At 40.0% G+C, this 102,169-nt stretch overlaps 2 protein-coding genes across 5 annotated transcripts; both read right to left on the bottom strand.

The window, feature by feature from the left end:
* Positions 1-9,778: 9,778 nt before the first annotated feature.
* Agr2 (anterior gradient 2, protein disulphide isomerase family member) lies at positions 9,779-21,076 on the bottom strand. The gene is made up of 8 exons (XM_021179597.2): positions 21,014-21,076; positions 18,337-18,482; positions 18,032-18,095; positions 17,865-17,917; positions 16,500-16,573; positions 15,396-15,459; positions 12,128-12,211; positions 9,779-10,008 (listed from the first exon to the last, which is right to left on the bottom strand). The coding sequence occupies exons 2-8, from the start codon at positions 18,473-18,475 to the stop codon at positions 9,959-9,961; spliced, it is 528 nt and encodes a 175-aa protein (XP_021035256.1). The 5' UTR covers positions 18,476-18,482; positions 21,014-21,076; the 3' UTR covers positions 9,779-9,958.
* Positions 21,077-48,669: 27,593 nt separating this feature from the next.
* Positions 48,670-94,366, bottom strand: Agr3 (anterior gradient 3, protein disulphide isomerase family member). 4 transcript variants are annotated; one of them, XR_015045113.1, is made up of 10 exons: positions 94,267-94,321; positions 93,535-93,595; positions 91,618-91,753; positions 84,480-84,543; positions 71,919-71,971; positions 71,281-71,357; positions 71,017-71,080; positions 70,520-70,603; positions 69,178-69,373; positions 48,670-48,871 (listed from the first exon to the last, which is right to left on the bottom strand). XR_015045113.1 is itself a non-coding variant. In XM_085830129.1 (9 exons), exons 3-9 carry the CDS (start codon positions 91,721-91,723, stop codon positions 69,324-69,326), a joined length of 498 nt encoding a protein of 165 aa, XP_085686255.1. In that variant the 5' UTR covers positions 91,724-91,753; positions 93,535-93,595; positions 94,267-94,320; the 3' UTR covers positions 69,143-69,323. The 4 variants fall into 4 exon arrangements, 3 of the variants coding, with proteins under 3 accessions (XP_085686255.1, XP_085686256.1, XP_085686257.1); XM_085830129.1 differs by lacking the exon at positions 48,670-48,871 and having other exon boundaries at positions 69,143-69,373; positions 94,267-94,320; XM_085830130.1 differs by lacking the exons at positions 48,670-48,871; positions 93,535-93,595 and having other exon boundaries at positions 69,143-69,373; positions 94,267-94,366.
* Between the last annotated feature and the right edge of the window lie 7,803 nt (positions 94,367-102,169).

Here is a 102,169-nt window from a genome sequence, read left to right as displayed (position 1 = left end):
GTTAAAACGGGGAGAAGGTTCACATGAGATCATCTGATTTGGGGCAACCCGTCTTGAGGAAAGAGAATTAACATCAGAATACAAACAGCATCAGGGCAACCCACAACATTTTCCCCTTTTTGTCCAATAAAAAAGGCTCTTTTTTCTCAGATATAAATTTAGTACAACTATAACAATTATGCAAATTATAAGGTATCATATACACTTAACATCCAGTCCATCATATTTGTCAATTTAGGTAAAGTACTCTATCATATATCCTAACTTAAAACGTGTATAATTCCATGCCTTAATTACGTTGATTTTAACTTGTATTACCATCTGAAATCCATCCCTTCATATCTGGAGCTTCTTTAATGCTAAACAACTTAATTTCAGTTATGAGACTATAACTAGTCTTCAACTCATTCAGAGATCTGAGAAGGAATTAAATATTACCTAAACATATATGTAGGTAGGGAGCATAAAGACAAAGCTTCCAACATTATACAACTTGTAGAGACAGCTGGCTGCCTGGAGAATCCATTAATTTTATATAACGTTGGAGCATCTATCTTTAGCCTTCTGACCCATAACCATTTGACCTTAAGTAAAACAGGAATTATGGAGGACTGGCTTACTCTGTCTTGGCAGAGGATAGCAGTCGACTGTTCCACCTCTGGCCTATTTTGGACAGTATTTTTTGTCTGCAGATGAATTGGGGCAATTCTTGCTCAGTGGCTACCTTGACACAATTGAAGCAACTCCACATAGAGATCATGATGCTTAATATCTTCCTTGAAGTGGAATGGGTATAGTGTCAGGAGCACGCATATCTAGTCAAATGATCTTTAGTAATGACATGACAGTAAATGCCATATGCTGTGAATCTCTGACACGGTTGAAGACCATATATATATCATAACTGAATTGTCAAACATTGATTATTTTTAGCTACTCACTAATTAAATCTTGAAACCACTTGTTGCAATTAACTAAACTAGAATCTAATATGGCCATAAGTCTCACTATTCACTTGCATCTTAATCATCCTAAATAGTTTGTAATACTAGTTATTAAAAGGACTGGGTCTAAGTCTTATAATCTTAAATGAGTTGCATAGACACAATGCCTAGCTAAGACAAAAATATTATTTTAAAATTTTTATCAATATACAAAGATTTATGTGAATGAAAACCTTGAATCTGTACCAATATAAATTCTGTACTAAGGTAAGAAAATATAACTTCAATTTTAAATCAAATATATAAAGATTTATATCAGTGTAAAATTATGGCTATTCAGTTCTTTGTTTAAGAATAAAATTTGTCCAATAAAAAGAAAATTCCTCAAAAGAATAAATTTAGTAATCCATCCCCATATATCTAATTTCTTGTAATGTTACTCTATTCTCCTTTTTTCTTTCAGCCTCTTTCCCTTTACCTAAGTATGGGTAGAGAAGAGGAATGGAAAGACAGAAAGCCCAAGTCGAAGCTCTCTATTTAGTTTCCCCCCTGTCTAAAGTTATGACCATTCCCAAATTATCCCTTAAAATGACAACCTATCTATAATAGGAATGATGACTCTCCATGGCTTCTTCCTGCTGAATAAGGGCAGGAATATATAAGTGTGTGTGTGTGTGTTTAATTTTTAAGGGGTGGGGAGGGTTAGGAAAATTGGAAAAAACTCAGTTAGACTTAAGAAAACTAGCTTTAGTATCAGGTATCCAGTCTCTGTATACTTGACTGAAGTTCTGACTGGATCTGTCCGAAAGGCTGGATGGATGTACCAAGGTCATCGGGACTCAACAGCTATTCCTGAAGCTGTTATGGAAGCAAGTCTTTGAAAACAGCGCCTGGAGCAGGGAACTTGAGCATCAGGTCATTTCAGCGTCAGAGATGTATCTTGGTGTTTCATTCTGCAATATGAATCTTACAACCTAATTTTTAATACTATTATTTGTATGGATTGTGAAAGGTGCACAGATCAGTTAAGGATGAATTTTTGCCCCTTGTTTGAGCAGGTGAAAGACAACTGTCTTTTTTATGAACTAATTTGATCAACAACTAATTGTAATAAATCTTCACTCATCCCATGTGAAGGATGGCATGATGGATATTAAGGATTCTGAAACCAACAAGATTTATTGTTTAATTTTAGCTGAAGTTTTAGCTTAGGGACATTTTTATATCTAAGCCAGTTACAGGGCTGTTCCCATGTGGAGGAATCAGCAAATCATGTTACGTGTCCTGTTTGATCTTCTTGAATTTTTCTTTTCTGTCTATAGCCAAGATCTTTAGGGGGTCTTCCCCTATCATGTGTGATCCATATCACTTTGGAAGGGGTCCAAAGCCTTTTCTTCTTTCCTGTTAACACAAATATAGGGCCTCTTCCCCAAAATAGCATGCCCTTGGTCCAGCAACCCAAAATCATCAAAAATATAGATTGATTGAATTTAGCAGCTTCCTTTTTCTTTAAGTTTGCTCTATTTTGATCTCTCTTATTGAGGATTTGTAATGCTATAACCAGCAAACATAACTTTCTGCATTTTGGTAATTAAGACAATTTAAAGACATTACATTGTCATATGCCAGGCTAAGCAATCACAGAATTCCTGTGGAGCCCATGTTCGAAGAACCCAGTTGCTTATAAAGCATTGACTTCCATCAGTTCTTCCATTTCATTTCTATATTTTATTTAGACTTGCTTTCAGTGGTCTGCCTCTTCTGTTAAGGTTGTATCAGATAAACGAGGTCTAATATCAATTGTATATCTAATCCATTCATGTATTGGTGCTGACCTTGCCTTCAACAGTCTGACTACTTTGCATTCAACATTTGCATTTTCAAAAGCTAAAGACAGGATTATTGCCTTTCTTGCTGATGGATCTGCTATATTGCTTTCTACAACGGAAGTTAACCTTTAAAAAAGTCAGGGAATGTTTCTTTTGGACCTTGCATGACTTAAGAAATTGGTTCAAGTCCTTTCCCTGTTTCTGTGACTTTGTCCTAGGCATTTAAGGCTGTCAAGTGACATAATGTCAAGGTTTCTTCATCATATTTAGCCTCAGCAAAACAACATTCACCAAGCAGCTGATCTTTAGAAATATTGATACCTCTGGCTTTATCTTGTCTTGCTATCTCCTTCACCTCTTCTCTCCACCATGAGAACCCTGGTAACCATGACCCAGGTTCTAATATTGCTCTTGTCATATCCTTCCAGTCTTGGGGGACTATCCTACTTTTAATAGCCTAAGAAGTCAGCATTTATTTTACAAACAGGGAATGCATTCCAAAATTAGTGACACTTTCCTTAGATTTTCTCAGTTCTAACATCCATGGGTTGCCTTTTGAATTCCTTATAATTCTGTGGATGATCACCATCTTTGTTGGCCTTTGTAGTATACTAACCTAAGATGTGTTGTATACAGACCTAAGGTGACTCTCCTACTCAGGTGCTCTCACACCCCAGGGTGAATCATTAGGACTATGAAATTGCAGGATTATATAAGTGAACAATAAATAATAGATGATTAGCCAGTCAGGACGTACATTTTCAAGAGCTGGGGCTTCCTTGTCAAATGAATCTGGCTTTCTTTTTGCCTAGGTGGTGACTATCCTAGGATGCTGCTGTGATCCCTGTTTGTTTCTGATTGCAGACACACACCTGCCATTTCATGGTGTCTCAGCATCTACTGCAAAGCCCTTTGAATAGGTCCATTCCATTCCGTGTATGGCCCAGCTGTGAGCCTACAAAGGTCTGGCAGGGCTCCTGATGGCAGGGTGGGTACTGCCTATGTGGTCAAAATCCTGTCACAATGTGTGATGCCTGGGGCAGAGGAGTGCGGAATGTCAAGCTACAGCAAGTGGTTGTACAGCAAACCCTTGTCCCTTCCAGCCAAACCTTGTAACTCCTTCAAGAAGGAACTCACTGCTTAAGCAGTTCTCTGATCCCTTGTTTACATGTTCCATTTAGAGGAATGTTCTTAGAACATTTGCTCAGTCAGCCTTGATATGAAAGGTGAAATTTTAGCTTGGGAAAATACAGCTAGTGCAGAGGAGAAAGGTTTGACTGTAATCTCTCACATCTGAGCTCACTACGGGCGAAGTTCATCTCTGATACTTTGCGCTCTGTGGACAGCAGAGTGTTTGCTATGTAAACCAGTCCTGCGTGCTCAACCTGGAAAATACACTGCCAGATGGAATCTTCCAGAGAGGGCAAGGAAACCAGGCATTTCCTTCTTGGTTCCTTCGAGCCAAACCCTTCTTCTGTGTTTCTAAATATTTGCTTAACCCTGCCTGAACTTATCCACCCCTTTATAAATACATTGAATATATACAACTGTTTTATTAGTTAGCTGAGAAAGCACTCATTTCTACAGAGTAGTTTATAGGAAAAAAAAGCTCATTGTAATTGTATAGGCGCAACTGCTCATGTAGGAATGGTTTTGCTTTATTGGCTATGACAAGGACATTAATGACCAACTTTACTAGGCTTCTGGTTAGTGAGGAGTGTTATGCAGTCAGTGTTTGAGAAGAAGAGATGGCGAAAGGTGAGGGCTAGTCCTGCTGCCTTTTCTTTTAACAATTAATTTTTAATTATGTGTATGTGTTTGTCTGTGGGTTATGTGTATGTCAGTACAGTGCCCACGGAAGCCAGAAGAGGGTGATAGATTCCCCAGAGCTGGATTACAGTCAGTTTTGAGCTGCCTGACATTTTCATCCTTGCATTACAGTTTTTCTTGAATGTCCTGTCATACCTGGGCCCAGCAGTCCTTGAGCTATTTCTTTGAGACAGTTGGAAAGGGGTAAGTGGGATTCCCATATCCAGCCACTTCTCACTACTCTCCTTAGGAAAACTAGCTAGGATCTTTATTCTCAGATGAGTCCTGAGGGAGTTGCCGGAGTTTAAATATGTGTCACAGGATGGACTGTGTGTTGGGTGAAATTGCTTTTGCTTACATTCAGAGTCTCATTTTTTTTTCCTCAAAGAGGTGAGGTCATAACTTGGCAAGGGGCCTTCTATAAGCTCACTTGATCACAGCTTCTTAAACTGAACAGAGAGAGTTCTGGTCTTGCTTAGAACTTTTCCGTCCTCCCTGTCTGCCATTCTCAGCAGAGATAATGGCAAAACCTCAGTAGCTATATAAGATTACTGAAAGCAAGGGTAAAATAAACAGACCCAAATCAAATGTCTTAGATGATCATTTGAGCAAGATCAGTTCCTAAATGTGTTGACTTATGGCTGGTCTATGTTCTCAACTTTTTTTTTTCTTTTGAAAAAAGAAAAAAGGTTTTCCCATGTATCACTCGCTTCCCCAGAACTCACTGAGTAGACCAGGCTGACCTCCTATTCACAAAGATCTACTTGCTTATTCCCAAGTGCTGGGACTAAGCCAGTTTTCTTTTTGCCCCTCTGGAAAACATTTTTGTGACATCCAGGCGTGGTGGTGCACGCCTTTAATTCTAGCACGTGGGAGGCAGAAGCAGGTGAAGCTCTGAGTTCGAGGCCAGCCTGGTCTACAAAGCAAGTTTCCAGACAGCCAGGAAGGACTACACAGAAAAATACTTTCTCAAAAACCAAACCAAACCAAACCAAACCAAATTCTCTCTCTCTCTCTCTCTCTCTCTCTCTCTCTCTCTCTCTCTCTCTCTCTCTCTCGGCAAATATATAGTTTAAGGTTTTTTTTAACCACTATTAACATACAGTTCATGACATTAAATACATTTATATTTCCCAAGTATCAACATCTGTCTTAGTTACTTTCTAATTGATGTGAAGTGACACCAGGACCAAGGTAATGTAACAGAAAGCATTTCATTAGAACTCACTCAGTTTCAAAGGGTGAGTCCCGAGCATCATGGTGGAGTACAGGGTACCAGGCAGGCAGGCGTAAAGCAGTTAGGTGAGAGCTCACATCTCATCCAAGAGCAGGAGACCCGAGAGAGACTTGGCCTAGCATCGTCTTCAGAAACCTGGAGGCCCACTCCAGTGATACACCTCTTCCAACAAGGACATGCCTCCTAACCTTAAACAGCTTCTTCAACTAGAGACCAAGTATTCCAACATACTAGGCTCTGGGGCCACTGTCATTGAAGTCACCACACTGTCAGTTCATTTCCACAACATTTTATCTTTGCAAACTTGAGATACTACATCCATTGAACAGTAAGACCTCCCCATTTCTTTGATCATTTCCCAGGCCCTAATGACCGGATTTGTGCTCTCCATGAGGAGGCTCTAGGCACCTAGGTGGAATTTTGGGAGTATCTGTCTTTTTTATGGCTAGTCTGCTTTCCTTAGCTTACATCTTGTCTTCATGCTTCAGTCCCATGGTAACACAGGCCAGGGTTTCTTTCTTCCTTATCATTCATTGAACAGTACCTCACTGTATGTATGAGCTGCGCTTTGTTTATCCCTTTGTCCACTGATGGACAATTGGGTTGCTTTCATCTTTACCTGCTGTGAATAGCTCTGTGAGCATGGGCTGAGAGCTGCCTGTGTCCTGCTTCGGTTCTTTTGAGCACATGCAGATGTGGATTGCTAGGTTGGATTATTAATGTGCACTTAGTATTTTGAGGCCCACTGTCCTGTTTTTCGTATCATTTTGCAATCTCATAGCTATGGACATTTTCTTCAGCCTTTAGACATAATATTCTTCACACTTGGCTCCAGTCTTTTTTTTTTTCTCTCTCTTTTTTTTTAATTAGGTATTTTCCTCAATTACATTTCCAATGCTATCCAAAAAGTCCCCAATACACTCCCCCCCCCAGTCCCCCACCCACCCACCCCCACCCCTTGGCCCTGGCATTCCCCTGTACTGGGGCATATAAAGTTGGCAAGTCCAATGGGCCTCTCTTTCCAGTGATGGCCGACTAGGCCATCTTTTGATACAAATGCAACTAGAGTCAAGAGCTCTGGGGTACTGGTTAGTTCATAATAATGTTCCACCTATGGGGTTGCAGTTCCCTTTAGCTCCTTGGGTACTTTCTCTAGCTCCTCCATTGGGGGCCCTGTGATCCATCCAATAGCTGACTGTGAGCATCCACTTCTGTGTTTGCTAGGCCCCGGCATTGTCTCACAAGAGACAGCTATATCTGGAGTCCTTTCAGCAAAATCTTGCTAGTGTATGCAATGGTGTCAGCGTTTGGAAGCTGATTATGGGATGGATCCCTGGATATGGCAGTCTTTAGATGGACCATCCTTTCTTCACAGCTCCAAACTTTGTCTCTGTAACTCTTTCCATGGGTGTTTTGTTCCCAATTCCAAGAAGGGGCACAGTATCCACACTTTGGTCTTCGTTCTTCTTGAGTTTCATGCGTTTAACAGATTGTATCTTATATCTTGGGTATCCTAAGTTTTTGGGCTAATATCCACTTATCAGTGAGTACATATTGTGTGAGTTCCTTTGTGAATATGTTACCTCACTCAGGATGATGCCCTCCAGGTCCATCCATTTGCGTAGGAATTTCATAAATTCATTCCTTTTAATAGCTGAGTAGTACTCCATTGTGTAAATGTACCATAATTTCTGTATCCATTCCTCTGTTGAGGGGCATCTGGGTTCTTTCCAGCTTCTGGCTATTATAAATAAGGCTGCTATGAACATAGTGGAGCATGTGTCCTTCTTACCGGTTGGAACATCTTCTGGATATATGCCCAGGAGAGGTATTGCTGGATCCTCTGGTAGTATTATGTCCAATTTTCTGAGGAACCGCCAAACTGATTTCCAGAGTGGTTGTACCAGCTTGCAATCCCACCAACAATGAAGGAGTGTTCCTCTTTCTCCACATCCTCGCCAGCATCTGCTGTCACCTGAATTTTTGATCTTATTGGCTCCAGTCTTATAGTGATCTGAATTATTCTACTAATGAAATAATCTAGGTACATTTTTGCTTAAAATTTGAGTGCAAATGGGAGATTATGAATGTCAGGAGTTGGATTTGGAAGAAAGAGTGGGTGTTACTAAAGTTTCCATGAGTGTAGAACAAGTGTTTTCAGACTGGAATCTCCAGCTCTTTTAGGTATTGTGCGCACTTATGTCCCGTAGCTATAAATATAAGATAGAAAGTCTTCTGCTCTTTTTATCTGATCTCTTCTGGTTTTCCATACTCATTACTTTTAAAAGAATTTCAAAGATTTATTTATATTTACTTTATCTGTATGAGTGTTCTTCCTGCATGTATAGGGTAATAACATCCACATGGTGTACCCTGTATGTAGGTATACCACGTGCATGCCCAGTGCCCATGGAGACCAAAAGATTGTGAGATCCCTTGGAATAGACTGTTGGGCGCCACCTTCTGGGTACTGGGAACTGAACCTGGGTCCTCTGCAAGAGCAGTAAGTGCCCTTAATCTCTGAGCCATATCTCTAGCCCCAAACATTTATTTGTGTGTGTGTTCGTACATATCTATCTACCTATCTATGCATGCCATGGCTCACACATGGCAGTCAGGGGACAACTTGTAGAGGTTTATTTTCTCCTTCCACCATGTGGATTGTAGGGATTGAATCAGCTCCTCAGACTTAGCTGCAGGTGCTCTTATCTGCTGAGCCATCTTGCCTGCCTGTCTGATTCTTCCTATAGGAAATGCTTTCTCTTTTTCAGCACATGTAATTTCCCTGCTTGTGAGAGGCAAACGATTGCCCTTCTGGTACTTTAGCTTAGGCTTTGTGTCACCAGGTCACCCACATGGGCTCATTTGGACTTGCCAGAGTCATCCCTGTAAGAGGTAGAAGGGCATCCTGGGAAAGATCTACAGTGTTAAAGCATTTGTTCAGAAAAGGAACTATTGAGTGAAGGTACCCACCCAGGACCATCGGGGGCTGCTGGGGGTGGGTGGTAGAAAGTCCACCTGATGATGACGAGGGATTAATGCAGTTAGGCAGAGTCAAGGTAAAGCAGGAAGAGCTGCCTCACTGCCAGAAGCTGTGCTTCCTCACTGCTCCAAACAGCAGTGACCTCTGGCCTCTACGTCACCCACAGGCTGCCCTTTGCTTTCCTCTCAGTCACCTGTAGATAAAGCAGTCTCTCTGAGCCCACTCTAACCCTGGTTTCTGGCTTCTGGAATTTGTATCTGGATGAGGGCACTTCCAGGTTTCTCTTAAGATGTCCTGAGAGGTGCACGTGATCTTTACATGACTGTTGTAAATGATTTCATCTCTTTCAGATGAGTCTTCTGGAGACAGCCACCTGATGGGCCTAGAGGCTTTCTCTGAGATCACTAAGCGAGGCAAAATTTGCATACAATGGAATAATGAATTATATACCTAGGAGTTTCTAGCTAGTGTGGCAATGGCTGTTCCCATGTGAGATCCTTGTGTGTGTGTGTGTGTGTGTGTGTGTGTGTGTGTGTGAGTAGGCGGAGGACACTTCCTGTATAACCTTTTACACTAAAGCATAATCTATTTAACACATCTACAGGGTAAGCTCATGCCTGCATCAGTAAGACCCTATAGTGTGTCAGCATGACAGCAACAATCTTGACAGCTTCTGTCTCTGTAGTTTGGATTAACTTTGTCTTGTTCCTCCATGAGCAGTGTGTGTGTGTGTCCAGTGTTGCTGTTTAGTGAACAAACCAGAACCAAATAGCCTTTTCTTCCCCTTTTCCTTCTTTTTTAATTAAAAATTTTTTCTTCCATTTTTAAGACGGTATCTCACTCTTGTAGTTCAAGCTTGCCTCCAGTTCAGGGCAGTGGTCCTGCCTCAGTACAGGGATAGCAGCCCTGGGCTGCTATGCTAGGCTGGTCCAAAGAGCTTTTCTATGAAAAACCAATAGAAACAACACTATTCAGCTGGAGTTCTCACAAGACTTTATTTTCTAGAAAATCATGCTTCACTGTAGTAGATAATAATATTGTTTCCCCACCTGTGGGTTTTTAAAAAATACATCTGTTGTAACATTAAACTGTACTGTAATCTGCAAGTCCACAGTGCTTCTGCCTTCTGGTCACCTGACACAGTGCGCAGTTGGCTCTACAATTCTGTCTTTAGCAGCTTGAGAGCTTTCTTCATGTTGTCGTACACTGATGGGTGAAAAGTTAGAACAGTCACGTTACCCTCAGAAACGACATTGCAGTTTGGAGGAGAACGTCCCCCATACACTCAAATATTTGCATGTGTGGTCCCTCGTTAGAAGAACAGCTAGGCAAGGAGGAGAAGGTATGGCCTTGTTGGATATGGGTTGGTGGCTTTGAGGTTGCCAAAGGCCAGCCATGCCCAGCCTCTCTCTTGCCTCCTGCTTATGTATTAGTGTGGCTCTCAGTAATTGCTCCAGCACCATGCCTGCCTGCCTGCCTGCCTGCCTGCTGCCTCGTTTCCACCATGATGGTCAGAAACTCATTCTCTGAAACTGTAAACAAGCTGCTAATCATTATTACGTTGCCTTGGTCATAGTGTCTCTTTGTAGCAATAGAAAGTTAACTAAGACAGACACCAATGCTACCTTAGACCCAACATTTAGGGACTGAATTCATTGTTTGACAGAGTGCCCTATAGTCTTAAGATAAATAGCTGGTAATCTTATCATTTCTTTTTACAGCTGAGTAAAAGGGATTTTGTTGTCAGCCCGGTTCTCAGTTCTTCTTTAGCAGTTTCTCCTCCAGTTTCTTCTCCCCAAAGAACCCATTCAAGCTCTGTCAGCATCAAGCTATTGTGGCTAATGCAGAAGCAAATTTAATTCTAGTTTTTGATTTCATGACTTTTTTAGCTTATTTCATAGGACGGAGGCTCACCCTGTACTTCTGGCTCATCTGGAACTTGCTATGTAGACTAGGATGGCCTTGAACTCAGAGAATCTACCTTTTGAGTGCTGGGGTTAAAGGTGTGGACCACCACACCTAGCTAAGAAGCAGATTTAAAATCATGTTCATGAGGAATATTGTCAGGTGTGTGCAGCTGCTGCCAGTCGTTTTAGAAGGTGGTGGAGTATGAGTGAAGACTGTCAGTCTCCACAGAAACTATTTGTCTTTGTTTCTTAACAGTGGGTCAGGCTCAGAGAGGCTGAGTTTTAAACGCAAACCTTACTGCTAACACGCAATGAAACTACTGCTACAGAGCCCGAACTTCTAGATATTATTATCAGCAGGAGGAACGGTTGAAGAAGAGGGAGACATCTGGGGGAGGCACAAGCAGCTGTTTATTCACGTCTACAAGTAACTATTAAATCTGGAAGGCATAGTGATCTTACCTATATAGAAGACCTGCCCTTAACGAGTTCCAACTTATAAGGACATACCCTGAATCTCACGAATTCCCATGCTCGGAACACGCTGCCCTTTGTCCTGAAGGCTTCCTGGAGACATTGCTAATGGAGCATGAGAGCTCTTCTGTTCACTAGGTCCAGGATTCCCCCCCCGCTCCCCCCCCAGTGTAGCTACTATTCTAAGTGAGCACAGCCCAATAGAAGGTTCTGTGGTGATGAACGTATCTCGAGTGTGCATACCGAGCAATGTGGTTAGTGTGACTCCAAAACCAAGATAGCATATGAGTAATGGCTAAGGTCAGATAGGGAGGTTCTAGCAGACACTCAGAGTATCTAGGACTGGTCCCAGGACAAAATCCAATTTCTTTTCAGAAGAAATAATCAATGTGACAGCGTTCCCTCCCACTGGCTTCATCTGCCTAAAATCAGTCTCTTTCTGTCTCCCTCTGTCTCTCCCCCTCCCTCTCTCGTTTGGCAACCGAGGAAGTGAGGAGTTAGCATCTCCTCAGATCATTTGCCCGTGTCCTTAAATGGAACCTGAATTTAACCACAGCAAAATGGACGGAATTATTTCTCTTTTCATTATATGGGGGTTTGGGGGGGATATTTGAAGCCTGTTGTGACAACGTCTGCAGCTGTTCTGTGGTAGAAAGGTTTGTGTGCTGTTGTGCGGGGAGAAAGCTTGAGGGGGCAGGCAGTGTGGCGATAGATTCACCTGGAGGACCAGATACCTCAACTGAACCTCAGTCCTTCATTGAGATGTTTGCAAAGCAGGCAATGGAGTGAAGCATGTGATTTGCTGACGGGCAAAACGTTAGTCTGGGTCAAACTGATTCTCTGGCCCCCCCTGGGTAGAGATCTTGCCCAACTTCAGTCAGGGCCTCTCCCACATCACTATAATAACAGGTATCTCAGACATCTAAGCTGGAGGCAACACTTACACAGAGCTGTGTCAGAAGGTTCATAAGCGTAGAGACGGTTTGAGTATCTTCCAGTGATGTCTGCCCTCACCGTCAGGGATGGGTCTGCAAAGATAAAGTACACGGATGGGACACTTTTGCTTCGAGTAAGCCTAGATTGTGTGTGTTGAAGCTACCGTCTCCATGCTCTGTGAAAGAAACTGCTTCAGGCAGTGCGGAGCTCCGACAGCCCGTTCTGCAACCCCACCCCGGGACGGAGTTACTCCTATCTCCCACCCCAGCAGTCCAGAGCAGTGTAGGGAACATTCAACAACCACAAGGTGATGTTTTTGGAAAAGATTTCGAACCCTGGCATGTTATCTAAAATGCCCTGAAAATAGGTCAGTGCATATTTTGTGTGTGTGCGTGTGTGTGTGTGATAATATTAGTTTCTTTACTACAGAATTACTGTGAGATTTTTAAGTGATTCTGTTGCCCCTGGCATAGAACAGCCTCAGTAATTGGATACATTTCATGCTAGTGTTTGGTTATGAGTTCTCCTCCACTGAGGTGTTTGAGAAGTGAGGGATAGATTAAAGCTTGTGATTGGTCGAGGGAGGGGGTCCAGGAGAGGCAAAATGTTAGCCAGACTCGCAATGATTCTTTGCCTTTTTGGCTTTTTTTTTTTTAAAGTAAGTTTATTTTCATTATTATTTTTGTTTGCTTGTTTGTTTTGAATTGAGTCTCACTCTGTGGCCCAGGTTAGCAGGAATCTCACTGTGTACATCAAGCTGGCCCAGTATTCATTACAGTTTTCCTGCCTTAGCCTGCTGAGTGCTGGAGTTTTAGATCTGAGCCACCATGCCCAGTTTACAGTTTGGCAACCAAACCCAGGGCTTCGTGCACGCTGGCTGAGCACTCTGAAACCTGAGCTGTATCCTCAGTCCTTTCTTTCCTCCCTCTCTTTCTTTCTTTCTTTCTTTCTTTCTTTCTTTCTTTCTTTCTTTCTTTCTTTCTTTCTTTCTTTCTTCCTTCCTTCCTTCCTTCCTTCCTTCCTTCCTTCCTTCCTTCCTTCCTTTCTTTCTTTCTTTCTTTCTTTCTTTCTTTCTTTCTTTCTCTCTCTTTCTTTCTTTCCTTTCTTCTTCCTTCCTTTCTCTCTCTTTCCTTTCTTTCTTTCTTTCTTTCTTTCTTTCTTTCTTTCTTTCTTTCTTTCTTTCTTTCTTTCTTTCCTTTCTTCTTTCTTCCTTCCTTTCTCTCTCTTTCTCTCTTTCTTTCTTTCCTTTCTTCTTCCTTCCTTCCTTTCTCTCTCTTTCTCTTTCTTTCTTTCTTTCTTTCTTTCTTTCTTTCTTTCTTTCTTTCTTTCTTTCTTTCTTTCTTTCTTTCTTTCTTTCTTTCAACAAAAGAATGCAAGTCCCGAAGCACAGCTGAGCCAGATAACTACAAACACATGGTGGTGCCTTCCACTTTTTAAAAAATATTTTATGGTTAATCAGCTGCACTTTAAAAATAGAGATTTACAAGTTTCCCCTTTTATATCTCTCTAAATATTCCTTTACGTTTAAGTCCACCCATTAAGCTGGGCATGGTGATGCATGCCGGTAATCTCAGAGCTTGCAGCCTGGAGGGAGGAGGATCAGGGGTTCAAGGTCCTTCTTGGACACATAGAGAGTTTGAGACTAGCCTGGGATACATGAAGCTTTGTCTCAAAAAGCAAAAGACAGCAAACAACAAAACCCCCAAACAAACCCAGTGCGTCCTATTTTTATGTAAGTTGAAGTTATGTAATTAACGAGAAGAAAGGGGCTTTAAAGGTGTGGCTCATCCAGAAGAACAGTAAGGGATGTGTGTGTATATTATAATAGAGGAATATATATTATAATAGAGGTATATACATATATTATAATAGAGGTATATATAGGGACATATAAGATATATAGGAATATATATATATATATATATATATATAGAGAGAGAGAGAGAGAGAGAGAGAGAGAGAGAATGAAACACTTTGTCTTAAAGGGATGGCTGAGGGCTAAGGTGGAGCTTGATGGTAGAGCATTTGCCAAGCATGCCCAAGGTCCTGAGATGGATTCCCAAAATTGACAGGAAGAATGATGACTGGGGCCTGAAATGAATGTCCTGAAGTGGGGAAGCAACGTGTGAGAATGGCTAGCTGTTTGCAGCCCGTCACATCCCGGAGGGGACATCTTTGTCACTTCAGAATGTTGGACCAGGACCAACGTTAGCAGATGCAGACGTTCATTTGTTCAACAACGACTCAGGGATGATACCTCCCTTGATGGAATACTAAGATACAGTCTAACCTTCCAATTAGATGAACACAAAGCCTTTATACACCTGTGGTACACTCAGACAACCCAAGGGCTCTTAAAAACTGTGGCTTCCTGCATCCCACCCCTAGAGAATCTGATGTTACTTGTTTGAGGTGCAGCCAGGGCAGCCCATTTTTCACCCTTCAGTGATTCTAGCATGGAGAACCAGTGAGTTTCACAAGTTAGTGCCTCAGGGTTTGTACCAAGGCTGAAGGTGACAAGGGATGGGCATGCTCAGAAACTTCCAGGAGAGTTTGAAGAAAAGCCCCACACACAGAACTGCTAGATGACCTCAGATTGCCCTGGGTGCTCAGACTCCTCTGGGAATGAAGGCTGTAGCTCAGCCTTTCTTGTCTCTCCCTCGCCACTGGCTTCTCTCTGCTCTGCCTTTTACTTTAAATGCAAGCTTTGATGTATTACCCAGGTTGCCCACTAGGTGGGCTCTACCAGGCAGTGGGCTCCATTATGGTTTATGTCAGTAGGACTGGTTAAAGCCAAACTTCATGTGTTAATTAATCCACTCAACAAACACCTGTTGAGAACCTACTGCAGGCCCACACTGGGTCTGCTACAGTGGGCAGAAATACATGTAGCTCAGCCATGTTAATATGTCAGCCACCAATAAGGGCAGAGTAAAAGCTGAGTAACTGATTGACAGGTGAGGAGGAGAACTTGGCACTCCCGCTGCACATGTGCTTGGAGGAGAAGATGGGAGTTAAAGTGAACAGAGGGGAAAGAAGACATTCATTTGAGGAGATAGTAGTTCACACTTCCTGGTGAAAGTGTATTATGTGACTTAGGTAACACTAAGTCCCACCGAGAAAGCCTTGCTCCTTGCTGGAGGTGTGTGACCTTGTTCATCATAAAGTGGCTAGTGAGGCTGGGAAGATGGATGGGGAGTGTGATGTTGTGAGGAGACAGGGTGTGGCTGAAATCGCATCTTCAGTGTGTCTTACATCACTGGGACCTTCACTTACCTACAAACACAATTCTGGGGACGTACTGGCCATCAGGAGAAAGGTGCTTGTCGGTTGTTTCATACTGAGATTAAAAACAAAACAAAACAAAAACAGCTGTTAGTTTATTTTTTAGGTATTTTGAAAATTGCCAACACAAAAGTATGTCCATTAAGTCTTCCTGGAACTAGAAAGAGCACCACAAGAAGGAAGCACAGTTGTTAGGAGAGGGTTGGGGTGTTAAGAGAGAGGGGGCTACAGAATACTTAAAGAGAAAGGGGGCTTTAGGGGTGAGCAAAGAGACTAGTGGGGGTAGAGGCAGCAAATAAATGCATGTGAACGTGCTACAGTGGGACCCATTACTTTGCATGCTAATTAAAAAAACTAATCAGAAAAGAGGATGCGTCTAGGACTGTACCATGGGCCTTGAGTACTGCCAGAGAATCTCTTCTACAGAGAGTTCATGACACAGAGGAGAAGAAGTGTCTTGGAGAAGAAAGAGCAGTGTGTGAAGTGGGACATGAGGCAAGCAGCTAATAGATGTGATATCCAAAAGAACAGCACGACTCAAGGAGGACGAACTCTGAAGCTGTGATTGGATGAGGTAGGAAACTGTTACAGGCCATGCACTAAGGGTTGGTGAGGAGGAAGTGGGACAGCAGGTAGGAAGGAAGCTAAAGTACAAGACACACGGGTAGATAGGAACAGCCAGAGCTCTCTCCCAGGGAGAGAGATGACAAGGATTAGTGAGTCAGCGGTAGATGGGCAAAGGCAGAGATTTACAAAACACAGAAACCAGTTACTATAGCAACACAGAGATCTTGACCACTGAGGCATATTTTTTCAGATAAGATTATTAACTACCACATTAAAACTCTAGTGTGCCACATAAATTACTAACGAAGGGCTGATGATGTGGTTCGCACGTGCCAGGTCCTGGGCTCAATACCAGCAATGCAAATTTTCCAAAAGAGATTATTAATAAAGTAAAATGTTTTAGTTTCTTGTCTGTCTGATGGGACTTGGAGGAGATTCTAGTTAATGCAGTGTGACTTGGACACATAGAAGACGTTAACGAGACATTGCACCAGTAGACATGAGCGATGAGGAGGGAGGGGGACTTACGACCAGGTTGAGGAGAACAAACTGCTCTGCCAATTTCTGGATTTCTTTATGTTCAGCAAACACTTTCTTTAAAGCTGGAATACAAGAAGAAGACTATTAGACATTTGTCTCGGCTTTGATTAGAACCCTTATTTTCTGTTCTCTTTTAAGTTGATTAGTGTTTTAAATACAAGAGCTGCTTTTGCCCTCCGGCAAGTGATTTGTGGTTTTCTCTGTACTGTTGACTGCCTTCGCTCCTTCCATTCACTCCCGAATTAATTTGCTCACTCACTCCTTTCTTATGTTTAAACCATATTTACTGAATATGGTGACTTTGTATATATGCATATATATACATGAAGGAAAATACCAGGAATAGAAAAAGCGTGTGCACCTTCCAGAGTTCAGATGCTTATGTGGGAATCACAGCATAAACCAGTGAATACTGCATGTGTAATAATCTCATGTGTAAATACATACATAGCATAGCAGGAAAATAAAGTGAAGCCAAGTCTTGAGGAACTATTAGTTTGGCTTGGTAGATCTTTTGTAGGAGGGGATACTGAGGTCACAGAATGGTTCATTTGGGGGGCAGACTGTCAAGACTATTGGAGATGGGTCACTGCAGGTAGAAGGTTAAGGGTAGTAGTAAGAATAATAGCCTTGGTTAATAAGAACAAGAAGCATGATGGTAGGCTGGATAGAATATCTGATCTTGACAGGGAAGAGAAACCACATACTGGCCAGATCAGGTCCAGCCCTGAAGGCCATGGCTAGAAATTCGGATTTAATTTTACTTGCGATGAGAAGCCACTGGGGTGCATGTGTGGCTGGATCTAATTTGTGCTGAATAACATCAGTCTGGCTTCCATGTAGAGCACTGACTTGTGTGGTCATAGGTGTAGACAAGGTGTGATGTTGGCTTGGACTAAGGTGCTAACACTGAGGGAATGGGAGGCTGGCTTTGGGCAAGACAGGCTACCTAATACACAGAGATCATTGGAAAATGAAAACATTGGGTGCCTTGTGTTAGGAATATTAAGTGGAGACAGAGACAGGTTTGTCCAAATATGGGGAGTCTGTACAACCATGCAGATGGCATGTTTGTGAAGCCAGAGATGGCCATTAGTGGCAAATCCGATAGTATTTTTGATGGTGTAGTGGATGGAAAAAGATGAAGGAAGTTGAACACGAACACCAGGATTTCTTACTCAAAATGTTAATTCAATAGTTAATTCAAAACATGGAAATATTAAAAATTTTTAAAAATGTTTAAAAATATTCTTTCTTGTTCAACAGTGCTAGGTTCTAGGAGTGTAAAGATGAGTGAGCCAAACCATGGCCTGACATAAAAGCCTATAAAAGAAATGTGGAAGGGCAAATTACCTTGACTGTGTGGGCATTCGTCCAAGTGATGAATGACCATCAAGGGTCTGTTGCTGTAAGAGAAAAGGACATTGGACTATTAATAGGATGCCATGAACATCTGATAGTCATCACTAGATGGCGCTCATGAGAGACTCGAGGGAACTCCACATATCCCAAGGCTTTACCTTGTCTTTGATCTGTATAAAGCTTCTTCATATGTCTGAGTCCAGATGAGCTGATCGCCCCAACCTAGAACAAGAGGAGTTGGTGTATTTAAATCCACCAGAGTTTCAGGCCCAAACCTGCTGAGCCTGGATAATCGATACTCATTACCAAAGAACAAGAGCCTCCAGAGAGAAACTGATTATAAACGGCTAAATCTAGGGGGCAAAACCCCCAAATATCTTAATAGCACACACTTGACACCAAGAGTCAGGGATTCTTTATGAATTTAGCTGCAATTGGGAACCAACAAAAAATAGACTTCTACCTCTGGAGAGTGTCTGGGGTAGTTTGGGCCGAGAGTCCTTTGGGTCCTTTTTGGCTCCAGATTTGACTGTGGTGTCTTTGGCCAGAGTACCAGAAATGGCCACAAGAAGCAGGATTGCAGACACTGAAAATTTCTCCATGGCAAATCTATATGGAAAAGGAACAGAAAGGAAAGAGAATTACAGAGTCTATCGCAGCGGTGGAAAGCAGGTGGCATCGAGATCAGACACCACGCAGGAGTGGAAAGTCATTTTCTCCAGGATACAAGAGTTCCCTGGGAATCTTTACTATCTATCCATCCGTGGTCTATCCCTTCATCATTGATTGCTTTATCTATCAGTGGATGCTTGTTGTATCTTATCTTGCAATAGAATAGATAAGTGTACTTTAAGAAAACACATGACTAGTTAAATGTATATATGTTCTATTAAGGAAATGTACATTTAAAAGTTATACTAAGAAAACACAGTACTGGAAGGTAATTTGGGGGTACCTCTTATTCTCTCCCTCCAGTGTCTCACTATGTAGATGAAGATAGAAAGGTTTTAGGAATAGGCTTAGAGCTAAGACTTCTGAATCTTGCCATTTTACAGTGCTAACTCCCACCTGCCCTTCCGGAAACAGTTACCCTAAACATACATATCTTTACCCTTCCACTGAAATGGGCACATTGCCATTGAAGAATAGATATGAATAACATGGCTGCATTCTTATGTCATTTAGAGTATGCTAGCTTTTCCACGTCATTGGAGACCCATTCCCTCTCCCTAGTGGAGTATCTTCTCAAATGGTATTAGCTCTGAGCTAACAGACATCAAATGAACTTTTTTTTTTTTTAACCTTTGTCTGGGCCTGTATAAGCAGGAGAGGGCAGATGTATTCTGTGATGTACATGACCCCAAGAATAAAACCCAAGGTGTTTCTCTGTTAAAGTCCCTTTCTCCTCCTCTGTTATTTGAAAGTTAATATTAAGAAAAACTGTAGTGGATGATCATGAATAGGGCTATAAATGACACAGTACATTGCATGAATGGGGGAAGGAAGGCCATGTAGGTTGTGTTTCATGTCACTAAAGGTACCCATGGCCCACACCACAGGCTGATGCAGACTTAGAATCTGGTAAAGCCAAATGCTAAAGTTGCCCAGAAAGCAATGTAAAATCACAGTGTCAATCTCTATCTTTGGTATGGGTCTTGACTGAAGTCAAATAGACTCTAGGAAGGAAGCAGGGTAGATTGTCTTGGCTTAGTGCTTGGAAGAGGGAAGACCCTCATAAAATATGAGCCTGAATGGGGAGCCTTTGCTAGACTAGATGATTATCAAGATGTTGCTTAGTTACCAATCCCAAGGGATGCCTTCAATTAAACTGGCCAGCTGTTATCCAAGTCTTAGAATAGAGACACACAGTGGCTCAGAAAAGCTATAAGGCAGAGCAGTGATATGTCATATTTTTCTACATACATAAGGATGCAGGAATGCCATGCTAACAATGATTTTTATCATCTAAAATTTTATAATAACAACGCAAGTATATTATAATCTAGCAATACCTCGCAGCCTTCTTAGAATTATGAGTTCTGTTTAATATTTAAAGCTGAAGTACTTCATGGGAGAATTATACTATTTCTGGAATACAAGCTGGTTCAGAAGTACAGATTACCTCCCTTGGTTTTATTAACAAATATTTGACTATATATTGTTTATAGCAGCACTTACATATGTTGAAAATGTAAAAGTAAATTGGTGGCAAAGTGGTGTATTTAGTCCAATTGTTTGCTGTATAAATGGCTCTTAGGACTCCTTGTAATGGCTCTACAGATTACCGGCTGGAACTATTGATGTGTCCTATGCATTTTATGACAGGATACGTCAAGGAAGGTTAAGATAACACTGCTGTACAAACATCCCGCTCTGAGATTATGGCTTTCTGAAATTCACTCTACTGCATTTTCAAAATGAAAACATTCTATTCTGCACACAGTCTACTCTACAAACATCTTCTGTAAACCCCTTGAAACACAAAGCCCCAGTGTCTAACGACATCATGGGGGGGGCATTGATAATTTGCAGACCCTCCCCTCCCCTGTGCCATTGATCACCCCCTCCCCCAAACTGGTGCATTTTACTGTTGCCCTGTCCCCATCTTGTCTTGAACAATTAATGTCCACGTTGGCACTGCCTACAACTCTGCTGCTGTTGCTTCAGGAAGTGCCCAGCTCTCCCTTCTGACAGTCTTAAAAACTGAAGACGACTTAAGAACACTGTTTCCTGATTTGCAATAATCCCATGGGGTCGTCTGAGCCGAGTTTCTACAGTGGAGGAACCCAGGGGCCTTTGTGTTACCCTTGCTTTACCTAGTGGGAGAGGAGCAGCGATTCATCCAGAATTCTCTGAACCCTAACACAGGTTTGAAAACTCTTGATTTCCCCCTCCCACTCACAAACCTCCAGTTCCCTGAGGGGTCAAGGGTCACGCCGAACCTAGGCAGGAATGTGATCCTCCACTGTTTTTTGCTAAAGAAAGGCCCCTGAAAGCTGCCACGAGATTGGGTGATACTCTTTCCAGAGCCTGCTTTCTGCGCTGGGAACCTTGGCTTCATCCTGTCAGTTGAATACCTGCAACTGTGCACAGCAATCAAAGCTTACTCTAGCAAGTGCAATGCTTGTCAATTGCCTTACCTGGGCTTCCCACCCTCCTGCTTTGTGTGAGCCGCAAGGGTTGCCGTCCAAGTTTCTCAGTGTGCCAGCACAGCGCTGAGCCTGTATTTATGGGCAGAGCACACCCCAATCCCACCCACTAATCCTGTTTCCACAGGCTGCTAACTCAGAGGCTAACTTTCCTTCTCCCAAGCAATTGTCTTCTCTGGGTTAAAAAGTTCCTTGTTTGTTTGTTTGGTCTTTTTTCAAGCAGCCATTGAAAAGGCTGTTGATTTTGTTTGAGTACCAGCGTTTTTAACTGTTGTTGAAGGTATTATTGTGAGTAGTTTTGGAAAAGCTGGGCAGTGTGCCAAGTCCAGGTAAGTTTTAAATGAAGACATTTGATTGGTCTGAAGGCTGATTTGTCTGTATGTGATTGGATAGAAGTTGTGGTTTATAGGTATTCATTTCCTCCCTCATGGGCAGATTACATTTATTTAGCTTTTTTTTTTTTTTTTTTTTCTTAAAGATGATTCACAGTTCTAATCCTTCTTACAGTTATACAGCTGGCCAGGCTCGATCACAAGACGTGTTATTTTCCACAATATCCTTTTTTTGTGTGCTTTAATTACAGATATAAGCCCCACAAATCATCACCATGGACTCTTCAAACTTGGAGCGGTTATTGAGGAAAGGAAGGATAGGATAATGTTGTGAGCTAATAATGGCCCTGATGATTAATATATGTGTACACATGTGTGTTTGTGTGTGTGCATCACAACATCAGGAGATCACAAAGAATGACCACACAGTATCACCACAGTAGCATAAAAGAATTACCCTCGCCCACGCATCTCAAAGCTACTGTAGACACTGGCTTCGCTTCAGTACTGATGTACCAAGGATGCCCCAGATACCCCAGTGTGTGCAGGATGTTGTAATAATTACCTCATCTTTGTTGTACCATAACCAGAGCTTTACCAGCATGAAATTAGAATTAGACACAAGAATACTCCAGGATACCTGTTATATCATTATAGTAAATTACAGCAAATTAGAGATGTTTTTAATTACCAAGAGGTATGGTTGAGATGTGTCTCAACGGAATCCATGTGCTGTAATTCCCAGGACCTCAGTAGATGATCATACACAGAGAGAGGGTCTTAAAGAGAGATTAAGCATTTTTTTAAGTATGTGCAAGGCTCTGAATTTGATTCTGAGTACCACAGTAAGTAAATAAAATGAAAGTAATTGAAATAAATGAATAAGTAATTTAAAGTAAGTGAACTAGGTCATTAGACTGGGTTCTAATGTAATGTGGCTGTTATTCTCATAGGGAAGAAAATTGGGTCAGAGACACAGGCACACAATGACTTCATCTACACAGGCACATAATGACTTCATCTACAGGCCAAGACCAGAAGAACCTAACCTGGCTGACACATCAATGGTCTGCACGGAGCCTCCAGGATTGAGAGGAGGTCAGTCTTCCATGCTTCAGCCTCCCAGGCTGTCCTCTTCCTGTGCAAGCAGGGACCCTATGTTCACACCAAGTCTCTTCCTCTTCCTTCGTTCTCTCTATGTTCACGGGTATGTCTCTCCGAACTGTTGCACATAAGTCTATTACAGGCATGGAAACTGAAGTTTCAAGGTGTTCAGCATCACCTTCGATATCATCATCCAGAGTGTGGAAGCAGGATGCTGACTGACATTGATCCTCAATCCCACCCACGTTCCAATGCCTAAGATAATGGAGTAGAAGAGCCCTGGCTTTCCTCCTAGCTCTGCCCTCAACTAATTGTAGGGCCTTTAGAAAACTATTGATTGTTCTATTTTTGTTTGCTTAATAGTTTGTTTGGTGTCTCTAATCTGTAAAATAATGGTTTGAATAGAACTAAAGGCTAAATAGTGATATTTAGATATGTGAGAACAATTCTAGTTAAGGTTTTTACCTCAAATCAGTTTTTTTTTATCGATCATCTTTTAAAAAAAATGGTCTCTGTAGACCTTTTAGAAGCATAAGCAAATGGAATTATTTCAAGAGTCACTAGCCCACAGCATTTCTAGGTATGGTAAAGTTCACTCATTTAAAAGGTTTCTTTCTAAACCTTTCGTGCCACTGGCTCTTTCTCATTGAAGATTCCCTGTCCAGACTTTTTATTTTATTAGATATTTTCTTTATTTACATTTCAAATGTTATCCCCTTTCCTAGTTTCCCCTCTGAAAATCCCCTATCCCCTCCCTCCTCCCTCCTCCCCCTGCTCCCCAATCCACCCACTCCCATTCCTGGCCGTGGCATTCCCCTACACTGGGGCATAGAACCTTCACAGGACCTAGGACTTCTCCTCCCATCGATGACTGACTAGGCCATCTTGCGTTACATATACAGCTGGAGCCATGAGTCCCACTATGTGTACTCTTTGGTTGGTGGTTTAGTCCCAGGGAGCTCTGGGGGTAGTGGTTAGGTCATGCTGTTGTTTCTCCTAGGGGGCTGCTAACCCCTTTATCATCTTGGGTACTTTCTCTAGCTCCTTCATTGGGGACCCTGTGCTCCATCCAGTGGATGGCTGTGAACATCCACTTCTGTATTTGTCAGGCACTGGCAGAGCCTCTCAGGAGACATCTATATCAGGCTCCTGCCAGCACGCTCTTGTTGGCATCTGTCATAGTGTCTTGTCCAGACTTTTTGCATATGGCTTTGTGAGCAAATCACAGAGCTGAATTTTTAAAGAGAAAACTTGTGTTCCAATTTAAAAATTCTCAGTATGTGCATGGGGGGGGGGGAGGAATTCTAGACATTTGTATAAAAAATGAGGTAAGTGGCATTCTGTTTGTCTGCCTAAAAAGGAAAGTTGACATGAAATGAGAAAATACCTCTGATGTATCTTTAAACTCTTTGGAGGAAACTTATTTTGCTTCAAAGGTAAAGGTATGTTATTTCTAGGTATATAGTTTTGATAATATCTTAATGGGTTTCTATGAGGAGAATTTGTTAATTCCAAAGAACTCTTGGATCAATAGAACTAAGCATGGTACCAGTGACCCTTAGGGTTGTCATAATAAGGATGCTTATATTTGACATGTCTGTGCTGACAGTTTAAAGACTACTAAACAACCATATTTCTAAGTACTTTATTTCCTATTTTGGATACTTTCTGAAGACAAATAATAGCTAGCAATTATTGAACATCCAGGATATTTTTTGTTTAGTATTTATTTATCATTTATTGTATATGTGTGTCAAGGCCTGTGCTGAGATCATAGGATAACCATGGGTGCTAGTTATCAGCTTCTACTTTATTTGAGATAAAGTCTGCCTTCTTCACTGCTGAGTAAGACAAGCTTGTGAGTTTACTGAGATTCTCTTGTCTCTAGCTCCCTTCAGGGACTGTAGACACCTGTGGAACAATGTCCAGCTTTTATGTAGGTTCTTCAGATCAAGACTCAGGCTGCTAGGCTCATGACAAGTGTTCGATCCACAGCCCCATAACCTCAGCCTATTTCCCCCCTTCATCAAATAGTCAACAATGCTAAGCAGCAAGTACTATGCTAGGCATTAAAATACAAAGGTGGAGAAGTTATGGTACATTATTGAGCTAGACAGAAACAGAAACAGATAATTGAAATTCAGGGTGATATTACCCCTGCTTTAAGTTTCTAATAATATGATTGAAGAAGTAGGATATTAACACTAAAAATTAACCATCCACATAAAACTAGGATGCAGGAAAAGACAAGAAAGTAGTACAGACTCCAGGAATTATTTTTTCAGAGGACGTAGGGCTGTCCACTATTCAGATTAATACTCAAATTAATGCTAAAAATGAAGATGTTTTTGAAAAAGTAATGAAGAATTTGCATAATGTATTCATGGGATATTTACTGGCTGAGTCTAGCTGGAGAGAGTCTGAGTAGCTCTCATATAGGTTGGAAAGATGTCTCATTGTTTGTCAGAGTGAGACCATTTACTATATTATGAATGTATAATAATATATTACATTTGTTCATATTGTCATATTATTTAGACTTTCCCTTCAATAGGAAGTATGTGGTGGTTAAAAAGAATGCTACTGTTCAGATTGAGTTGAGTTCAAACCTAGCTGTATGGCATTGCACACCTTATTAACCTAGGATCATAACTAAATCTCTTTGGCCTTACAATTTGTGAAGTGAGCTAGCAATATATACTTTATAGGATATATAAAATGTAAAGAAATAAAGTCAGGCTCAGACATTAACAGCATTTGCTGCACATGGTGGCTCAAAACCATCCTTAATTCCAGTTCCAGGCGATCCAATGTACTCTTCTTACCTCCATGGGTACCAGATAAACACATGGGACACAGGCACACACACACACACACACACACACACACACACACACATTCAAACACATAAGATAAAATAAAGACATTTATTGATAAAAATCAAAGTCACTAGCACATAGAAAATAATCAAGACATTAAATATTAATAAATAACATATAACTTGCTTCTATGTGTTATGGTCTCAGATAGTCAGCTCCAGGACATTAGAATCTTAGTTTTTAAATGATGATGATGATGATGATGAGTGTGTGGTATTTTTGTGTATGTATGTGACAGTGTCCACAGAGACCAGGGTATTGGATCCCCTGAAGCTGGAGATACAGCTAGATGTGAGCTTCCTGAAGTGGATACAGGGAACTGAACTCAGGTCCTCTAGAAGAGGATGGCCTCTTAATCCAAGAGCCATCTTTCCAAATCCTTAATTACTTTTTGATTAAAGCCTATCTCAACTCTCAAACCTTCAACACATAGTTAATTTGCCATAGTAACAACCTTACTAGACTTTATAATTTTCTTTTAAGAGAAGTTTATCAGATAGCTAGTCACAAGTAGGTCAAAGACACAGAGTTAGTGAATAGAGAGAGGATCCACAGTTCCCTCTAACTGCTGCTGATAAATCAGATATTTCTTTCAGGCCAACAAGCCACCTTTCAATGTCAGGATTATAGACACAAAGTTACTGCAACCTTTTCAAAGCTCAATAGGACATCCTCATTTATTGATGTCCTATCATCATCTCCTTGCCACCTGTAGCAATTGAGAGAGGAACAGGTTTACTCCTGTGGTAAATCAAGGTTCCTTGACCTGGAGACTACCTTCTTCTTGACCTCCAGTAATATACTACTACATATACGGTAGCATAGCGACAGTCAGTGGCTAAAAGCTGGTCATCAAGTAATCGTTAATGTTATACCGCTAGATGTGTTTCTTCTGGAAGAATTTGGAACAGAAGGTCCAGGATCAAACTGTGGCAATAATCATTCAGATGAGAGAGAGAGAGAAGAGGTATTTGCAGAGCACAAATGTAAATGACATAGGAAGACCACAGAATATGCTATGGCTGCAAGTCCAAGCTTCAGTGGATCTGAGAATCAGAAAGCAGTAACCAGTGAGATGCAGGGGTCAGAGCCAGGCACTTGAGAGTGTACTCAGCTGGGCAAAACTCAGTTACCTTAACTCCAAAGCTATGCATGCAACGTGGGTTGAAATAATGGAAGACCAATTCATATGTAGCAGTGTATTACCAGGGGTCAAGAAGAAGGCAATATGCTCCCCAGACTACCGAGAATAGCCTGAGGTTAAGCCTGTGTTGGCTATAATTGCTAAGAATATTTCCTACATTCTAAAAGATATAAACTAAAACTCTTTATTCTCTCTCTCTCTCTCTCTCTCTCTCTCTCTCTCTCTCTCTCTCTCTCTCTCTCTCTCTCTGTGTGTGTGTGTGTGTCTGTAGAAGAATGTACAATGGAAGGATGTGGATGTCAGAAGACAGCTTCCAGGAGTCAGTTCTTTTTCCACTATGTGGGTTTCAGGAATCAAACTCAGGTTTTAGACTTGTCTGCAAGCACTCTTACCTGCTGAACCTACTTTGCTAGCATGAATTTTGTGGACTTACTAGGAGAACTGCCTCTGTTTTTGTAGAAAGATGGTTTAACTTCTCACTGGGTTTGCTTCTATACTAAATCAAATCCAGGATCTGTGCTGAATCCTGGTTTCAAGGTTGGCAACTCTTGTTCTCATGTTAAAATTCACAAGGATACTAAGACTGCTGAGTTTGGCCAGTACTAACTGTGATGTAGCTTTGCTTTAGTTTGACTTTAGTTTGACTCTCTTGCTTTATAGCCTGACCTAATATTTTTTCTTAGCTTTCCAGAACCTCTATACCTTATCCTAAGCTAGAAGGAAGGCTATTCTCACGGCTTTCCAAGTCTTTGTTTTCCCTGAACATAGATGCCTGCCTTGAATCCTTTTAACCATGCTGAAGACTCCCATTGAAAGGAAGAAGGAATTAAAAGTGACTGAAAATGTGTAAGTTCCCAGGGTCATTACATAATTTTCCTATGAACTTGAATCTTTTGAAGTCGAGTGTTTACAAAAGAGGCAAGTAGCATCTTTTAGAATCTGAAGCCATCTCAGCAAATGCTTCCCATCAGAGTGTTGTGCTGCTTGTCTATTTTAAATCTTATAAATGACCTTGGCTGCATGTGAAAGGCATCGTCATACAAATTAAGGTAACGTGTCCTTAGCAGTTGGAGTCTAGCCCTGGAGTTAACATTGTTAGTAGACAAATACACTCCTTAGGGTGGGGCACTGAACACGCAGAGTTGCTGCAGAAGCTGTGACTCCTTCTTATGGCTGGCAGGAACTTTGAAAAAGTCAGTACTAACTGGGATGTAGCTTTGCTTTGACTTTAGTTTTATGAGGTTCCTATCTATATTTCTATCTATCTATCCATCTATCTTCTACCTATCTGTTCACTTTATTCCATAAAAGATGTCATAATTTTTCTATCCAGTGTCAACTGATTATTTTCTCGTCATGACTGAAGTTTTCTGTATTATCTAGCTCCTGTTTCATAAAATGCCCAGTTTTATCAGGTAGTAGTAAATAAATACCAACACAGTATGAAAATAGCAGGTATACAATACATCAATGCTACGTGGGTAACTATAACATATTATAAATATGACATGTAGTATATTTGCAGCTTGAAGATTTTTTTTCTTCTTTTTTGGACAGGGTCTTATGTAGCCCATACTGGCTTCAAACTTACAATGTGGCACAGGATAACCTTGAGTCACTTAACCTCCTGTTTTTTGTTTCTCAAGTTGTTATAGGTGTGTGTCACCATGCCATGCATGAGGTACTTTTATTGTTTCTCAGTTATACATATCTTTCTAAGAGATCATTTTGTGTATTTGAATAACATTCCTTGGATGATCAAACTAACTTTTTAGCAAGACATGATTCTAAATTTGCTTCCATAGAGTCTGTTTATGTTTATCTTTTAACTTAACTGACTCTGCCAGTGGCAATTAAAAAACTGAGCTAGGATGGCTTTCAGATTAAATTGATAAGAATAACAACTTGCAAGATTGGCCAATGAGTACTAGGTATTGGTTGCTTTTTAGAAAACTATTATTTTACTCTGTGTGTGTGTGTGCATCTGTGTGTATACGCTCATGCTTGTATGCTTGTGGAGGTAGGAGGACAACTTATATAAGATTCTATTCTCTCCTTCCATTATGTGGGTCCCAGGGATTGAACTTAGGTCCTTAGACTTAGCAGCAGGCACCTTTACCCGCTAAACCATCTCATCAGTTTAATAGGTTGCAATTAGGTCTGTTATACTCAATGTACAACGACAATCTAAAGGTTCCCTCTGGTGAGTGTATCAAAAAGAGTGGAGAAAGAATTTTGAATGTTGCTGTCAGAGATAATAAACACTTGAAACAGACATTCAACCTGTTGGTATAATGCATGCATATACCAACACATCACATGGTAAGTACCACATACATATGTGATTTTTGTGTATCAGTTACATTAGTTTAAAAAGAAATATTTTCCTTTTTTTTCACAAATTGATCATTTCAGAACTCTTGCATTGTCCATTTTGTGTTTTATCCCTGGTGTCGAATACCAATGAGAGCCTGACTCGTATCGCAGTATGCTTCATTTGCCAGGGTTTTCCATGAGTCATTCAGTAATAGTCTTCCTCTTGCAGGCTCTGAGGTTGGCCAGCCCAGAAAGCAAACAGAACTTGTCACATTTACTTTCTTTAAGACCTCGTCATCATTTCAAGACTAAGCTTTCTCCTATCCACTGTAGCGGAAAAGGTCCCATTTGTTTGTTAGCCTTGTCCTCTAGGTTCTGCATGAACGGGAATATGTGTGTGCATGTATTATATACATATATACACAGTTTTAAATTTAGGTTCTGCCTATAACAGAAAACATATAGTATTTATTTTCCCAAGTCTGTTTTATTTCGTTTAACATAATGACCTCAAGTTGCATCCATTTGCCTGTAAGTCATGATATTTTTCTTTAGGCCTGTGTAGAATGCCACTGTATGTATATGTTACACTTCCTTTATATCCTCAGAATCTGTTCAAAAGGCACTTCCTCAACCTGTAACATTTGCAGCTCAGATTTTCTTAGGAAACCGAGTCTAATGACTTCTAGATGACAAGGAAAGGAAATAAACCAGATAAACTGTGAACGTGGCTGAGGATTTCTGAAAGCTGTGTACAGTGTCTCAAATTGTTATCAAAATGTATAGCTATTTCCAGACTTGTGACAATAAAGCAAGAGAGTTATGACTGCTGGGCCAGCTTGTGTCACACAGTAAGACCCAGTTTACTAAAAAACAGATAAAACATAGCACAACACAACAAAACAAACTATTCGAGAACTGAAGCTATGATTTCTGAGTTTTTAACATGGTGCTTATGAAACTAGGGCCTTATGCATCCTAGGCAAATGCCTTACAACTGATATACTAATATCTATATGTGTGCCTTATACAACAGGTATGTGTACACACACACATTGTAATGCCTTACAACTGATATCTATATGTGTACCTGATAAACATATACTTACTTTATCTCTCTCTCTCCCCCCTTCTCTCTCTCTCTCTCTCTCACACACACACACACACACACACAAAAAGCCCTGTGGAGATAATTTTTTAGGAATAATAGTCTAACAACTGGTAATTTATACCTTGTGTTCTTTTATTCTTGACACTTAGCTGTCATGGTCAAGGTCTTTCAGTACTGTTTTTTTGTTTGCTTGTTTGTTTTGTTATTGTTTTTTTTTTTTTTTTTTTTTTTTTTTTTTTTTTTTTGAGAGAAGGTTTCTCTGTGCAGCTCTGGCTGTCCTGGAACTTGCTCTGCAGACCAGTTTGGCCTTGAATCCAGAGATCCATGTGCCTCTGCCGCTCAAGTGCTGTGATCAACCGTGTGCACCACCACTGCCCAGCTTTCCCCATGCTAACCATTACTGTGCCATGGGAGAATGGCTGAAAAGATGTAAATGATATCTCTGACATTTCTCAGGCAAGGCATGAATTTCAAAAGAGAACTTCCATCTAAAAACTACTGATAGACATAAAAGTGAAATTTGTATTTTGTAGTATGTGGTATGGCAATCCTAACCCTTTTGAGTGGTACATGCCACTGCATTTTGGCAAGACCACTGCCCTTTGTTGACTGACTACATGTTCAGAGCTAGAACAAACCCGTAGCCATGTCTAAAGTCAGCTAATATTTACTCAGGCATGTGTAATCCCACCAAGAGTAAACTTAAAAGTGAATCCTCCATGCATGCCATATAAGAACAATAGTATATCCTGTCAGATCTTGGCACATGGAAACACCGTAAGCTTCAGGGGTACAAAAGATCAAGACCAAGATACAATTTTGGAGACTGATACCTTTCACCAGGACCTGTGCATATCATTCTGAGGCTCTGATTTTGTAGCTGTTTCCCTTTTGCAAGGCACGGAGGAGGAACATTTCAGGTTAGGCAATAATGCCGCAAAGACTTATTAAGCTCAGAAACAGGAAGTTAGCACTATAAAAGTGGTGCCCACAGGGCCAATGTCTGCTAAGTATTTGCCAACGTTCTGCGCGGTGGCGGTGTGTAAGGAGTTATATAATTCATTTCCAACCGTCGTTCAGCAGCAGTGACATGGACACCAAAGTACAAGAGAGTAGTTCTGGCATCATGCATGAACTCAGTGCTTAGTTCAAAAGGAAGAGAAATAAGATGGTTCTTCCAACAGGTACCCTGACCTAAGGAGGCACCAAGACCTCAGCCCCTCAGCTAGACCTTAGACCCTAGCAGCTTGTTTGTTGAGGATGCCTGTGCACTTAGTAGGTAGAGTGCCTTGTTACAAAGGTATGTGGAAGAACCCTTCCAGGCTGGTCCTCCGTGATCACACTGCCCCCGGAACTCTGGAGAGAACTCTTGTATCTTACCGTTTTTTTTAGAACTGGAGCAAGGAAGGTGCTGTCCTTCTAACAGTCCAGGAAGTTTCCCTTTCATAAAATGCATAATGTCTTCCTACTGACTCAGCCATTTTTTTTACTTCTCTTTCCCTAACACCTAGGCCCATTTACTCAACATATTTAAGGCTTTAGTTTTATTTCTAGGGTCTTTTTCAATCCACCTGTCTATTTTTACAGGCATCTTTTACAGCCTTTCTTCCCTTGTAGGCATTTCCGTCATAAATTTAAATGTACTTAAATCAGTAGGGCTTAAGAAGCCCATTGTTTTGCTGTCTTCCTTTCTGTAGGAAATGTATTTCTTGATGCACCCTATACCTTTTGTTTCTGAGTTATCCTAGAGGATTATTTTTCTGTTGGAGTATAGGATGGTGGGTTGTAGACAGGTTTTCAGAGAGCCTTGGTGGTGGTGGTGGTATATGTGTGTGTGTGTGTTTTATTTTATTTTATTTTATTTTATTTTATTTTATTTTATTTTATTTTATTGTGGTATTGGAGATTGAACCCAGTATCTCATGTACTCCAGGCAAGCAGGACTTCCACTGAAGCACATTGCAGCCCTTTATAGAGCCTTTGAGCTAGCCCCAGGCAGGCATCTGAATGATATCTCTGGCCATAGCCTTTTATATGCCAGTTCCTTTAGCTGGTTCCACAGTTAGGAGAGCATAAAAGTGCCATTTCTATACTTGTGCAAAGAACAGACTGAGATTTTTGCTGTTTAATCACCAGAATGTATCTTACTGTATTCTTATTGCTTTACTTTTACTGTTTGATCACCAGAATGTATCTTACTGTATTCTTATTGCTTTACTAGGTTTCTACACAGTGCATTTTCCTTAGTTACTAGGAGATCATTTTCTAGGGTTCTTCCCTTCATACATAGTTTCAGTAGAGAGGAAGTTAATTTTTATATCTTTATTTCCATCAAAATCACACAAAAACTTGTTTTGGACAGGGTGGGAGGTGTGCGTGTGTGTGTGTGTGTGTGTGTGTGTGTGTGAGAGAGAGAGAGAGAGAGAGAGAGAGAGAGAGAGAGAGCACAATGTTAAGTTTGTATTCAAGCCACTGTCTCTCTCCCTTCTTCTCCCTCTCTCCCTCTCTCCCTCTCTCTCTCTCTCTCTCTCTCTTTCTCTCTCTCTCTCTCTCTGTCTCTAATTTCGGTGTGTGTGTGTGTTTTCAGGTCACTGGCTCTCCTATTAGGCAAGTGCTTGAACAGTCTCCGGAACTGTCAATCTGAGTAGATCAGAGCATAAAAGCAGTTTCCTGTAATAGTCAGGCCTGAATTGATTTGTGTTAATACAGCTCTTGATGTGATTGCCCTAAGTATTTATTCCCTCCAAGGGAGGAAGCAGAAAGATGGCAGGAAGAGTGCTGTCTGGAGAGTGATTGTTTCCATGGTAACATGGGAGTGGCTTTGTTTGGATTCTTGGTGGGGACAGCCCTGCCAGGGCCTTGGTTACAATGACTGTGGAGAGGAAGAGTAGGTGGGGAGCAGATTAGGGGGGAAGCAGTGGGTAAGCCTCAGCAAGTCAGGTGGTGATGGCAAACCTGCGTGGCAGATGGGTACCAGTGCAGAGGCCTGGCTCAGGGAGGGGGGACGGCAAGGGCACATGATTCTTCCTGTATTAGCGGAAGAATGTTCCTGCTGTTAAGTATTTCTCCTCGGAATGAGACATGATAACATTCAGGATATGTTTGCACTAGTGTAAACATTAAAAAAAAATAGGCCAGTGATACAGATGTTAAATTATATTACCCAGGATGTGTTATCTTGATTTTAGGAAAACTCAACATTTATAACTTGTCATGTTTTTTTAATATGCCCCAGTAGCACCCAGTGTGCATGCACGAATGTGTTTTTGAGGTATAACAGGAGCTTATGTATTCTTATGATGATGAATACTTAGTAAAGGTGGGGGAAATTTGATAATTAGTGTAAATTGCAATAAGTAGTAAATCCTTGGCTTTGTGGAACTTATATCTCATGGGAAAGAGACAGTGAAACAAATTTGTATGACATGTAGTACATTAGGGAGAGCAAGCAAGGTGGCAGAAAGAAAAGTGACTGGGGCAAGGACCATGGATGGAAGGCATCTATAAGTTTTTATTTCTTAAAAACCTAACAAAACGAAATATAGTTGAATAAGGCAAAGCAAAACAAAACAAAACATGATTACTATATCCATTGCTCTTTTCATGACTGTGACGAAACACCCTACAAAATCACGCTGAGGAAAGATTTGTATTGGCTCACAGTTTCAAAGTATAGTCCACGATAGTGGGGAACCAGGGTTGTCAGGGGTAAGAGGCAGCTGGTTACATTACATCTGTAGTCAAGAAGAGGAGAGAGAGAGAGAGAGAGAGAGAGAGAGAGAGAGAGAGAGAGAGAGAGAGAGAGAGAGAGAGAGAGAGAATATTTAGTTTGCATTTTTCTTTTTTACTTTAGGGAATGGTACCTCAGCCTTGGAAATGATTCCTCCATTATTAGCAGAGGTCTTCCTATCACAATTAACCCAATCCTGAAACTCATCACAGACCTTCCCAAAGGTTTGTCTTAAGTGATCTAGATTCCACTAAACTGACAGTAGATGTTTAGTCTATTTTCACAATTAATGATAGGTAAGAGATATTTTTTTCAGAGGGGATACTTACTAGTAACCTTTAAAGTATAAGGATGTAGGCAACAGTAAATGCTAGTTAGGTAATTAGCTGAGTCCTTAGTGCCCTGCCGGCCAGTGTGATAAGTGCTTCTGCACCTGGGGTTGATCTTTGCTTTAGCTAAGGACCTTTTGTTAACTTGCTTATTTTCCCTATAGCTCATCTTTCTCATTAGTAAGCTAGAGCTGAAGTAGTGGATATTGCACTAAGTGTTTTAGAAGAACGAGTAGGTACACATTCGCAATGTCCTAAGGACAGTGCATGGAATCCGTACCCAAACTTTCTGGTGTTTGTCTCTAAGACAATTTTCTCAAAAGAAACTTTTTACTAGGAAATCCATGTGTTAAACACACAAAGCAGGGACTGCTCTATGTGAGTGAGACTTGACCTACCTGGCTTACTTTTCTTCATAAGATCCTCTGAGATTCTGCAAAAATACCTTAGTCATCCTTAATTTGAAAATATACAACTATGCATCATTATCATCCAGTGATGGTTTTAGAACCCAGATGCCCAGATCCACAAAGTCTCAAGTCTCTTACAAAGAGTGGTTTACCTATGTGCAGCCTTCTTCAGACTCTAAGCCATTCTGGCTAACTTGGAATATCTAATACCATAAGTGGGCTATGTAGATAACAGTTGCACTGTTAGGAGCCCTTGACAAATGGTGTAGAGGCTGGGACCGTTTCTAAAGAATGTGATGGCAACCACATCAGGTTGCTAAGGGGAAAATAAACAGTGAGATTGTAAAGGGTTGGCTAAATATTAAAGGCTCCACAAATACCTTTAGTGCTGCTGTACAGGAAGGACCCATAACCTTTCAGATAACGTTTATTAAATTTCCGAGAGGGGAAAATGAATGGCTAACAAAGCAGGCATTGCCACTGGAAATCAACCCCTGATACATTATCGACGCATAGGCTGGGTTTCAGTGACGTTTACCTTTTGAGGAAATACAAACTCATATTCTCTTGAAGTGGGCCATTTTTTTTTTTTTTTTTTTTTTTTAGCAAACAAAGGACAATTGAGTAGACTGTATGTAATTTAATAAGATTCAGCAACAAAATAGTTGGGAGGAGAAATGCCCAGTGATAAATATCCAGTTCTGTAGGTAGTGAGTCTTAGGACCCATAATTCTGCCAGGCTGGCTCGATCAAAGCACCTGGGTCTAGATGGTGTTCCTTCCATGTTGACTGCTTTAGTGAATATGCCCTATTGTTTATATTGTTTATAGTATACATTACTGTGCAACCACTGCTCTACAAACTAGTGTGAAACTCTCTGGTTTCCTCTGCATCCAAAGATGACTCTAGCTTCATAGGAGTTTAGAGATCATGGCTGAGATTTTGAGCTTATAACACATAAATAGAATAAAAAATGATTCAAATGGAGTGACATTATCTTTAAGTGCCACAAATTGCCATTCCTGGAGCACTTTTAGATTCATGTATTCTCTGCCAACCCCATGCAGCATGAAGGGCAGGTATTTCTTTCTTTTCTGAAGATTGAATTGGAAGCTCAGAAGTTACTCCCTATAATTAGGATTCTGCAAAGATGGCCCAGAAACGAGATCAACAAGCCCTGAGCTTCACATTCTTTTATTTCTTAAGAAAGATCCTCTGGGACTGTAGTTCAGTGAGTACCACATGTGATTAGCATGCGGGAAGCCCTGGGCTCTACCCCAGCTCTGCATATGTCAAATATGATGTTGCCTGCCTACAGCCCCAGTAGGAGGATCTTTCTTCCTTGATGCACAATGAATTTCAGGCCAGCCTAGGCTACATGTCAGAGAGAGAGAGAGAGAGAGAGAGAGAGAGAGAGAGAGAGAGAGAGAGAGAGAGAGAGAGAGAGAGAGAAATTGCTACAAAAACAAATGAACATATAAATAAAATGTGAAGTCTTCTTTTAAAACTGAGTTATAGTTTCAAGAGCCTGTGTCAAATAGAAATTGGAGAAAGATTATGCCATATGAGCTAGATTAAACGCAAGGCCAACACTCAGTGTGGTCTGGGCTTTCACCATCAAATCAAACCACTCAGACTGGGCAGAGAAACTGGGGAGTGATAAATTCCCAATTCAACTTGGTTCCTGATTTTCAGATAAAGGGCACTGGGAGTTTAGATAGCAAAGAGTTTGTTGATTTACACAATTACTAAAGTTTTATAGTGAGAATTCTTATCCTGTTTTACTTTACAGTGAAGATATTGAAGCCCAGGAAAGCGAGTTGACTCTTTTTGGGGTCACACAACCAGTCAGTTTCTGAGACTGGATGTGGATTCCACTCAGGAAAGCTGGCTCGAAGGTAAGGTCTAATTTACTTTCCTATCCTTTCTTTTCTTTAAATTCAAGAAGTTTAGAATCTTCTATTTCAAAACAGAGAGGAAAAGAAAGCCATCAAAACACTGGCGTCTAGAATATAGGCAGGAAACGAGAAGGCACACTGATGTGCTGATGTGTGTGACTGAATTTAATTAGAGAGGATGTCATTCACTCACCTAAGGGCTTTGCTGGAGATCCAAGATGTCTCTTCTCTAATATACCTGCTGCCCAGAAGCCCTGTTATTTTAATATTGTTACAAAAGGACTTAGCCCAGCTGGATTCAACGTTTACTATCCTGCCTGTGTGCTTTGTGCCTGGAATGGCAGCTCTGGGGTGCAAACTGGACAGATTCTGCTTCATTCAGCAAATTAAGCAGAAGAAAACATTATTAGCGCTGTGCCTCCCAAACGACACTTGATAGACATTACTGCCTCGAGATGCCCTCTGGAGATCGGTCCTAAGAGCTTGGAAATCACAGTAATGTTGGGCCTGCAGAGGATTGGTCATTAGCATATTGAAAGCCCTTTGAAGTCCAGCAAGAAGAAAGTTTGTTTAGCTTTGCTTAGTCAAGCTTTTGGTTAGGTAATTTGTAATTAAAGCTGTTTGGGTTTTCACCACTGTCATTTAATAAAACATCCAGCATTCCAGGGGACAAACTTCTGGATCTCTTAAATTAAGGAACAGCAGTGCCTCGCCAAAATAGATACATTGTTGAATGCAACCACTGTTTCGTTGCTATGGTAGCCAATTTTCAGAGGGTGGAGTAGCACCCTTCAATGTTCCCACAGCAGAATGTCCCCATTTCCTTCTGCACATTTTATCTTTTAGATCCCTAGACCATTGCTTGGGAAGATAGTGTCACTGTCATCATTTTTTGACTTCACATAAAGGAAAATGTAGCTTGAAAAGCCAATGCCACTCCAGCTCCGCAGACATCCACAACCGTTCTGGCTGCTGAGTCACTGCACTCCACAAATGTGTCCAGTAGTTTTCTGCTGTGTGGTTGTTGTCCAGGTTGTATTATAAACTGGTGTGTGTTGATCTGGTAACATCCTCTGTGGTGGTTCTCACAAAACACCATCTGAAGCATCTTACGTACCATCTCGCTGCCACGGGAAGACAACTTTATATGGAATCAGAAACAGAAAAATACATTTTCTGTGAGAAAATGGTGGCATTGTTGTGTGTTCTACGCAGTTGAAAAAACCTAAATGCTAAGAACCAGAAAAACTGTAAATTGGTCATTATGAAGTTGTGTTAATATTTATAAAAATAATTAGATCCTGTTGTAATCCACAGATTACGCTTGATGGTCCTCAAATATATGTCCATACGGTTTATCTCTAAAGTACTTTTATAGAATTATAAGGTATTATACTTGAGAATGGTTTTAGATGTCGGTGATTCTAGGTATCATATTTTACAGGGGGTTGGGTGGGAGACTGACTCAGAGGAGTTAAGGGATTTTTGTCATAGTCTACTGCTTTAGTATAAAAGCGAGAGAGGCCCTGCATCATTCCACCCTTCGAGGAAAGGCTGCTATAGTGAAAGAGTCTGGAAATTTATAAGTCAGGTCAGGTCAGGAATGATCCTGTCATACAAATATTTGAAGAATGTTCCAGAAAGGGAAGAGAAACAAAACCACGGCATCCAAATCTCCCTGTAAAACTTGATCCTTCACGTTATATCTTTTGTCCACAAGAGTGCTTAATTCCCTTCCATCACACCAGTTCCTAGGCATGAATGGGTTCTGCTGGATCAGCATGTTACAATTGTCTTGTACAATAATTTCTTGCTAGTGTGACCATTCCTCTCCTACCTCATGATAGGGAGAGATATTTCTCTCTTGTTCCATCTTCAATGATTCAGGCTATTCTCTTAGCCAAACATAATAAAAGTTTGGGTTGCTTAGAATGCTGCCTAGTTAATTTTCCAATGCTTTGATAAAGACCATGACCAAAAGGGGAAGGAAGGGTTTTTTTGGCTTACATCTTCTGGGTTACATTGCATCGAGGAAACCCAAAGCAGGAATCTGGAGGCAGGGACTGAAATAGAGGCCATGGAGGAATGCCCTGAACTGGCCAGCTCTCCATGACTTGCTCAGCTTGCTTTCCTATGCTACCCAGGACCACTTGCCCTGGCGTGACCCTGCCCCCAGTGTGCTGCTCCCTCCCACATTATTCATCAATTAAGAAATCATACCACGGTCTTGCCCACAAGCCAATCTGATGGAGGCATGTTCTCAATTGAAGTTCCCTCTTCCAGGCAGACAGTTGCCTGTGACAGGTTGACAAAAAAACATCTAGCACAAATGTCTCATCTGGGCATCCTAATTCCTGTTATCATTTGTTTCCTCTTGAACCTGGAGTTTCCTCTGTGATCTCTTTTTAATAGAACACCGGGAAATTGTGTTTTGTTTTATTTTGTTTTAAGATCTAGAAATAAAATTCTCTGAGTGGTTGGGGCCATCCAGAGATAATCTCACCCTCTGGCACAGACACTGACAGGTGAGGAAATAGCTGCCTTACAGGGCTTGTTTTTAGGATTAATGGTTATTTATTTACAAGATGACTGCTGTATAACAGGTGCCCAATAAATAAAAGGTGTCAACATTATTAGTGTTAATAATAGGTATATGACAATGTCTTTGAAAAGTCTTCACATTACTACAGGTGATAGTTTTCTACTAAAGTATAATGTACTATTGACTCTGTGTGTATGGTAGAGGGCTGTTCGGCACAAGACAGCACAGCTGTCTTTACTGAGCCTCCCTTCAAGAGTGTAAGTATTTTAAATTGTCTTTATGACAGTTGCCTAACTGCTTCACACAGGGGTTAATCTCTTATAATTTTTTATGCAAAAATTAAATACCAAAAATGGGCTAGTAACTAGAGATATGACTCAGGAACTAAGAGCTGTTGCTCTTTCAGAGGACCTGGGTTCAGTTCCAACCATAGCGGGTCTCAGCTATCCATAATTCTCATTCTGGTAGATCTGATACCCTTTTCTGCACTCTATGAGCACCAGGTACACACTCGCACGTGCGCGCGCGCGCACACACACACACACACACACACACACACACACACACACACAGAGGCAGGTCAAACACTCAGACATATAAAGTAAGTAAATCTAACTAAATATACATACAGAAATGGATGGGCTAATGAATTAGATAGACACTTTCTACAAAAGGATTCTCAAATGATATCTTTAGCCATGGGGGTAACACAAAACTGCTCTGAGATTCTTTTTCATCCCAGTGAGAATGGTCAATGTTAAAACAAAGGATGTGGCAAGGAAAAATCTTTAATTACTGCTTCTGGAAGTAAAACTGGCTTAGTCACCATGGAAATAAATGTTGATGGTTCTCAAAATATTCATGATAAAGTAGCATATGACCAGCTAGACGACTACTAGGCATACATATCTCTCCTACCACAGAGATACTTTACACATCCATGTCCATTGCTATAATGTTTAACTAGCTAAGAAATGGAGCCAATTTAAATATACAGTGATAGGTAAGGAAAACAAGATGGACAGATAATGAATTTTATTCAACTGTAAGGAAAATCATGAATTTTGGAATCATGACAGTTGTGAGAAGTGGAATTAATGCAGTGGCAAGTGTCAGATCAGCAGAGGTTAAGAACAATTAATTTTGAGTTGAACCCTTTTAATAACACCTCTTAAACTTTAAGTGCTCTATTGCTTTTGTTTCATCTATGGCCCCTCAAGCATACACATAAAATACTTCACCAGTGAGCTATAGATGGTCTCAGCTCTGTTTACTTCCTGTTTTGATAATGAGTTTCCCAGGTTGGTGTTGAACTCCCTCTATATCCCAGGCATGCTTTGAACTTGTGATTCTCCTGCCTCAGCATCCTAAGTACCTGGGATTTTAGGTCTGTGCTACCAGTTCCCAATGCTGAATGCTCTCCCACCTCTACCTTGGAACAGTGTTTTTGAAGGGACTTTGTCCATATCATCTTGGACTTTATGATAACATATAGTTGGCTAGTTGACATTAAGCTTTCGTGGGCTGTTGGAAAAGCAAGTTTCTGACAAAAGATGGTAGTAAATAGATTTGAACCAATTAAAGACAATAAACCAATTAAAATCTTAAACAGTTTAAAAGAAAACTAAATATCAGTCGATTGACACAAATGTGTCTTAGGTAGTTTATCATATATATATATATTAAAGGAAGACTGATGGAAAGACTCCATAGTAGGAAGATTTTTATGGCGGTTGGGTAAACTTTGTTCAGTAACTGTCTGACTTTGGGGATAGACTGTTTCCTTATATGTAGTCTACTTTACACTACTTTTATGCTACTTTTTTGGAGTGGCTGAGGTATTCACTGGGGAGGGAAGTCTAGGAGAGTTCCAGATCTGTTGATCAGTGTAACAAGGTCTTAGCATTGGACTGACTTTGTTAATGAGCATCTATAAGGTGAGGGTAGGAACAGAGTGAAGGTATGGGTGGAGTGGGCAGACTCAGATAGCAACTCATAACTACCTATATCCACTGTATTGTAGGTGTGTGTGTGTAAGCATTGTGTGTATTGTGCCTGTTATATGTGTATGCACTGCATGTATTCACAAAGGCCAGATGAGGTGTAGAATGTCTTCCTCTATGACATCAGGTCTCTTAGTGGAGCTGGGCTAGTGGCTAGAAAGCCCTGAGATCCATTTGTTTCTGTGCTCTGTGGTGTTGGGGCTACAGCCATGTTGGTCTTTTATATATGGAAAAAAAATGGTTCTAGGGACCTGAAGTCAGGTCCTTGTGTTTAAGCAGCAAACACTCAACAAGTTGTCTCCCCAAGTCAAGAATCTATTCTTAACTGGTGACCCTTAATTGTAAATATCCTTTTAAAAATCCAATGTTTAATGTGTAGATGTTTGTTGTTTAGGAAAGTGTTCAAAACATAGGCAACTGATTTTGGCAACAAAAATAATTGAACAACCAAGAGTGACCTCCTCCAAGCCCTCTTTTTTCTTGGCTTACTTTATCTTCAGTCTGTATAAACACACATACATTTAAAACTATTCTCATGAGAAAGCTTCCATATTTATACAATTAAAAGCTTTGTTTCTAAAGTCAGTCAGGAAGGGTCTCCTTTACTGGGTGTGGAGGCATGAAGACAACACAGCTAGGTGTGCCTCTAAATGAAAGGACACTTTCCTAAATACGTACAAGACCCTGGGTTCCAATAGGAGGAGGAAGAGAGACGGGGAGAAGGAAATGTAAAATGTTATTTTAATTTTAATAAGAACTATTTCTGGAAGCAAGGAACTGTGCATTACAGAATCTGAATCAAGTTGTCAAAGTTGGTATTAGCGTCTTCTACTCATGATACATGTTTGTCAGCATTTTATCAGCTTTGGAAACCAGAATGCTTTTTATGATTTGATAAATGTCATAGATAAACCATTGCATTTAATTCATTTCTCATGTCACATATAAAAGAATATTTACAATTCCAACCCACTGAGTGCTAGAATTTACTACTCCCACAAGAATCACATCCACACAGAAAAGGAAGAGGCCAGTAATATAAAAATGCATCTAGTTGGCTGGTGTCACACAAAGCTGAAATGTGCAATGGTGGCGGCTGAACTTGGCTATCAACTTGACTACATCTGGAATCAGCTAAAATCCAAGGAGCAAGGAACATCTGTGAGGGGTTTTCTTGGCTGGATCCTTAGAGGTGTGAAGACCCACCCTAAATCTGGGCCACACCTTTTGGGGTTGCAGCCCACATCCACACACGTGGAAGAAGGAAGCTTTTGCTTTTTGTCTGCTTGCCTTCATTCTCATTGCCAAGTTCATCCATTCTGTTGTAAAGACATTCCTTCACAGGTGTTAGTCTAATAGGCCCCGAGATGTTAGCACAACTGACTCCATTGAAAAGACCAGTCAGATCATGAACCCAGAATGTAGACTGCACCACCTACCAAAACTTAAAATGAAGGCTCAATCCATCAAAGTTCATAAGATTTGAGAAAGTCTCTAAATGTACTAACCTTGACTTTTTTTTTTTTTTTTTGCTTCTGTAGTTAAAATTCTGTATGCCTAATGAGAACATGTTTTTTGTTTTGTTTTGTTTTTTTCTCTTTTTTTTCCCATTAAAGAATTTACTTTACATCTTGACCACAGCTTCTCCTCCCTCTTCTCCCCTCAGTTCCTCCCTTTCCTTCCCCTCCATTACCTCTCTCTTTCTCCTCAGTGAAGGGGAAACCTCCCATGGATATTGACCTACCTTGCATATCAAGTTGCAGTAAGACTGGGCATCTTCTATTGTGACTAGATGAGGCAGCCAAATTAAGGGAAAGGATCCAAAGCCAGGCAACAGAGTCAAAGACAGCCCCTGCTCCAGTTGTTAAAGGACCCACATGAAGACCAAGCTGCACATCCCTTATATAGGTGTAGGGAGCATAGGTCCATCCCATGCTTGCTATTTGGTTAGTGGTTTGATCTCTGTGAGTCCCTAAGGGCCCAGGTTAGTTGATTTTGTAGGTTTTCTTATGGCGTTCTTGACTTCTCTGGCCCCTTCAATCCTTCTTCCCCCTCATCTGCAAGATTCCTTGAGTTCCACCTAATGTTTGGCTATGACTCTCTGCATCTATTTCAATTAGCTACTGGGTAAAGCCTTTCAGAGGACAGCTATGTTAGGCTCTATCTGCAAGCATAGCAGAATGTCATTAACAGTGTTAGGGGTTGTGTCTGTCTAACAGGATAGGTATCAAGTTTGTCCATTCTTTGGTTGGCCATCCCCTCAGTTTCTGCTCCATCTTTATTTTTGCACATCTTGTAGGCAGGAGAAATTTGGGCTTAATGGATGGGTTGGTATTCCCATCCCTCAAGTAGAAGTCTTGCCTGGTTACAGGATGTAGCTATTGCAGGTTCCAGATCCTCTGTTACTGGAAGTCTTAGCTAGCTAGGGTATGTAGGGCTGAATTTGTGGCTATTGTGAAGAGCGTTGTTTTCCAAATTTCTTTCTTAGCTTGTTTATCATTTGTATAAAGGAGAGCTACTGATTGTTTGAGTTAATTTTATACCAGCCACTTTGTGGAAGTTTTTGTCAGCTGTAGGAGTTCCCATGGTAGAATTTTTGGGGTCATTTATGTATACTATTATATCATCAGTGAACAGCAAGATGTTGACTTCTTCCATTCCAATTTGTATCCCCCTTGATTTCCTTTAAGAGTGGAAAGCCTTGTCTTGTCTCTGATTTTAGTGGAATTACTTTAAGTTTCTCTTCATTTAATTTAATATTGGCTATTCTATAGAAATCTGGTACATCATTTGGTTTGTAACACCTATTAGTTTCATTATTTCTCCGTTTAGTTTCTATCTCAATGTCCTGCTCATTGGTGAGAGTGGGGTTGTTGAAGTCTTCCACTATAGCGTGTCTTTTATTTGTGGCATAAATGGTCAGAAGTGATACGTTTTCTTTTGATGAGTGTAAAGTGTCAACTTGATGGAGTTTTCCTTTGATGAGTATGATGTGTCCTCCCCCTTCTCTTTTTTTCTTTATAGTATAATTATTATTAATTATTTTCTTTATTTACATTCCAAATGTTATCCCTTTTCCCGGTTTCTCCTCTGAAAACCCCCTATCCTGTCCCTCTCTTCCTGCTCACCAACCCACTCACTCCTACTTCCCTTAGTGGTTGGTTCATATTGTTGTTCCTCCTATGGAGTTGCAAACCCCTTCAGTTCATTGGGTCCTTTCTCTAGCTCCTCCATTGGGGACCCTGTGCTCAGTTCAATGGTTGGTTGTTACCTCCTTTCAGCCTAGCAAGGCTGGCTGAGACCATCCGCCACTTAGGTGGAGCCACCTGCTGTGCTGCTTCTCATCCCTCTCCTTTGATATGCCACTACCGAACTGTGATCTTCGTGAAATCCTACTAAAAGGCTGATCTGACAACTTCAAAGGAACTTTGTGTGACTGGGAATGGGCCTCCCCTCTTCTTTATAAAGTTTGTTTGCATTAAAGTTGAACCTTGATCAGAACACTGTCTTGGTTCCATCTTTCTCTCGTTGCCTAGTTTCCCTCTCTTCCAGTTCCAAGATGCCTTCCAGGCTCGAACCTGGACATGAGAGTCGCAGGCCGGCCCTAACAGTTGGTTGAGAGCATCCATCTCTGTATTTTTCAGGCACTGGCAGAGCCTCTCAGGAGACAGCTATATCAGGCTCCTGTCAGCAATCACTTGTTGGCATCCACAATACCCCCTTCTCTTTTGATTACTTTTGGTTGAAAGCCTATTTTATTAAATATTGGAATGGCTAGTCCAACTTGCTTCTTGGGTTCATTTACTTGGAAAACCTTTTTCAAGCCCTTTACACTGAGGTAATGTCAGAAAAAGGTGTGTTTCTTGTATGCAGCAGAATGATGGATCTTGTTTTCTTGTTCTGTTACCTTGTGTCTTTTGATTTGGGAATTGAGTACATTGCTATTGAGATATTAATGACCAATGATTGTTAATTCCTGTTGTTTTGATGATGATGGTAGTAGTGTGTGTGTGTGTCTGTGTGTGTGTGTCTGTGTCTACCTGTCTGTCTGTGTCTGTCTGTTTCCCTTCTTTTGTTTTTTGCTGGTGTGGAGTTATTTATTTTCTGTGGGCTTTTTTGTTGTTGTTTTCTTTTTTTTGTTTTTTTTTTTTGTTTTTTTGTATGTGGTTAACCTCTCTGGATTGCCGTTTGCCTTGTAGTATCTTCTGTAGGGCTGGATTTGTGGATAGATATTATTTACATATGGTTTTGTCATTGAGTATTTTGTTTTATCCATCTATGGTGATTAAAAGTTTTGTTGGGTATAGTAGTCTAGATTGAGATCTGTGGTCTGTTAGAGTCAGTAAGACATCTTAACAGGTCCTTCTGGTTTTTAGAGTTTTTCGTGAGAAGTCATTGGGTCCAATTATGATGGGTTTGACTTTACATGGTACTTAGCCTTTCTTCTTGCAGCTTTTAATATTCTTTTTTGTTGCTGTTGTTCTGTACATTTAGTGTTTTGATTATTTTGTGGTGGGAGGGTTTTCTTTCTGGAACAACCTATTTTCTGTTCTGTAAGCTTCTTGTATGTTTATAGGCATTTATGGAAATAGGTTTATAGAAATTTTCTTCTATGATTTTTTAAAATAACATTTCCTGGGCCTTGGAGTTGGCTTCCACTCCTATAATTTTTATGTTTGATTTTTTTTCATAATATCCCAAATTTCTTGGATATTTTGTGTCAGGGACATTTTAGATTTAACATTTCTTTGACCAATGTATAAATTTCTTCAAATCATATCTTCTATGGATTCTCTCTTTCATCTCTTTTATTTGGTAGGTGAAGCTTGCATCTGCAGTTTCTGTTCTCTTACCTAGGTTTGTTTGTTTGTTTGTTTTTAATCTCCACGATTCCCTCAGTTTGTGTTTTCTTTATTTCCATTTTCAGGGCTTGAATAGTTTTATTCATTTTCTTCACCTGTTTGATTGTGTGTTCCTGTATTTCTTCAAGGGATTTATTCATTCCTCATTAAATGCCTCTGTCACCTTTATAAGATTGATTTTAAGGTGTTCCTGGGCTTTGGCTGTGTTGGGATATCCATAGCTTATTGTAGAAGGGTAGCTGGTCTCTGGTGGTGCTGTATTGCTCTGACTTTTGTTAATTGTGTTCTTACGCTGCTGGTCTTTAACCATCTGGTTATCCCTGGTGCATGCTGGCCACCGGAGCTGCAGGCAGAGTTGTGGGCTGGACAATAGAGCTCGGGGGACACAATGCAGCCCACTGATAAAGGCTATGCCCCAGTGGGACCAGGCAGGCAGGTGCAAAGACTTAGTCTTGCTTTTCTCTGGGCCTCCCTTCTGGGGAGGTACGTTAACCTTTTGGAAATTGCATTGCCTATTTCTCTCTTATGAATTTCCCCATCCTGAGAAGTGCAGATGAGTCAAATAGTCTTAAATTTAAATTTTCAGCTTTGTTGGGAGAAAGCGTTTATGTTCAAGAGAATTTCTTTTTGGAGAGAGCATTTATTTTAAGTAAATGTTCACACCCATCAGCTTCAGAAGTCCAAGTGTCAAGTTTTAGAGGAATAAAAATGGTCCCTGAGTCTATGAACTAGGTTTGTATTCCAGTGACTGAATCTTCCTTTTCTTGTATTGCTGTGTTAATAAGATCCCCGTGTTTTCCATGGTGTTACACCCCCACTGAAACTCATGGCTCTGCAGTAGTGCAACTCTTAAGTTTCCCAGGGAAGCTAGGTCAAATTCTAACGTCCACCTCTTTTACAGGTGCACAGCGAATGAAAACAAGAAAAACGAGCTAGAAAAGGCAGGCCCACATAGTTGCTCTAAAGATGTAAGGGGAACCTGAAACTCTCATAAAGCAGCTTAACACTTCACTCAGATTTCTTGAGCAGCATACTCATATCCAGGGGGAAAAATGAATACTGTCACACCATGGAAAGAAACAGCATAAAGTATTAGAGAAAGAAACTCGATAGGCCACATTGGCAGTTATACTTGGTAATGCAACTTAACATATTTTATTAGAGCTATGATGCTTGCACTATCTGTTTCTTGCAGATCTCTTTGAATGGAGGAAGCATACTGCTTATCAAACACACCTCACTGTGTTTGTGCCTTCCAAATGTTTTCTTTTATCTGCCAGGGCATGTTTCAGGTCTAAGTAACAGGAAGGGCAGGGCTTGGAGCTCATCCACTCACTTCCCTCAGTCGTCTGAATGCTGAGGTGTCCTAAACTTCAGGCATTCTTTGAAAGCTTAGCTCTAGGAGGTTTTTTTTTTTTTTTTTTTTTTCTTTCCCACATTACTCTGATACAAAGCAAATATTTGTCTATTAAGAAATAGACAGTACACTGGAATCATAAACCCACCATCTGCTTACAGTGAGCCAACACCCACCTGTAAAGAGACGGATCCAGGCTGGTATCCTGTTTCTCCTGCTCCAGGAGAAGGCAATTGACTCTCTGGAGCCCTGCTTTGTTTGCGCTGCCCCATGCTAAGAATGCCTGATAAAATGTCGGAAAGGGTGTGTGTGTTTGTCACAGCCCATAAGGACTGCTTTCAGGTTCTCTTACACAAATCTTTCTACAGTAATGGAGTCAGAAAGAGGCTGCATTATCATCAGCTTTAGGTAAATCGGTGCCTTTGTGGATTCTCTGTTCTGACGTTCAGAGGGTCAAGAATGGAATAAGAAACTTGGCATATTGCTCTATGCATGTTAGAAGGGATGGCTATTCTGGGAAGGAGATCTTTATTGCTCCATTCCTAGCAAAGACAGAAGGAATGAAAGCAAAAAAAGACATTCAAGTCACAGTGGGATGTATATTTATTTTTTTTTCAATTTTTATTAGATATTTTCTTCATTTACATTTCAAATGCTATCCTGAAACTCCCCTATACCTGTGCTCTGCCCCCCTATCCACCCACTCCCACTTCTTGGCCCTGGTGTTCCCCTGTACTGGGGCATATAAAGTTTGCAAGACCAAGGGGCCTCCCTTCCCAATGATGGCCGACTAAGCCATCTTCGGCTAGCAATGGCTTGTGCTGTAAGATCAAGAATTGACAAGTGGGACCTCATAAAATTGCATAGCTTCTGTAATGCAAAAGATACTGTCAATAAGACAAAAAGGCCACCAACAGATTGGGAAAGGATTTTTACCAATTGTAAATGTGATAGGGGACTAATATCCAATATATACAAAGAGCTCAAGAAGATGGACACCAGAAATTAAAATAATCCCATTAAAAATGGGGTACAGAGCTAAACAAAGAATTCTCAACTGAGGAATACCAAAGGGCTGAGAAGCACTTGAAAAAATGTTCAACATCTCTAATCATCAGGGAAATGCAAATCAAAACAACACTGAGATTCCACCTCACACCAGTCAGAATGGCTAAGATCAAAAATTCAGGTGACAGCAGATGCTGGTGAGGATGTGGAGAAAGAGGAACACTCCTCCATTGCTGGTGAGATTGCAAGCTGTACAACCACTCTGGAAATCAGTCTGGCGGTTCCTCAGAAAATTGGACATAGTACTACCAGAAGATCCAGCAATACCTTTTCTGGGCATATATCCAGAAGATGTTCCAATTGGTAATAAGGACACATGCTCCACTATGTTCATAACAGCCTTATTTAAAATAGCCAGAAGCTGGAAAGAACCCAGATGTCCCTCAACAGAGGAATGGATACAGAAAATATGGTAATTTACACAATGGAGTACTACTCAGCTATTAAAAACAATGAATTTATGAAATTCTTGGACAAATGGAAGTATCTGGAGGTGTGTATCTTTAAAATGATCGGTAACCCTTGTTTTAAATTGTAGATGCTTAACTGAACGTAATCTTACAGCTCACCCTGAAGTGTTTGCTCTGGGCACTTAAGAGTGAGCTTATAGGAACTGGAAAGCGAGCCTGGATTGGAGATTTGTTCCTTGAAACAGCTACCGTTGCTTTCAGAAGGAAGTCTCCAAGGGACACAGCCTTCAGCTTCCTGCTCATCCAGTATTGCCTCAAAGGCTTACCTCCATCATGGTTCTTCTTTGGGAAAATCTGTATACAAGATGAAGACAGAAAATTGACTGGCATCTCGATTTTAGAGCTTGAAAATTTTGAGACAAACTATAAAGGGATTAAAAATAATTATAGCAAGATGCCTGAACTAAGAAGCAAACTGATCTCCTCATACTCCCAGTTGGTTTCTCTAAGTTCTTTGTCAAATCCAAGTGTGAAAACACATCAGTCTTAACTTGATTATTTGTGGTAAATTAGTATGAAAGACCTTCTAAGCACACCAAAGAATTATAAGTGTAAATGAAATTCAACAGTATTTCATTAGACAAATAGAATTAAGAAAATATGATTTCAACATGGTAACAGACCCAGGTGCAGGCAGATAGAAGAGTATTGATTAGTTACTATACTCTACATTAATAAATACATAATACATTATAGAGTATATGTTATATATATATATATATATATATATATATAATTATAGAGTATAGACTGTACTCTACTATATAGAGTACATATATCCAACTTTATTCAGCTTTGTATTGGTACCCCAAACCTCTAAGGCTTTGGTACTCTAGGCTTCCTATATGGTAAACATGGAGTCTAGGGATATAACTCAGTTGGTAGGTACTTGCCTAGCATGCATGAAGTTTTGAGTTAGATCACTACCACTACATAAACTGGGTGTGATAGTATGCACCTATAATCTTAGCACTCTGGAGCAGATGCAAGGTTAGAAATTCAAGGTCATCCACAGCTATGTAAGTAATCCCTGGAGGAGGGTCATTCCGCTGTGCTGCTGTAACCACCGTCTCCTTTAAGGAGTGGTGGGAAAAGGGCTGATGGCTTGAGAGACCGAGGAAAGCAAAGGGACTGAGGAGAGCAGACACTTCCAGGTGAGGACAGTGAGTCTGTGGAGGGGAGAAGCTGGTTAGGGGCTGATACTAAGAGAGGACAATTTGTGTCTTGGAAAAGAACTAGGAGAAGGTGATGAATGGAGTTGGCATTAAATGTATTCTTAAGACCCAGATTCAGTTCCTAGCACCCACACCAGGAGGGTTGGAAACACCTGTAATTCCATGTTCAGTGGACATGATGCCCTTTTCTGGCCTCCTCAGGCAAATGCTTATGTATACACCTATGTGCATGTATTTGCACATGTATACATACAACACCAGTTTAATTTATCTCATGTTTCTCATATCACACAAATCCAAAGCAGATTACTATGAAGTTGAATGTGTGGACACAGAACCTAGATTTGCTGGATTTGAGTCCTGGATCCACGAATGTGCTCATACAGTGACCTTTGAACCAAGTGATGGAACAGTGTTAAGTTCCCACTAACTCCCAAGCTAAGAGAGGATAACACAATTTCCCATTGATATAAACAGATTAATCCATGTGAAGACTTCTTCACTGTGCCTGGAACATAGTAAGAGTCAATATTGCATCTAAACACATCTGGAGTAACCAGGTCCTCCCCCAGAATTACTTTTGCTTCTGAGTTGAAACCACAGCATTAGCTTTGTGCATTTCATGAACTTTATTAATTTAACCCCATGGTCCAGCAATAATGTAAAACTGAGCAGAAATGTATGTGGAAGATAAAAATACAACCTGATGAACTTAATGTGAGACATGGCTACTTTATTGTATCAAGGCTTCTTTCAAAATGTGTCATGGGGGAGTTTTGTCATTTCCTTATGCATGGTGGAAATTCCGCAGGTTGGACCTGGGAGGGATAATCAGCTATATTAGTTTTCTAGGGCTGCCATCACAAAGCACCCAACACTGGATGGCTTTAACAATTTTTGACTCACTGTGCTGGAAACTGGAGGTCTCTGATTGAGATGTTGATATGCTTTCTCTGTGTGAATATCTTTGTACCAAAATTTCCACCTTTTATTAAAAATTGATTTCTTTTTGAGTGACATATGTTCCTTCAGGTCTGAGCCAGAGCCCTGAGCAGACCTTAGGCCTGAACTCTTTTAGCAAGTCTCACAAAACCTAGAGGAAGCTCCACTTCTAGGCGCTCTAACATGCCCAGGATCCCAAGATCACAGGATCACAGGAGCTTGGTCACACAAGGATCTCAGGGTCCCAGAGGCAGCTTTACTCTCAGGAGCTCTGGCACACCCAGGATCTCAGGATCCCAGGATCCCAGAATCACAGGATCACAGTGGCAGCTGGGCTCTGAGGAGTTCTGACACAACCAGGATCACAGGAAGGACAGATATAGTGAGGGCAGGTAACACTATCAATAACCAGATGGCAGGAGGCAAGCATAAGAACATAAGCAACAGAAGCCAAATTTACTGGATGTTGTGGATAGCCCTGGGGATAATTATAGTTGATCTTAATTCTGTTCTCCTGTGAGGGGCTGAAAACAAGGAGCGAGTTAGCACTCAGGTGATTTCCTGTAAACCTTCTTCCACCTTAATTTATAAAGTAAAGGCTAGAGCCAGTGATTGGGCAGAGAAAGAGGGGAAGGTGGAACTGAAGGTTTTGGGAGAAAAGGGGAGAGAAAGGACAACTGGGGAGGAGGAATAAGGAAAGTGGAGCAGAAGCACATGGCCTGGGGAAACCACAAGTTCTAAGGGGTCTCTTAATGGGGAACATGGTAGTGTAGTGGTAGATCTGCCAAATCTAGGTGCACAGCATGTATTCATATTAATTGAGTTGTGTTTTTATTGCCTGGGCTTATTTGGATTGGAGATTTACCTCAACAACTTGGCATCATCAGAACCCAATTCTCCCACCATAGCAAGTCCTGGATACACCAGAAAAGCAAGATTCGGATCTAAAATCACTTTTCATGATGGGGATAGAGGACTTTAAGAAGGACATAAATAATTCTTTTATTCAGTCACAAGAGAACACAGGTAAACAGGTAGAAGCCCTTAAAGACGAAACACAAAAATCCCTTAAAGAATTACAGGAAAACACAATCAAACAGGTGAAGGAAATGAACCAAACCAAGATCTAAAAATGGAAATAGAAAGAATAAAGAAATCACAAAGGGAGACAACCCTGGAGATAGAAAACCTAGGAAAGAGATCAGGAGTCATAGATACAAGCATCACCAACAGAATACAAGAGATAGAAGAGAGAATCTCAGGTGCAGAAGATACCATAGAAAACATTGACACAAAAGTCAAAGAAAATGCAAAAAGTTCCCAAACCAAAACATCCAGGAAATCCAGGAGACAGCAAGAATAGAAGAGAGTGAAATTCCCAAATTAAAGGGCCAGTAAATATCTTCAACAAAATTATAAAGAAAACTTCCCCAACCTAATGAAAGAGATGCCCATGAACATACAAGAAGCCTACAGAACTCCAAATATACTGGACCAGAAAAGAAATCCCTTCAGTCACATAATAACCAAAACACCAAATGCACAAAAGAAAGAAAGAATATTAAAAGCAGTAAGGGAGAAAGATCAAGTAACATATAAAGGCAGACCTATCAGAATTACATCAGACTTCTAACCATAGACTATGAAAGCCAGAAGATCCTGGGCAGATGTCATCCAGACCCTAAGAGAACACAAATGCCAGCCTAGGCTACTATATCCAGAAAAACTCTCAATTACTATAGATGGAGAAAACAAGATATTCCATGACAAAAACAAATTTACACTATATCTTTCCACAAATCCAGTCCTACAAAGGATAATAGGTGGAAAACACTAACACAAGGAGGGAAACTACACCCTAGAAAAAGTAAGAAAGTTATCTTTCAATAAACCCAAAAGAAGATAGCCACACAAATATAATTCCACCTCTAACAACAAAAATAACAGGAAGTAACAATCTTAATATCTCTTAAAGTCAATGGACTCAACATCACCTCAATAGAAACAGATGTATAAAAGTTGGGGTCTTAGACAGATGCACTTAGCACTTAAAACACACAGCATGAATAGAAACCAACACTTACCTAGGACTAATTGGCTATTCTGGGTCTTTTGTTGTTCCATATCAAATTGAGGATTTCCTTTCTATTTATGTGAAGAATGAGATGAGGATGTTGATTGTGATTTCATTGAATGAGTAAATTGTTTTGGTAGGAAAGTCTTTTTTCACAATGTCAATTCTACCAAGCTATATGCTTGGGAGGTCTTCAAATTCTAGTATGTTTCTTAATTTCTTTCTCCATGCACTTAAAGTTTTTATTGTAGAGGGTTTTTTTTTTTACCTCTTTTGTTATGTATATACTAAATATTTTATTTGACTTGAGAAACTGGGAAGAGGAGCATGTTCATGATCTCTTTCCCAGCATGCTTGTTACCCATATGTATTAAGACTGGTAAATTTTGTAAATCAACTATGTATCACAACACTTTGCTGAAATTACTGATAATTTCTACATTTTTCTAGTCAAGTTTTGGGAACATTGGGTATATACAAGATAATATAATCTTCAATTGAAAATAATTTGACTTAATATTTTCCCATTTGTATCCCTTCTCTTGTCTTATTGCTCCAGCCAATGCTCCAATCACATTATGGATGGGTAGTAGGGATAGTGGGCAGTCCTCTGTCATTCCTGATTTTAATGGAGCTTATTAATGGCTTTATTCATTTAGGATGATAATGGCCATGGGTTTGTCATACATAACCTTTATTATGTTGGCATATGTTTCCTACAGCCATTCTTGTTCTAGAGCTTTTATTAAGAAGATAAGTTGATAATTAGCCACCAAACGCAGACCCTATTGCATATGCCAGCAAGATTTTGCTGACAGGACCCTGATATAGCTGTCTCTTGTGAGGCTATGCCAGTGCCTGGCAAATACAGAAGTGGATGCTCACAGTCATCTATTGGATGAAACACAGGACCCCCAATGGAGGAGCTAGAGAAAGTACCCAAGGAGCTGAAGGGGTCTGCAACCCTATAGGTGGAACAACAATATGAACTAACCAGTATCTGCAGAGCTCGTGTCTCTAAATGCATATGTAGCAGAAGATGTCCTAGTCAGCTATCATTGAGAAGAGAGGCCCTTCAGTATTTCAAACTTTATATGCCCCGATACAGGGGAACACCAGGGCCAAGAAGTGGGAGTGGGGGGGGGGGGGTTGGGGAACAGGACGGGGGAGGGTACAGGGGACTTTCGGGATAGCATTTGAAATGTAAGTGAAGAAAATATCTAATAAAAATTGTTAAGAAAAAGAAGATATGTTGAATCTTATTTTTTTAAATTTTTTTTATTACGTATTTTCCTCAATTACATTTCCAATGCTGTTGAATCTTATAATAGACTTTTTCTTTCTTTCTTTCTATTTTTGCTTCCATTGAGATGATCATATGATTTTTTTATTTCTGTCCATATATTTGGTTTATTACATTTATTCCTTGTAATTTTAAAAATAAAAATAAAACAATGAAACACAACAACAAAAAATAAATTGTGGCAAAAGGAGTATAACACAGAAGTCACCGTTTTACACTATTATGTGTGCAATTCAGTAATGCCACACTTACACTGTTTGTACAACAAATCTACAAATCATTTGCATAATACAAAACAGAAACTCTAAACTGATGTAAAAACTCCCCCTTTCTGCCCATAGCCACTCCCTGGTAGCCAACATTCTCTTCCCTGTCTCTGTGAATTTGATTAATTTAGACACTTTAGGTAAATTGAACCTGTAATATCTGTCTTTTGGTGACTGGCTTGTTTTTCTTTTTTAACTCTGTAATGACTCTTTGTGAATTCAACATCATGCACCCCAATCCCACTCATCCCCCCATTTGCTCACATGTGCCCTTGGCCCTTGCAACACTCTCCCTAAAGAAAATAAAAGGTAAAAAAAGAAATCCAAAACTAAAAACAACAAAACAAAGAAAGAAACAAACAAACAAAAACCCTCATTATGGAAGCGGTGTTGTGTCACAATGTGTCATACAGTATACTCTTTTGTCCACACATCTTTACATGCAGACTCACTTGCATTGAGTCATTAGTACACCTTGAGGTCTCTGGCTTCTGCAGTGCCATCAATATGGGATCCTTACTGAGTCTCCTCTAGGATATCCTGTTGTTTCCTGTGTCAGGGAGATCCTGTGGCTTCATCTAACTGACCCTCCCCATCACACACCCGGTGGTCCGCTGGGGTCTTCTGCCCAAGTGCACTTCATGGTGACAGTGGGGCTAGATTTCTTTCATAAGATAAAAAGTTTAAAAGAAAATAGTGAATCTAAATGGTGACTTGAGGACACTGAAATAGTGTATTGAATAAATGGATGTTAGCATGGACTTTAAGAATAAAGAAGGTTTATATTACAAAAAATTGATTTTTTTCCCACATGATACATTCTGATTATGGTTTCCTTCCCTCTACCACCCCAGTTCCTCTCCACCCCTGCTCCTGTCTGAATCTACCCCATTTCTGTCTGTCATTAGAAAGCAAACATGCTTCTAAAAAATAATCTTAAAATAAAATAAGGTAAACAAAAACTAACACAGAGGATGGAGCAGGACAAACCAAACAATTAGAAAGAAAGGAGCCAAAGAGAAGAAGGCACAAGAGACAGAGAGTCTCTGTCTCTTGCACACTCTGTCATTTGCACACTCAGGTATCCAAACCAAACACTAAGCTGGCATCCATAATAAATATGCAAAGTGCCCGCCAAGAGAGAAGAAAAATATGGATAAAATAAAAGAAAAAGAAAAAGAAAAAGAAAAAGAAAAAGAAAAAGAAAACAAGCCCAGACATGACATTATGAGACAAGGAACCTCCAAAGATGCCACTGAATTCTTTTTGTGTGGACAATTACTGCTGGGCATGCGGTCTACCCTTAAAGAGTTGTTCATTTTCCCCAGCAAGAGTTCCTTGGAGAAAAGTAAATTTTCATTTCTAAGTGGTTATGAGCTGGAAATAGCTTCTGGATTAGGCATAGGGACATGTGTCTACTTCTCTGTTCAGTTCTAGGACCCCACTGGTATAGATGCAATTGGCCCTGTGCCTGCTGCTTCAGACTCTGTGAATTCGTATGATAGTCAGGTCTGTTGTTCTAGACCTTGGGTTCCATAGTGTCCTTTATCCCCTCTAGCTCTTACACTCTTTCTGCTTCCTCTTCTGCAAGGTTCCCTGAGCCCTGAGGGGAGGGATTTGATATAGACATCCCATTTAGCACTGATTGTTTCAAGGTTTCTCACTTTCTGCACATTCTCCAGTTTGGGGTATTTGTATTTATTCCTGTTGGCTGCAGGAGGAAGCTTCTCTGATGATGGCACAGATCTATGGGTAATGTCATCAGGAATTGTTTTATTACTTCCTTTGTTATTGTTGTTTTTAGAACAGTAATATTTGGTTTTATCCTACATCTCTGGCCTGCCTACACTCAAATTCTTGGTTAACCAAGCAGTCTCAAGTATGTCATCATTTTTTAAAAAAATATTATCTATCATCTATCTATCTATCTATCTATCTATCTATCTATCTATCTATCTATCAATCATCTATCTATGCTTTAGATGCATGTACACCTGTATGCCAGAAGAGGGCATCAGATCTTATCCATTTACTTGTTTAAGTGCTCTATCTGCATTGTACACCTGTATGGCAAAAGAGGGCATCAGATCCCATTATAGTTATGAGCCACCATATGGTTGCTGGGAATTGAACTCGGAACCTCTGGGAGGAGCCATCTCTCCAGTGTCATCTTGGTATGTCATCTTGTGGAATGGGTCTTAAGTCAAATCAGATGCTTGTTGGTCTCCTTCACTCTTGACTTACTGTTGTAGTTAAAATAAGTGTGATAAAGAGAGTGGACAACTTTATCTTGTTGCTGATTTTAGTGGAATTGCTTTGAGGTTCTCTCCATTTAAGTTGATGTTGGCTATGAGCTTGCTGTAAATTGCCTTTATTATATATATGTAGGTTCCTTGCATCCCTAATCTCTTCCAGACTTTTTATCATGAATGGGTATTATATTTTGTTAAAGGCTTTTGCTGCATCAAATTTGATAATCATGTGTGTCTTAGTTAGGGTTTCTATTCTTGCACAAACATAATGACCAAGAAGCAAGTTGGGAAGGAAAGTGTTTATTCAGCTTTATCATCAAGGAAGTCAGGACTGGAACTCAAACAGGTCAGGAAGCAGGAGCTGATGCAGAAGCCATGGAGGGATGTTCTTTACTGGCTTGCTCAGCCTGATCTCTTATAGAACCAAGACTACCAGCCCAGAGATGGTCCCACCCACAAGGGGCCTTTCGAAACCCCTTGATCACTAATTGAGAAAATGCCTTACAGTTGGATTTCATGGAGGCATTTCCTCAACTGAAGCTCCTTTCTCTGTGATAACTCCAGCTGTGTCAAGTTGACACAAAACTAGCCAGTACAATGTGGTTTTTCTCTTTCAGGATGTTTACATATTGTTTTGGATGTTGAATTATCCATGTATCTCTAGGATGAAATCTACTTGATAATGGGGGATGATGTTTTTTGATGTGTTCTTAGATTTTGTTTGCAAGAATTTAATTGAGAAATTTTGCATTTTTGTTCATAAGGGACATTGATCCGTAATTCTCTTTTTTTGTTTTTTTTGTTTGTTTTTTTGTTTTTGTTTTGTTTTGTTTTGTTTTTTCGAGACAGGGTTTCTCTGTGTACTCCTGGCTGTCCTGGAACTCACTCTGTAGAACAGGCTGGTCTCGAACTCAGAAATCTGCCTGCCTCTTCCTCCCAAGTGCTGGGATTAAAGGCATGTGCCACCACCGCCCGGCTCTTTGTTGGGTCTTTATGTGGTTTCGGTATCAGGATGACTATGGCCTTTTAAAACAAATTGGGCAATGCTCTTTCTATTTATAGTTTGTGGAATAATTTGAAGATTATTGGCATTAATTGTTCTTTGAAGATTCTGAGAATTCTGCACTAAAACCATCTGGTTCCAGGCTTTTTGGTAGGTAGACTTTTAATGACTGCTTCTATTTCACCAGGACTCATAAGTCTGTCTAAATTTCTCACTTGGTCTTAATTTAACTTTGATAGGTAATATGTATTGAGAAAATTATCCATGTGTTTTAGTTTTTTAATTTTGTAGAGTACAAATTTTTATGATTTTATGAGTCTCTGGATTTCCTCTGTGTCTTTTGTTCGGTCCTCCTTTTGTTTCTGATTTCATTTATTTAGATAAAGGTTTGTGAATCTTATTGATTATCTCAAAGAAACAACTTTTGTTTCATTGATTTTTTTCATATATATTTTCTTTGTCTTTATTTTATTGATTTTAGCCTGGAGCATGATTATATCTTGCCATCTGCTCCTCTTGGGTGTGCTTACTTCTTTTTGTTCTAGGGTTTTCAGGTGTGCTGTTAAGTGCCTAGTATGAAATTTCTCCAGTTTTTTTTTTTAAATCTAGGCATTCATTGTTTTTCATAAGTTTGGGTATGCTGCATATTAATTGAATTCTAGAATTTCTTTAATTTTTTTCTTTATTTCTGTCTTGACCCATTTTTTCATTCAGTAGGGAGTTCTTCAGTTTCCATGAATTTGTAAGTTTTTGTTGTTTCTATCATAGATTTAATCTATGGTGGCTATACAGGACACAAGGAGCTATTTCAATTTTGTTGTATCTGTTGAGACTTGCTTTGTATCCAAATATGTGGTCAACTTTGGAGAAAGTTTCATGAGGTTCAGAGAAGAAGGTATATTCTTTGGTGTTTGGGTCAAAAGTTCTGTAAATATCTGTTAGCTTCATTTGGTTTATAACATAAGTTAGCTCTAGCATTTCTCTGTTTAGTCTTTATCTGGATGATCAGTCCATTGGTAAGAGTGTGGTATTGAAGTCTGCCATTCTTAGTGTATTAAAGATCAATAAGTGATTTGAGCTGTAAATGTGTTTACTTTATGAACTTTGATGCCCTTACGATGCCCTTACTCTTGACCAAAGACGTTAAGAATTTCAATGTCCTCTTAATAGGATTTTCCTTTGACAAAATAGACTTGCAAAAGTAATCAGAAGGAAATAGGAAAGGATGCTACATACTCATCAAAGGAATGCCTGCTGGAGTTAGGGGCTGGGAGAAAGAGGACACAGGTAGGCAGTTTCAAGGGGGAGATCTGTGTGGTTCACTGGAGAGGGGGCCAGAGAGGGGAAGGGAGGCTGCAGCAGGTACAGAGCTATAGAGAAGACTTGGGGGTTGGTTTTGAAGGGTCACAGAGAGAGGTGAATATTTATAGTGAGCCTTCCTGCTTCTTTGGCTAGAGTGGGAATCACTTTTTTTTTTTTTTTAAACCAGGAAAGATACCATCATCACATTGGAGGTGGGGCCCATTCTTGTCCAATATGACTATGTCATAACTAACATCATCTTTAAGGTCCCTATTTTTAAATTTTTTATTGGTTATTTTATTGATTTATATTTCAAATGTTATCCCACCCCCCACGTTATCCCCTCCTGGTTTCCACAACCCCCCTATTCTACCCTCCTGCTTCTATGAGGGTGCTCCCCTACCCACCAATCCACTCCTGCCTCCCTGTCCTGGTATTCCCCTACACTGGGTCATCAAGCCTCTACAGGACCAAGGAACTTTCCTCCCATTGATGCCAGACAAGGCCATACTCTGCTATAAATGCAACTGGAGCCATGGGTCCCTCCATGTGTACTCTTTGGTTGGTGGTTTAGTCCCTGGGAGCTCTGGGGCTTGTGATTAGTTGATATTGTTCTTCCTTTGGGGTTGCAAACCCCTTCAGCTCCTTCAGTCCTTCCCTTAACTCCTCCAGTTGGGGTCTCCATGGTCAGGCTGATAGTTGGCTACAAGCATCCACATCTCTATCAGTAAGGCTCTGGCAGAACCTCTCAGGAGACAGCTCTATCAGGCTCCTTTCACCAAGCGTTTTTTTTTTTTTGTTTGTTTGTTTGTTTGTTTGTTTGTTTTGTTTTTTTGGCATCAGCAATAGTGTCTGGGTTTGGTGGCTGCATATTGGATGAATCCTCAGGTGGAACAGTCTCTGCATGGCCTTTTGTTCAGTCTATGCTCCACTCTTTGCCCCTGTGTTTTCTTTAGAAAATAGCAATTCTGCGTTAAATTTGGAAAAGGGTGGGTGGCCCCATCCCTCAGCCAGAGACCATGCCTTACCTCTCCATATGAACTCTACAAGTTCTCGCTTCCTTTTGAGGATATTTCAGCTATTTTTAACTAAGGTGATATTTGAGGTACTAAGAACAAGGACTTGGACATGTAAAGATAATTACATGTAAAGGTTTCTTTTTCCTTTTTAAATTAGGCATTTTCTTCATTTACATTTCCAATGCTATACCAAAAGTCCACCATGCCCTCCCCCCGACTCCCCCCCCCCCCACTCCCACTTCTTGGCCCTGGTGTTCCCTTAGGCATATAAAGTTGGCAAGACCAATGGGCCTCTCTTTCCACTGATGGCCAACTAGGCCAACTTCTGATATATATGCAGCTAGACATGAGCTCTGGGGGGTACTGGTTAGTTCATATTGTTGTTCCACCTATAGGGTTGCAGATCCCTTTAGCATCTTGGGGACTTTCTCTAGCTCCTCCATTGGGGGCCCTGTGTTCCATCCAATAGCTGACTGTGAGCATCCACCTCTGTGTTTGCTAGGTCCAAGAGTAGCCTCACAAGAGACAACTATATCTGGGTCCTTTCAGCAAAATCTTGCTAGTGTATGCAATGGTGTCAGCATTTGGAGGCTGATTATGGGATGGATCCCCGGGTATGGCAGCCACTAGATGGTCCATCCTTTCTTCTCAGCTCCAAACTTGGTCTCTGTAACTCCTTCCATGGGTGTTTTGTTCCCAATTCTAAGAAGGGGCAAAGAGTCCACACTTTGGTCTTCGTTCTTCTTGAGTTTAATGTGTTTTACAAATTGTATCTTATATCATGGGTATTCTAAGTTTCTGGGCTAATATCCACTTATCAGTGAGTACATATCATGTGCATTCTTTTGTTATTGGGTTACCTCACTCAGGATGATGCCCTCCAGGTCCATCCATTTGCCTAGGAATTTCTTTTTCTTTTCTTTTTTTTTTTTTTTTTTACGTATTTTCCTCAATTACATTTCCAATGCTATCCAAAAAGTCCCCCATACCCACCCCCCACTTCCCTACCCACCCATTCCCATACTTTTGGCCCTGGCATTCCCCTGTATTGGGGCATATAAAGTTTGCAAGTCCAATGGGCCTCTCTTTCCAGTGATGGCCTAGGTTTTTTGTTATTCAAATCTAAGTGGATCAAGGAACTTCACATAAAACCAGAGACACTGAAACTTATAGAGGAGAAAGTGGGGAAAAGCCTTGAAGATATGGGCACAGGGGAAAAATTCTTGAATAGAACAGCAATGGCTTGTGCTGTAAGATCGAGAATTGACAAGTGGGACCTCATGAAACTGCAAAGCTTCTGCAAGGCAAAAGACACCATCAATAAGACAAAAAAACCACCAACAGATTGGGAAAGGATCTTTACCTATCCTAAATCAGATAAGGGACTAATATCCAATATATATAAAGACTCAAGAAGGTGGACTCCAGAAAATCAAATAACCCCATTAAAAAATGGGGCTCAGAACTGAACAAAGAATTCTCACCTGAGGAATACCGAATGGTAGGGAAGCACCTGAAAAAATGTTCAACATCCTTAGTCATCAGGGAAATGCAAATCAAAACAACCCTGAGATTCCACCTCACACCAGTCAGAATGGCTAAGATCAAAAATTCAGGTGACGGCAGATGCTGGCGAGGATGTGGAGAAAGAGGAACACTCCTCCATTGTTGGTGGGATTGCAAGCTTGTACAACCACTCTGGAAATCAGTCTGGCGGTTCCTTAGAAAATTGGACATAGTACTACCGGAGGATCCAGCAATACCTCTCCTGGGCATATATCCAGAAGATGTCCCAACCGGTAAGAAGGACACATGGTCCACTATGTTCATAGCAGCCTTATTTATAATAGCCAGAAGCTGGAAAGAACCCAGATGCCCCTCAACAGAGGAATGGATACAGAAAATATGGTACATTTACACAATGGAGTACTACTCAGCTATTAAAAAGAATGAATTTATGAAATTCCTAGCCAAATGGATGGACCTGGAGGGCATCATCCTGAGTGAGGTAACACAATCACAAAGGAACTCACACAATATGTATTCACTGATAAGTGGATATTGGCCCAAAACTTAGGATACCCAAGATATAAGATACAATTTGCTAAACGCATGAAACTCAAGAAGAATGAAGACCAAAGTGTGGACACTGTGCCCCTTCTTAAAATTGGGAACAAAACACCCATGGAAGGAGTTACAGAGACAAAGTTTGGAGCTGTGATGAAAGGATGGACCATCTAGAGACTGCCATATCCAGGGATCCATCCCGTAATCAGCTTCCAAACGCTGACACCATTGCCTACACTAGCAAGATTTTGCTGAAAGGACCCAGATATTGCTGTCTCTTATGAGACTATGCCGGGGTCTAGCAAACACAGAAGTGGATGCTCACAGTCAGCTATTGGATGGATCACAGGGCTCCCAATGGAGAAGCTAGAGAAAGTACCCAAGGAGTTAAAGGGATCTGCAACCCTATAGTTGGAACAACATGATGAACTAACCAGTATCCCGGAGCTCTTGTCTCTAGCTGCATATGTATTGAAAGATGGCCTATTCGGCCATCACTGGAAAGAGAGGCCCATTGGACTTGCAAACTTTATATGCCCCAGTACAGGGGAATGCCAGGGCCAGGGGAATGGGAATGGGTGGGTAGGGAAGTGGCAGGGGGGTGTATGGGGGACTTTTGGGACAGCATTGGAAATGTAATTGAGGAAAATAGGTAATAAAAAAAAACCTGTATGTACTTTTGTGTTTTGGGGCTATATCAATGAATCTTTAATCCCACAGTATACTTTGTTTTATGAAATTGGCAGTAATGGAGCACATTCTCATTTTACTCAAGATTCATAAGCACTACAGCTTGTATGGAACCCGACAGCATGGTGAGACAGCTGTCTCTCTCTCTCTACTGGTCCCACTCCATCAAAGACCTGGTAGAAAGAGATTGTTTCCTATTTTTGAGGCATATATACATCTTACCACTGGGTGGAATTCCACAGAGGAGGGAGATTGCTTTAATTTTTTCCAGTCTGTCTTTTCATACACAGTAACAAATGCAATTTCTGGCACAAAATAGAAGAAAGATACTTGGTAATTAGGAAAGATTAAATATTTTAAAATATGATCTTTGTGTGTTTTTACTTACTCACATGAATGTGCTTCATTTGTTTGCTTGTTTTTGTAACAGGGTCTCTCATTGGCCTGTAGCTGGAGCCTGCTTAGCTCTAGACTGGCTGACCAGTGAGCTGCAAAGTTCCATGTGTCTCCATCAGCACTTCTATTACAAGTGGGTAGCACTGTGCCTGGGTCTATTTACATGAGTTCTGAGATTTGAATTCAGATCCTCATGATTTCATTGAAAGCATTTTACCAACTGAGTTCTCTGTTCAGTCCCTACTAGACACGGAGGCACTGGAGTGGGAGGATCAACCTGGAGTAGAGAAGGGAGGTGGTGAGGAAGGAAATACAGGAAGAGACAGCTAAAACTAAGGGCCATGTGAGGGGCCACATGGAAAACTAATATAGTAGAAGCTTCCTAAAATATATACATCTATGAAGGTGATCTAAATGAAATTGGCAAATAACAGAGGAGACCGAGCTCCAGGTAAACATCTATCATCCCCAAATAAAGCTTCCAGTTCCAGGAATGGGTTATATATAGTCAAGTAGGGTCTCATAGGAACCCCCAAACAATCCAGGCCATTGCCAAGACTATGAGTGGCTCTCTACAAAATGACACTAAGGTCCCATTACTGAAGGCAAGACCTACACAACTCAATGAACATGGAGAAGTCGAGCTGGTGCCCACATTGAGTCTTTACCCCTATGTACCTGTTTTCATATTATTGGAAGGTACTCTTCATGGTACCAAAGGAGAATGGTTAATACCAACCCATCTACAAACTGATCCACAATGGTATTCTGCCTGCAAATCATACTGGTGCAATAGCGACACAAAGCTTGTGGGAATAGCCAACCAGTCTCTGATTTGAGTTAAGCCCCATTTGCTGAGATGGATCTCATACCAGATGCTGCTTGGGTGGCCAAGATACTGAGACTAGACTGGCCAGGAACTTAGGAGAAAACCAAATAATGCTATTCTGCTAAAGGAAAGTAGCAATAATGACTCCTAATGACATTCTGCTATACTCATAGATCAATGCCCTGATCAGCTGTTATCAGAGAAACCAGCTATTGTAACAGATGAGAACAAATACAGAGACCCACAACCAGACAATATGCAGAGAGTAAGAGAACTTGGAACAGGTAGCCCAAAAAGGTATGTCTCCATCACTACTCTCTCCTTGGGGCATAGGGAGCTCTGTGAAAGAGGAGACAGAGTATAAGAGCCAGAGGGAATGGAGGACACCATGGATTCAAAGCCTTTTAGACACAACAGAGCTTGTGCCCATATGAACTCAGACACTGAGGCAGCATGTACAAGGCCTGCATGGGATTGAATGGGACCCAAGACTGAAAGTAGATGTGGAAAAAAAGCCCTCATCCTTGACCAAGAAACTATCTCCAGCTGATAGACACTTGCAAATGAAAACAGTTTTCTCCAAGGGAATCTCACTGGGAAAACAATCACTCTTAAGTGTAGGCCCCATTCCCAGCAGCAAATGTCCAACACAAAAGGAACCCAATGGCATCTTTGGAGGTTCTTTATTGCATAATGTTAAGTCAGGGCTTTGTTATTGTTATTACATCTTATTTGTCCTTTGTGTATATGTCATGGCGTCCCATTTTGTGCCTTTATGGGATTCCTGTGTGTGTGAATGTATGTGTCTGCATCTCTGTGTATTCCCTGTGCTTTCTCTTTGGTTCCTTTTCTTGTCTGATTGTCTTGTTCTTTTCTTATTTGTTTGTTTTTCTTTTTATTTTATTATTATTTCTTGGATGCCTATTGTTTTCTAGGGAAAGACAGAAAAGGTGTGGATCCAAATGAGAAGAGAGGTGGAAAGGAACTGGGAGGGGGAGGGAAAGGGAAAGGGGAAATTGTAACCAGAATATATTATACGAAAAAAATCTATTTTCAACAAAAAAATTATGTCTTTTTTAAGATTATAACATAATCTTACATTACGTCCACTTCTCTTCCTTCCCTCCAAACCTTCCAATATATTCCTCCTTGCTCCTCTAAAATTCATGGCTTCTATTTCTTTATTTTTCATTGTTCTCTCTCTATCTCTCTCTCTGTGTGTCTCTGTCTCTGTCTGTCTATCTGTCTGTCTGTCTGTCTCTCTCTCTCTCACACACACATTCCTAAATAAATAAACACAACCTGATCAGTATGCATAATGTTTGTTCTATTGATGTTTTCAGAGCTGACCATTTGGTATTGGTTAACCAACTGGTGTGTTCTTCTGTGGAGAAGACTATTTTTACTGCAACCAGATTTTCTTAGATGTGTACACATCTTTGTGTGGGATTGAGGACTCATAGACTTTCCCCCATCAATTTTGGCATGTCTATTATTCCTGTTCAGCAGTCATGTTGATGAGACCTCACGGATGTAGCTGCTGATGTTGCTAGGAGACATAATCTCACAGCAAACTGCCTGATCCCTTGGTTCTTACAACCTTTCTACTCCCTCTTCTTGCAATGATTCCTGAGCTTTAGGTATAATAGGCTTTGTAGATGTAGCCACTGGAACAGCAGCTTATCTATATTTAATTGGGTACCCTATATTTTAGAACACAACCCCATTGTTATCACTTTGAATATTTAACTTTCTGACTACTATGTCTCTTTGCAATTCAAATGAATCCTGAAAGTTCTTCTATACAAATTCCATTCACACAGAATTGTACATACAGTTCCAGAGGGTTGATATTAGTAATATTTTCTTAATGTTGAATACATCAGGGAAGAAATTTAGAAGTTATAGGCATAAATAATGGCAAAGAGGTTATGCATGTATGTCCTTCTCCCAACACCTCTCCAAAATGCTGATGTGTAGTTCTAAATACAAAATGTAAGAGCAAATCTAGAAGTGATAGAATCAAAGCAAGTCATTTTGTGAAATATTGATATTAAGTAGAAATATTAAGTAGGCTATAGAATTTAAAAAATTAAATGAGTTTAGAGGAAATAACAGACCCCAAAGCTATATTTCCTAATATAATTATTACAAAATTACAATTTAAAATGTTATTTAATGTATGCGTAATACAATTTTGTATAAGTATATAAAGAAATATAAATTTATTACAAAGAAATACCAATGTCTTATTCAGTGACACGTTCACCATTCACTCTAGATAAAAACAAGTGAATATTCTTTTTTTATTTCTAGTGACTAAGCTGTCAATGAATCCCTTCTGTAGATCATATTGAATGACTCCTGACATTTCTCTCTTTCCTATGTATTCAGTAATGGATTACTTGAATCAACTGTATTACTTTAATCTTTATCTATCAAAAGAATATTAAGTATCATATTTTTAATTTTAGATCAAAGTCAAATTAGTGTTTAAGTAAACACTAAGATATTAAGATGCACTGGTATTCTCTAACTTGGGAGCATAAATGTGTGTGTTTATGTCTTTTGCATAAGCAGATAGCATACATAGAAATGTAGTACAGAAAGTTATGTATCCTATTTATATACAAGTAGATCAGGTTCCTAAAAGTGTAATTTAGAGCCAACAGGATGGTGATCAAATGACACCTGGAGCAATCTTTCTCTGACTCATCAAATCTTAGGGTTATTTAGGCGTGTGTATCGGACTGTGTGTATCTAGCTCAAGTATATGTTTTGTGACCCGAGACAGCTCAGAAGTACAACCAGATTCTGTAGGTTAAGCTTCTGCAAGGCTAAAGACACCATCAATAAGACAAAAAAACCACCAACAGATTGGGAAAGGATCTTCACCTATCCTAAATCAGATAAGGGACTAATATCCAATATATATAAAGAACTCAAGAAGGTGGACTCCAGAAAGTCAAATAACCCCATTAAAAAATGGGGCTCAGAACTGAACAAAGAATTCTCACCTGAGGAATACCGAATGGCAGAGAAGCACCTGAAAAAATGTTCAACATCCTTAATCATCAGGGAAATGCAAATCAAAACAACCCTGAGATTCCACCTCACACCAGTCAGAATGGCTAAGATCAAAAATTCAGGTGACAGCAGATGCTGGCGAGGATGTGGAGAAAGAGGAACACTCCTCCATTGTTGGTGGGATTGCAAGCTTGTACAACCACTCTGGAAATCAGTCTGGCGGTTCCTTAGAAAATTGGACATAGTACTACCGGAGGATCCAGCAATACCTCTCCTGGGCATATATCCAGAAGATGTCCCAACCGGTAAGAAGGACACATGCTCCACTATGTTCATAGCAGCCCTATTTATAATAGCCAGAAGCTGGAAAGAACCCAGATGTCCCTCAACAGAGGAATGGATACAGAAATTATGGTACATTTACACAATGGAGTACTACTCAGCTATTAAAAAGAATGAATTTATGAAATTCCTAGCCAAATGGATGGACCTGGAGGGCATCATCTTGAGTGAAGTAACACAATCACAAAGGAACTCACACAATATGTATTCACTGATAAGTGGATATTAGCCCAAAACTTAGGATACCCAAGATATAAGATACAATTTGCTAAACGCATGAAACTCAAGAAGAATGAAGACCAAAGTGTGGACACTGTGCCCCTTCTTAGAATTGGGAACAAAACACCCAGGGAAGGAGTTACAGAGACAAAGTTCGTAGCTGTGATGAAAGGATGGACCATTTAGAGACTGCCGTATCCAGGGATCCATCCCATAATCAGCTTCTAAACGCTGACACCATTGCATACACTAGCAAGATTTTGCTGAAAGGACCCAAATATAGCTGTCTCTTGTGAGACGATGCTGGGGCCTTGCAAACACAGGAGTGGATGTTCACAGTCAGCTATTGGATGTATCACAGGGCTCCCAAAGGAGAAGCTAGAGAAAGTACCCAAGGAGCTAAAGGGATCTGCAACCCTATTGTTGGAACAACATGATGTACTAACCAGAACCCCGGAGCTCTTGTCTCTAGCTGCATATGTATAGAAAGATGGCCTAGTCGGCCATCAATGGAAAGAGAGGCCCATTGGACTTGCAAACTTTATATGCCCCAATATAGGGGAATGCCAGGGCCAAAAGAATGGGAATGGGTGGGTAGGGAAGTGGGGGGCGCTATGGGGGACTTTTGGGATAGCATTGGAAATGTAATTGAGGAAAATATGTAATAAAACTATTAAAAATTAAAAAAAAAAGGAATGCTAACTATCTGAAGATGTCCTGATTTCTGATATTTGTTATTTCCCAACCGTGGGAAATTTCCTTTTGGCAGAAATTTTCTTATTTAAAAGAACATGAAACATTTTTATCAGCCTTCTGGTATTCCTGTGAAAATCTGAATTAGAGATTGGTCATCTAATAATATTAGAAGGGGATATCATCCTTCCCAAATAGTTATTTGGAGAAACTCTTTAATATTACTGAGATGATTTCACTTTTCTGGAAACATTAAAACATTTAAAACATCTACTAATAGTTAAGAAAGACATGTAGTTGAATTTTAAAATATATTCTAAGTTTATTTGAATTAGCTTTCAACCGCCTATCTTAATTTAAAGGGGAAAATAATTGGTTTACTTTGAAATATTCTTCTAAGAGTTTAAGGATGTAACCAGGAAGTCATTTATCATTTACAACAGCATATTTGTTATGCTGCAGAGGGTAGGTGTAAAGTTAAATCGGTGGACGAAGAGAATGAGAGCTGAGGAAGTAGAAGGAAGCACCAACTTCTTACTAAGCCTCCCCCTCCCCCCACTAGAAACGTATTGGGTACTTTTCACAGTAACTAAATTGTCTGACATAGAACATAAGGGAGGAAGACTCAGAGGGTCTAGCCCATGGTCAATTGGTGCCATGGACTTGGGCAGAGTAATTATAGCAGGTGGTGTGTGTGTGTGTGTGTTTCCTCTTCTTGGTCAACAGGAAATAGAGAGCAAGATTAGGCGTCAGGGATGAGATACCCTCAATGTGCTACCCATTACGACCTATGACCTCCAGCTAGATCCCGCCTTCTAAAGTCTCCAGAACTTCTTTACTATCTGAGAACCAGTCCACCAAGACATGAGGCAGGGGAGATATTGGATATACAAAGTATATCAACTCTGAGCTCGTGGCAAACTGTCTTTGCTACAGATCCAGGTAAACATTGAACTACAGCATGACCACAGAGTTTAACATTTATTAAAATATAATTTTACCTTCATAAACTATCACAGACATGTCACAAAGCCAAATAGTGATGTTACAAAAATCCATGGACTTGCACATTTGGTATTTGTTAGTGAACCAGATGTTTGTACCACACGTTTGACCTCTTAGAGAGGAAGCATCTTTCCATCATTGCTTACAACTCTGACTGGATAAGTCTTAGTGCTTTCTTCATGTTGTCTACCACTGAAATAAGAATAAACAAATATTGTGCTCTTAGTAAATGAAACTAGCAAATGTTAGAACTTAAATGATAATAAATAAAATTAGATTGCTTACATTTTTGTATTAGTTGGCTCATTAACATACTATATTAATAAGCTAAATTAATATTTGTAAATTTATGGATTACGGCCATCAGAAGTGGCTCATCAAATTCATTGATAATAAGCAGCTAATTTATTAAAGGATCTTTGAGAGAGTGTTTTCTTTTCTTATTTATTTTTTAATTTATTTATTATTTTCTTTTTATACATTTCAAATGCTATCCCAAAAGTTCCCTATACCCTCCCCCCTCTCTGCTCCCCTCCCCACCCACTCCCACTTCTTGGCCCTGGTGTTACCCTGTACTGGGTCATATAGAGTTTGCAAGACCAAGGGGCCTCTCTTCTCAATGATGGCTGACTAGGCCATCTTCTGCAACATATTCAGCTAGAGACAAGCGCTCTGGGGTACTGGTTAGTTCATATTGTTGTTCCACCTATAGGGTTGCAGACCCCTTCAGCTCCTTTCTCTAGCTCCTCCATTGGGGGCCCTGTGTTCCATCCAATAGCTGACTGTGAGCATCCACTTCTGTGTTTGCCAGGCACCAGCATTGCCTCACAAGAGACAGCTTGCAAAACACATGAAACTCAAGAAGAACGAAGACCAAAGTGTGGACACTTTGCCTCTTCTTAGAATTGGGAACAAAACACCCATGGAAGGAGTTACAGAGACCACGTTTGGAGCTGAGACGAAAGGATGGACCATCTAGAGACTGATGCACCTGGGGATCCATCCCATAATCAGCCTCCAAACGCAGAGTGTTTTCTTTTTAATGAGCTATTGAATTAATCCAGTATTGCTGGATCTGAGACCAATACCATCTTCTTAAATATGACTGATAGTAACTGTTATTAAAAATAGTTAGTCTTAAGTAAATTTTGTACCTCACTATTTATAGGCATTTAAAGAAAGACAAAATCATCATTATTGTCATCTGAGAAAAAAAAATCATATTGGGTCTTTGACACTAGGAGGAAGCATTCTGTCTCCTAATGTTTGTGTCTTTTTTAGTGTGTCAGAGTCAGCTATCACCACTAACCAATGTAATTTTTGATGTAATTTACTCACACATGGGTAAGTCCCGGGGTTCATATGTGTATAGTCTGTTAGAGTATCTTCCAGTTATATCAGCCCTGACAGTCAAAGAAGGGTCTGTCAAAAACAACACAAAACAAAGTCACAGAAACATTACTTAATGTGGTCTTAAACTTGTTCCTTCTCTCCACTCTAAGACCAAAGTCAGGAAAATGATAAGCAAAGTCAGTTTTCATCATGTGAATTCATGGATTAGCCTTCAGTCCTTTTAGAGAGGCATGGTTCTACTTTGTGGTATTGTATTAAAAGTGCATGGTTAAGTTGATTTAAGAACATAAATTCTTTTTAAATGTTTAAAATTTGTTAGCAACATAGTACATTTTGGTGTAGATCTAACAAGAGCATAATGTTATTGATTGGGTTAGAAAGGGCTCCCCTTTTAAAAGAACAGTGCTTAAGTTTGAATCTTAAAGCAAATAAAAACAAGCTAAGGTTCCTACTGACTTAGCAAACCTGATATGGACACATACCAACAAACATGATCCTGGGCACGTACTGCCCATCAGGTGACAAGTTCTTGTCCGTGGTCTCATGCTAGCAGAAGATGAAATACATGAACATCATTGGATTGTGTAGCATTCTTTATGGAAGCTAAATTTCCACAAAGTTATACATTAAAGCCTTAAAATTCTGTATTAACTAATACTTGACCCTGAATGTTTTGAGAGAAAAAAAAAGAGTTCAACGTTTCTATAAAGTTATGACATTAAGACAACATTGTTGTCATCATGTACCATGAGATTCAGCATGATGAAGTCATTTTGTGCCATTTCTTGTATTTCTTCATTTTTGGCAAATTCCTTTTTTAGTGCTGTGAAAGAGAAGGAAATGTCATTTTGCCTAACCTTGATATTACATTGATATTACATTGTTTTCTATAATTGTGTCAATGGCATGGGTGTAAATGGTTGTCCTTTTACTACTTAGTCTATCACTGGGAAGCAATGAGCTATAGTTTGCTTATGGAGATGTCAACAGACATTAACAAACACAGTAGTTTTATAATTTACATTACGTAGTAACTCATTGGTTAGAAAATTTTCTGCCAGCAAATTTTCCACTCATTTTTATTTTTATGAAGTTGATATCACATTTCAAACAGCATATCAGAATTTCAGCAGATTTGAATAACCATTATAATCTTTGGTCTGGATTGTGTTTCACTACTTAGCCCATAATCTTTCTGCTGTAATTACTAGAGGGTGCCCATAGGTGGCTCTTTCTTGGTCTTTAAGCATCTTGGTAGAATGGTGGTATTTTAGGAATTACATTTTTTAAATGTTATTTTTCTAGGTTTCTTCCTAATTATTCTTCCCAGCTAACTTCTATCTTATGTTTGGACAGACAGTAAGCTCCCAGGAGCTAAATTTACCTTGACAGTACTGACAGTCCTCCAGGTGGTGAATAACCATCAGTGGTTTGTTACTAAACAGAGAAAGCATAAAGTGAAGTTTCATGATTAATGCTGGATCGTGATTATAAAATGGAATTATATTTAAAGTTTTGGTACTATTGAGAAGACTTAAATAAATACTTTAGGCTTATACTTCATGGCCATGTGACCTATAATAGGTAGTGTCATCTGGTGTATGGCCACAGAACACACCACGTACAATATTATAAGTGTCAGCTCACAGGCTGCATAGCATACTGAATCAGATTGTTGGTGTGGGGTACAGGAAGCACAGCTTAAAGTGGCAGGTGGCACTTATATCTACTATAGTATGTACAGATAATTAGAAAACCATGTTATCGCCAGGACTTATATAACCAACAGTTATTGCTAATGAAATCATGATATATAATTTCAGGACTTAAAATATTTTAAAATATTCTTCATTTTTTCATTTAAGTTTTTACAAAACAGGCATATTTGATCAGTTTCATATCATTTTATTCATGTGTCAACTTAAATTTATAAATAAATCAGAGTCCCTTATTAAAATTTTTTCAGGATAATTTTAATTTTAACTCTAAATAAAGTTGTAATACTAAGTGACTTCCCAATTCTAATCTAAAAATAAAATGAGAATAGTAATTGCAGAAGGGATAAAATGATTATGGTGTGGATATTTTCATGGTTTGTGTTTCATCCTTTTCCCAAAGGTTCTTGTGGTAGAAGCAAGGTCCCCAGTGGGATGATGAGGCAGTGGAAACTCTAAGGATAGAAGGTGGTTAGATAATGGCTGTGTCCTCAAGAATATGTCACTGTGTCTCCTGGGAGACAATCTGGTGTCCTGGGACTGGATCACTTCCCAGGAGGATGCTTTGCTGTGAGGTTGGAATCTTCTAATCCCTTTTGCACACAATCATATCCTGGGACGCCATTTGCCATGAGGTCTCATCAGAGCTGGGCAAATATTGATGTCTATGCTCTTGAACTTCCGGAGCCAAGTAAACCTCTTTGGTTTACAAATTATTCAGCTTCATGTATTTATACTATATAACTATAACTAACAATACAAAACTGACTAAGAAAGACATATTGGATACTTTTTCAAATATAGCTTTAACCCTAAGATAATTATAGACATCAAAAGATAAGTTTTAGAGTCATGCTTATTCAACAACAAAATTTTTTTATATCAATAAATTCTCAATTCACAAGATGTCCACACAATAATTTCACAGCCAATTGATAATGATACAAGTTGCCCACCTAGATTAGACAAATTATCCCAATTATTCTATCCTTTTATTATATTCATAGCTACCTGTGGCTATTTAAAGCCACACGGAATCTGGAACATCTTCTTCTTCCTCCACCTTCCTTCCTCTCTCTCTGTTCTCTCTTCCTGTTCCTCTAACTCTTAGCTCTGCCTTTCTTTTCCCTGTCCAATCACAGGATTCTTGTTGTGTTAATATTTAAATTAATTGGGGCAAAATTTTGCTACATTTCTCTGCTTGATTGCCCTTTGGGGAATTATTGACTTATCATGGGGTTCTTTGCTAATTCTCAAAGAACATAAATCAAAATACTCTATTCTCTTGTGCCATAATTACAGTGTCCAGTTACTTCTCATGAGCTGTCGATAAAAGGAAATCTGTTGAATGGCTGCTCATTGGGTGGCCTTGGAAGATTTAAATTGTCCCTTGAAGCAGGGCTCATGAAAGTGGTCTATGCAGAAGTGATGTAGGTGGCTGAGGACAGATGAACAAAACTTTTTATGTATTAATATTCGTTAATTTTGTAATGCTGATAATCTATTTTTGAACAGGCTAGGCAAGCACTCTCCTAGTTGGCTGAATTCCTGGGCAGCATAAATCTTTTTAAAATCAATTACAAAAAATAATTATATAAATTCAGTGGTTGCAAACCACTGAAAAATGCTGTAACCAGTATTGGTTTTCAGTCTCAGTAGAGGTTAAATACAAACTTCAAATGAATAACTTCATTTACTTTTCAAACTTTAAAAGAACATTTTGGACCCAGGTGGTAGTGGTACACACCTTTAATCCCAGCACTTGGGAGGTAGAAGCAGGCAGATCTCTGAGTCTGAGGACAGCCTGATCTACAGGGTGAGTTCCAGGACTGCCCAGACTACACAGAGAAACTTGGTCTTGAAAAATGAAAAACAACAACAGCAACAACAAAACCAACAATAAAAGTAACAAAAAAGTACATTTTGGATAAAACTCTTCCAAATTACCTTTAGGATTTATGGGAAAACGAGAGAGCTGCCATTTACCAGCATCAGACGTTGGTAAAAGTGCAGATTCAAGCTATGAGGAACAGAGTGTTATACACACTTCTTATGAATAGCATGCTAAGACTAAAGGTATTCAATGAGGCTTTCACTGGCAGGACAAACTAGATTCAGCCCTCCTGAGCCTAAGATGTTTAATGATGCTCTCACAGGCAGGTCTACTACTCAGCCTTGTAAACATCAGCCAAGGAAGTTTTCTATTATGGCTCTTTTGACTGAGCTCAGTGGAGAAACACTGTCAAGGGCATAGGCTACCCTGCTCTCCTGACTGGCAACCACTTCTTCCCAGTATCTTCAAGACCTCTTGAAAGGGGCAGCCATGCTTATGGAGGCTTGAGGAAAGTTTTAGGACAGTGACTCCAGCATCAGACTGCAGTAATTAGAATACAAGGAAACTTCACTCACAACAGTTTTCACACGAGTGATTATTCCACTTAACGAAAAGGACAGAGACAATGGCAGAAATTGGAGTAGCTACAGTCAAAAGCAAAGGCTTTGAGTTGAGTTTTGCTGTGTTTTTTTTTTTTTTTTTTCAGCTGAGGAGAGTAAATACCTGAGTGTTTGTGGCTGTACTTTCATTTTTAGTGCCGCACCCTGCCAATATCACATAGAAGTAGGTAAAAGTGGTCTGTGGGGAAGAAGAGAGTGCTTGTGTCCCAAACACAACTTCATCTGTGATCCCCCAAATGTGAGTTTTGTGTCAATTTTGCATTACAGGATACTATATATTTTATTTTTCAAAATTTATAGTAAAAATCTGTTCTAAGAACACATGACTCTCTAGCCTACGTCAACTTTTCTAACAGAAAATCACTAATTGAGGGTTTTTTTTGTTTTTGGATTGTTTGGGGGGGGGGGTTTTGTTTGTTTGTTTTGTTTTGGTCTTTGGTTTTTTGGTTTTTTCCAGACAGGTTTTCTCTGTGTATCCATGGCTGTCCTGGAACTCGCTCTGTAGACTAGGCTGGCCTCGAACTCAGAAATCCATCTGCCTCTGGCTACCAAGTGCTGGGATTAAAGGTATGAGCTACCACTGTCTGGCAGTTTTAGAGGTTTAACCCATTATCGTGCTTGGTGGCATGCAGGCATTCATGGTGCTGGAGAGTTGTTAAGAATTCTATATCCTGGTCCACAGGCAGCAGGAAGAGAGAGACACTGGTCCTAGCTTGAGCTTTTAAAACCCAAAGCCCACCCTACTCCCCACCCTCCCAGTGATATACTTCCTCTAACAAGGCCACACCTACACCAACAAGGTCACATGTCTTCATCCTTTCAAATAGTGGTACTCTATTTGATAGGATAGAACCTATGGGGGCCATTTTCATTCAAACCACCACAAAGGATATGACTTATAGTTTTCTTGTAGTGTTCACCTGACTTTGTTACTAGGGTGATTACACCCTTATTAAAGGAATTGAAACATATTGTTTTCTTTGATTTTTAGATGAATTTCAGGAGGATTAGTATTAGTTCTTTAATAGTTTAGAAGGCACCAGGCAATGTTAGCACACAGCTGTAAAACCAGCATCTGTAGTTCTGAGGAAGGAGCATCATTTGAACCCAGTATTTGGAATGGAGAAGATACTGTTTCAAAACTAAACAAAAAATTTAGAAGTTGGTAAAACCTTGCAGTTAAGCATCAGGTAGATGAAAGACGTTTATTTATTTATTTATTCATTCATTCATTCATTCATTTATGTGAGACATGGTTTATCTTGGTTGTCCTGGAACTTGTTCTATAGACCAGGCTAGTCTCAAACTCATAGAAATCCACATGACTGCATCTTCCAAGTGCTAGGGTTAAAGGTGTGTACTACCAATGTCTAGTAATGGAAGACTTTTGAAATTCTTTTAAAATTCTGAATAAAATTTCAGTGGTCTGTTTAAATTTTCTATTAATGGTTCAATCTTGACAGTTTTATGTATATAGGAATTTATGTTTTTCTTAGTATGTCTAATTTATTGACTTAAAAGTTTTTAAAATAGTCTTTTGACCCATCTTTTTCCTTTGGTTATTTTTCCTTGGTTTATGTTTACTTTTATTTACATGTATGTGCATATATTTGTAGGTATGCAGGTACCGAGGAAGGCCACAGAGGCTTTGGATCTCATGGACCTAGAGTTACATACACATGGTTGCTGGAAATTGAACTTCCATGGTCCTCTGGAGGAGCAGTAAGTTCTCTTACTCACTGATCCATCTCTCCATCCCTGTAATGTCACTTGTAATTTCTCCTTTTCATTTGTGATTTTATTAGACTTCTTTATTTTTTCTTTGCTGGTATATTTACTGGTATGTTGGTCTTTATCTCTTCAAAAAGAAAGAATGAAAGAAAGGAAGGAAGGAAGGAAGGAAGGAAGGGAGGGAGGAAGGGAGGAAGAAAGAAAGAAAGGAAGAAAGAAAGAGTGAGAAAAAGAAAGAGTGAGAGAAAGAGAGGAAGAAAGAGAGAAAAGAAAGAGAAGCAACTTTTATTTGTATGATCCTGTCCATTATTTTCTTAGGGTTTTAAATATTTCCTTTCTAAGAATAAATTTGAATTTAGTTTCTTTCCATTTTGTGGAATGAAGGAAGTTTTAAGGTACAATACTAGATTATTTGAAACTTTTTTCTTTCAAGTAAAACATAAGATAAATATATTTGTTGTAAAAGTATATCAGTAAAGGTATTGATTCAGAAAATTTGCCTCTTTGATATATTTATAGTGCATTGCCTAAGTTTTAGTATGTTGACTTTCCTCTGATTTTCCTCAAAATAATAATAATAATAATAATAATAATAATAATAATAATAATAATAATAAAAACCTCTTCTGCTTCTCTACCCATGCCAGATTGGCGGTCCTGATACTCTCCCACACAATACAACCTGCCTGTCTCCCTGGAGGTCTGCAGTAACCAAGGACACAGGTGAGACTCCTGCTAAAATAGCCACACTACTTGGGGATACTCATAGAGCCCAGATTACACAGGACCTACCCTCTGCCAAGCTCCATCTTCCTTCTGGTCTGCTTCTCTATCCTGGTCAGATCTGTAGGCCCAACACCCTCCTACACCCTACAGTCTGCCTGCCTCTCAGGATGACTACAGTAACCAGGGGCACAGCCCTTTTAGTTTGTACCTTAATCTGCAACAGGGGGAGATCCTGGCCCTGGAACCCAAAGCCTGCCTGTTTCACAGGAGGTTCGCCCTAACTAGGAACACAGGAGGTCTATCCTAATCAGGGATACAGGAGGCCTGCTCTAACCAGACACACAGGAGGTCCTCCCTAACAAGAGACAGCTTCCCAGGAGGCTGATTCTAACCCATGTCATAGAGCTCTACCTGCCTCAAAGGAGGCCTGCTCCAGTCAGGCACACACAGGTCAGTTAACACTAGAGATAGCCAGGTGGAGAGAGGCAAGGACAAAAACATAAGCAACAGAAGCCAGTGCAATTTTGCACCATCAGAACCCAGTTCTCCAACCAAAGAAAGCCCTGAATACTCTAAAACACCTGAAAAGAAAGATTCTGCTATAAAACCCCATCTCATCAAGATGATAGAGGACTTTAAGGAGGATATAAATAATTCCCTTAAAGAAATACAGGAAAACAGGTAGAAGCCCTTAAGGAGGAAACAAATCAATCCCTTAAAGAAATACAGGAAAATGCAATCAAGCAGGCGAAGGAATTGAATAAAACAGTGCAAAACATAAAAATAGAAATAGAAACAATAAAGAAAACACAAAGGGAAGCAACCCTGGAGATGGGCAATTTAGGAAAGAGATCAGGAGCTACCTATGCAAGCACTACCAACAGAAAATAGAAGAGAGAATCTCAGGCATAGAAGTTACCATAGAAGATACTAACACATTGGCCAAAGAAAATACAAAGTGTAAAAAGCTCCTAACCCAAAATATCCAGGAAATTCAAGATACAATGAAAAGATCAAACCTAAGAATAATAGGAGTAGAAGAGGGTGAAGAATCCCAGTTCAAAGGGCCAGAAAACATCTTCAAGGCCATCATTGGAAAGATAGGCCCATTGGACTTGCAAACTTTATATGCCCCAATATAGGGGAATGCCAGGGCCAAAAGAATGGGAATGGGTGGGTAGGGAAGTGGGGGCGCTATGGGGGACTTTTGGGATAGCATTGGAAATGTAATTGAGGAAAATATGTAATAAAAATATTAAAAATCAAAAAAAAAAGAATATCATAAAAGAAAACTTCCCTAACCTAAAGAGAGAGATGGCCATAAAGGTACAAGAAACCAACAGAACACCAAATAGATTGGACCAGAAAAGAAATTCCTCTTAATCAAAACACTAAATGCACAGAACAAAGAAAGAATATTAAAGGCTGTAAAGGAAAAAGGCTAAGTAACATAAAGACAGACACCAGACTTCTTAACAGAGACTCTAAAGTCAGAAGATCCTGGGCAGATGTCATACAGACCCTAAGAGGACACAAATGCCAGGCCAGGCTGCTATAGCAAATAAAACTCTCAATTACCATAGATGGAGAAACCAAGATATTCCATGACAAAACCAAATTTAAACAATATCTTTCTACTAGTCCAGCCATGCAGAAGATAGTGGAAGGAGAACTCCAACACAAGAAGGTTAACTCTACCCACAAAACGTAAGAAATTAAACAACTCAAGAGAAGAGAATCATACACACATAATACCACCTACACAACAAAAATAACAAGAACTAGCAATCATCTGCCTTTAAAATCTCTCAATATCAGTGGACTCAATTCCCCAATAAAAAGACACAGACTAACAGACTGGATATGTAAACCAGGTCCAACATTTTGCCACATACTTGAAACACACCTCAGTGACAAAAACAGACTCTACCTCAGAGTTAAGGACTGAAAAAAAGTTTTCTAAGCAAATGGTCCCAAGAAACAAGCTGGAGTTGCCATTCTAACATTCAATAAAATAGACTTTCAATTAAAAGTTATAAAGCAAGATGGTGACATTCATCAAAGATGGTCATATTCATCAAAGGAAAATTCCACCAAGAGGAAGTTTCAATTCTGAACATCTATGCCCCAAGTGCAAAGGCATCCACATTCATAAAAGAAACTTTACTAAAGCTCAAAACACATTGAACCTCACATAATAATATTAGGAGATTTTAAAGCCTCACTCTCACCAATGGCTAGTTCATTGAAACAGAAACAAAACAGAGACACAGTGGAACTAGCAGAAGTTGTGAACCAAATCGATTTAACAGATATCTACAGAACATTTCACACCCAAATAAGAGAATAATGCAAATAATGCAAATAATAAAAAAGAGAATGATACAAAGAATCAACAAAACCAAGATCTGGTTCTATGAGAAAATCAACAAGCTATATAAACCCTTAGCCAAACTAACTAATGGGAACAGAGACAGTATCCAAATTAACAAAATCAGAAATTAAAAGAAAGACATAACAACAGAAACTGAGGAAATTAAAAAAAAATCAGATCTTACTACAAAAGCCTATACTCAACAAAACTGAAAAATCTGGATGGAATAGATGATTTTCTAGACAGATACCACCTACCAAAGTCAGATCAAGATCAGGCAAATTATCTAATCAGTCCCATAACTCCTAAAGAAATAGAAGTAGTCATTAAAAACCTCCCAACCCAAAAGAGGCCAGGGCCAGATGGTTTTAGTGCAGAATTCTACCTGACCTTTGAAGAAGAGCTAATACTAATACCCCTCAAACTATTCCACAAAAATAGAAACAGAAGCAACACTAATTCATTTTATGAAGTCACTGTTACTTTGATACCTAAACAACACAAAGACCCACCAACGAAAGAAAACTTCAGGCCAATTTCATTTATGAATATTGAGGCAAAAAATACTCAATAAAATTCTCTCAAACTAAATCCAAGAACACATCAAAACCAACATTTACCATGATGAAGTAGGTTTCATTCTAGGGCTGCAGGGATGGTTCAATATACGAAAATCCATCAACATAATATACTATATAAGAGAACTCAAGGGAAAAGTCACACGATCACCTCATTAGATGTTAAGAAAGTCTTTGAGAAAATACAACACCCCTTCTTAAGGTCTTGGAGAGATCAGGAATTTATGACATAATCAGGATTTTAATAGTCTTGGAGAGATCAGAATTTATGACATAAACCTAAACATAATAAAAGTAATATATAGCAAATGAACATCAAATTAAATGGAAAGAAACTAGAAACAATCCCACTAAAATCAGGAAGAAGACTGCCTACTCTCTTCCTATTTATTCAACATAGTACTTGAAGTGCTAGCAAGAACAATTAGACAACAAAAGGAGATCAAGAGGACATAAATTGCAAAGAAGTCAAAGTATCACTATTTGCAGATGATATGATACTAAACATAAACAACCCCCAAGATTCCACCAGAGAATTCCTACAGCTGGTAAACAAGTTCAGCAAAGTGGCAGGATATAAAATTAACTCAAACAAATTAGTGGCCTTCCTTTATACAAATGATAAACAGGCTGAGAAAGAAATTAGGGAAACAATACCCTTCACAGTAACCACAAATACCAGAAAATATCTTGGTGCAGCTCTTACCAAGTAAGTGAAAGATCTGTATGACAAGAACTACAAATCCCTGAAGAAAGAGATCGAAGAAGACCAACCCATGCTCATGGGTTGGTAGATAAACAGTGAAAGTGACCATCTTATCAAAAGTGATCTACAGATTCAGTCTAGTCCCTATCAAAATTCCAGCACAATTCTTCACAGGCATGGAAAGAGCAATTCTCACTTAATATGGAAAAACAAAAATCCAAAATAGCCCAAACAATTCTCAACAATAAAATATCTTCTGGGAGAATCACCATCCATGACCTTAAGTTGTACTACAAAACAATAGTGATAAAGACTGAATAGTATTACTACAGAGTCAGACAGGTTAATTAGTGGAATAGAATTGAAGACTCAGAAATAAGTCCACACACCTATGGACACTTGATCTTTGACAAAGAAGCCAAAACATACAGTGGAAAAAGTAAAGCATCTTCAACAAATGGTGCAGGTCTAACTGCTGGTCTGCATGTAGAAGAATGAGAATAGTCCTATATTTATTATAGTGTACAAAGCTCAAGTCCAAGTAGATCAAAGAACTCAACATAAAACCTGATACACTGGATCTAATAGAAGAGAAAATGGGCAAGAGTCTTGGACTCATTGACACAGGGGGAAATTTCCTGAGCAGAAGAGCAATGGCTTATGCTCTAAGATCACTAATTGATAAATGAGACCTCATGAAACTGAAAAGCTTCTTTAAGGTAAAAGACAACATCAATAGGACAAATTGGCAACCTACAGATTGGGAAAATAACTTCACTAACCCAACATCTGATAGAAGCCTAATATCCAAAATATATAAAGAACTCAAGAAGTCAACTTCCAAAAAACTAAACAACCGAATTAAAAATGGGGTACAGAGGTAAACAGAGAATTCACAATAGAAGAATCTCGAATGGCTGAGAATGTTAAATGTCCTTAATGATAAGGGAACTGCAAATCAAATCGATCCTGAGATTCTACCTCACATCAATCAGAATGGCTAAGATGAAAACCTCAGGTGACACCTCATGCTGGCAAGGATGTGGAGAAAGAGGAGCACTCTTGCATTGCTGGTTGGATTGCAAACTGATACAACTACTCTGGAAATCAACATGGCAGTTCCTCAGAAAATTTGAAATAGTTCTACCTGAAGGCCCAGCTATATCGTTGTTGAGCATATACCCAAAAGTTGCACCACCCTACCACAAGGACAGGTGCTCCACCATGTTCATAGCATCCTTATTTGTAATACCCAGAAGCTAGAAACAACCCAGATGTCTCTAAGCTGAAGAATGGAAGCAGAAAATGTGGTTTATTTACCCAATGGTATACTATTCAGCTATTAAAAATGAGAACAACATAAATTTTGCAGGCAAATGGATGGAACTAGAAATATCATCCTATGTGAGGCAACTCAGATCTCAAAGGTTCAGTTATTGGGGCGGGGGGGCAGGAGAGAAGCCCAGAGGGCCAAAAGAATGCATGGAAATAAACAGCATCAGGGTGGGGAGTGGAGGGACCCTCTAGAAAGTACCAGAAACCCAGGAGGTGAAAGATTCAAGGACTTAATGGAAGTGACCTTAGCCAAAATGCCCAACACTGGGGAGAGGGAACTGGAAGAGTCCACCTCCAGTAGAGGGTCAGAGTTACTAACCCACAGTCAAAATTTCTGATCCAGAACTGTTCCTATCTAAAAGAACTTCAGGGATTGGGAAGAGACTGAAGGAAAGGGGGTCCAATGACTGGCCCAACTTGGGATCCATCTCATGGGAAGGCACCAAGGCCTGACACTATTACTGATGCTATGGTGTGCTTACAGACGCTAGCCTGACATGGCTGTCCTTTGGGAGGTTCTACTAGCAGCCGCCTGAGACAGAGCCAGATACTTCCACCCAGCCATTGGGCTGAAGTCAGGGACTCCTATGGTTGAATTTGGGGAAGGATTGAAGAAGCCGAAAGGGAGAATGACCCCATAGGAAGACCAGCAGCATCAACTAATTCAGACCCCAGGGAGCTCCCAGAGACTAAGCTACCAACAAGGAGCATACACAGGTCAGTTGGAGGCTCATAAATAGCACAGGTCTGTCTGGTGAGACCTTTGTGGGGAAAGATGCCTGTAATCCTAGAGAGACTTGAGGCCCCAGGGAAGAGGAATGCCTGGTGTGTGTGTGTGTGTGTGTGTGTGTGTGTGAGCTGTGTGTGGTATGTGTATGTAGTACATACACATGAGTGCTGTGTGTTAAATGTGTATGCAGTACATGCACTTGAGTGTGCAGTTGCAAACAACTGTGTAGCGCATGATGAGACCAAAGTGGGATGTCATTGTTAATCTCCATCAAGGCTGTACATTATTTTCTTGAGCAGGTCTCTCACAGAACCATATGTGTTCTACTTCATCTAGGCTGGCTGCCCAGTGAGCTCCTGGAATTCACCTGTCTTCACAAAGTCTCATGGATTTCAGACTGGCCTTAAACTTACTCTATAGCCAGGATAACTTAGAACTTCTGATCCTCTTGCACCTACTTCCAGAGTCCTGCACCATCACACCCATTTTATATGTGACAATGGGATTGAACTCAGAGGTTTTTGCTCTCACTCTGCTAGCACTCTACTAGCTGGGCTACATCAGCTGCCCTAAATATTGACTTAACAGATTAATTTTTAGTTTTTTCTCATTCTAGAATTTCTAGATTAAATCTTACTCTATCTGAGCAGATAGCTTCAGTGGTCTGAGGCTGTAATTTGTCCATTCATATTTGGAAATGAAATTTTTCTGTAGTATTTATTCAGTTCTGGAGTTTTTAACTCCATTGTCACTTAACTTCCTGTGTTTTCACTTTAATCTGAGAATTGAAAATGAATATTCTTCAGATATATGAAAAACTCTCCAGGAGATTTTTTAATCATCAAGGATAAAAATTATGTTATGTTTGATCATTGACTAGTACCTGGCACATAAGAGGGGATGATCAACTAGTACTTGGATGACTAACTATGAATACGAGCGTGAAATAAAGATCCCCAGGGTGTCTGGCTCACCAGACCTGCTGGAGACTGTTCCTATGAGTCACTTTCTTACTAAGCGTGCACAGTGCTTAGTGAGAGGCACTACCTTATTCATACAACTCATATTTAAAGCTTGCCTGTGTAATAAAGACATTCATCTTGGGGGATTTAGAACTTTTACAAATAATGAACCCCACTTGCTATGGTTTGAATGGGAGATGTTCCCTCACAAACTTGATTGTTTGAACAATTGTTCCCAGCTGCTGGTATTATGGTTTTGCAAAGTGTAGGTGGAGAGAGTTGGGGCTGATGGACAGTACTCATGGGATATACCTGACCCTGCTTCTGGCCCCATTCTCTGCTGACTGTCAGCATGGTGAAACCTGCTGCCATGCCTTCTTTACTATGATGGATTCTATGTCTAAGTCCTGACTCAAGATAAATCCTTCCTCCTCAAGTTGCTTCCTGCCAGGTGTTTGGTTACAGTAATGAGAAGAGTAGCTAAAACAGCATTGTGATAGCAGTTGTGACTTCACACAGCCTACAATAATGACACAAGAACTGTGGCTTTCTTTCAGAAGCTAACATAACTCTTTCTGGGTTTTCCATGAGGCATGGCAGATTGCATGTGAAGAGAAACTGAGAGGGATTTTACCTTTTGCGAGCATGAAAGAGACCTTCTTCGTAAGTTTGCACCCATGTGATGTCATCTCCCCATCCTGAAGAAGAGACAAATCCTTGTATTATTCCAGGACTATAGATCTTTGACTGAAGAGCAGATGTGAACCTACAAACCTATAATAGCCCCAAAGCTGTTGAGTGCCATGCACTGTAAAAGATAGTAAGTTATATCTGGATACAAAGATGGGATGCCCTATCAAATTGTATGTAACAGGATTTGGGAGGGCACATCAAAGCTCAAAACCAGCCTCAAACCTATTCAGCACTGACCAGGGCCAGATAGTCAATGGGTGGTGGCTGAGAAGACATCCCCGTTTATGTATGTAAAAGCTCTAGCTTTTAAAATGTACATAAATCAACAGTTATCTTAGCACACTTCCAAAGAACTGCCAAGAGCCCTTTCCACTGTACTACCAAGTTCCCTATGTGTCTTGAGAGTCAAAGGACTGCTTCTATGCAATTCTACTTTCACTTTTTTGCTTGAAAAATGTTTACGGAGGAAAATCACACACACACACACACACACACACACACACACACAGCATTCTGGAAACATCCAAAGAGTGAAATACAGGGAAAGAGAAAGCTGTGGCTACAGACAGAATCTTAGCCTTAGAAAGGAGATAGCAGTAGTTGTGAGTATATGCTAGAGATTAAAGAATGAAGCTTTCAAGAAGTAGAACGTACAGGGCATCCAGGAACATTGCCGAGTGTTTAGGATTTGCCCCAGATATGGATGAGAAAGACTGACATGAAATATCTGAGTTAGAGACTCAGGTTTTCCTGTGTGTTAAAATGTCAGATTGCAGCATCTCCACTTGATACCACAGACATATAACAACAGAGATTAGAAGCAGAACCATGAACTAAGATACACATGATTCTGTGTTTCTTTTTCTTTCATTTATTTGTTCTTTGATAACAACTTTATTGAGATATCATTCACGTATTATTCAACTTACTAATAGAAAGTGTATATTATTTGTGGTATATTCCCAGAGCTACACAGCCAACACCACAGTTGATTTTAGTACATTTTTACCACCTCAAAGTAAACTCTTGTTAAAAGCAAAAACCCTAATTACATTTATTTATCTACTTATTCATGTGTGTGGGGAGGGGGCATAATATGCTCAGCACCAGTGTGGCGGTCTGAGGATATCCTGGGATTCTGGGAATGAAATTCAGGCCACCAGGCTTGGCACTAAGTGCTTTACCTGTCACCCATGCTTTAATTTTTAGATCATTCTCAGCTCCAAACACTAAATCTAATTTGAACCCCTGTAGTTTGCATACTCTGGACATTACATGTACATGGACTAGCCCTCACATATGCACTATGTGACCTTTGTGATTGAATTATGCACTTAGCATGTTTTCTAAGTTTATGCTCTGTCACGTGTTAGTAGTTAATGACTTTTTTATGGCTTAATATTATTCCACAACAGAGCCAGGCTTGGGCAGTGAAAGAAGTTGTTATCAGTATGATGGGGTACTGCTGTGATAGACCTGACTGCATTGTTTTGAGGAGGATTGTGGAAGGACTTTGGAACTTTGGGTTAGAAAAGCCTTTGCTGTTGAGAGCTCAGTGGGCTGTTCTGTGGGAGCTTGGAAGATAAGAATGTTGAGAACAGTGCAGACAATGGAGGCTTGGTTTGTGGAATTTCAGAGGGATGCAGCAACTCTGCCAGGCTGTGTGTGTGTGTGTGAGTGTGCACACGTGCGCATGCTCGCACGCGCACACACGTGCACGCATGTGGGTAGATTCTGTGTTGGTCCAGTTAGCTGGGCTGAAGCATCAGTTTTGCTTTGCTGGAATACTCCAAGCTGGTCAGCTAGGGCTGAGAAATTTGCAGGGAAGAGCCCAGCACTGTTGAGGTGAAATCTGAGAAGTGTTTCCTGAGGGTTAGCACACAGAATGTGGCCAAGAATATATCTTGTGCTGGCAGCCAAAGTTGGTACTATAAGAGTCACCCAAGAGGCACTGGTTTGGAAGGTATGAGGGGACATGGAGAGAGCTGAGGCATGGCACTGTGAGTGGCTTTGGTGACCTTTGGTGAAGGTACAGCCTCAGTGACAGTTGAAGGCTCAGGATTGAAAAGCTGCAAAGGGCCAGGCAGGAAAGTTGAGGCTTGAAAGTGCAGCTCAGTTGCAGCGGAAGACCCCAGCCTTTTTGAGATGCCAGTGCCATGGAATGGCCACTAAGAACATCAGCAGCTGTGCGGTAGAGCCAGCTGGAGAAGAGACAACAAGGTGTGTATGTTGCAGAGGGCAGAGCTAGAGAAGTAACCCAAGCCATTTGGAGGAGCCCAGAAGTTTGTGAGTGAATCTGAGATAATTGGACACATTATTTACACTTTTATAGTTGGTTTTTGCTTTGTTCGGGTTTTGATTATGCCATTTCTTCCCTTTTGAAGTGAGAACGTATTTAGTTTGTTTTTTATTTTACAGAAGCCTAGGGTTGAGAGACTGAATTTTTAAAGAGATTTTTAGGTTTTAAAAAGAGACTAAATGTTTTTAAAGATACTGAATTCGAAAGTGTTTGAATTTGTAAAGACCACAGGACTTTTACTGTTTGTTCAATGTTTTATATTATGAGATTGATCTTAGAGATGAACAAGAAAGATGTAGTTATGGTTTATCAATGATATGTTTGAGTGTCAATTTGGCACGGGATCAATTATCCTTCCTGATTTTATGTCACCTTGACGCAAGCCAGAATTACCAGAAAGCAGGGAACCTCAACTGAGAAAACGTCTCCATAAAGTCCAGCTGTAAGGTATTTTCTTAATTAGATATTGATGAGAGAGTCCCAGTCAATTGTGAGTGGTGTCACCCCTGGGCTGGTAGTCCTAGGTTCTATAAACAAGCAGACTGAGCAAGCCAGTAAGCTGCACCCTTCCGTGGCCTCTGCATCAGTTCCTGCCTCCAAGTTCCTGCCCTGCTTGAGTTCCTGTCCTGACTTCCTTCAAGGATGAACAGTAATGTGGAAGTGTGAGCTGAATAAATACTTTTCATTCCCAAGCTTCTTTGATGTTTCATCATAGCAATAGTACCCTAACTATGACAACCACTTTTTATATACTCATCGCTTGATGGAAATTTTGGGCTGCTTTAACATTTTAACTTTGATGAATAACATTTATATGAACATAAAAGAACAAGTTTGTGAACAGGTATATATTTATATTTATTTGGGACATATAGGGAGAAGTGAAATTGCTAATTTAAATGATAACTGTATTTTAATTTTCTTTTCTGTTGATACAGGCTTTTGCTATCCCTGATGCAGGGTGGCCGCAAACTTACAAGTGCTGGGATTAAAGGTGAGTGCCACCACAGCTGGCACATATTTTAACTTTCTGAGGAGCTGTTAGTTAAATTGTTCTACAAAATCACTGTGCCAATTTATAGTAAGAGCAAAGTAATAGATATATTTGTTCTGGATCAATATCTTAACACTGGAAAACATCTTTGTTGTTTTGGTCCCCCACCCAGGCCGGACAGAGTCTGCTCAGTAATGATCCTGAAAGATGATCTGATGTTGCCTTAGACCATTTCACATTAACCTACTCTAGATATATGACAGCTGCCCCATGATTACTGTTCTTTCTTTGCTGGTATTTATTTTAGATTTTTACTCTTATCTTATATTTTAAATTTTTATTGTCTTGTATATGGGTGTTTTGCTTGCATGTATGCATGTGTACCACTTATATGCCTTGTGCTCATGGAGGTCAGCATTAGATTCCCTGGAACTGGAGTTATAGATAGCTGTAAACTGCCATGTGGGTGCTGAGATGTGAACCGAGGTTCCTCTGGAACACTTCTTAACTGCTGCACCATCTCTCCAGCTCCCCTCATCTGTTGTAAATGTCACTCAAATACTAGAGCTTTATCAATGGATTCATTCCAGTTCCTTTTCCTGCTCAGCCTAGTTATATTAAAGGATCATCATCTGTTCCGTTTGAATCCACCAGTCTCTGAGTATACAATGGAAGAAGAATATAACTTCCCAAATAGCCATAGCTCTGCAGGGGCCATATTGTCTATCATAACTGTCTTCATTCAGTCTAGGTCATAATCACAATGGGGCAAATGTGACAGAAATTAAATTCTCTTCCAGGTCTGGATTCCTGGCTATTGTTTTGTCTCTAGCTATGGTTTTCTGTGTATGATTTTATTCACTCATCAGCTATGCATTTACTGAGTATCTGTTCTATTCTAGGCTCTTGAATGGGCTGCCAGAAGTTCTTTTGTTTCATAGCCCATGCTGGACTTGAACTCAGAAAGTGAGTGCTGGAAAGCACTTTAGGCGAGCACCATCATGCCAAGCTACAGTTCTCACGTGAAAAGGATGCTGGGAAATGTTCTGGTCACAAAACACTTGTGTGAGTGTGTGTGTGTGTGTGTGTGTGTGTGTGTAATTTTTTTAACCACTTATTTCTTTTCCTCACTAATCTTATGTTTTCTTCCAATTGGTTTCAGGCCTTAACTGTTTGGAACTGTTCTTTGCTTTACGGGACTGCACTGCGCACATTGTACTCTGACTCCTTCCACCTCCTCCTGCCTTTCGTCCTCACTTTCCCAGCCCTTTCTAACATAGAACTAGATAACCAGAGGGTCAGCAAATATAAGCCAATCCTCAGCAGAGTGACTCTCAGCATCAGTGGCCTTTTTCTCTATTAAAGCAGTATCTTAACAGCTGAACCAAGTTGTTCAAAGTAAGCCATACATTCTTCAATTTGTTTTCATAATGTTTGCCATGAAGGGGGCCATAAAGATGGCATAGCAGGTAAAGGCTCCGACTACCAAAACGGATGACTTGAGTTTGATCCCTGGAGCCCAAACTGGGGGGAGGAGAGAACAGAATTCAGCGAGTTGTCTCCTGACCTCAGCACATAAATAAATACCTGTAGTAAAACTTTGCTGCAGAGTTTTAGAGCAACATTTGAGTGGGCTCACAAGATACTGATGTCTTCTATATCAACTATAGCAATGCCACCCAGCTCAACTGTGGAAGGATTTGAACAAGTAGTAGCTTGGCCTTGGGTGGGTTAAAGGTACTAAGCTATTTATTTTAAAACTATCATCTTTGTTTGGAGAGCTATGTGATAAATTATACCCAGGGAAGTATTTTTGCCCTTTATTTATTTTGTAGTATACATTGCCTTTCTAGGCATATAGATTGTGATTGCTGAGCTAACTAATTGATTGAATTAATTGACTTTGGTAAACAATAATGGACACATAGCTAGTGGTCTATATATGGGAAGAAATGAATGGCGTGGAAGTCAGTCTGCTTTAGCATTTTGGACACCCTGCGGTACAGGTACACTGCACTTATGTTTTCTTATGCTTTCACTCTGCTCAAAGCACCGTTTCAAAGAGTGGCCAAACACTACGTGGTTATCCTGCTTATTTGAATTTATCATGCCGGGGCAAACAATTCTCAGCATTTACTGTTTCCCTGGAAACAGCAAAACAACTTTGAAATCTGTTCTTTTTCATCCTTTTGGATATGAAGATTTATTTTTTTCCTTAGTCCAAAGTAAAACTATAAGTATAAAAATTTAGAAGTTTTTCTGAAGCCAAAGCCAAATGCAAATGTCTAAAGTCAGTGCACCTGTTTATTGGAGTCCTAAGAAAGACTTGGTGAGCCAATGTTATCAGGAAGTGAGAGAAAGCATGATCTCCTGGGTAGCCTTGTATAAAATAATATTATTTTCTTGCCTTACATAGGGGCCTAGGAATTTGAGCAAACTTTGCACAGTCTTAAATTGCTTTCAGGACAACACCATGGCATCAAAGAGCCTTTTTTTTTTCTAAGATTCTGATAATCAAAGCTATACACATCAAACAAGTTCTTTACAAAATATCCAAAAAAATCATTCAAAACATTTTCTTTAATTGAGCCAGGCATAGTGGTTAGGAGACATAGGCAGGCACATCTCTATGAGTTTGAGGCCAGCCTGGTATACATGAGTTCCAAGCCAGCCAAGGCTACATGAAGAGAGCCTGTTTCAAAACCAAAACCAAAACCCCAACCCCCAAGTGTTTGAAATTTGATTATTGCCTAAAAATCAATGATCCCCTTTAGTAAAGTTTGTTTTAAAGTTATACATAACAAATATCTAGGCTTTCTTTCTTTCTTCTTTCTTTTTCTTTTCTTTTTTTTCCTTGTGTCTTTTTTTTAATTAGGTATTTATTTCAGTTACATTTCCAATGCTACCCCAAAAGTCCCCCACACGCTCCCCCACCCACTCCTCCACCCACCCACTCCCACTTCTTGGCACTGGCGTTCCCCTGTACTGAGGCAGATAAAGTTTGCACGACCAATGGGCCTCTCTTTCCACTGATGACTGACTAGGCCATCTTCTGATTCATATGCAGCTAGAGACATGAGCTCTGGGGGTACTGGTTAGTTCATATTGTTGTTCCACCTATAGGGTTGCAGACCCCTTTAGCTCCTTGGTTACTTTCTCTAGCTCCTTCATTGGGGGCCCTGTGATCCATCCAATAGCTGACTGTGAACATCCACTTCTGTGTTTGTTAGGCCCTGGCATAGTCTCACAAGAGACAGCTATATCAGGGTCCTATCAGCACAATCTTGCTAGTGTATGCAATGGTGTCAGCGTTTGGAAGCTGATATGGGATGGGTCCCCGGATATGGCAGTCTCTAGATGGTCCATCCTTTCATCTCAGCTCCAAACTTTGTCTCTGTAATTCCTTTCATGGGTGTTTTGTTCCCAATTCTAAGAAGGGGCAAAGTGTCCACACTTTGGTCTTCGTTCTTCTTGAGTTTCATGTGTTTAGCAAATTGTATCTTATATCTTGGGTATTCTAAGTTTCTGGGCTAATATCCACTTATCAGTGAGTACATATTGTGTGAGTTCTTTTTTGATTGGGTTACCTCACTCAGGATGATGCCCTCCAGGTCCATCCATTTGCCTAGGAATTTCATAAATTCATTCTTTTTAATATCTGAGTAGTACTCCATTGTGTAAATGTACCACATTTTTTTTTTATAATCAAACTATAGACAGACACAACAAATATACCGAGAACAGTTGAGATGACTGAGTTTAGGAACTACAATGAGATTATGGTACCTCTTGAGAGTGTCTGAGGTGGTCTCTTTTCTTTTTTGATAGCAATGGCAAGGTTTGAAGAAACTGTGATCAGCAAGAGGCAGAGGGCCAGAGCGGAATGTAGCATCTTATCTTCTATAGAGTCACTCAGAGGCAGCTAGAAGATAATTTTCAGAATCTGGTCATTTTTAGCAGTCAGCTATTTAAAGGTATTTGGACAAACCCAAAGCTGACAGGTTCACTTTTTTTATTTCACATTAGATAATCTCAGAGGATCATTTAAAAAATACATTTAAAAACCCACTGAAACATCTTATACGATATTAAGTTTGTGAAGGTTCTAGAAATCCTGACACAGGGTGACATTTGACAGCAGGCTGAGGGTACTGAGCTGTCCCTGAGGTCACTGTGCTGTGCATAGCCCCACAGTGAAACTCAAACAACATCCTCTTCGTTATCACTTTCAAACTTCATCAAGCAGAGCAAAGTTGACTCTCAGCACCGAGATTCTTTGTCTTTTCATCATTCTGGGCCTAATAACTGGGACAACATCTTTAACTCTATAGCAAAGTGAGATTAGATATGAAAACATTTTTTCAGTTACAAATAAGAAGCAAAGCAGACTATGGACAAGCCTTGATTTTTTTTTTTTTTTTTTTTTTTTTTTTGGTGCTTTGTAGGCACATAGCTCCAACAGTCACTTAAGCTTCTACCCTTTGGATTTAAAATTCTTCTCGTTAAAAAAAAAAAAGCCAAGTCTTATCACATTACTGAAGTGACACTTAGGGCTAACAGTAGAAACCAGTGCACAGATATCCTCTGTGCTTGTTCAAAATTTCTTAAAACATTTGAGTTGTAGATTTGTGTCATTTGGCAGTGAATCCCACCATAATAATGAAATTTCCTAGCCCAAATCTAATCAACAACTGCTTACAGATTCTACTTGAATGTGACTATATTCAGCTCCATTAAGAAAATCATGTGGAAAATGGAAAGATTCACAAGACACAATAATTTGGTCCCAGGAAAACAACAGGTGACTATGATGGTTACTGCAAAATAGCATCTGAGATCTTGTAGGGCAACAGCTCAGTGGAGGTTTCTAGGCCCTGGTTTCTCTAGATACTTTTTCTTGTTCCTGTATGTTCTCATTTTCAATTATGTCCCTCCTAAATCAATGATGTTTGCCAGCCCAGGTTAGTCTTATTGAAATTACTTCCATCTATAATTGCCAGTAGAACCATTTATTGACTTCTCTGTATGCAGGGTCTAAAAACATGTTAAACAATAACCATGTCTGATAACATATCAGTTTTAGTTTATATAGCTGATTAATCCATAAAACATTTTAGAATGTCATCTTGTTCTCTTGTGGTTTGGCCATCTTGCACCTGAACAATGAAATGAAAGCGATGGTAGGTTTTAGCAGGGAACAGGACAGCCTGGGCTAACATGGTCAACTTGGGAGGGTCAACTTCAGTCAGGCTGCAAGTTGCAGTAGTGATGTTAAAAAACTACCTACAAGAAAGTCTTATCAGCTTCTAGAACCTCTACAAATGAGCTATAGGCGGGAAATAAAAAAACATTTCAGAGATTGCCTCCTCATCTTCCTTGAGAAGGTCCAAGAATATTTTAGATTCTTTTAGGATCTTAGAAAGAAAGCTACTCGGGAGAAAACATTCATAAAGCTCTTGATGCTAGAAACAGTGATGAACAGGTGGAATCTACATCAAGAAAAGAGAGAGAATGTACAAAGTCATAATTTGTGCTATTTTAGGTCAAGTTCACAGTTGTGGATGAACCTAATAATCCCTAATTTCTATTTATTACATATCTGTGTGGTATTGTTAAGCACATTTTTATATCTAAAGTTAAGAAACTTTGTTAGATGTTGCAGAAAACATATCAACAGTATTCAAAGCAATGTGGCTTGCTTACTGTTTGGGCATCAGTGAAGCTTCCCCTGGTCCAAGTGTGTCTTGCTGAGAGTCCTTAAGGTCTAGTTGGAAGGCAGAGGCATTGGGAAGAATTCAGATGATTCTAACATTACAGCAACATCAGATGCACCGACCCTGTCATCTACCAATAGGCTTCCTTAGTTACCATTGACCAGTTAGCACATTCGGCTTGCAGTTTTGAAAAGTAAATTGAACACAACCCATTTACTTCAATATTGAAATTTTCTGTATTTTAAAGTAAAACTTTAGGGGCGAGAAAGATGATACAGTGGTTGAAAGTACTGGCTGCTCTTCCAAAAAGGAACCGGGTTCAGTTCCCAACACCCACATGGCAGCTCACACCTCTCAGTTCCAGGAGGATCCAACACCCTCACACAGACATACATGCAGGCAAAACACCAGTGCACATGAAATCAATGTAAATAAATAAAAACCAAATTATTAAAAAATAAAATAAAACCTTAAACATACAAGGAAGCATTGTTGTTAGCACCCGGACTATTAAGAGATCATTTTAGAGTAAGCCTAGCTTATTCTATTATTCATATGAATTGAGAATAAAACTGTGAAGCCAGCCCAGGAAGCCAAGTCAGTAGCAGCAACAGAGTCATCATTTCATGCTCTCCACTTCTAAGAGTCTCACTTTTAAATAGAAACAAAATGACCATTTAGATATAGCAGAGGTTGAGAGATTGAAGTTTTGCCTCCTTACCTGAGCTGCCCAGCGCTGTTGTTAGAAACGTGTTTTGGATGTTACTCGTTGCAAAGGGGTGTGGATTTATAAGCACACACGCCTGACCTACAACTTCACCTGCATAGCAACAAGAGCGCTGTCACCTGTGTGCTCACAAACAGAGGCTTGTCCGAAGAACTTGGTTTCATTCCAGTTCTCATGCCTTGCAGGAGAAAGCGCTCCTCGCTCTAAATTAAGATCACATGTCTTCACAAAATGACACCAAAGACTTCTTTGTGCTTTTTTTTTCTCTCCACCTTTTACTTTCCAAGGTAATTGGACATTTGGCTAGACTTCAGCACTGCAAGAAAAAGGAAAGAAAATGGGGGAAAAGGCAGGGGCAAGGGGATGAATGTAGAAACCGTGTGTAGGCCATTGTTCCCAATGGGAGTTCTGGAAGCTTTGTGGATTACACAAAAAGAAAATTGAAATTCTTCAGGGTGACTCGGGTTGCAGGAGTATAATACAGAGCTAAAGAGATCAGGGTTGCTTTCTTTCTTTCCTTCCTTTAGCTGAGAGAGAGAGGTTTTAATTTTTTTAATGTTTTGATATCAAAATAGTGATTTGGTTATTCTCTGAAATCCTTCTTGTTTGTTTTTGATGTTGTTATATACTATGAATTTATCCAATTTAGTTTTAGAGAATAGCTGTGTCTCACTGACTTGCAGTAAAATTCCTGAAAGCTGCACAATGGGATTTACAGAGTGTGGGCAGGTTAGCTCCCCAGTGCTTCCTGGCCCTCCAGCCTCTTTTAGAATATTTGGGATAGAAGCTTTCAGTTCAGTTCAAGCTCAATGAGGATGTCCTGGAATGAGCAACTAGCAGGGACAGATGGATACTGGAGGGAGCAAGGGATGGAGGGAGATTAATGGGAGAGATTACTGGAACTGAGGGGCACTTCGAGGACACTGTGAAAACCCAGTGCAGGAGAAACTCCCTGGAATCTAGGAGAGTGATCCTAGTGAAAAATCCTGGCAATGGGAGATACAGATCCTGAACTGGCCATCTCTATAATCTAGCAAGTCTTCCAGGTAGGAGACATCAATCCAGACACAAAACGTTTGGTCTTCAATTTGTCCTTCGTGCAAGATGAACTGTGCTGGGTAATGGTGGTGCAGAATTTGTGGGAGTGGCTAACAAGGACTGGTCCAACTTGAGGTCCATACCAGGAGAGGGATTCCAGCCCTGATACCAGGTTCCTGGAGGACCAGGAACCAAAGGTTGAATTGCCCAGCAACCTAGGATAGAACCAAACACCACTGGGGAAAAACAGTCAATGAAATGAATTCTAATGATCTTCTGCTATACTCATAGATTGGTCCCTAGCCAAATTGTCTTCAGATTGGGAGCAGATGCAGAGACCCACAGGCAAACACTAGGCAGAACTTAGGGACTACCCCGTCCCAGAAGAGGGGAAGAAGGATTGTAGTATTCAGAGGGGTTGAGGGCATCACAAGAACACACCCCACAAAATCAACTAAGCAGGTGTCACAGAGACTGAAGTGACAATCAGAGACCCTATATGGGTCTGAGCTAAGTCCTTGCATGTATGTTATGCTTGTGTAGCTTGGGGTTATTGTGGGACTTCTAAGAGTAGGAACGGATATGTCTCTCACATTTTGTCTGCTCTTGGGACCCTTTCCCCTCCTACTGCATTGGCTCATCCAACTTTGATATGAGTGTTTGTGTTTGGTCTTATTGTAACTTGTTATATGCCATGTTTGGTTGATAAAGAGAGGCCTGCTCTTTTCGGGAAATGGAAGAGGAGTGGATCTGAGGGAGAGGGAAGGTAGGGTAAGGGGGTTCTGGGAGGAGCAGAGGGAGGGAAATGGCAGTCAGGATGTATTGAGAAAAGAATTTTCTTTCTCTTTTTCTTTTTTTTTAAACTTTATTATTTCTTTATTGATTCTATGAGCTCTGAGGGAAGGGACCCAATGAAGACCTCCAATTAGACTCTCTTGGTATAATGTCTAGCTGTGGGTCCCTGCATCCACTCCTATCTGCTACTAGAGGAAAGCTCTCTGATGGTAACTAGACAAGACACTGTTCTATGAGTTTAGCAGGATATCATTAGGAATCATTTTATTGATTATTTTTTTTAGACCAGTCCTGTTTGATTTTTACCCTGGGTCTCTGGGCTATATATTCTCGATTCCTGACCATCCAAGCAGCAAGCTGTGTTGCACAGCATTTCCTCTTATGGTGTGGGACTCAAGTTAAATCAGTTATTAGTTGGCCAGTACCACAAGTTTGGTGCCACCATTGTTCTAGCATATCTTGCAGGCAGGACACATTGGTCAAAGGTGTCTGGGTTGGTGCCAGGGGAGGCTGGTTTTGTTTTGTTTTGTTTAATTTTGTTTTATTTGTTGTTTGTTTTTGTAGCCTGCAGAGTACCTTTCTGCACAAAAGAGTCTAGACCATAGGGGTGAATGTTCCATGCAGGCACCAAGTCAACCTCTCCACATTCGATGAAATATGCTTTTATCCTTGACAATGGGGTCCCACAGTCCGTTGGTAAAGAACAACCACCTCTTCTAGCATCAGCCTGGGTTGTTTAAGGATCTCCACTGAACCCTCTTGGCCAACAATACAATCAAATGCAACCTAGTGTGGCTACAAGAGATGCCAAATTGAAACCCAATGGAAACCCTCCTTTTCATTTATCCCTCCTTATTAGGAATCCCCATTAGAATCTCCCTCATAAATTACAGGAAAATTTCAATGCATTAGATTTCCATATCACTCCTCCAATCCACCCTCCCCCCAATCCAGACATCTCTCCCTACAATGTCTCCATCCCATTGCCCCACCACCACCACACATACTAGATTTCTCTCCCCAATACCCATGGGCCCCCAGTCCACCCTCAAAATCTATTCTATTTTCTTTTCCAGGGAGATCCTAGCATCTCCTCTAGACCCCTTCTCTTTACCTAATCTCACTGGTTCTATGGACTTTAGCTTGGTTATCATTTACTTAATGGCTGATAACCACTTAGAAGTGAACACAAACACATTTGTCTTTCTTGGTCTAGTTTACTTCACTCAGGAAGATTGTTTTCTAGTTCCATTTAGGTTGTTTCCAGTTTCTGGCTATTAGGAATAGAGCCACAGCAAGCATAGTTGAGGAAGTGTTCTTATGGGAGGATGTTCTTGTGGCATATATCAAAGGTATATTCTTTGGTATATGACCAAGAGTGGTATATCTGGGTCTTGAGGTAGATTGATTTCCAATGTTATGAAGAGCTTCCATATTGATTTCCATAGTGGTGATACACTCTTACCAGCGTTGGGTGAATGTTCTCCTTGCTCTGAATCCTCACCAGCATGAGCCGTCATTTGTGTTTTTGATATTAGCCATTCTGACAGGTGTAAGATGAAATCTCAAAGTTGTTTTATTTGCATTTCCCTGATGACAAAGAATGTTGAACAGTTCTGTAGGTGTTTTCCAGCCATTTGAGATTCTTCTATTGAGAACTCTGTTTAGATCTGTATCCAGTGTTTAAACTGGATTATTTATTGATTGATATCTAGGTTCTTGAGTTCTTTATATATTTTGGATATCCTCCTTCTATCAGATTGAAGTTAGTGAAAAATCTTCTCCCATTCTCTAGGCTACTGCTTTGTCCTATTGAAGGTTTCCTTTGCCTGACAGAAGCTTTTAAGTTTCCTGAGGTTCCATATATTAATTATTGAACTTAGTGCCTGAGATGTTGGTGTTCTGTTCAGGAAGTTGTCTCCTGTGATAGTGCATTCAAGCTATTTCCCACGTTCTCCTCTACCAGGTTCAGTGTGTCTGGTTTTATGTTGTGGTCTTTGATCCACTTGTACTTGAGTTTTATCAGTGTGAATATGGATCTATTTGCATTCTACATGTAGTCAATCAGTTTGACCAGCACCATTTGTTAAAAAATGCTGTCTCTCTTTGTCCAGTGTATGTTTCTGGGTTTTTCACCAAAAGTCAGATGTGTGGATTTATGTCTGCATCAACAATTCAATTCCACTGATCAATGTATCTGTTTTTATGACTGTTTTAGATCATGCGATTATTATTAAAATAGCTCTGTAATAAAACTTGAAACAGGAATGGTGATACTTTCAACAGCTCTTTTATTGTTCACGGTTGTTTTAGCTATCTTGTTTTTTGTTTGTCTGTTTCCATTGAAGTTGAGAACAGACCTTTACAGTGCTGTATAAATTTTTGTTGGAATTTCAGTGAGGATTGCGTTGAATCTGTAGATTGCTTTTGGTGGGATGGCAATGCCTTACTATGTTAATTCTACCGACTCAGGAGAAAGGGAGATCTTTACATCTTCCGATTTCTTCAATTTCTTTTTTCAAATACTTGAAGTTTTTAATCATATAACTTGCTTGGTTATAGTTAACCCCCAAGATATTTTATATTATTTGAGGATATTATGAAAGATGTTGCTACCATAACTTTTTTTGGGAAGTGGGGGGGGGGGGTCTGTCATTTGTATATAGGAGGACTAATGACTTTTTTTTTCTTGAGTACATTTTCTATCCAGCCACTTCGCTGAAAGTGTTTACCATCGGTCAGAGTTCCCTGGTGGAATATTGGGGGTCACTTATGTATACTATCACATCATCTGCAAATAATGATACTTTTACTCCTTCCTTCCTTCCTTTCTTTTTTTTTAACTCATTTTTTAAAATTTTTTTTTAATTTTTAATATTTTTATTACATATTTTCCTCAGTTACATTTCCAATGCTATCCCAAAAGTCCCCCATAGCGCCCCCCACTTCCCTACCCACCCATTCCCATTCTTTTGGCCCTGGCATTCCCCTATATTGGGGCATATAAAGTTTGCAAGTCCAATGGGCCTCTCTTTCCAGTGATGGCCGACTAGGCCATCTTTCGATACATATGCAGCTAGAGACAAGAGCTCCGGGGTTCTGGTTAGTACATCATGTTGTTCCAACAATAGGGATGCAGATCCCTTTAGCTCCTTGGGTACTTTCTCTAGCTTCTCCATTAGGAGCCCTGTGATACATCCAATAGCTGACTGTGAACATCCACTCCTGTGTTTGCTAGGCCCCGGCATCTTCTCACAAGAGACAGCTATATTTGGGTCCTTTCAGCAAAATCTTGCTAGTGTATGCAATAGTGTCAGCGTTTAGAAGCTGATTATGGGATGGATCCCTGGATATGGCAGTCTCTAAATGGTCCATCCTTTCATCACAGCTACGAACTTTGTCTCTGTAACTCCTTCCATGGGTGTTTTGTACCAAATTCTAAGAAGGGGCACAGTGTCCACACTTTGGTCTTCATTCTTCTTGAGTTTCATGTGTTTAGCAAATTGTATCTTATATCTTGGGTATCCTAAGTTTTGGGCTAATATCCACTTATCAGTGAATACATATTGTGTGAGTTCTTTTGTGATTGTGTTACTTCACTCAAGATGATGCCCTCCAGGTCCATCCATTTGGCTAGGAATTTCATAAATTCATTCTTTTTAATAGCTGAGTAGTACTCCATTGTGTAAATGTACCATAATTTCTGTATCCATTCCTCTGTTGAGGGACATCTGGGTTCTTTCCAGCTTCTGGCTATTATAAATAGGGCTGCTATGAACATAGTGGAGCATGTGTCCTTCTTACCAGTTGGGACATCTTCTGGATATATGCCTAGGAGAGGTATTGCTGGATCCTCCGGTAGTACTATGTCCAATTTTCTGAGGAACGGCCAGACTGATTTCCAGAGTGGTTGTACAAGCTTGCAATCCCACCAACAATGGAGGAGTGTTCCTCTTTCTCCACATCTTCGCCAGCATCTGCTGTCACCTGAATTTTTGATCTTAGCCATTCTGACTGGTGTGAGGTGGAATCTCAGGGTTGTTTTGATTTGCATTTCCCTGATGATTAAGGATGTTGAACATTTTTTCAGGTGCTTCTCTGCCATTCGGTATTCCTCAGGTGAGAATTCTTTGTTCAGTTTTGAGCCCCATTTTTTAATGGGGTTATTTGACTTTCTGGAGTCCACCTTCTTGAGTTCTTTATATATATTGGATATTAGTCCCTTATCTGATTTAGGATAGGTGAAGATCCTTTCCCAATCTGTTGGTGGTTTTTTTGTCTTATTGATGGTGTCTTTAGCCTTGCAATAGCTTTGCAGTTTCATGAGGTCCCACTTGTCAATTCTCGATCTTACAGCACAAGCCATTGCTGTTCTATTCAAGAATTTTTCCCCTGTGCCCATATCTTCAAGGCTTTTCCTCACTTTCTCCTCTATAAGTTTCAGTGTCTCCGATTTTATGTGAAGTTCCTTGATCCACTTAGACTTGACCTTAGTACAAGGAGATAGGAATGGATCGATTCACATTCTTCTACATGTTAATAACCAGTTGTGGCAGCACCATTTGTTGAAAATGCTGTCTTTCTTCCACTGGATGGTTTTAGCTCCCTTGTCGAAGATCAAGTGACTGTAGGTGTGTGGCTTCATTTCTGGGTCTTCAATTCTATTCCATTGGTCTATTTGTCTGTCACTATACCAGTACCATGCAGTTTTTATCACAATTGCTCTGTAGTAAAGCTTTAGGTCTGGCATGGTGATTCCACCAGAGGTTCTTTTATCCTTGAGAAGAGTTTTTGCTATCCTAGGTTTTTTGTTATTCCAGATGAATTTGCAGATTGCACTTTCTAATTCGTTGAAGAATTGATTTGGAATTTTGATGGGGATTGCATTGAATCTGTAGATTGCTTTTGGCAAGATAGCCATTTTTACAATGTTGATCCTGCCAATCCATGAGCATGGGAGATCTTTCCATCTTCTGAGATCTTCTATAATTTCTTTCTTCAGAGACTTGAAGTTTTTATTATACAGATCTTTCACTTCCTTAGTTATAGTCACGCCAAGATATTTTATATTATTTGTGACTATTGAGAAGGGTGTTGTTTCCCTAATTTCTTTCTCAGCCTGTTTATTCTTTGTGTAGAGAAAGGCCATTGATTTGTTTGAGTTAATTTTATATCCAGCTACTTCACCGAAGCTGTTTATCAGGCTTAGGAGTTCTCTGGTGGAATTTTTAGGGTCACTTATATATACTATCATATCATCTGCAAAAAGTGATATTTTGACTTCATCTTTTCCAATTTGTATCCCTTTGATCTCCTTTTGTTGTGGAATTGCTCTGGCTAGGACTTCAAGTACAATGTTGAATAGGTATGGAGAGAGTGGACAGCCTTGTCTAGTCCCTGATTTTAGAGGGATTGCTTCAAGCTTCTCACCGTTTACTTTGATGTTGGCTACTGGTTTGCTGTAGATTGCTTTTATCATGTTTAGGTATGGGCCTTGAATTCCTGATCTTTCCAAGACTTTTATCATGAATGGGTGTTGGAGCTTGTCAAATGCTTTTTCTGCATCTAACGAGATGACCATGTGGTTTTTGTCTTTGAGTTTGTTTATATACTGGATTACGTTGATGGATTTCCGTATATTGAACCATCCCTGCATCCCTGGGATGAAACCTACTTGGTCAGGATGGATGATTGTTTTGATGTGTTCTTGGATTCGGTTAGCAAGAACTTTATTGAGTATTTTTGCATCAATATTCATAAGGGATATTGGTCTGAAGTTTTCTATCTTTGTTGGGTCTTTTTGTGGTTTAGGTATCAGAGTAATTGTGGCTTCATAGAATGAGTTGGGTAGAGTACCTTCTGTTTCTATTTTGTGGAATAGTTTGTGAAGAACTGGGATTAGATCTTCTTTGAAGGTCTGATAGAACTCTGCACTAAACCCATCTGGTCCTGGGCTTTTTTTAGTTGGGAGACTATTAATGACTGCTTATATTTCTTTGGGGGATATAGGGCTGTTTAGATCATTAACCTGATCTTGATTCAACTTTGGTACCTGGTATCTGTC

Source organism: Mus caroli, unplaced genomic scaffold, assembly GCF_978045245.1.
Source record: "Mus caroli unplaced genomic scaffold, Mus_caroli_1 scaffold_14, whole genome shotgun sequence".
NCBI lineage: Eukaryota > Metazoa > Chordata > Mammalia > Rodentia > Muridae > Mus > Mus caroli.
The sequence above is the reverse complement of the archived record's forward strand: the minus strand, read 5'-3'. Positions and strand labels throughout refer to the sequence as shown.

What these genes read in the sequence shown, in the direction of transcription:
- Agr2 (XM_021179597.2), bottom strand. Translation starts at nt 18,475, where the DNA reads ATGGAGAAATTTTCAGTGTCTGCAATCCTGCTTCTTGTGGCCATTTCT. An exon ending in ACCCCAGACACTCTCCAGAG is followed by an intron (nt 18,096 to 18,336) that starts GTAGAAGTCTAT and finishes CTCTTGTTCTAG; the next exon opens with GTTGGGGCGATCAGCTCATC. An exon ending in TTATACAGATCAAAGACAAG is followed by an intron (nt 17,918 to 18,031) that starts GTAAAGCCTTGG and finishes TTTCTCTTACAG; the next exon opens with CAACAGACCCTTGATGGTCA.
- Agr3 (XM_085830130.1), bottom strand. Translation starts at nt 91,723, where the DNA reads ATGCTACATTCCGCTCTGGCCCTCTGCCTCTTGCTGATCACAGTTTCT. An exon ending in GGACTGTCAGTACTGTCAAG is followed by an intron (nt 71,358 to 71,918) that starts GTAAATTTAGCT and finishes TCTCTTTCACAG; the next exon opens with CACTAAAAAAGGAATTTGCC. An exon ending in ACCCCGGGACTTACCCATGT is followed by an intron (nt 69,374 to 70,519) that starts GTGAGTAAATTA and finishes TTCTTATTTCAG; the next exon opens with TGGTAGACAACATGAAGAAA.